Genomic DNA, 144,179 nt, shown 5'->3' on the forward strand with positions numbered 1-144,179 from the left:
TACAATTTTTCTGTCCAGCAGTTTATCTATATAACTGCCCTGAGTAGATGCTAAATGCTGCTTAGCCACCGGCCCTTAGAATTTAAATATAGCTCAGTAAAGCTACTCAAAAGATAGACAGTTCTTCTTAGGCATGTGTAATTTTAATTAGAAGAAGGTAGGAGTCTCTCATTGGTTAAATATTATCTGCTTATTTAAATTTTATACTTCATATAAATGGGGTTATTAAGGAGTTTTAACTGTGCTTTTTACTATGCATTGGAGTCCATATGAATTTTTTATTTTTGGTCAAAAAGGCAGGATTTTAAAGAGTAAAATATTCTATTAGAGACTTGAAATATTAACTTTTAGAAAAGTGTAGATTATTCCCTTGTGAGATTGAGTTTTGTGCAACCTCTCAGAATCTCAGTTTATGTAAAGAAGCCTGTATTTCAAATCAGTTGCTCTAATTTGTTTATTGTAATGCATTTCAAAATTGTACAAATGTGTAAAATTTGTGCTTGTGGAAGCTGCTGCTCCGAGTAGCTTTACTTTCCTTAATTTAATCCTAGCAATCCTCAAGTTATTGCATGCCCCGTTCATGAAAAGATACTTTGTGGGGATGATACAGCCTGAACAGTTTGGCTCTCAAACCTCCTTATGTAGGGCCTCCCTTAAAATTATATTAATTTATAATATATATTGAATGATAGCTTTACAAAAACAAATTAATGAATTGATCTTTATGAAAATGACTCTTTACAGTAAGTAAAAAAGGATTATCACAGTTTTGGTAACTTGCATGAGTTCATATTGAAAAAAAAAACACAAAAAAACCTTTCACATGTTCTTAATGACTTTAGACTTGACGTGCTCTAGGGGCACGCTCAATTGTATGCTCTGAAACAGTAGACACCGTACAGCTTATGCTTTTTATCTGGGAAACCCACGAAGCGCACTGCAGCCTCGGTAGGACTGCAGCGCCTCCTTGGCCTGGAGATGGGGTAGCGCACGCTGCCGTCCTCCAACCAGCCCGCGTCGCAGCGGTCGTATCCCAGAAGTCTCCAGGCTGCGAATATCTGGCCCACTTTCGCAATCCGAGCACCATCGTTGAGACAAGCTTGCACCGCTTCGTCATAGGTCAGCTTGGTGGGGTGGATCAGGTAGTAAAAACGGCCTGTGGAGAGAAGGGGACAGGTCAGTGGGCCTGTCGTGAGCCAGGCAGAGTTGGAAGGAGCCCGAAAGGGGGTGTGTTTCAGGGCAGCACAGAGCAGTATCTGTGAAGTTTGGGGAACATAGGATCCTCTATCGAATGTAGTGCCCCGAAGTCGCTCTCCCTTAAATTAGTTGATTTTCTTGCCCCATAGAACATGTTCAGACCTTTCATAGTTTTAAAAAAGAAAAGGGAAATGACAGATGCAGTTTCTGTTCGCTAATTAGTGACTAAAAGGGCCTTCTGTGGCTCTAGAGAAGACAGAAGTCCATGTTAAAAGCAAGAGCTATTTAAATTCTAGCTGTGGCGAGGCTGAACCCCAGTACAAGTTTCTAGAGGGGCAAAATTTGAATGTGAAAGGATCAAACACATTCCTGACATAAAAGTCCATTTAAAAAAAAAAATCAAAAGCCCTTAAGTCCTTTTCATTACAGGTATCAATAAGACATTATTTTTATTCAAAGACTACAGTATGAAAATGCAAAAAAAAAAAAAAAAATACAGGAAGTCTCTTGCCATAAATAATACTGGCTCAGAATGGACCTGGTCTGTTCACTCACTAGCAAAAGGATGCATTTATTTATTTTTTCTACTTTATTCTGTGGGAGTCTGATACCTACCTAGCCGTTTTTTTGTTTTTTTTTTTAATTTCACAAGAAAGAGCAAACTAGTCTTACTCGCTTATTGAATAGTGAGATTCTTTCAATATGTTTTCAATATCCATAAAATGTTTAAAATAAGACATCAACTGACTGAAATGACACACACCGAATGAAGATTTTCTCAGACTTCGTTTCAGGTAGAAGATATTCTCTCTCTTCCCTGATTATAACTGTAATGATATATCTCCCTGCCCCTCATTAAATATAGATTATTGAAGTGTGAATAATGCTTGCCAGTTCTTACTAGATAAGATGATGTGATTTGGAGCAGGAGTAAAGGCCATTGGAACATTAGCTAGAGGGTTAGTTCTGTCATCTACACCAGAGGTAGGCAAACTACACGAGTCAAATGAGGCTTCATTAGAACATAATCATAACCACACCCATCCATTTAATATTGTCTATGGCTGCTTATGTGTTACCATGTACAAAGCTACATTGATTGAATAGTTGTGAAAGGCAAAAAATATTTACTATCTGGCCCTTTACAGAAAGTTTGTGGATCCCTGATCTCTTGCTATTTTTCCCGAAGCATGTCTGCAGGGAACTAAAATACAAATGATGGAGTCAGGGTTTGCTTCATGGGTATGTGACCCGTGTAGATACCAATGGCCTTGTGATTGGTTTAATTCCTTGCTGTCACCATCTTAATATTTTCGACAATTTTTTTTTTTTTTTTTTTTTATCCTCACCCGAGGATATTTTTCCATTTTTTGTACAGATAGAGTGGGAGGGAGAGAGAGGAAGGGAGAGAGAGACAGAAACATTGATGTGAAGGGACACATCGAGTGGCTGCCACCCGCATGACCAACCAGGGCCGGGGACAAACTGCAACCGAAGTACATGCCCTTAGCGGGAACCGAACCCGGGTCTCTCCGGACCACAGGCCGACGCTCTAACCGCTGAGCCAAACCGGCCAGGGCTATTTTCGACAATTTTTGAACAAGGAACGAACATTTTCATTTTGCACGGGGCCACACAATATGTAGGTGGGTCTAGACAGAGCAAGGTAAGGCTGGGAGTTATCTTGAACGCGAAGAACCAGTCATCAACACCGAGGCAACAGGGACCTCTTTTCTTCTACTTTCACCTGCAATGTTATTTCTACTTATTTTTCTTGCAAAACTCTCTTTTCTTTCCCTACAATTTTAAAACATGTTTTTACTGATTTTTTTTAGAGATAGAGGAAGAGAGAGAGAGAAACATCGATGTGAGAGAGACATAGATTGGCTACCTCCTGCACGCCCCCTACTGGGGATCGAGCCCACAACCCGGGCATGTTCCCTCTCAGTCCACGGGACTACGCTAATCCACTGAGCCACACCAGCCGGGCCAAAGCTGTCTTCATCCTGAGCTTTGTTGATCATTTATGAAAATGCTGACATTATAGTTTAGTGAAGGAGAATATGACAATTGGGAGAGCTGCATCCTAGGGAGGGCACACAATGGCAGCATAGTTTGTCAGTAAGAAACAGACTCCAGACAAAATCGCAGCTTAAACTAGTTCATAATAACAATCAGATGCACTAAAACCTAGGGATAGTGGAAATACACACTCTTGCTTAACTTCTTTGAATTCTCTTAAAATTAAGACATCAAATAAATTTTTACATCTTTTCAAACAGGGGTAACACTTCAGTGCTTTTATCTTTTATAGTAGATAAGATTGAAAGTCAAGTGTAGTGTCCTAGTACACATCGGTGTATGGTATTACGGTTAATATCTTACCATTGAAGTTGGATGTAAAACAGAACACATCATATCTGCTTTTATCTTTATCCCAAAACCCGTAGTTCCTGACCCCGGGCACAGTGTTCTGGCCTCCGCAGGGCTCCCGCGGCTTGGTGATGGGGTACTGCACCGAGCCGTCGCTGAGCCAGCCGGCGTTGCACCAGTCCAGCCCGCCCCGCCACGCGTCGTACAGCTGGTCGAAGGAGGCAATCACGGCGTCCTGGTCCAGACAGGCCTGCTGTGCCTCGTGAAAGTTGAGGTTATAGCGCCCCAGTCGTGGAAAATAAGGGAATACCACACCTGTCCAAAGAAGAAAGCACAGGATTATTAGTGGCACGAAAAGTAACAGGTAGAAAAGCAAATCCCACTTCACTGGCGAAAAGTGTGATAGAATCGCCATCAGACGAAGTAGTGCTTTTTGGACATCTTGCGGTGGTTTCTCGTGGTCCCTCCCCCCTTCAAAGAGCCTCTCAGCTCTGAGCATGTCACAGTGTGCTTTTGGTTTGATAACTTCAGTGATTTACCCCTTTTGCTACGAGGTCAACTCAAGCCTTGAAATTCTCCTTTCTGAAATGATTCACCTGCAGATAATATTTTCCAAGTAGCCCTCCTTGAGAATTTACCATCTGCTACTGATTACTAACCCTAAAAATGTATTCCTGAGCCCCCTTTGCCTGGGAAAAAGTCATTATTGAATACTAAGCATGCTAGGGAATGTAGAAATAGTGCTGAGAAGGAAAGTATTTATCAAAATTCATAATGTTTTTTCTTAGTAATATTCTGATATAATGAGTCATTCATTTTATGTGTTTTAAATATATACACAAACATGTTAAGTTATTCAAATGCAGTTTTGTACTTCCTTTAACATGTGCTCCTAAAAATTTGCAGATAAGTAACTTTTATTTAGAAGTTTTCTGATTTGGAGAAACCTGAAAGTGAAATTCTTTGCATATCTAACAAAAACCTAATTGAACAGTCTGTCTTCATCGTAATAAAGCAATTCTTGACTGTGAGGAACACCTCCATAAAAAGCATCATGGCTCTCTTATTTGTTTCAATTTTTACTATAGCCTTTACTCTTTTATTTTCTTGTCATTAAACAAAGACAACTTAAGAGCTTTATTTCAAAATATTTCCATTACTATTTCTCAGTTTCCATATTCATATACTGCACACCAAAACATTTTAATTACAAATAGAAACAAAAACCTTCCCAACACTTGTCCTATACAAGGTAGGTACAGAATAGACATCTGTTGACTAGGTTAATGCCAAAGAATTAAATTAAATATTTTAAAGGCCAAAACCCTTAGCAAATGTGAATAGTGTGAAATGGCACTTGGCTTTGCCTGGGAAGAAACAATGATTTTCCAAAAGCGTTCTTTTTGGTCAAATAACCATGAGAGGTGATTGAGCTGTCTTACAACTTTCTTCACAATTTCTTTAAAGGACAAGGATTACATAAGAAAGCAAAGTTGTGCCATTTGCTGGACTTTAAGAAGGACCACTGTATCAAAATGTCTCCCCCCTAGTTGCTAAAAGGTAATTAATTTTTAGTGTGATTATTCAAATCCCTGGGTTGGATTTTAAAAAATGTAATTAGAAATAATTAATATTTTAGCTGGTGGGATATAAAAAACTGTCCCACTGACAGTACTTTGGTGAATTATATCACATGAGCTATTTTTCTGAGACTGTAGACCCTACTGAAGATGAATGTACAATTCACTCATAGTGTACCCAAGTACACAGGAAATGTTTTCTTTTATAAGCTGTCCTGGAAGACTCTACAAGAAGAAATTTTAGTAGCCAAGATCAAGTTGCGTCCACCGAAGGCCTCGGTAGGACACATTTGTCCCTCCAGGGCAGGCCAGCTGGCACTGTCCACTGCAGGCAGAGATCCAGGAAGGCTTCCCGATCTCATCCTGCCTTCTCAGGTTCTTGGCCGAGGGATCTGTAAACTGAATCAGAGCCAACACGAAGGAGGAAAAGACTCTCTGGGTTGCCACTGCCCCCTGCAGTGATGATGGAAGGGAAGCCCGGAGATGGCTCGAAGAAGAGCTGTGCCCAGGCACCTCGCTAAGAACCCAGTTAGCGCGGGAAGGAACTGCTGCAGTGCCCCCTGTGCCCTGCACCGTTCAGACTCTCTCCTCAGCAACTGCAGGAATGCTGCTATTAAAATTTTACTTAATTTATCCAGTAGAGATTTCTTTGGCAGCTGGATATTAAGTGAGAGAAAATCTTACAGTATCTCAATGTGGAGAGAGAAAGAAATCATATAGGTTGAATTCCATTTTCCAGATGGCTTAAGATGGTGACAGTGAAGAATGTAGAGTGTTTCCGTTTAAAGTGGTTTTAAAAACCAAGACAATCTTTTGGGTTTAAATTCACTGCAGTATATTTAGTGGACTTTTATGGACATTAGAAAAATTTTTTCTTTAGTAATTTGTCCTTGATTAATCATTGAATGTTCCTGAAATATGACTGATTCAGTTCCAAATACACTGTAATATATTTTTGAGTTCCTTTCAAATTTAACACAAATTCAAACAACTGTTTCTTAAAGTCAAAATGAAACCCTATATTAAAATTTTACTATTTTTCAATTGCAAGAATAAATGATCAACTTATGGTTTTATTAACTTAAAAGGGAAGGTGGGGAGAGACACATCAATGTCAGAGAGACACTGCCCTGACCGGGGCCAAGGATCAGCAGGTACGTGCCCTTGACTGAGAATCAAACCTGAGACGCTTTGGGGCTCGGACCAGTGCTCTAACAATTTAGCCATGCTGGCCAAGGTGATTTACATGCATTTTAATTAGTGTTTGATGATACTGGAAAGAAAACATTTCAAATACATCTAGATTAATTTCTATGTTTTACTCAGGCAAAATGGTAAAAGAGTCACTATTGTGCACATTTAGTACAGATATTTCAACACTCAGATGTTTCTTACGAGCAGAGGCATTTCTGGAAGTATGTGGTTGTTATCATTTATTTACTTGTTTTACTTCCAGCTTGCTAAGATTTCAACATCTAAGACTATGATTGCAGAAACCTTCTTGCTTCTGTGGGGAAATGTGCAATTCCTACAGCTGGAGTACATGGTGATTGCTTTTACTCGGCACTTACAAAAGGAAGAAAAGTTAAACTTTTACAATCATCACATGGAGATGAATAATATCAAATGTGTGAGTAGTTTTGTCAGTCCAGATATATTTTAAAAAACGCACTCTTTAAGATTTATAATTGCCCAGTCCAAGTCATCCTAGTTGTTGGCAAATATCAATTTGTTTGACATGTGAAAGGTTTTCATACCATGGCACATATAGAAACTAAAGTAAATTTCAATATCTCTATAAAGTAAATACATTAATTAATTAATTTATTTTTTATCCTCACCCGAGGATATTTTTCATGTATCTTCAGATAGAGCGGGAGGGAGAGAGGAAGGAAGAGAGAGAGAGAAACATCGATGTGAGAGAGACACATCGAGTGGTTGCCATTTACACTATGCCAACCAGGGCCAGGAATAAACCAAAACCAAGGTATGTGCCCTTAGCAGAACCGAACCCGGGACTTTCCAGTCCGCCGGCCAACGCTCTAACCACTGAGCCAAACCGGCCAGGGCAAAGTAAATACGTTTAGTAAGAAAAAGGCAGAGGCCATGCAGCATAGTTTTACCCCTATTTCTCTCATAGTGTCTAGCAGTGCTCTGAAATTATTTTTTATTTCTGAAAGTCCTCAGACTGTATTTTTGTGTATTTGGCCTCAATTTTACCAATGTTCATGGATATTCATTTGAATTCATAAAAACTGAAAGAACAAGGTGACATGCAATTAGGAGCCAAGAGCTACAGATAAGAGAGAAGAGAAGACCATAAAAATTCACTTTACATCATGTCATTTATTAGATCCATAAAGCTAATAATTGTCCACATGCGTGATGGGGTGCTATGGGACTCAGAGGGCAAATCTTCAGTGATGTGCTAGTGGACCAAACGCATACTTTTCCAAAGGCACAAATCCACTCTAAGATGTGAAAGGAGCTTCTAGCAAACAAACTTATAGTTTATATGCCTAAGAAAGGAAAGTATTCTATCAGTGCAGCCAAAATTCATCGACTGGATTGTTTGCCTCCTACACATACCTGACTGGGCCTGGGGATCAAACCTGCAACATAGGTAGGTGCCCTTGACCGAGAATCGAACCCACTACCTTTAGGTTTGTGGGCCATTGCTCTAACCACTGTACCACACCGACTAGGGCAAGAAGTTTTGAGATATATGAGAAACCACGGAGAAGGGTTTCTTTAATGTCAGGGCATTTAGAGGGTGGGCTTTGGGCAGAGGGGGCACAGGATGACAAGGACACTCTTTATTATCTAGCTTTTTATACATTTTGGTATTACATATACAAGAGAGAAAATTTCCCCCAGATGTCTTGACCATTTGGTATTCAATGTTTAAGAGACTTTTGACCATTAAAAAAATTACTTCTTCACAAGAATAGTTAAATAAATCTGGAGGTTATTTTTTTTTTGTTAAATTAAGTGTTCAGTTACTTTACAGAATATAAACCTGCCACTATTTCAAAACTGAGGTAATTTTAGAAGTATAACAAAAAAGCAGCAGATCTGAAATTTCTTAATAATTTTGTGATGAGCTTTAAATTCTGAATAGCACAAGGCAGTTTCTGAATATTATTAATTCAGTTCCACTGCAAATTTCTCCTACTTGCCAATAGCTTTAGTTTTGCATATAACCGCTGTGTGTACATTTCAAATATGAAAGCTAGAATCATAGACTACAAAATACAAAAGAATAGGAAAACATTCTGTGAATGGACTTCTGGTTTTGCACTCATCACTATGGCAACCACTAGACCTTACTCATTATGAAAACATAAAGAGCAATGGTTAATTATATTTTCTAAGTTTACATGGTTTACAGATACTTACCTTGTAAATCTAATGCTACCACAGCAGTATCATCTTCTAATCCTTCAATCACCTCGCACTTATATTTCCCATAATCCTCCAGGGTGAGGTCTGTGATCACCAGAGAAGCATCATTATCACTGCCTCCCTTCAGAAACACTCTACCCTGGTAGCCTCCATAGGCTTTCTTGTGGTATCCCATGGAAACAAACACGTCCACTTCCTTGAGGTAATCTGAAGTTAGCTTGGTCCACTTAATTCGGATTTTGTGGGTTCCTGAGCCAAACGCTGTAGGGTCTCGATAAAATTTACATGGCAGTGTAACATTGCCACCTCTATGTGAGAACACCTTGGCTTGTTCTGCTTCCACAAGTAGATGGGGGCCATTTTCTGCTGTAATTAAAAAAGAAAGAAAGAAAGGAAAGAACAATTAATGTGCTTTTAGACACTTTTATGAAATAAAATATGCTACCTTTACAGGGTATCTGATGAACAGTAGCATTGGGTAATAAGCTTCTCTCTGCATTGTTGGACAGTAGTCTCCTGAACCACATAGAAAGGTACCTCTAATACTTAGAGGGCATCTGTAAGGTAGCCATGTCTTTTAAACCATTGAAAATTGGAAGCATGTGCATTATACTCATTAAGAAACATTAGATATAAAACTCTATCATCATATGAAGTTTGATAATTTCATAATAAATTTTATTTTTTTACATTTAAATAGAAGAAATAAATACCACATGATCTCACTTATTTGTGGAATATAATAAACACAAAAAGCTAATGAACAAAACAGACCCAGAGACAGAGAAAGGAGCATGGTTCAGACTGACAAACCTCAGAGGATGGGGGTGAGGGGGGGGATGAGATAAACCAAAGAATTTATATGCCTGTATGCATAATCAAGGGACATAGACAACAATGCCTGGGGCAGGGGAGGGGGGTGGGGTAGGGAGGAGGGTGCTTGCGTGGGGGGGGAGGGGAGAAACATCTGTAACAAAAATAAATTAATTAATTTTTTAAAATGTAGAAACAAGATGAAAAATGACTAAGTACAATGACTATTTTATCAATACAAAACAAAAAATTTGTAGGCAAACTTTTTCTAGGTAAGCTTTCTAATACAATAAATCTATTTTGTATGTATAAAAACAATATGATTAACTTTTATTATACTTCTGGCCAAAGAACTTGGAATAGCCTCACATTTATGGTCTCTATTCAAATATACACTTGTGATTAAAATGCCATTCTGGAGCATGTTGAGCAATATGTGTATATTTTATTTTCACAAAAAGCTAGACATCACAAAGGTATTTTTAGCAAATATTTTATAAAACCTCCAGATTTTGAAATATATTCCTCAAAACTTGAATGTTAGAAGTGTATCCCAAGTTATACTTATTTTCTGATTAACCAAATAATTATTTCTTTATTCCCTTAAATCTCCTTCTACTCCCTCTCTCTTTGTTTTCTGCCATTTCTTATTAACGGTTATCTTATCGCGTCCACCTTTCCTTCCCTTGCCCTTTTGTTCCTCTCTCCCTCCTCCAAGGCCTTGGTAGCCTTCCAGAGAGAACCGCAGCGCTCCACGCTTGCCAAGTCAGCAGGGCTGCGGTTCTCCAGAGAGCCGGCTGTGATGTTCAGATCTTGGCTTCTCTGGGGTTTCCTCTGGTTAGCTCATTGTGCCTCTTGACCTTGACGAGGTCCCTTGAGGATGTGCAAGATTTGAAAATGAGAAAGTGATATAAGAACTCCTGGACACACACAGCTTCTCATCTATACACAGCTTTCAAAGGCTGCCCAGACTGCCTTTCATGTAGCCCTTCCTGCCTCAGGCAGGTAGGTACTGAGTACATTTTCGCTATGAATCATTTAAGACACACAAGACACCATGAAGAGTAGCCACTCACCTCCAGACAGATCTCAAAACTCAGTTATTGAATGGCACACACAGGATTCAGATTTCAAAATAAAAACTGTACGAAAATAGATACAGTGGTTCTATTTGTATCATATAGCAATCTGAATTATGTAATATTGAAAAATAAACATAATTTCATAACTAAGTCTGCCCCAATCCTTAGTAACTGAAAAAGTTTAACAAAGACATCACTTTGAATAGATTTAAAAAATAAAGAGAGAAGATAATGGCTTAATTAAAATGAATGCAGCTCATTAAGCATTTCTTTTAGATTCTATTTTTTTATCTTCTTATTTAGGACCACTGAACTATAAGATAAAAAGTTAATCTATCCAACTCTACCCTACATATAATTTTTCCACTATGATATTCCCAATGCCTGCATCCAAGTTCCACCTAAATATCTCTAGTGTCTTCTTTCTGGGAGGAGAAAAAGGAACTGTTGACTAAGTTTGTTCAGTTATGTCTGAGGGCCACAGGAGATATCTCCTACCCAGACCCTTGGGAGGACACCTGGGAGCGGGGTCTTCTGCTGGGATTTGAGTGTAGACATGACACACAGTTACAAGAGGTTGCAGTTTCATGATTTGTTTAAGCTTTTAAAAGTCAAAACTGATGCCCAGCCCTGGCCTGTTTGGCTCAGTGGTTGGAGCATTGGCCTGTGGACCGGAGAGTCCTGGGTTTGGTTCCCGTTAGGGTCATGTACCAAAAACAAAAAACAAAACTGATGCCCAAATGTATTGGGATAGAGGTATGACAGTAAGAAGGACCAAGAACTTTAATGTGATTAGAGACCTTGTTCTAACTTCATCTTCCTAATTTACTGGTTCGGTAGCCTGGAGCAGGTTGTGCCACCTCTAAACCCCACTTTTGTTATATGTGAGTTAGGGGTAGTGATATCTGCTATATACAGTTGACCCAATAGAAACATAAAGCTCTTAAGATATCGGCTGAGCCAAATTAAGTGTCCACTCACCACTCTGCTCCTGCTCAGAGATTTTCCACAGTATTTCTCAAATATGATGCTGCCTGATAATGAGCCTACTTTTGACATATAATAGCCTTCCATATTTTCACTTACTTAAAAGTTTTGATCCATGTGGAGTAAAAACTACACAAAATGCCACCTGTGTTTTACAGGAAACTTGGAAATTATTGTGTGGTTTAGCATAATCATAAGGTGTTCCAGAATGAATACAAGATCTGAATGTTTTATAAATTAAAGAGTTAAAGCAAAGATCAAAACTCTTGTGCAAAGGACCGAGACTTCTAATTTTTTTCTGTGGTTAACTGTAAATCATCTTGTAGTATTTTACAAATATAAGCTTCTGATTTTTCTAGGTACTATTTACTTTTACTCCATCATTGTGAGTAGATGATGACTTTGTGGTATAATATTGAGAACTGAGCAGATACCAAAAATCCACAGGCTTCCCACAAAACAGTGTTTCTAACAAGCCTACCAGAATGTATAAATTTCTACCATTTTTATTTTTATGTTTTGGGGGGGCTAGGTGTTGAGATAAATAGATGCCAGAAGTCCCTGAATGATATTCCAAGAACCCAAAGAAAGAGGTGGAACATGTGACACATTGAATGACCAAGAGCCATTAATGTTCATTAACCTAAACCCCTGGCATGTCCTGTTGAGAACATCGTATTCTGTTGGTTTGCTTGTGTTTAGAAGATCTACAGTGCAGAAAATAGCGCATTGGACATTGATGGGGGTGGCCTGTGGGAGAACAGGTAAGATTTAGGCATGAGCGCTGGCCTATGAGTTAGCGGCTCTGGGTTCCATTGTAGGCTCTACCAGGACTTAGCTATCTGAGTGACAGATCTATGTCATGAGAACATCAAGTCGAAGATTCTTATCAGGCTCGCTATGGCAGGTTGTTGTGACAGCGATCAACCGGAAACACACTGCGCTGGAGAGGAGGAGGGGACACGCAGAGAGCACGGAAGGAACCCAGTGCTGATGCGGGCTCTGCGTGGTGCTCCCTGGAGGACATCTTGAATCTGATCAGTGGATGCAGAAACCTGGATCGGTTTGAAATTTATGTTTAAATCAAAACTGCCTGATCGACATGCAGCTGCAAAACAAATATAATGCAAAAGATAAAAATAAACCTTGATCATCAGCATGAGTACTGCTTGTTTTCCTTTAAAAAAATAAATAAATAAATAAAACTAGGCAGCATACCTATGCTCATTTGGGGAAGGGGTTGAATTTTTCCTAAGTTCAGTTTGTAAGTTACAGAAATGTTCATGTTTCTATTAGTGAGTTTCAATGACAGTGACTTGAAAGATTTGATGCCCTTCGATAACCACAGTTGTCTCCAGGGGAAACAGCAGGGCTCCGTTATTATTTGACAAATTCTGCTGTGAAATCTAGAGGATGTCGTTCAATTTGACCAAATTCTTAACAGCATTGGCAAGACCGAAGAACTGATCTCCGTATTGCCATACAACTTAGGTGAAGCCTTTTAAACAACAGAACAGAAACAGTTGCAGAAAAATAATTTAGAAATATGGTATTTAACTATTTCCTATTGTTCTTAGTTCTATCAGAAATGCAATCTTTTTTGTTTTCCCCTTTTTCTGGCTGTTCCTTGCAAAAAATACAAAGATAACAGAAAAGAGGAGAAGGTGCTACAGATCAAAGTTTTTGTTTTTCCAAAATAAATTATGGATTGTGCAAATAACCAGTCTTTGTTTTTATTTTTTTTTATTTATTTTTTTTATCCTCACCCGAGGATATTTTTCCATTTTTTGTTCAGGTAGAGTGGGAGGGAGAGAGAGGAACAGAGAGAGAGAGAAATATCGACGTGAAAGGAACACATCGAGTGGCTGCCACCCGCACAACCGACCAGGGCCGGGGACAAACTGCAATCGAGGTACGCGCCCTTAGCGGGAACCGAACCCCGGTCTCTCAGGACCACAGGCTGACGCTCTAACCACTGAACCAAACCGGCTAGGGCATAACCAGTCTTTGTTGGTTGCTTTCTCACTAGTGTATAGGTGAAGTAGCCAATAGACTTTTGGACTCCCTAGACCACTAAATGTAACAAAAAAAAACCCCAAAATTTGGGGAATATAATATGGCTAAATAAGGTACTAAACTGAGACATCAGAAATACTCCTCTCTGCCACCATCATTTAAATTTTTTATTGTGGTAAAATAGTAGAATTATGTAACATACATTTGCCATTTTAACTATTTCTCAGTGTACAATTCAATGGCATTAATTACTTCCACCATATTATGCAACCACTTTCACTACCTATTTCCAAAACTTCTTATCACATCAAACAGAAAGCTAATTCTTCCCTGACACTCCAAACTGGGAGGCAGAGACTCAACTGTCAGCTCCATGATGAGTCATTTGAAAAAATTGCACAGGTTTTAAAAATAGTTCCTCATTTTTGTGACATCTGTTATCACTGTGGTGGGTTTGGATGTGTAAGACTAACACTTTGAAAGCTGTTGCTTCCCTTAGGGTAACCCAACCTGCCTGCGAATGAGCAGCCAGGATGGCTTTGTGTCCCTGCTTCTGTGCTTGCCATAGTGTCCTGAAATCGAGCACCGTCTCCCTCTCCACGTCCTCGGCACATGGCCCCTCCCGCATTGACGCGGTGCCCGGGAGCACAGTGCCTGGGACTGAGGTGGACCAGTGCTGCCTGGAGCGTGCTCAGCTACAGCAGTCCACACAGATACCTGCTCCCTGCTTTATGCAGTTATATAGCTCTAAAATAAAAACACTTTGTTAAAGACAATATTTAAGCAAATGCCCAATTTAGCCATTGGTCTCTCGTTGTACCTTACACATTACATTTGAGTAGGATAAATTGATTGAGAAGAAAATATGAAGTATCTCACTCATCAAACTTGACCTGTTTGGAATTCTTAAGTTTGCCTCAGCTTGGAATGAGTCTAGTGTTTCCTGCAGATGCTTGCTTATGATTCTGACGTGCCTGGTCAGCACTGCATCAAACTTTTACAAGGGTCCTCTTCCTGGCCCCTGCTGCCCCCTCCCTCATCCCCTTCCAGCCTTTACTGTCCTATTGGAGAGCTGGTCACTTTTAATTCATCAGAGACAGAGCTGTGGTTTCTTCCCCAGCTATTCCTGAATGCAAAGGACTCGGAGCCTCCCTATGACCCAGCGCCTCAGGAAGCGCAGACCTGAAGAGGATCTACTTTGCCCTCTGTCCTCAACTACTTGAGTTTTAAACCTTCCTGGATTTGTCCCTAGCCCATCTTTGCTTTCATCTGAAGTTCAGCCTCTGCCCTAAGAATATGTGGTACTTCTTACCATTTGTGTAAATTCAAAAGAAGTAGGTATATCTGCATAAACTATATCCGAAAGGATTTATAAGAAACTCATAACCTTGGTAGCCTGCAGAAAGAAGTGAGGTAGCTGTCTCGTTAGAAGAACCTTGGGAGAGTTTCTTTGAGTATGCTTGCATATTTTAAAAGTTTTGAACCATGTGAATGTATCACCTAATGCAAAACTAAATAAAAACGGTATGAACATAATTAAAAAGTTGAGGAAATTTAAACCAAAAAAACCTTATCTTGAGTATCTCCCGAAAAGATACTTAAGAAGCTGGTAGCCAAAACTGCAATATATTGTGATAATTGAAGGCTTATATTTTTTGCAGAAGACCTATTACTCTGTTACTAAAAATGCTATCTTTAAACATGCCTTCAAAACATGAAAAGTGTATGTCTTATTCCCTGTTCCTTAAAGATATTGCTGTCAAACACCCTGACTGTTGCCTAGTTTTGAACTGTGAAGGAAAGTCCAAGGCTGATCACTGGGTAAGTGAAGGTTGCTCTTTGCTGTCAAGTGCTCACTGCTGTTTTTCACCATCTGTGACTCTGCTTTTGGGTCTCACCAGCCATAAGAATTTACTTCTCTCATCTGTGGGAGACTATTTGCATGGCATCCATTTTGTTAAAATCTGCTCTGCCATCTCCTGCCCCAAGGCAGGATATCTAAGTACGTGATATTTACTTGACATTGCTTCGGGGTGGTTACATATATAGTGTGGATCTCCCCAGAATAAACGAGACTTGATCAGAGCCCTGTCTTGTCTCCATTTCTCATGTCTCTTGTCCCTCCTCATCCTCACTCCCCCTCTAGAGTCCTCGTTGCTCGACCTGCGAGACGGGTCACTCATCCACCCCAGCCCCTACCCTTACCTTCTCTCTAACCATTGTAGAATATTTGGGGCCTGCTATTTGCAATCAATCTACAGTTGAAAAAAATTACCTAAAATTGTGTTTTTACAATTTCTTTAAATGGCAAATGTCCTTTCGGTCAAGACCTTCATTTGACCTGATGTACCATGGAGCATCCTCTTAGGCATTGACCATATCCATCTTCCCTCCTTGCCTTAAGCGAAATCGTTACTCTAATAAGAAACCACCTAACACCCAAATATAGTATTGTTTTGGATGATGCTGATGATAAATGTATACCATGTTATTGTTATATCCAAGTTTAAAAGTAAAAAATGAAGATAAATGCTATTACTATTTTAGAGCCTAGAGGTTGATATATGGCAATATTTAAAAAAAAATTTTTTTCGGCTCAGCCAGTTTGTCACAGTGGTTGAGCGTCGACCCATGCACCAAGAAGTCGCCAGTTTGATCCCAGTCAGGGCACATGCCCAGGTTGTGGGCCTGATCCCCAGTGGGGGGCATGCAGGAGGCGGCCAATCAATGTTCTCTCTCATCTATGTTTCTATCTCTCTCTCATTTTCTCTCTCTAAAAATAAAAATAATTTTTTTTTCCAGGAACAGTGGAACATTTTCTCTACAAAGGATCTTTTAGACAAGACTTTGTAATAAAAATCTGACAAAAGGTGAACTTCTCTGCTTGAAACGTTCATCAAGAGCTCCCCCCCCCCCCCCGATAGCTCTAGGGAGTCAACTGAACACACTGCTCTGAGATATAAAAATCACTGCTCTGAGATATAAACCTGAAACTCTTTTAATATTCTGTAAAAAAAAAAGTGTCTTTTCTTAATTCTCTTTTTGTGCCAGGAAGAAGTATGATGAGTGAGTTTAGCTCTGTTACGCTGATTAAGTTCTTTGTGGGTTTTCATTTTTTCATATTCAATACAATTTCATCTATTTTTTCAATGGTGAGTATTTATTGGTTAAGTACATGCTCTATGTCCCTTACGTTATGTCACTTAACCTCTCTGTGCCTCAGCTTCCTCATCAGCAACACAGAGTTAAACCACCTTCTTCCCAGGGTCCTGGTGAGCATTAAATGAGGCAACATGCTGAGATTTCCTCCTGCCTGGCATTATCAAGAGTGCCCAGAAAAGCTGGCTCTTACTAACAAACAGTTACTGAGTGTCCACAATGTGCCAGGTATGTAACAGCATCTGTCTGCTACGTGGCCTCTTTCAGAGACAGTTCCTAAAATCGACTGGTTCCTGAGAAATTCACCCCATTAACTCTTGATGATTCTCTTAATCCACTGGTTCTTACCAGGACCAGAATACATTTCAGGACCTCCACGTGAGAAGCCTTTAAAAACAAATCTATCTGTATCTATATGCTCCAGCTTCTTTCTGCCGCCCCCTCAGTTTCCTGGGAGTTCCAGACAGCCGTCAGTCATTCTGGGATAGGGGTGGACTGTGTTTATTCAGAGCCGCTGCCCCCTCCTCAACTTGCTCCTCTAACTCCTCTGAAGAATCGCCATGGTGTCCTGTAGGAAAAGTCCCTCTAAGGCCCAAGACCAAACTTTTTGTTTCATAGTGATTTGATTTCTTCTGGAACAGAATTCTATTAACTGAATGGAATAAATTGGGGGCCAATTTATGACCTGAAGCAAACTACTGCACCTCTCTCAACTTCAGTGGAGATACCCACCTTTACACAGTGTTGTGGGAGGGTTAAGTGAGATGACTAGGTAATGTACTTTCTATTGTGCATCACGCATACGTAATATTACTGCCGCTGGTAAGTTCACCACAACTTGTCCCAGAACTAGAGTTGTCTGCTTTGGTTAATAATTGTCAGAATTTAAATTTATCCATGTTACCAAAGATTTATGGATAAAGAAATAGATTTAATTCTTATTATTTTAGACTTAGAGTAAAGTAAATTAGGTTATCACAGTTATAGAGAGATTATGGGATGCATTACAGGAAACTAAATTGGAAAATAAAATTTGAACATTTCATTAACATGGTAAATGACATCCTTAATATAAACATACTTTGCAGGATTTTAACTGTAATGGAGGCTTGTTTCCAAAGGTGTGGGGAAATCAGAACATTAGCATGAGTCATTCTTTTTCATTAGTCTCTAATTAACCACTCAGTCCTTAATTACTGGAAATGTCTTCATGTGGTAGAGGGGAGATCTCAGATCTACTTGTCTCCTCTCAGACCACTTCCACTTTGTAGTCAAATGTAAGGTCAAGTTGTCTGTAATTTGCAGAAAGGGCACTGTTGGTTTTATAGACTGATATGGTTAATATCTTCACTTAGTATAAAAGACAACAAAATAAAACTGTCACAAAGTCAATCCTGGAAGCAAAAGGGATCTAGCGATTCTTTATTTAATAAACAATCATGAATTGATAGTATTCAATGTGCCAACCATGGAGTTTCGTGCTCACACAGAATGAAAGGTAAGTCAAATACAAATGCCCGGGTGGGCAAGGCTGAAGGAATGGCCAGAGCGCCACGGTCCGGGGAACAACACAGGGTGGGAAGGACACGCCTCATTCTAAAGCAGGAGCTGGTTCCCACGGATGTTATCCAGTGAGAATGCAGGCTGAAAAATAGCGCATCTTTGGATTTTTCAATAGACACTAGAAATACAGATGTTAATGCAAAAATCCCCTATTCTAAAATGTATGCAACTAACTTAGATTTTGAAAAAAGAAAATTATATGAGAAAAGAAAATGCCCACACTTCAATGATGAGGATTCAGACTGGGGAAGCACTGTGTCTGGGAACCTGTGCATCCTCCTTCAGCCCACCTGCTGGTGCTACAGGTCTCCAAATCCCAGGCCAGGCCGCTCCTCGCCTCCGCCTGATGTCCTCTTTCCCAGGTGGTCTCATCCAGTCTCATGGCTATGAATACCACTTATGTGCTAAAGATCCCACACTTTCTAGCAGTATATTTTCCCTGAACATCAAACTTAGTAAATCCAGCTACCTGCTGGTCAGATATTGGATGTCAAAGAGATAACTTGAGTGTCTCCTCCTTTGCCCAAATCTGTTCCCTCAGTCTTCCTCAATTTAGTTAATGCCTCCATCATCCATCCATTGTTCAAGCCCAAATCTAGGAGGTGCATTGAATGCATTCCTTTTTCCTAATCTCTACATCCCAGGTGCAGCTACCTCTACCTTCGTTTTTCTTTTTTTCAAATTGGTTCACCTCCATCCACTACCATCCTGTTCTATACCACCATGTTCTGACCTGAACTACCTCGAGACCCTCCTCAAGGTGTCCTCACATCCACTCTCTTGGCCCACCACCATTCACCGTTCTCGTGGTCGTCTGTACAGCAAGCATATTACATCACCCCCCTGCTCAAAACTTTCAACCACTTTCAAGAGTGTTTAGAATAAAATCTGAACCCTGTACTCTAAACCAAATACAAAGTACTATGGCCTCCCTACATGCTCTCTCTTTTTTAAAATCCTCACTGGAGGATATTTTTCCATTGATTTTCAGAGAGAGAGAGAGAGAGAGAGAGGTTGGGAGGGAGGGAAGGAGAGAGAGAGAGAGAGTTTGAGGGAGAGAGAGAGAAATATCGGACACATCGATTGGCTGCCTTCCACACAACCCTGACCAGGGCCAGGGACCGAACTGCAATCGAGGTATGTGCCCTTGACCGGCATTGAAGCCTTGACTCTTTGGTCCTCAGGCCATGACTCCAACAGCAGAGCCAAACCGGCCAGGGTTCTGTCTCTCTCTCTCTCTAAAAAAAAAAAAATCTTATCTCAAACCACACCCTCTCCACTGCCAGGCTGCAGTTGCTTCAGATTCCTTCTGGTTTGAAAACACCATATTTATTCCGGTCTCAGAAAATGTGAAGTTCTCACTCTTTCCACCTGGAGCCCTCTGTCCCTGGCTTTTGAGGCCCTGGCTCCTGCTCGTTATTCAGATCTCAGCTCGGTTCATCCCCCCCTACCCCACCCCAGGCTCCCTCACAGCATTATTTCCCCCTTAAAAACACTTGTGAATTTATTGTTAATATGTTCATTTATTCTTATTTTTTCAATTATGTGTGCAGGCAAAATAAATAGTTCTAAGAAAAGAGGCTGAAGTTCAAAAGCTTGGTTTGAGAGCACACGTTGACTTTCATATATTCTGGGCAGTCTATAAAAACTGTTGTTTTATCTTTTAAAATAAGGTATTCTGTTTACACGGAAACATCTCAATGAACTATTTGCTAGATAATCAGCTTTTCAGAGTTTTAAGCTAATTAAGACCCTTGGTTAATGATTGTGTGATAAAGACAAAGCAAAGGGAATACATAAAAAGTCATATGCAGACTTTGGAGATTTAAACCTCTCAGTTTATGAGAAAAAATAATTGTTTATAACCCACTTTATACTGGGGAAGAAAAGTTTTAAAATTTACCTCTTTATTCTTAAAAAAAGCAAAACAAAACAAACACACACACACAAACCCAAAACAAAATAAAAACCTAGAAAAAAAGTGTGTGCAAGTGTCCATTACTTTTTACTAGCAACATCATAAGTCACAGATTATCATCAGTCCATTGTGAAAAAATGTAGTCATATAAGAAAATAAGAAATTCCTGTAATAGGCATTGTTATTTATAGGGAATGCTCCTTATCTTATCTTTTGTTTCACCTGTGCTTGAACCGGCATTCAGTAACTGAGACAACAGTCATCATTTCCAGTGATTCTGGACACACAGCGAGGCGTCCAACATGCACTACACACAGCCCTCCGGGAGTGCAGACCTCACTTCAACACGTGTTCTCAGTGCTGTTTTCAATTTAAGTCATTTAAAAAAATGTTTCATCTATTGATTTGGAGGAGAGAGAGAGATTTATTGTTCCACTTATCTATGCATTCATTGGTTGACTCTTGTACGTGCCCTAATTGGGGATCAAACCCGAAACCTTGGTGTATCAGCACAATGCTCTAATCAGCTGAGCTACCCAGCCAGGGCAGTGTAATCCCTTTTTAGAAACAAGATAACACTCTCCATTGTTTCCACCTCCTTCACCTGTAGTAAATACTTCTTTTTCTAACATGCTTTGTTAACTTTCTGTATAATGGACTGTGGCCCTTCATAAAGTCCTTGTCCCTTTTGAGTAGACAGTATTCGGAAAAGGCAGGAAAAATCCTTGTTTAACTCACATTGTTTAATACACTTCTTAGCATACTCCTCTCCTTGAGCACGTAAAATAAAACGCACTACTCAGAGCTTAAACATGCAGTTATTTGTCACCTGAGCACTGAAGTCAAGTAAGCAACATGTTTTTAATTAAAATGGCTACAATCTGTACTCACTACCTGATCATTTGTGAGGTACACATGTTCAGTGCCACCACACTGGGGCGACGCAAAATGACAAAATGTTTCTGAAGTAATTTCATAGAACATTTAAGTTTCTTATTCTTTCAGTGTCTTCATTTTAAAATAAAAATATTTCTGTAACAGATAGTCTCCTCCCCCCTGATATTATCACTATGATAACCTCTTAATTGAATACTTCAACTTACTAGCATTTTGGTAGATTTTTGTATTCTAAATGACTCTCCTAAAACAGTAATGTTCCACTTTACATTTAAAATAAAATATAAGAAAACCAAAGCAATAAAGAAATCTAAATCTAGTCTTTTCTGACATCTGGTAAAGGCAGAGAAACAGCATGTTGAAATTACTTTGAGGTTAAGCCACTAAACTGTAGGTCAGTGCTTCAGCTGAGTCAATCTTGGTTCTTGCATAGTTGCAACTAAAGGGCAAAGCTTCTCTATTTAATGATTTTTTCCAGGGTCTTTGGGAAAGTTTCTAAATGATCACCGGCTTTCTGCATAATTTGCAGATTTCAGCACCCAGGATAGAACAGAGAAAGCAATAGTTGTTAGTACGATTTTGTTGCTACCTGCAAAGATGATTAAATACAGGTTTTTAGCCCTGGCTGGATTGCTCAGTTAGTTGGAGCATCCTCTCGTACATCAGAAGGTCTCTGGTTTGATTCCTGGTCAGGGCACATACCTAAGCTGCGGGTTGGATCCCTGGTTAGCGTGCATAGTGAAGGCAACCGATTAATGTTTGTCTCTCTTCTCTCTTTCTCTCTCCCTTTCCTCTCTCTCTAAAAATCAATAAACATATCCTCAGGTGAGGATAAAAAAATATAAAAAAGAAATAGGTTTTTATACCTGGAAATATTCCAAAAGTTACTGTTTTTGTAGCTGCTTTACAGAATAACATGGAATTCAGCATTCGACGTCAGTCAATAACAAGTTTAGAAATATTCTTAATAGGTATTTTATGGGTTTAACCTATTAAGTCATAAAAACTTTATTGAGTATGGATGCAAAATTCTTAAGATCTTTTTGTTTGGTAACTAATTATTCTTTTCTCCATATTTCCACCTGTCGAACACCTCTTACTTGTTTTTTTCCCGTTACCTTTGTTGCACTGATACTGTCAGTGAGCTCACTGAGGAGATGGTCTGCCCTACCATGGAGAATAACACTGGTTTTTGGAAAGTAGGTCAATAGTCAACAAATGCCCGAATGAGTAGATCATCTCAAAAGGACATACAAATGCAAAGGAGACGGGAACATGGGCTAGCAGATGCAAAGTCGGTATGAAAATAGATATATTTCCGAATACAAATTAAGGGATTTACCAAAATTGTATCAATCTATAATCATTTCATTACTTACTTTTCTATTTATAACCATTGTGTATGTGTATATATGTATAACAATATGTGTGTCTGTCTAGAGTAGCATCTATATAATTGAAGATTATATACCATGTCTGATTTATACCTATAATTTAGACACTGCTTTTTTTAGTGCTTCTCTACACAATGTTATCTTCTCTCTGTAGCATTCCATAATTTTCCTCATAACAGTTACCATAGTCAATAGTTTGGTATTTGTAGTAATGTCTGTCTCTCACTAGACTATAAGCTCAATGAAGACAAAGCCATGTGTTTTGTTTATCATTTTATCCTCAACCGCTATGTATATAATAAGTGCTTACTCTAGACTGAATATTTGTCCCCTCCCCACCCCAACTGCACATTCGTATGTTGAAACCGATCCCCAATGTGATGATAATAGAAGGTGGGGTTTTGGGGCGATGGTTGTGCCATGAGGATGGAGCCCTCATAAATGGGATTAGTGCCTTTATAAAAGAGACCTGGGAGAGGTCTCTTGTTCCCCTCAGTGATCTGAGGACACGAGAAAAGACGGCCATCTCTGAACTAGGAAGCCAGCTCTCACCAGACACTGCATCTGCCAGCACCATAACCTTGGACTGACTCCCCAACCTCCAGAACTGTGAGGAACAAATGTCTGTTCTGTGTTAGCCACCCAATCTATGGCATTTTGTTATAGCAGCCTGAATAAGTTTATATATATGCAGTATATAAGTATTTTTACATATGTATGTATTTTATGTGTATTTGTGTGGATATATACATACAAATTTTCCTTCTCTTTTGGATTTATTATTTATACAGTGATACTCTTAGTTTGACTAAATGATAAACCTTTGTTCAATGTAGTAGGTTCCTCTGACATTTGGCTTCGTGTCTAATGGTGAAAGAGATTTTAGAATTGGTCATCTAAAACTCATGCTGTTTCTAATTTTTATCATTTCATGATAAAATTGTCTGGTATTTTATAGTTAGTTATTTCTAGATAGAATTATTAACACTATATATTTATCTAAATGCCATTTGGAAAATATACTTGATATCTGTGAATTTTGCATGGTGTCTTAAAAAGACAAAATGAATTACTTTAACTTTTCATAATAGACTCAGAATACAAATGAGTTTTAAGTGGAAGAGAGAAAATTAAGCTGGAGTAACACTTATCTAGTTCTCCCATTAAACTTTGGCTCAGTGTATGGCTTGTGGTCATACATTATTAAATTCATTCCATTTCTTTTGGTCCACTCTGCACCACCAGATCCCGGCTCTGCAGGTATTACATAAGAAGAGGATAGCATTGCAGCAACCAAATATAAACTGAGTGCTCTTCAGCTGCACGCACCCATTCGGCGGACTCTCACCGAGCATCAGTTGCTGTGTGCCGTGTGGGAGCCATGCATACGGCCAAATAAAATTTGCTACCCAGTCTCCTAATCCTCTTCTTCATCTGCTGCCTCTCATTCAACAAACGGAAACTATTTTCCTGAGGTTTGGAAAGACTGGCTAGGACTTGACCAGGAATAATACCTGGATTTTGGTCCTGGATTTATTCAATAAACATGTATTGATCACCTACTCTGTGGCAAGTACTGATTTAGGTGACTGTGGTACATCAGACCGCTCTGTCCTTGTGAAGCTGACATACGTTCTTGTGGCAGAGATGGACACAATGATTACATAAAACTAAGTCAAGTCGATAGCCAGTGCTACAGATGAAAGGGAAAGAAGATAGGAGAGAGATCAGGGTCCAGAGGAGGGGAAGAGTGCAATAGCCAGGGAAAATTCTCTAAGACGGTGAGAAATGAGCCCATGTTTGAAGAAGGAGAAGGGATTAGCCAGGAGAAGCTGTTCCTCATTAGCCATGCAACATGGGACAAGAAACATAAAATCTCTGGGTTTTGATTTCTTTATTTGTGTAATGGGATATTGATCTAGATGTTCTATTAAAGTCCTTTTACGTTCTTAAATTCTGTAAACTATAGTTCAGCTTTTGTCAACATCAGAATAAAAGCAGTCATCTAGTTCATGTTCATTAAGCCTACACAATGTGTCATTGCGTTGCTAAACGCCACGAATGCCACAGGATTTAAGAAATGCTCACTATAATAGTGGTAATTTGGACGTATTCCATTACACTCATTCATTTATTCAACAAACATATGCATATCCAGCACCTTCTATGCCCAGGCAGTACTCTACAGCTGTGGTGTTACAAAGCTGACAGTCCGATGAGGAAAGGGAGCTATTTTAACAAGAAGTAACACCTGCTCAGCTGGGACAGAGGAGTTGTGCGAGAAACACAGGAAGGAGGAGCCCACCCACTAAGCGGGGAGAGTCCATTTCTCCCAGGGGTTCTAGATAGACATTATTTTTTCTACCCAGAGAGATAAACTTCTGACAATTCTTTCTTTAGAAAAGAAAGTGACAGTACATTTTACTTATTAAATAGCAGAAGGCAACGATTTTACTCTCTTTATTTAAAAATATTTTTAAAAAGTTAAAAGAATAACATTTAGCATATCTGTGTTCACCTAGTAAATTTATTAGAATTATTTAAGTTGGAAAAGCTTCAGATTTTGCAAGGAAAGTTAAAGGATCGGATGATGTTTAATACTCTTGGGGAGATTTTAAACTGTGAAACTAAAGAGGACAAAGAAAGTAACTTATAAAATGTTTACTTCATTAGAACTAAGGTTCTGTTAACACATAAACAGGAAAGCATGACCTTCCCCGCCAGTCTTCTACACCAGGGAGGAAGTAACAGACGTGACGATAATAACCATCATCTCTTGGGAGCTTACTGTGTGCCAGGCTCAGTAGTAAGCATTCATCCAAATATTATCTAATTTAATTCTTAAAAAGCTCTATGGAATAAACTGTGACTATGCCCAATTTTATAGATGAGGGAACTGGAACTTGAAGAGATTCATTGTCCCATGTCTAAAGTCCGTAAGTGGCATTAGGGGAACAGCTCTTGAACTTGTCATCAGAAGACCTGCACCTGAGCAGCGGAGGCAGGACGCATTGGCTCTCTGACCTGAAGAAGGTCAAGCAGTTCGTGTTCAGTAAACCATTACCGTTTGGCTTTTTACATTGCTGAATGGGCAGATGGTCATATAATTTCTCTGTTGTCTTTGTCTTCATAAAAAGTATATTCATTATCTCTGAAATTCTGCTGGTAATTAAAAGTCTACACAAAGAGTTCTTGGACCTGATCCAAATATTTTTTTAAAATTACACTTTTGTGTGATTTGGTACTCCATATAGAATTCTTTCTAATGGTCTCGAGTTTCAAAGGACTTAGAAGTACATAGTTTGACTAGGCATATCATGAAACCAGGGAAGTAATGCGTTAGTTGAGAGTGTTGTAGAAACTGTATTTACAGCAGCTATCTCTTCCTGTAGTTGTATTGGAAGAAATTACTATCCCCTACATTGAGAACAATATATGATATATAAGCTAATATCTTCATCGCATATTTTTTAGCAGACTCCACAGAAAAGTAAAGCTTGCTCTCCTGTGTAACCAAATTGCTTCAATAAAAAAAAAAAAAAAAAAATTAAAAGGAATGAATTAGTACATGTGCGTTTTTATCTAAGGCTGTGTCTTTCGTTGTGGGAAGCTGGGAGAATTTCCTTTTTCATAAACAGAAAAAAGTACTTTTCACCAGAAACACTTTGCATAGGGATCTACACTTGCATCTTCTTTCCTAGTAATCTCACCTTTTTTTATTAAAGCCAGATTAAATGTTTTTGTGCCCATAAGTCTATAGCCTTTTTCACAATATATTTGCGAAGAAACCTTCAGAAAAATAAGTAGGTAACTTTTACGCCTGAGACTCCAGAACATACTATCAAAGTATTGAACATCTTTATCAAGGCAGCTGAGGAGAATTTGAGAATAATGTGCATTTTGCCCTGGTGTTAGTGAGACCTGGGAATTTAAGAGTACAAACATAGTCCAGCCGGTGTGGCTCAGTGGTTGAGCATCGACCCATGCACCAAGAGGTCACTGGTTCAATTCCCGGTCAGGACACATGCCAGGTTGTAGGGCACATGCCCAGGTTTTAGGCCCGATCCCCAGTGAAGAACATGCAGGAGGCAGCCAACTGATATCCTCTTTCATCGATGTTTCTTTCTGTCTCTCCCTCTCACTTCCTCTCTCTCTAAAAATCAATGAAAGAAAAAAAATAAATTAAAAAAAAGAGTAAAAACATAGAAATTTTAAAAAAATATGGGAGATAGAAAAGTTGTTTTTGCAGTAATGTGAATTTTGACCAATTGTCTATCACTGAGAGAAGTTCATTCTGCTTACCAGTACAATTCAGGACTTTGAGGTCAGATTTACTAACTTAACCAAATCTGACTGAAAAGTCTTATAACATTTTATGAGGATTTCAGCTCCTTTAAATTCTTTCTGGGCCATATTTGATAACTCAAAGCTTAAATATGAGAAAATGATCTAGTATTTCAGGTAAGTATTGCAGGTTACCAGCTGTAATGATTATGCCATCCAGTTTAATTTTATTTATTTATTTATTTATTTATTTATTTATTTATTTATTTAATCCTCACCCGAGGATATTTTTCCTTTTTTTGTACAGATAGAGTGGGAGGGAGAGAGAGGAAGGGAGAGAGAGAGAGAAACATCGATGTGAAGGGACACATCGAGTGGCTGCCACCCGTACGACCAACCAGGGCCGGGGACAAACTGCAACCGAAGTACATGCCCTTAGCGGGAACTGAACTCGGGTCTCTCTGGACCGCAGGCCAACACTCTAACCGCTGAGCCAAACTGGCCAGGGTTCCAGTTTAATTTTTACGTTGCAAAAGACAACCAAAATTGTGTCGGGTCACTTGAAAGTGTTTCTCTGAAGGACTGAAGAATATGGGTTCAAGCTAAATGCCATCATAAAGGAAACAGAAAACTTTTTATTAGATGAAAAGTAACAAAAACAGGCATTTGGAGCAATTTTAAAATCAATTAAGACTCCTGGACATAGCATCACAATCCTGACCCAAATCACATTGCAGTATTAACTTCCACCAGCAAAATGTAGGCCTTCTAGTTTTATTACTTGAAAGCTATGAGCAACTTTCTAAGAATATAAATTTACAATTAAAAAGAAGTGAACTGTCAAGTTATTTTTTTAAAAATTGGATAGTATATGCAAATAATCTGGAAAATTCTGATAGGTCATGTCCGAGATTCCTTTACACTAAATTCCAGCAGAGTTGTGCGAATGGAGGGCTGGAGCCACGGAAGTTTTTCTTGCTGGCAAAACTTACATCTGGCTTAAAGACTCCCCAGGAGTAATTTTTTAAATGTCAATACACTTCCGAAAGAATATTTTCATACTCTAGGTGCAATGTAGACTAAATGGTTTGTACGTCGTTCATAATATAACAGGTATCTGTCTAATAATAACTTGAAAGCAGAACTAAAGTTAATTTTACGTCAGCTTTAAACCTGCTATTGTTAATAATGACTAGGTATTACCCTTTGGGTTGCAATGAATGCTGCGACAAAATGTTAAAATGATGTTGTTCCTCATCAGAAATCTCTCTGTGTAAATACAGTGTCTGTGAAACAGCTTTGATTCCTCTACTGTGTACATTAAAAAACAGCTGAGTCAGCTGCTTGCATAGTAAAATTTATGATTATATAATTCCTTTTCACGGTCTGGCAATGAAAAACATGAAGCTGTTGGAAGCAAAAAGAACTGAAAGAGATATGTCTAAAACAGCTAGCTACCGTCAAATTCAGAATTCTGTTTGGGTAGTCATAATACACACCGGAGAACACTTCTAGCCAGAATTACACTATCACTTGACCTTCACAAGTCATACTTTGCAATGGTGGATGCAATTTTCTGAGACTACACTTTTGACCTTGAAGCTATAACTTGATGTTTTATGTCTCTTAGCAAACTTATAATGCCTCTGGCCCCCAAACTGAGTTCACCTAAAATGAGTATCATCATATGTTGAAACTGCTAAATTCTGTCCTTCTTTTAGTTATTCAGCACACAAGGGCAAAGAGAGAAGCTACAGCTCCTTGAGAAGTATCTTTTCCTCACTGCACAAGCCTCTTAGTTTTCTGCAAGCAGGGTGTCCCTCATGGGAAGCTGGACCGAGGAAATAGCTGCAATGCACTGCAGCTGAAACCTTGCTACTGTTCTCAGGCTTAGGATTCAGCTGAGCTCAAGAGAAATGTGCAGAGGCAATACTGTTGGAACTGAATTTTTACCAGAGGAGATTATAATGGGGTAAGTTACTTTTTCCTGAAGCTTAGCTTGTCCGACTTTCATTTTCACAATGTTTTTCCTAATGATTACTCTCACAGCATGACCTTACACAGTAAGTTTTACTTCCTATGTCTCCCCCCACTTTCGCCTTGCATTTAAATAAACTTTATGCCCTCTGTTCTACTTAAAAGATAGCAACTGTGCTAAAAAGCCTTGAATAATTGCATCAACTCCCTGTGGTCAGACACTCATAAGCCATTCCATTTTAATTGTCCCCAATTCTTAACTCTACTGTAATGCTATAGCATTCAAAAGCCAGGGAGCATGTTCACCAATTAGCAGAAAGGAAAAAGTCAATGCAGCAGAACTAAAATGAAGAAACACTCACCAAGCCTCTCAACTCTAAGGAACTTTAAATCCATTTGTCTTTCATAAGAGAACCTGTGTTTTCTTACCTTGGATGTGAATAACTCTGCCATGATCTAGAGTATAGTTGTCTGAAGGATGATCAGCCCAGCAGATTGAAATCAGCACCAGAAGAAGTAGGCTCTTCATCTTTATAGCCCCAGGAATCTTCCTCACTGTGAGAGCATCACATAGAGAGGCGATGAGATTTGGAAGCCTTTGGAGTGTTGCACTGCACAACTTATTACCGCCTTATCGTCCTACAATGGGTCTGTACAAATATTTAACCCAGTCTGTTCAGAAAGTTTCTGTAGCTGCCTTTGGGAGCTGAAGACTGCAGCTTTGAACAATTTCAGTTTCCCTGATGGAGCCAGAGTCCAAATAGTGTTTAACTCTATCTCTGCAGAATTGTACAATTTAAGACAGTGTCGTTTTGATAATAGAGTGTTATAGCAAGTTACAAAGACATGTGGTTAAGGATATAGGAGACTTTTAAAAAATTGTTTAAACCTCTGAATTTGACGTATAAGTTAATAAAACAATTTCATACATCTCTATAGGAATATTTATCACTGAATATTAAACCAGGGCAAATAGAGAATATTTGCATGTATCTTGACATCATTCATTTTCCATGTGGCTGCCTAAGCAGGTTAGATTTGCTTGTTCTAAATGGAAAAGAGGACACACACACACACACACACACACACACACACACACACAGCCTGATTAAGCAGAACCAACACTATGTTACAGATTCACTTACCATCTTAAACACTGCTTGGGTCTAGGGTGAATAGTTGCAAATTATGGGCAAACTAGGTTAGAGTTGTGCATGCTACCACTGCAGTGATTGATTTTTCATTCATTACTACCTAAAATGCTGACGCACCAACTTCGAAAGCCAGGTAGGGTCCCTGCAGTCAGCAGAGCCAGGGCTGCAGGGAAGGTCCCTGCCAGTCTCCCAGGGCAATTAGGCAAATGAAGAGGTGAAACAGCAGGAGCAGCTCTGGTCCTGAGTGAAGAGGCTGAGCCATCACTTGACTGTCCTTTATTGCAAGACCGATTGATTAAAGGAGACGCAATCCACTCTCCAAACTTTGTCATTGGAAGGATCAAAAAGTCACTCCAAGCCATACGAACCTTACGACCGCTGCAGTTTCTGCCAGGCACGAATTGCAGTGTAGTTGCTCTGTTTTAATGTGGAAGCCGAGGCAAATATTAACAAGGGCTTTCTTTCTTTCTTTTTTTTTTTTTCCCTGTGCACACAGCAGCCTTCACAATACTTGGCTATTTTTAAAACTGAAATTGCACAGTACTGGCTTCTCACACTAATTTGTTTTTTCCAGGAAAGCCTGACTCCCTGGAATACTTATTAAAGGGCTTTGAGTCTGTTCCTGGAGGTCCTTGCAGGCCAGCCTCTCCTCCAGAGCCCAAGGCACTATTCACAGAAGTCCCCAGAGTCTCTGTGGGGACCCGGACGCCGCCCGCGTTCTCCCCTCACACTGGCATCGCCCTGGTGCTCAGTGTTTCACGTTTGTTTTACTCTTTCCTTTTTCTTCATTGTGCCACAGAAAGGAGATGGTGCTGAGCAAACCGAGAAACTTACTTTTCCAGGAAACAAAGTATCACCTTCAAAATTCTCCCTGATTTACTGACCATATTTTTAGAAGTTCACTCCTGGCTTATTCCACTGAAGATGTGTTTGAAATGATTATTTTCTGGACGCTACTGCCTTTTGTCCATGGAATACTATTGACAAATATTACCTGTTTTCGGTCCAGAACACGCTTTGGGTGAACAAATATAATCAAGGTGACCTTTTTGGAATTTGGAATGTAATTGGGACAGTTATATACACAAACATAAAATAATGGGCAAACCAGCACAAATTTATACATCTCCTTTAATTTCATAGCAAAATATTAAAAAAAGTATACCACGAAGGGCTCATTTCATTGAGTTAAGGTATTAAATATTCAAAGACGCAATTAAATATGCAAGCATGGGGGGTATAAATAATTAATAATAATAATTGTAACTCCTTTTAACTGAATGTCTACTGTTTGGCAAATGCTATCTATGATAAGTATTGTATATACAATGCCTCATGCAGTCCTTATAATAAAAGCATGAGAGACAAATATTTCCATTATTCCTGACAATTTCTTGCTGAAGGTCAAACATCTACTAAGCTGCAAAGTTTGTATTTGCTTTCAAGCAAAAGCAACACCCACATTGAGTTGTGCTTATTTTTTCAAAAAAGAAAATCACTTGTTTTGTTGCCTTTTTAAATTTAGGCTTTTTAACTTGAACCTACTATGATCTTAAAACTTTGACGTGTGTTATATGTGAATGTAAGCTTTTGTTTAAAGACTTACATGTAAGAAGTCAGATGGCACTTTGCTTAGCATGCCTGTGCCATGCCTGGTTTATGATACCACCTTGGGGCCACGAGCAGTCCCTTGGTGGCTCATATGTGCACATACACGTGCACCACAAACCTCATCCTCGGTTTCAGGAAAGCTGAGGATGTTGCTCCTCTAGAGACCTGCGATGAGAGTAGCGGCTTGTGGCAGCGAACACTTCCAAGTCCCCGCTGCCATGAATACACGCCAGGTAGATAGAGTGGAAAGCACCTTTGCCGGCTGGCAGCACACCTGTCTCACCAGAAGATATGAAACTAGAAAAGCGAACTTCAAGGATAGTCTTCAGGTCTTTCAGCAAAGTCCAAGTACAGTGAAAAAAGATGCTGAATCCTGCTTATTTGCCTTCTGTAATGATGTCTTCTCTGAATATCGAGGTATGTTAGGCAAAACGTTCTAGTTTTTGATATGAGTAAAATTTAAAACATTTTGTGAACTTTTACACCACCAGCCTTGAATCAGCGCTCTTAGTTCACCTACAACTCACACGTCTGCAATGAGATCCTAGCCAGCTTCACAATGAGTTCAAGTTGAAAGGTCTGTATTCATAGTCAAAGACATATGGTAAGACTAATTTTACAGTTCAGCCTTGGTGATAATTGAACCACTATTTGGAAGCAAGTACTTTGGCCAGCGTAAAAGTCTAATAATCTGATAGATAGAAACGAAGATATGCTAATACCGAGTCTAATACCAACGTGGCCAGTTGCTCTTCCTTAAACACCTACTATTTAACATAGGGATGGGTAATGGATAAATAAATCTAAGTGGAAGGCATGCATACTTTTCCCTGTGCCTGGAGAGCTAATGCCATGCATTTCCTGAGCCACTATTACACGAGGCCCTGCCTGTCCTTGTCACTTCACCCATTCCATTGTTATTTCTCAGAGCAACTCAGTTGAAGTACTATGTTAGTATACACCTTTCACAGTTCTGAAACTTCAGAGTGGTGAAGTCCCCAGCATGTAAAGGGAGGAGCCTGGAATGTGGCCAGTGTTCCCCAGAGCCCGCACTCTGCACCCCTTTACTGGTGTCTTGTGCACCCCGAAGGATGTCATCAGCTCCCCTGGCCAGCTCTCATGACTCTTTCAAGGCTTCATGCACACAGCTAGATGCATCCCCTCATCCTCTCTCAGTGGCCCGAGGATGTGCAGCATTGATCACAGCCTCGTTGGCACAGATCTGTGGGTTCAAGTCTGAACGCCTTCGCCAGTGCACACCGCACCCAGCCCCGTCCTGTGTGCTGAGAGGAAGGATGAGGGAAAATGGGCCTGGGAGAAGTAGGAGCCAAAACTGAGGGGACATTGTACTCCACTGAAAGATCGCCTGTGTTATCATGTGGAGGATGGTGCCGAGCTACTTTTTCTCCATGGAGGGCATAACAACGTGAACCTGTTTCAATTTATCACTTGAAATTTAGTTAAAAAATTATGAGAGCCCTGGCCAGTTTGGCTCAGCAGTTAGAGTGTGGGCCCGTGGACCGGAGAGTCCCGGGTTCGGTTTCCGCTGAGGGCACGTATCTCGGTTGCGGTTCGTCCCCGCCCTGGTTGGGTCGTGGGGGTCGCAACCAGTTGATGTGTCTCTCTCGCATCCATGTTTCTTTCTCTCTCTTCCTCCCTCTCTCTTTAAAAAAAAATTATGAGAAGCAATTTAAAGGTTTATAGAAATTGAGCAAAGAAATAATAGAATCTCAAACAAAAGAATCTTATTTGACAGAATTATTTTAAAATAGACTGAATCTTCTCCTCCTTCATATCTTTTAAGTTTGATCTACTTAAAGGCAGAAGAGGGTCCATAATTAGTGTTTCCTAAAAGCTGGTCAGTGATGTAGTGAAGTGGAAAGCAAACAAACAAACAAACAAACAAACAAATAAATGACTATAAAATGTATTTTTTCATTGGATTAAATTAATTTAATTTTAAAAAATTGTTCTTTATTTTTCTGAAGTTACTTTTCTTGCTCTTTTGCTGTTAGAAAGACCTTTATTTCATATAATTTAAAATTTTAGAACTCTCAAATTGCATATTATTTCATCATTATTTTCTCTTTAATGGCAATCTTACGCTGGGTCATCAATTGTTTTGTTGCTGTTGGTTGACTGTTTTCTGGTTTGACTCTACAGGTCTGTAAAATCCAGAAGTCAGGCCACTGACCCAAATGATGGCTAAAGACCTCAGGCTAGTGACTCATTTGGATTCCTCGGTGTGCACAGGACAAGTGGATCTGGACTTAAGCCCCAGGATTTACTGCAAACAATGGAAGAATGCAGAACTGCTTGGAATGTACCCAATGCTCAAGAGAGAAACCATGATTGAAAAAAATCTTTGTTCAACTATAAAACAATAACTGCCCTCAGGGAGCTGGTCTATGAGCTTCAAATGAACAGAGCACTCTCCCTGCCATCTTGCATTGTTCTCTCAAAGTGCAAGTTACTGAAGAAGCTAAAGGGCACGTATGATGCCCTGAATTAGATGTCCAGCCATAGTCATCATGGTGACCTCCTAATCTGGCCCCAGTCAGTCTATTGCTTCCTTGCCCTTCACATGATCCTTTGGCTGTCTGATAAACTGGAAAAAGTCCTAGATCAGGAAGAAAAACATTAGTTCTACTCCAGGTCTCATATCCACCACTCAGGTCTCAATGTCTTCACCCACAAAATGGTGATAATAATAATAATAAATTCTCCCCAGGGATAAACCACATTTTTAAAAAATGTATAAAGCCCTGGCCAGTGTTGCTCAGTGGTTAAAGCCTCTGTTCATGCACCAAAAGACAGGATTCGATTCCCCATAAAGGGCATGTACCTGGGTTGCAGGTTCGATTCCCAGTCCCTGTCAGGGTTGTGTGGGAGGCAACCAATTGATGTGTCTCACTCACATAGAAGTTTCTCTCTCTTTCTCTCTCTCTCTCTCTCTCACCTCCTCCACCCTCTTTCCCCCTCCCTCTCACCTTTGCACTCTCTCTAAGAATCAAGGGAAAAAATATCCTCTGGTGGGAGTTAAAAAAAAAAGCATAAAAACTAGACTAACTATTGTTCTTGAGCTGGCATGACCCAGCTCAAACCTGACTACATTTTATGGATAAACATAAGAGAAACAGCAACCTAAAGGTATCTTCCTCTCAGAGGTGGGTGAGTTCTGGAAGTTCACTATTTGGAATGAGTGCAAGAGTTGAAAGAAAGTATGGGTCCTGGAGCAACGGTAGAGGCAGCCCCAGAAAATTTGTTAAACAAGCACATTTTTTGGCCCTACCCCAGATCTCCGGAATAGAAACCGGGGGGGGGGGGGAGGACAGCCACCTCACAAGTTCCACCCTTCCTCCAGGGGAGTCTGACAGGCTCAACTTTGAGAACCTCTGGTCTGAGCCTTTAAGAGTCTTTTTTTTTTTTTTAAAGATTTAAAGATTTATTTATTTATTTATTTTTGGTGGTGTGTGGCCCTAGCAGGAACCGAACCCAGGACACTCTGGTCCGCAGGCCAATGCTCAACCGCTGAGCCAAACTGGCCAGGGCTGAGCCTTTAAGAGTCTTGATGGTTGGAGCGTTGACTTGGGGGTGGTGAACACACAGTACAGTGTACAGATGCTGTGCTGTGGAATTGTGCACCAGGAAACCTACATGATTTTGTTGAACAGTGTCACCCCAATAAATTTAATAAAAAGAAAAAAAAAAAGATTACCAGGTGTTCTTCATCTGTAGTTGAGCTTCAGAGAGCCCAGAACCCCTGGAAATAATGTTTGCTTATGTCCATTTTTTTCTTCTCTAATTTTTCTCATTTTTTTCCCCTACAGTGCACATGTGTTTTTTTTAAAAAAGTGTTACATTAAAACACTGGAAAGAAATGAGCATAACATGTTAATTGTTTCCTTAAAATATCAGGCAGATGGATACATTTCTTTTTTTTATAAACTTTTCATAACGTTGCTATGTTTATAAAATTAAAAAGACAGAAAACTATGTGATTCAATTTGGAACAATTTCCATCCAAAAATGGTCAACAATTTAAAAACTGTATTTGGCATTAAAAAAGATGTTTGCCGTGATTTATGTTCTCTAAGTTTGGGGTGACCACGTTACTGCAACAGTCTTAGAATCTTCCTGAGACTCCCTCTGGACTTTTGACAGTCCCAGCCCATGTGAGGCTGAGGTGCCCTCAAAGCTTCAGCTCCGGGCCGTGGCTGCTCTCCGAAAGCAATGTGGTGTCCCTTACAGCTCATTGTCAAAGTGTGGGAAGTGGGTAGGGACGGAGTGAGATAGAAGAAGCTTTGGAGGAGATATTAAGAGAGGTGAATAAAGAGGAAGAAAGGGTCACTCAAAAACAAGAAGGGCAATTAAAAAGTGGCAAAAAGATAATAAAGGGAATATCTGGCACACTGTCTCTGAGTTTGAGGAAGTTAAAATGCCACAGGAAAATGAATACTGTATTATAATTCCCTGATCCAAGAATGTCTTCAGAACATAGCCCACAATTGTTGCTGAGGGGACATCTAAGTACATTGTAGCCACTTGTATAGAAACTGCTTAGGTTTCCAGCAAATCATTCTAAAATGGCCACTTGATTGAGTGTCACTTTGTTGTAGACATTTCCACTATTTATGCGGTTTCTTTCCTAATTAAACGTGTCAGAAATCTCAACAAGTCATGGATTTTTGCTATGCAGATAAAACTTGAGAGGATCCTCATGACTCTCAGAATAAGCTGCATTTTAAACTTGATGAGTCGTTTCTCTCCTCCTCTGCATTTTGTAGTTAGCTTATTTTCTTTACCTCCCCCCAATTTTTCATGCCTTTATTTTTTCTCTTGTTTTTCTTTTATATTTCTATTTTTTCATTTATTGCCTACAAATCTGACTTATCCATCCTTACTTCATTTTTCTCTTTTCGTTGCCTATGTTTTGTTATGTTGATAACATTATTTGATATTTGACATGATCACAGAACTCATCATCAGAACCAGGGCATGGAGTGGATAGAACTATTTATAACTAGATGGGAAAACAGGATGTGTACATTGGGGCTGTCCCGGGGAGATGAGGAGATGCGCAGTGCATGTAATGAAGGAAATGCAGAATTTAGTTTTATATCTTTCTCTGCCACTGGGTAGTTGTGGGCATGAGAAAAGTCACCCCACTGCTTCAGGTTCAAGTTTTTCATCCATCAGTTTGAAGAGTTGATGACAAATGTCAAAGCCTTACACATATTAGTTGTTGTTATTATTATTATTTTTACTGGAGATATCAGGCCCGCCCTTCCACTCATATTGCATTTTAGGACTGTTCCCCACAGCAAGAAAGCCATGGATTTATAAAGAGATAACGTTAATGTTTGTCTAACGAACATTTCTATTCACTTATTGCTCCTGGCTAGTTATTCTTCCATAGCTCTCCCTACGTGAATATTGATAGAGTTTAGGACCAACTCAGCAGCCCTTCCCTTAATCAGAGCACCTTTGTTCAAACTGTTCATTAGCCCAAATAAACCTGGTTTAGATATGTGTTGAGTTAGGGGTTCGACTTCTCCAAACCCAGCTTCATGAAAGGGCTCTTCAGTGGTTTTGTTGGAGTACCTAGCGTATGGGGGAAAGCAGTGCATATAAATACTAGTAAGTTCAGAACTTACTGGGATTTCTCTTTTTTTGTTTCTGAGTAACTAATAGCCTGGCATTGCTGAACAAATAAATGAAAAACTTATAGCAGGATCCTGACACTCCTAGGTTACAAACTATGGGAAATCCTACCCTAAAGGTGATGCTTAAGAGTCGTAAACATTTCATTCAACATTTATTTGCAAATAATACCTTCAGTTGGAATTGTTTTCTCCAACCCAGTTCCCACTGATGTTGGAAAGGAAGTGTGTAGATATAATAAATATAGTACTGCATGTTTATTTTACATGGCACTTGACTCATTTTCCCACTCTTAGGAGAGTTGGCAGAGTAAACATATCCCATGTTGTGGTGTATCTTCCTTCATCAAGAATCCCTTCAAATGGGATAATACTAGTGGACAGGTAGTTGTCAAAATACACTCATATGACAGGAAAGGAAGAATATGAGTTGTAATGACAGTAAAAATGAACTTTCCTGTAACTGTGTGTTCTTAGTGCCTTTTGCATATGAATCCACAGCATACAGGAGAGATGGAGTACACGCAGAAACAGTTCCTTGTGACAGGACTACTTAAAAACGTCGTCCCTGTGCATTTGTGTGGGTAGTCACTATGACTCTTTCCAGGTCATGCTAAAGAATTTGCAGACTAGCTCTCAATATATTCCAATATTCTAATTCTAGCTCTAGTGGGTAATTCACAGTCTGCTGGGGGAACAATGTGGTAGGCAGCTGGATGAGATGTACGGTCTCTCTGTCCTGGAGTGTGGTAGAATTCGGCACGTTTCTGTGCGCTCTGTCTATACTTTCTCCAGGTGTACCCACTAACTACTCAAAGGTTTTTTTAAATACATATGATCTAGAAGTTTCCAGTCTCAGGAAAGAACCTGTCCTCTGTTATTAATAGTCTGGTTCTTAGACAGATAGTTGTTGGTGAAGTAAGGCAATAAATACATGTTAAACAATATATTTTGGTGATACTAGTGATATTTAAAAAAATACATTTCTTATCTTCCCTTCTATTTATCTTTGAGGAACTTATCCTATTTTTGATGCCTTAAAAATTATCATTTTACCATAGAGCATTAAAAATTAGACTATTACCAATGGAAATATTACATTACTGTATTCTTTAAAATGCATCCTTCATGGAGTGCAGGAGACAACATTCATTTTCTGTCATTATACATAAAAGACCATCAAAAATCAAAGCACTTCATAAACTATTCTTAAAAGATGATTAAATCTGTCAGAATATAATTAGTTATGCTGCCTCTTTTCAGATTTTCTCATAATTTCTTTATAGTTCAATATGTAAAATGCTGCCATGGTGCATTGGCATCATAATAATGATTAAATTGCAGGACTAATAGGTTCACATGCTAGATGTATTTTTGACTAAAATGAAAATTTCAAAACATTTTCTTTGTTTCTGGCCTAAACTAAGCTTCACAAACAAACTCTCTAGCAAAACACATGGAAGAGTATGCTTTCTAGGCAGCTTGTGTAGGAAGGACATCATCGTACAGATTCATCCTTTCTTGACTCCATCATCAAAAACCTCTGTAGCATCAACCACATAGCATTATAACGAATAATATAACATTATACTTTACAAATTCTTTTCTTAATATATGACATCAAATAACTCATTGTCATTATTAGTAATAGTAACTGATTTCTGAACACTGACAAGGAATTTGGCACTGAATTAAGAACTCTACTAAGGTAGATATATTTCTTAGGGAATTGAAGTTCAAGTAGAACCTAATCACAATCATTTTAAAGAGATTGGAAGACCCTTTTAGCCAACAATATTTACTAAACAATTTGTTCTCTGAAACATTATTAAAGAATGTATACACACACACACACACACACACACACACACACACACATAAAAAAGAATATTAAGTGCTTAGATTGTTATCTCATTGTTTTCTAACTAACAAATAACTAATCCCAAAGCAGGCAAAAGCAAATAAAATAAAATGACTCATTTTTTATTACTCTTTCACATCATTTTAAAACCATGGACAATAACTCTCCTCTCGGTTTTAAAGTACATATATACATAAACTTGACAAGTGTTAAGACTGACTTTAAGTGTAAAAATGAGTTTAGAATCTAGTTCACATGCACACTACTAAGTGAATACAAACCTTAATTTTAGGTTTTATAATCGGAAATAAATGTTTTTAAAATAAAATAATATAGAAATAATGTTTAGATAGCTAACAAAATGATCATAACATGAATGTCAATGAAACGACTTTCAGAAATATTTCTAATTGAGCTAGCAAATCAATATTTTACAACTCTTCATTTAAAATTTTAGCATTTTTATAAAATTCAAATTTTCAGCAGCTGTCAGTTAAACATTATATTAACACTGGAGCTAAAAATACAAATGCAAACCATCTACAAGACACACTGGTGGCATCTCAGATCCGATAGTAAGACGCTCTCTACATAATGCAGAAGCCACTCTGAGCTCACCACTATCCTCCATGTAATTCTAAACTAGTTGACAAACAACAAGAATCAGGCAACTCACATATACTTTAAATGGTGATCAGACTCTGAGACGGTGCAGAAAGATTTTAAATATATGTCAATTCTGATTTTTTACTAAAAATAAGGAAGAGTTTTATGATCGACGATTTGTTGAGGTATCTGATAGCATTCAGTCATGATAAAAACAAAAATAAACCCATTAATGATCTTCAGCAGCAGAAACTTCTCTCTCCTCTCTGCCTGATGCAGTCCCCACCTCTTTTGGCTGTCACTTTTAAGACATCTTCCAAGACCCTGAAGCAGGTTTACTATTGGTCGACATCCTACGTCAAAGCATGATCTCATCAGAATTCAATTCATTGGCTTATGAGTAACAAAGCCTGTTCCAGCCCCAAAGGCTGTGTCTACACAACACAAAAAAAGCGGAGACCACAGTATTCTCCAATTAACTTGGCAAATATTGACAGCTAAACTCATTAAGTTGAGCTTTCAAATTGGTTTTGTGATGCAAGACAAAAACCAAGAATCTATTTTAATCAGTTTTAAAGTTATAGTAATCTTCGAGGGTGTTTTTAAAAGCATTTTAAAACTAAATAATCCTCATTTACATCTTTAGCTGAGGAATTTGTTCATTCTGCAAACAACTAAGATCATTTGAGCAGCCTTCTTTATGGCCACTGAAGATTAGTCAGTCCCTTGAACCAGCTACTCTAGATGCCAAAAAAACAAAAAACTACGTAATTTGTAACTTTTATAAGAGCAACATCATTTAAAACTTTTATGCTATATAAGTTTTAGGCTTGCCACTGATTCAGAACTAAATAATCACCTATGAGTATAATACACAGAAATGTGAGCAGTATTCTCACAAGAAGTAAGGAAGGTGGGTGTACCTAAATCTCAGAGGTTATTCAATGCCCCAGATACCATAAAATTACCACCCCCACCCTTCCCACAGACTCTCCCATTCAAACTGGCTCCAAATTCCCACCATTAGAGTTATCAATACAAAGTTCCCCAAGGTCTTTTTGATTTCAAACTTGACCATGGTTTTGCAAAACACTGTGGAGAGCCTCAAACCCAGGCTAGCTGAGAGAGATGATGTCTGTGGGTGGGTCCTGTCAATGTCAAGAGGAAAGTAGCAACCATAAAAACAAAGCTTTTCTCTTTCATAACTTTCATAAAAAGAAATGGTCATTCCGTGAACAATTATAAAAGACCCCAATTCCCATCAATGCTGGGCAAAGGATTTTTTTGTATACTAACGATCTTTGAATACACTCTTTCACCTTGTTAACTGTAGCAGGTACATAGGTGTATTTATATCTAGCTGATGAAATGGAATCCTGTGAATATAGTACCTAGAAAGCAACGGAAATAGTAACATTGTACACCTCTTCAAAACAGGAACTGCTTTCAAAAGGTGTAGAAAAACCTCACCTACACATCTGTCAGTTATCAGATTCGTGTAATAGCTGTATACCTAAAATGATTTTTAATGCATACAATATTGAAAATACTGAGAGAACCATAGTGGCTGATTCAGAGACTGGTTTTTAAATAAGGGTGTTTTCGTAGGCAGTTAACAGGTGAAAACCCTTACCAATGAGAAGCAAGTAGAAGAGAACCAGAAAGGGGAGGAGGCGGAGCAGAAGGGGAACAGGAAATTGGGGGAGAAGGAAGAAAGGGAGGAAGAAAATGCAGCAGCTGGGAAGAGAAGTAGTGTTCCTTAGTGCTTTCGGACACCTGAAGAGTCAGTCGGGGCCACAGCCACTGGGAATGAGAGAAATGACTTGGAAGACAGATATCACAATAGAGAAAAACCAGCCAGAGAGGCTAAGTGAACAATCTAAACAGATTCGGGGAGAGCAAACCCAGCCTTACATATCTCAAGGGCTCCTAAATTATGTACTATGTCATTTGAAGCCACAATCCAAGTAATTATCCATTGAACACCACTTTATGCCAGGCAAAGAGATGAAGGCTCAGCCTCAGATCCCAGAGTAGTCACCTTTTATGGAAGCTGAGAAGCAGTAGAACACAGCAGGATGCTAGATGTACAGGGGCATAGTCAGGATGCTACTGGAGAAAGAGGAGAGTCTCTCTACTATGCAACGGGAATGGCACCCTCTAAGGTTGTGCAGAGCAATAGCCTTGGCAGGCACCTCACCCAGCCAGAGAGGGGATGGGAATGGTTTCACAAGGAAGATGATTGCTCAGCTGGATCTGTAAGAGGGGAATGAGCTGGAGAGGGAGACAGCTACGCTGTTTATCAGAGTAGCACATGCAAAGGGAACGAGCTGCGAGAGGGCCTGGGCTGCGTGCATGACCGCGTGAGTGGACAGCAGGGTGACCAGAATGGACCGGCTGCAGACGAGGCTGGTGCCAGCAGTTCTTCTAAACAAAGCCACTGCACGTTCTTTACCTTATCTTTACATATCTGGTAACACCCTAAAAATATCTGTTAGAGCACATGACAAAGAGGATTGTCTAATCATGTCATATACTGTTTACCAGAGAGGATGAGTGCAAAATTAACTTGAAAAAGATTTCCAAGTGTTTTCAAAAGTGAAATATAATGATTTCAAAATGTAACAGGCTAACTTTTAGTATTGGATTCTCACTGGTAAGAAAGGCTGGATTAGCAAATTAAATATTGTTATAAATCCAATGGTCAGTGTAATCATGGAAAACATCAAGAACATTAGGTTGGGGAAGATGGCTGCGGGCAGGACCAGAGGGAGAGTGAGTGTGTGAGAGAGTGAGCGAGTGTGTGAGAGAGTGTGAGTGGATGTGAAGGTGGATGACCAAACCTGAGCAGTGCAGAGCCATGGAGCAGAAGGTTTCTATGCTGTGGACGGGAGCAGCTGGCTACTACGGTAAGCGGCCCTTCAGGGCGCTTCTCCCTACTCCACGAGGAGGTCCCTCCATTTTGGAAGATCCCGGGTCTTCCCTGGGAGGGGGCAGTGGGAGCGGCTAGGGCCCAGCAACCTGAGCCCACCAGCATACCTGCACCATCGGACCAGTGGACACTCTGTGTCAACACAGACCGGTGACGGTAGTGGAGCTCCCAAGGTGTCAGTCCTGGGAGCCACAGACAGCCTGGAGCCCAGCACCATCCCCCATAGTAGCAGCCTTATCAGAGTCCAGATATACCCCCAGGAACAGAGGCTGGGGAGCAGACATCCATCCCCAGGCAACAGAAGCACAGACCAGCAGCTGAGACCTATCCTCAAAAAGTACAGCAAAAGCTGAGCAGGAGTTGAGCCCCACAGGGCAGCAGCACTCCCCAGCTGCCAGCTGAGGGACCTGGGGCTCCATAGAGTCCTGTGCAGTCCAGCAGCTCACAAGAGCAGTGGGAAGCCGGAACCCCAGAGAGACTGGTGCGATCCAGCTGCCCGCCCACTGGAACTGCAGTGTGTGGGGGAACCAGAGAGGCCTGTGCAACCCAGCAGGGACCGTGCAATCCAGTTACCCTCAGGACTTGCAGGGTGATGAAGCACCAGAGAGGCCGGTGCGACCCACCCATCAGGGACTGCGTGATCTGGCTACCCACGGGACCTGTGGGGTGCTGAAGCACCAGAGAGTTCTGTGCAACCCAGCAGCCCATAACATAGGCATAGAGCCAGGTCCCCAAAGGAACTGTGCTATCCAGTTACCCCTGGGACCTGCAGGGTGCAAAGGCACCAGAAAGACCAGTGCAACCCAGCTGTGCACAAAATAGGCTTGGAGGATGTTAAAATGGAGGCGGAGTGAATACGGGCTATGCAGACTATCTCCCAGGACCAAACTGGAATTACAACCAAAACAAAGACAAATCCTCAGAAAAAAGCAACAGAAAAGCAGCAGGACAGGACCATATAACCAGAGATACTGGTAGGATCTGCGGAGGCGTGAGAGGGTGGTGGGCTGGGAGCCCATGGACAGCAGCAGTCTTAGCTGTGAGCAGCGCCCTTGGGGAATAAAGACCAAGCTCGCTCCACAGCACAGAGACCCTAGACAGAGTGCTAAAATAGCCACAGCCACTCACCAGAGGGCTACTGCAGAGGGAGGGCAGACTGTGCTGGAACTCTTTGGGGACACCCGGGATTTGGAGGGCACTCCGAGTTTTTGCTGAGTTGCAGCCACAAAGAACAGTGGCCAGTGTGCTCCTTCCCAGAGCTGTGGGAAAAAGCAACAGCCCCCCCCTCCACCACCTTAGAGATTCAGCTTTTCTCAGGTGAGGCAAAAAAATGCAAATTGAGGCTCATTGACAACCAGCATCTATCCCACCCTCTGGAAATCCTCTTATGCAGAACACCAGGTCTACATTCCAAGGCACTGAGTAACTGAGACTACTAGCCACCAGAAAAAAGCTAGAGGATAACTGAATCTTTCCTGGGTTTGCAAATCTACCCAGGAAAGTAAGACTTGACAGTGGTGTTTAATGTGGGCCAACCCAGGCTCATCCAAACCCAGTAGAGGGAGCCAAAAACAGCAGAACAGCAACACCCACAGGGAAAATTTGGCAGGCTCCAACAACCACTGAGATAGCCAAAATGGTGAAACAAAGAAACAAATCCCAAATGAAAAAACAAGAGAACTCTACCGAAGATGAGATAAGTAAAATGCAGCTAAGCAAATTATCAGAAGTAGAGTTCAGAGCCATGATATTGAGGAAGCTCAGCAGCTTATATGGTCCTGTTCTGCTGCTTTTCTGTTGCTTTATTCATAGGATTTGTCTTTATTTTAGTTGTAATTCCCATTAGGTCTTGGGAGATTGTCTGTGTAGCTTCTATTCACTCTGCCTCCACAAGTAAGGACATCAGCACCATGAGTAAGATATAGAAACATTGAAAACCAACCAAGTGGAAATGAAGAATGACATAGCAGAAATTAAGAACACATTGGAAGGACTAACCAGCAGAGTAGAGAAAGGTGAGGACCAGATCAGTGAATTAGAAGACAGGGCAGAAAAAATCAACCAATCAGAAAACCAAACGGAAAAAACAATTAAAAAATAGGAAGACAGCTTAAGAGAACTGTGGGACAACTGGAAACGTAGTAACATTTGCATCATAGGAGTCCCCGAAGAGGAAGAAAATGGGCAAAAGTTAGAGTACATATTTGAAGAAATGGTGACAGAAAACTTTCCTAACTTGGTGAAGGAAGAAGGCATTCATGTTCAAGAAGCACAGAGAGCCCAAAGTAAGAAGAACCCAAACAGGCCCACACCAAGACACACAGTAATTAAAATGCCAACAATTAAAGACCAAGAGAATCCTAAAGGCAGCAAGAGATAAGCAATAGGTTACCTACAAAGGAAACCCCATAAGGCTCTCAGCTGAATTCACAACAGAAACACTGGAGGCCAGAAGAGAGTGGCATGAAGTAATCAAGGTCATGAAAAACAAAGACCTAAATCCAAAACTACTCTATCCAGCAAGGCTATCATTCAAAATAGGTCAAATAAACAGCTTCCCAGACAAAAAAAAAAAAAAAAAAAAAAAGGCTAAGGGAGTATATTAACACCAAACCAGCACTGCAAGATATGCTAAAAGGACTGCTGTAATTTGTAGAAGGTATAGGAAGAAAAATAGAACCACACTAAACAAAAATGGCAATAAGTAAGTACATATCAATTATCACCTTAAATGTGAATGGTGTGAATGCTCCGATAAAAAGACACAGAGTAGCTGACTGGATAAGAAAGTATGACTCACATATATGTTGTTTACAGGAGACCCACCTCACAACAAAAGCCGCACATAGGTTGAAAGTGAAGGGATGGAAAAAAATCTTTCAAGCAAACAGAAAGAAAAACAAAGTTGGGGGAGCAATACTCATATATGATAAAGTAGATTTCAAAATGAAGGCCATAACTAGAGACAAAGAAGGCCACTACATAATATTGAAAAAGAATATCCACCAGGAAGATATAACCTTGGTAAACATATATGCACTCAATATAGGAGCACCAACATATATTAAAAATCTTTTGGAGGACTTCAAAGGAGAAATCAACAGCAATGCAATCATAGCAGGGGACTTCAATATCTCACTGACATCACTGGATAGATCTTCTAGACAAAAAATTAACAAGGAAACATGGACTCTAAATGAAGCGCTAGATCAAATGGATTTAATAAATATCTACAGAGAATTACACCCCAAAACTGCAGAATTCATATTCTTCTCAAGTGCACATTGGACATTCTCAAAGATAGACCACATGTTAGGGCACAAACTAAATCTCTACAAGTTCAAGAAGACTGACATCATATTAAGCATCTTCTCAGATCACAATGGCATGCTACTAGAAATCAACTGCAACAAGAACATGCAAAGACATTTGAAACCATGGAGGCTAAATAGCATGTTATTGGACAATGAATGGGTTACTATGAAGATCAAGGGAAAAATTAAAAACTTCCTGGAAACCAATGAAAATGAACACATAACAACACAAAATCTATGGGATGCAGTGAAAGCAGTTCTGAGAGGGAAGTTCATAGCACTACAGGCCTACCTCAAGAAGCAAGAAAAATTTCTAATAGACTATCTAACCTCACAACAAACAAAAAGAAAACCCTAGAGCAAGCAGAAGGAAGAAAATAGTAAAGATCAGAGCAGAAATAAATGACATGGATACCAAAAAAAAAAAAAAAAAAATCAAAGGATCAATGAAACAAAGAGCTGGTTCTTTGAAAAATTAAATAAGACCATCAGGACCATTAGCTAGACTCACCAAGTAACAAGGAGAGAGAACACAAATACACAAAATCAGAAATGAAAGAGGAGAAATAATAACTGACACCACACAAATACAAAGGATCATTAGCAAATATTGTGAACAATTATACAGCATCAAATTCGACAATCTAAACAAAATGGACAAATTTCTAGAAACACACAGTTTCCCAAAATTGGACCGGGAAGAATAGAACACATGAACAGACCTATAACAACAAAAGAAATTGAAGATGTAATCAAGATTCTTCCAGCAAACAAAAGCCCAGGCCATGACGGCTTTACGGGGGAGTTTTACAGAACAATCAAAGAACTAATGCCCATTATCTTCAAACTATTTCAAAAAATTCAAGAAAAAAGAAGGCTTCCAAACTTGTTTTATGAGGCCAGCATAATTCTAATTCCAAAACCAGAAAAATACACTACAAAGAAAGAAAACTACAGACCAATATCCCTGATGAACATAGATACCAAAATTTTGAACAAAATACTAGCAAATTGAATTCAGCAATACATCAAAAAAAATTATTCACCATGACCAAGTGGGATTCAACCCAGGGATGCAAGGCTGGTACAATATTCGCGAATCAATAAATGGGATACACCACATAAACAAAATGAAAGATAAAAATCATATGATCATATCAATAGATGCTGAAAAAGCATTCCACAAAATCCAGGACCTATTTCTGATAATAACGCTCGGTAATCTGGGAATAGAGGGATCATATCTTGACATAATAAAGGCCATTTATGAAAGACCAACATCATACTCAATGGGCAAAAATTAAAAGCATTTCCCTTAAGAACAGGAACAAGACAGGGGTGCCCACTTTTGCCATTCTTATTTAACATAGTACTGGAAGTTTTAGCCATAGCAATCAGACAGGAAGAAAAAATAAAAGGGATCCAAATTGAAAAGGAGGAAGTGAAACTGTCATTATTTGCAGATGACATGATACTATACATAGAAAACCCCAAAGAGTCCATCAAAAATTTACTAGAATTAATAAAATGATTTTGGCAAAGTAGCAGGATACAAAATTAATGTCAAGAAATCAATGGCATTCTTATACACCAATGATGAACTCACAGAAAGAGAAACTAAAAAAAAATCCCATTTATCAATGTGGCAAAAAAATTAAGATACCTAGGAATAAACTTAACCAAAGAAATAAAGGACCTATTCTTAGAAAACTACAGGTCATTGAAAAAAAAAAATAGAGGAAGCTATAAAACAGTGGAAGCACATACCCTGTTCATGGATTGGAAGAATTAACATTATTAAAATGTCCATACTACCAAAGCAATCTATAGATTCAATGCAATCCCCATCAAAGTACAAATGACATACTTCACAGAACTAGAACAAATACTTCAAAAGTTCATATGGAACCAAAAAAGACCTCGAATAGCCACAGCAATCTTGAAAAAGAAGAACAAAGTTGGAGGGATCACATTACCAGATTTCAAGTTAGACTACAAAGCCACTGTAATCAAAACAGCCTGTTACTGCCATAAGAACAGGCATATAGACCAGTGGAACAGAATAGAGAACCCAGAAATAGGCCCAAGGCAATATGCTCAATTAATATTTGACAAAGGTGACAAGAGCACACAGTGGAGTAAGGACAGCCTCTTTAATAAATGGTGGGACTTCCGGTCAAGATGGCGGGTAGGTAAACATGGTATCGTGTCCTCCCACAACCACATCAAAGTTACAACTAAACTACAGAACAACCATCATTCAAAACCGCCTGAAATCAAGCTGAATGGAAGTCCTACAACTACGGAATTAAAGCAGCAGCCACATCCAGACTGGTAGGAGGGGCGGTGGCGCATCGGCTGGTCCCACACCCACGTGTGGCGGATAAAAATCAGGAGGCTCCTGCGGCTGGGAAGGTCCTCCCTGAGGACTGAGGGGTCCCTGTCCCACACCAGGTGCCCCACTCAGGGTTCCAGTGCCAGGAAGAGAATCCCCATAATTTTTGGCTGGAAAAACAGCGGGAACTGAGGCTCAGGGAACCTGAAGTGGCTGGAGCCCCAGGCAGCTCCCTAAAGGGCCCGCGCACGGACTTATCAGACTCTCTCCCTCTAAGCTTGGAGGGGAGGCAGCTCGAGGGGCACCAGAGTCATACAGGGAAGAACTGAGCTTTTTGGCACTGGAGCGAGGGCTGGAGAGGGGGCTTTCTCCAGGACAAATGTGCTGTCAGAGGCCTTTGTTCCTTTGGTGAGCCCTTCCCTGGGGCAGCAGACAGAAGCCATATCTGGGACTCCAGCAACCTGGCTCACACTGGTAGCCCCGCCCTGCTGACTCCCTGAGGCCCCGCCCCACCCCACACAACTTTCAAGCCCACCCAAGCTGTTGCCCCTTGCTTAACCATAGGATTGGCCTGTATTGGATCCTGCTTCAGGTTTTTCCTAAATTCTTTCAAACGAGCAGCATCTGGTCTCAGCGAGCCCCATACCTCTCATTAAGTAATACACTGAAACAAACACAGGGAGGCAGCCAAAATGAGGAGACAAAGAAACAGGTCCCAAATGAAAGAACAGAACAAAACCCCAATAAAAGAACTAAGTGAAATGGAGATAAGCAACCTAACAGATACTGAGTTCAAAATACTGCTTATAAGGATGCTCAGTGAACTTAGTGAGAACCTCAGTGAACTTAGGGAGGGCCTCAAAAGCATAAAAAAGGACCAGTTAGAAATCATGGATACACAGTCAGAATTGAAGGAGGCATTAACTGAAATAAAGAATAATTTACACAGCTTCAATAATAGAGTACATAAATCCAAGGAGCAAACCATCGATTTGGAATATAAGGAAGCAAAAAATGCCCAATCAGAACAGCAAAAAGAAAAAAGAATCCAAAAAAATGAGGATAGTGTAAGGAGCCTCTGGGAAAACTTCAAGCGTGCCAACATTCGCCTTTTGGGCGTGCCAGAAGGAGAAGAGCAAGAACAAGAAATCGAAAACCTGTTTGAAACAATAATAGCAGAAAACTTTCCTAACCCGATGAAGGAAACAGACATACAAGTCCAGGAAGCACAGAGAGTCCCAAACAAGATGAACCCCAAGAGGCCCACACCAAGACACATCATCATCAAATGCAAAAGGTTCAAGACAAAGAGAGAATCTTAAAAGCAGCAAGAGAAAGGCAGCTAGTTACCTACAAGGGAGTTCCCATTAGGCTGTCAGCTGATTTCTCAAAAGAAACTTTGCAGGCCAGAAGGGAGTGGCAAGAAATATTCAGAGTGATGAAAACCAAGAACCTACAACCAAGATTACTCTATCCTGCAAAGCTGTCATTTAGAATCAATGGACATATAAAAACACTCCCAGACAAGAATAAGTTAAAAGAGTTCATCACTACCAAACCGTTATTATATGAAATGATGAAGGGTCTTTTTGAAGAAAAAGATAAAATGTATGAACAAACAAAATGGCAATGAATACATATCTATCAACAATGGAATCTACAAACAAAATGAACAGGTAGAACAGAAACATTTTTATAGATACAGAGAACATTTTGTTGGTTGCCAGATGGGAGGGTGGTTGGGGGAATGGGTGAAAAAGGTGAAGGGATTAAGAAGTACAAATTCACTGCTAGACTGACAAACCTCAAAGGGAAAGGGGTTGGGGGGGGGTGGGAAGAAATAAACCAAAGAACTTATATGCATAACCAATGGACACAGACAATAGTGTGGGAAAAGGTGGGAGGGGGGCGGGAGTGGGGAGGAGGGGGTCAATGGGGGAAGAATGTGGAACATCTGTAATACATTTTACATCCAACAATAAAGATTAAAAAAAAAATGGTGCTGGGAAAATTGGACAGCTACATGCAAAAACATGAAACTAGACTATCAAATTACATCATACACAAGAATAAACTCAAAATGCATAAAAGACTTTAATGTGACTCATGAATCCATAAAAATCCTAGAAGAAAATGTAGGCAACAAAATTTCAGACATCACACGCAGCAGAATTTTCACTGATACATCACCTAAGGCAACAGAAACAAAGGAGGAAATGAACACATGGGACTACATCACACTCATAAGCTTCTGCACAAGCAAAAGAAACAACCACCAAAATGGAAAGGCAACCCTCTGTATGGGAGAGCATAATTGCAATAATATATCAGATAAGGGGTTAATTTCCAATATATATAGAGTGCTCATACAACTCAACAAAAGGAAGACAAAGAACCCAATTAAAAAATGGGCAGAGGAACTAAATAGACACTTATCGAAACAGGACATACAAATAGCTAAGAGACATATGAAGAAATGCTCAACATCACTAATCATCAGAGAGATGCAAATTAAAACAACAATGAGCTATCACCTCACACCTGTCAGAATAGCCGCCATCAACAAATCATCAAACAACACGTGTTGGCGAGGGTTTGGAGAAAAGGTGACTCTAGTACACTGCTGGTGGGAATGCAGACTCGTGCAGCCACTATGGAAAACACTATGGTGTTACCTCAAAAAATTAAAAATTAAACTTTCATTTGACCCAGTGATCCCACTTGTAGAAATATGCCCTAAGAAGCCCGAAACACCAATCAGAAAGAATATATGTACCCCCATGTTCGTAGCAGCACTATTTATAATAGCTAAGATCTGGATACAGCCCAAATGTCCATCAGTAGACAAATGGATAAAAAAGCTGTGGTGGTACATGTACACAATGGAGTACTATGCAGCTGTAAGAAAGAAAGATCTCTTATCCTTTGAGACTACATGGAGGGACCTGGAAAGTATTATCCTAAGCGAAACAAGCCAAACAGAGAAAGACAAGTATCATATGATCTCACTTATTTGTGGAATATAATGAACATAACAGTCTGAGGAATGGGGTAGTCCCAGAGACATGGAAGTGGGATACAGACTGACAATCCCCAGAATAGGGGGGTGGTGAGGAAGAGATAAACCACAGAACTTATAAGCATGTGTGCATGAACAATGGACATGGACAACAAAGCTGGGAACAGGGCGGGGAGGGAGACGGAGGGGGAATCAGTGGGCAAAAAGGGAGAAACATCTGTAACAAAAATAAATAAATTAATTTTAAAAAAAAAGAACATTAAGTTGGCGAAACCAGGAGGGGCGTGGGAGTGGGAAGAAGGGGCTCAATGGGGAAAAAGGGAGACATCTGTAATACTTTCACCAACAAAAAAATTATACATTTTTATACTGAGCTATATCAAAAGACTGTTAAGCCACATACTTTAAAGTGGTCCTAGAAATATTTTATGGGATTTGAGAGCAGAATCCAGCCCATTACGCAGATGTATATCTACTGTAATGTAAACTCCTAAAAGGTAGAAACTGCTCACCACAATCTGTCTGGCCCACAGTTGGAGCTCAGGGGGCTGACTGCCCTGCAGGATGAATGGCAGCACCCAGTGTTGTATCACATGCCACCTGCAAAACCATATGCTGTAGCCCCCTAGATGCTAAACATACCCCCCCACACACACACCCCTAATGACCTGATGATCACAATTCATACACGTGGAGAAAACAATCCCATAATTTTCAAATGAAGAATAAAGCACCTGAAGGTGTTTAATTTCATGCTAATGTTACAAAAGTTTAAACCACCTGAGGACAAAAACTATATTTGATTAGCCTCTTTTTGGGGTTGGTTAATCCTCACCCAAGGATATTCTTTCCATTTATTTTTAGACAGAGTAGAAGGGAAGGAGGGAGGGAGGGAGAGACAGATGGGTAGAAACATCGATGTGAGAGAGACACATCAATTGGTTGCCTCCTGCACACAACCAACTAGGGCCTGACCAGGAATCGAACCCACGACCCTTCAGTGTGAGGGCCGATGCTCTAACCACTGTGCATACCAACCAAGCTTGATTAGTTTTTATAGTCCTGGCACCTAGTGAGTTTTCAGTGAGTGTTCAATCAATGAATAAAAGAGATGGGCAGTTCTGTGTTTCTGAACACAGCTGATGCGAGGGTAAAGGAGAGTTCACTTCATGTTTTTTGTTGATTGCTATGATCCCTTCTGGCCTGCCTCAGCCTCAACCTGTCATGGGCAAATCTTGCAAGTTTGCTGCTCATTTGGAAAGTATAATCTACTCTGACATAAAAGGACCACTTTTGGTCAAGAGCATCCAACTCCTATACCTTCCTGCAAGTATTGCCACACACGTTCTTGAAGTCCATTTGCAGGAGAGCATACAGCTTCTTAAAAGCTTTTAAGGCATTTACGTGGGCTCTCGTGTCTAACTCCCACCTGGTCTACCTCCACCGCTAATGCCCGGCCCATTTTACTGATCGGATACTCTCACGTGGATGGACAACACACGTAGTGCTAGCCACTGCAGGCTGAGTGTGAGTGGGATCGATTTGTCATCAGCATGTCCTATTTCATTTCTTCTGGTTCTCTGGAGATTGTCTGAAATTGTACTAGCACCAACGGCAGGGTCAAAACAAATACACTCAAATGGGGGAAAAGGAAAGAACAAGACTCGAGGCCATATTATCTCTCTTGTTTCCTCCTACTTCCTAAATTAAAATTTGCTCAAGGGTGGTGTCCTTTGATCCACTCCTTGTGTGATTATTTGCCCGTTGTCTTCGAGAAAAGGTACGACAGGTAAAGCAAAGAAGCGGCTGTACTAGTGGTAAAAAGGTTGAAGGTGGAACAGGACCAGACTCAAATACAATCGCCTCGGGGAGGCTTTCGGCAAATGGAAATCTCCCTCGGCTTCTATGAGAGACAGAGAGAGTGAAATCCACATACTTTAATCCTTATTTGAATTGGTAAGAGTAATAGCAGCAATTGAAGCCAGAAGGCATGATACCGTTGGACTTCGGATGGTAATTTCTAGCAATGAATGAACTCAGAAGCATCCATGTCACCTCTTCATTCTGCTAATGCCAATGAAAATGCCATGCGTCAGATCCAGGGAAACACAGGCATGCGTCCCGTCTCCCACCCAGCTCTGCCGTTAGAGATACAGTCAGCAAGTGAGCTTCGGGAGGTTCACCCTGCTGGGTCAAGGGGTGGGAGAAGACAGGAAAGCAGGTGGGTGCAAAGTGACACCAAACAAAAGAAGGTCGTTTGAATTTCGGGAAGTTCAAGAGCAGGGTGAGTTTAGTTTCTCCACATCTGGAAGGGTGTGTTGTTGTTTTCCTCACTCCTGAATTTCAAGGAAAGACTTTCCTTCTGCAAAAATGCCATTGCTTAAAAATAAAATAAAATGTAAAATAAAATAAAATAGAGGCTTAAGTTGGCTGTTTTAAAGTTAAGGTAGTTAAGGCGACAGGTATTTTGGCATATAAACAAAAGAGGAAATGTACTTAAAATAATAGTTACGACATAACAGGTATTAAAAAAAGGGCAACTGATCATTAAAAATGAATACAAATAACACAGGAAAAGAGGAAAAGACAATAACCTCATTGAATCATTGATTTCAGTGATCTGACCTAGTGAAAATCAATTTTTAGAAACTGCACAATTGGCAAGCATTCTGTCTGTATGTGGTGAATGGCTAAGGATGCATCTGCCTGCTGTTTCTCCCATTGAGGAGAAAAGCATCACCCTCTGTTAGAAACCTCTTTTCTTTGTTTTTCCTTCTTACCACAATTTGCATTTTTACTGATGTTTATGAAGGTCTTTGCAAAAATAACCCTTATAACAAAAGCATAACTTTCTGTTTGGTCATTTGCATAGGCAGAATAACTACTTATCGGCATAGTCTTTAAAGCATTTATTCAACAATATTTTAGAGGCAAGTATATAAATACAACCCATATCCCCAAATATCTCTCACCATTATGGAATGACCAGGAATGACCTCTTTAAATCCCACTGGTTTTCACGGGTGTCCTAGTAATGTGATTAGACAATAACTTCGCCAACCAAGGGCAGCTACTTGGTCAGAGCAAGGCCCACACTGCACAGTTGGCCCTCTAATCTCTAGCATGAAGGCTGGAAGAATGTCCTCATGACTATTTTGCAAGTTATTTCTGTCAACTTTTGGAACAACCTATTCTTTAATCTACACAATGGAAAGGAAAAAAAAGAGAAAAATATCAGGAGGATTGATTAACTTGTGTTCTTTGGTACTGAAATATCTAAATCTGAAATGCATTTTTATAAAACATTCCCAATTACTGAAACATAAAAAGGCTGTTTTGACTCCCTTGGTTTCCTTAAGATGCAAATATTAGGTAGAGAAGAAATTCTAACTCACAAACTAGGCCAAATGGGTCCAAGTAAATTTGCTCTCCCATCCCTCCATTCCTTCCTTCGTGTTCAGTCTTTCTCTCTAGAACACACTGTCTGGGGTGTTTTAGCTACTGACAGATCTACCTTTCTAGGCTCCCCGCTCAGACCTACTGTCCTGACCCAGGTGTTAGCTCCTTTCTGACCCCCTCTTCCCGTGAACCAACACGTCCTTTTTCTTCAGCTTTCCAATAATCTCTTGCTTCTCTAGTGATGCTTCTGATTCAAAGGTTTATTTTCCAGAGTGAACAGTTCAGGCAATGGGAGAAGTATTTTGTCCAGGAAGCCCCCCCCCTCCCCCGTGAGCACTGAATCACACCGTCCCCTTGGCCGCCTGCTCTGAGACGCCAGCTCTGTTCATCGCTCTGGAGCAGCACCGTCGGACCTTCTTTATTCGGGTCTCTCCGCAAGAGAAACTCCTGGTGCCCACGGTGAGTTTGGCCTGAGCTCGCCGGCACAGGCTCCACTTTGAGAACTCCTTACTCTCAACTGTAAAACTGAGTTGCTTTAAAATGCTAGCATAAGTGGTCACTCAAACTTTCTCCAATAAGTAAACGCCTGTGAAAAGCAAATGGTTGCTGAATTCCTCTGTGGGCACCCACGATTTTAGATAATTTCCCGACACAGTATTTGCCAAATGGAGCTTTCAGTATTATTTTTATTTTTATTTTGGATAATGGATATTTGAGGAAAGCTTATTAAATGAGATACATTAATGTCGATTAGGGAGACAATAACACTAAAAAATGATGCATTCAGGGCCATGGTGAATGGAGCTGAAAACTTGGATCACTTTCTTCTTAAGTGAAGTGAGGAATAGCTACTAACAAATCCACTAATAAAGCCATAAGCCAAGAAAACTAAGCTGAAGGCCATGACAGTGTTCATTTGCCAAGTAATGCCCATTTGGTCAATAGCTGACGAAACTCACCAGTGCCATGGGGCGTTTTATTCAATGTTCTGTATTCAGGCCTAAGTACGATTCTTTACACAGACGTTGTATTTACACAGCCCCAAATGCCATTGAGAATGAGCTCGGCTGGAGGATTTGCAAAGTCTACAATAAGCGCACAGTCTGTCTTATTTAAATTTGCTCAGTCCACTAGCCAGTCATCCCAATTATTAGTCCCCTATTTGTAGAGGATTTTCTTTTTTCATGACACATTTAATGTGACTATCCTTCCTATTTGGGGTGGGTGAGTGGGGAGGGTTTTGGGGCGCTGGATTTAGCCAACGCCAAAATTAAACATTCTGAACACCTAAATGGGAACTGTTTTCACAGTCAAACTGTTCAGTAGACACAGCCAGTATAGTAATGAAAATCACAGTTTTGGATGTCTGAGTGCTAAAGATTACAAATACTATCTGTGTTTCTCTGGAGGGCATAGCTGCCTAAATGGATATTTTTAAGGGCAGTGAACAGTCTCACAACTGAAATAAGTTTTCTTTCTTTCTTTCTTTCTTTCTTTCTTTCTTTCTTTCTTTCTTTCTTTCTTTCTTTCTTTCTTTCTTTCTTTCTTTTTTTTCTTTCTTTTTTTACTGACCAGCCAAAAGAGGGAAAAGGAAAAAGGAGTCTCTGGAAGAAAATGGTGTGCTCGCAAAAACAACTTCAACTACTTGAGTATTTTGCCAAGGGCAAATTGTAGTGGGGGGAAGATGTCAAGAGAACACGGGTGCTTTTAGACCGGAAAGAATCAAATGTATGAGCTAAAGCTAAGTAATGGCCTATTTTCCCAGAAATGAAAGGCTTTTGAAAATTTACTATATATCCCCAGATATCTTAGATTTATTATACACTGACTTTAATATAGACTGTAACATGTGTGTGTATGCATGAATTTACATATAAAAAGAAGCAAATCGATAGTTTCCACACAATTAATTAAACTTGCCTAATTCTAAGCACAATTATATACACATACTTTTATAATAAAAGTTTCTTTTATTGTATTTATATAGAACTTTTTCCTCTTAAAAGACAGAGATAGGAAATTTTATATGAATAAACAAAAACACTAAATTGCTATTTATTCTTTCTTAGCTTCAAAGTTAAAGGATTAATGTTATTTTACATTTACAGTATTATTAGTTCACTACTTTCTTCAAAGAAGTATTTTTAAAAGACCACCCAGAAGTTTCAGCTAATTGAGGAAGCAATCTGTACCCCACTTTAAAGGCAAGGCCGCCCGGGACACATTCCTGGCACGGGCTCTGTCATATCTGTTTGGGCTGGATACAGTGGAAAAGACTATCTTAATTTTGAACATACCTTGGTCTTCTCTTTTTGTTCCTAAAAAACCCAAAGCAAGAAAATAGTTAGAAATCTCAGATACTTTTTTCAGAGAGATTGTTTCATAATTTGAGGTTTAGAAATGCCAGGAAAAAAAAAAGTGCCACCCAAGAAGATCATAAAAGCCAAAGTCACAGATGTAGAAACAGGTCTTAGGAGTTTGATGAGTTTCTGAGTTTGGGGAAAGCATCAGATGTTGTTCAAAGTGGAGCACTTAGCCCTGGGATTCTCGTTAGCTGTTTGGTCATGGAAGAAACATCTGTAAGTGGGGACTAAAAGGTTTTATAGAAAAAATATTTAAGGAGTACATTGGAATCTAGAATAAGGAAAATGTTGGGTAATTTATATTTAGAGCCAAGTAAATGCTATTCTAATAGGTACTATCATAACATTTTAGGGTTTATTAATATGGGTTTTTTTTTGGTTAATCCTCACCTGAGGATATTTTTCCATTGATTTTTGCTAAGATGGAAGAGAAGGAGAGAGAGAGAGAGAAACATCGATGTGAGAGACGCATCATTGTTTGACTCCTGCATGACATTGACCAGGGCGGAGGATTGAACCTGCAATCCAGGTACATGCCCTTGACCTGTAATCTAACCCATGACACTTGGGTCTATGGGCCAATGCTCTAATCACCAAACCAAACTGTCCAGGGCTTAATATGGGTTTTTACATAAAGAGTCATGTGTTTGTCTTTTCAAAACGGGTCTTGCCATTTTTTTCTCCTAAATTATGGTATTTGTGTGCATATAATTTTATCCTTAGAGGAAAAGTATCTGATATAATATGGATGTTGATAAAGAAGTTGAAAACTATTTGTGTGACTATTTTTGGTTATTAGGCATGTTAATATGATTAATACCAAATTAATCTTTTAATACTACATTGCCTATTTTATTAAAATGTCATATTTTGCCAGGTCAGTTTGGCTCAGTGGAGTGAGTGTCATCCCATGGACTGAAAGGTCCCGGTTTGATTCCCAGTCAGGGCACATGTTCAAGTTGAGGGCTCAATCTCCAGCAGGGGGCATGCAGGAGGGAGCCAGTTGATGTTTCTCATAATGATGTTTCTATTTCTTTCCCTTCCCCTCTCTCTAAAGAAATCAATAAAAAAATATTAAAAATGAATAAATAAAAGTTAAATTTTTAATATCACAAATTTTATAGGTATGTGTGTATTATTTTAGAGAAACTTAAAAAGTACAGAGAAACAAAAATATGAAAATAAAACCATCTACAACTTTAGCTTCCAACAAAGATGGAATAAGAGGGGCTGGATTTACCCTCCTCTCTAAAACAAATAAAAGTAAAAGGTTCAAAATACAGAAAGAAACAGCACTCACGATACTGGACATTAGGCAAAGAAGAAGAATAACTTTGATTAACAGGAAACAAGTGAAGTGAGCTATGTGATTATCACAGCTTATTGCCTAAAGAACATTTAGCACACAAGATGAAATGTATGCAGAGTCTGTTGGACAGCTTGGGTTGAAGGGATGGAGCCCAGAGTTCTGGAAATCCAAGATCACAGGGCAGAGTGATGGGAAGCAAGGGGAGGGAGAGGATGGAAGGGCAAGGGGGGGGGGGGACAGAGGGCAAGGAGTGGCACAAAGAGAAAACTCAGGAGATTTATAGAATTCGTCCCTGAACATTCAGTTGAGGACTGATCAGTGCATGTGTGAGGAATCTGTCCAAGACCAGGGAATGATCATTCCACAGGATCAGCATCCATACAGCACCCGCAATAGTACTTGTTTCAACAGCCAGAATAGAAAAGCTCATAAATCACAGGGCATTAGGTTAGAGTCCTAAGAAGAATCTTTACTTACTTAGTATTGGGGGAAAATTAATACTAAATACGGCTCTGGTCCCAACTAACAAAGCTTAAAAGAATGATTTGAAAGAATCAAACTGTTTTAAGTACCTTAACCAGATCTCCAAACAAAGTATAATAATATTTGAAGGAATAAAAAATAGTCAGCACTAAATAAGGCAAAATTCCAATGTTATGGCATGCAGTGAAAAGCTATCAGGCATAAAAAGAAACAGAAAAATACCCCCACTCCCCAAATAAGAGCAAAAACAATCAATGGACTGACCCAGAAATGATACTGATAATAGAATTAGTAGCTACAAATGATAGATATAGTAGATAAAATAAGTAAAATGTTGTTACAATAGTATTCCAAATGCTCAAGAAGCTGCAAGAATCACTGAACATGTTAAATAGAGGTGTGGAAAAGACATTTACAACAGACCCATATAAAATATTTAGAACATAGAAAACAATGTCCAAGATGAAAAATGTACTGAATGAGATTAATGGCAATTAGACAATAGAGAAGAAAAGATTAACGAAATCGAAGATGTTAAAATAGAAATGATTTAAAATAAAGCACAGAGGAAATCAACTCAAAAATAAAAAAGAAAATAGCATAAACTGGAGGACAACTTTAAGTGTCCAAATAAATATGTAATTGGAGGCTTCAAAGGAGAAGAGGGAGGGGGCAGAAAAAAATTGAAGAAACAATGACAGAAAAATTACAAATTTTATGAAAACTGTAAACCTACAGATCCAAGAATCTCTACAAATCCCAAGCTCCAGAAACATGAAGAAAATCAAAGCAAGGTACATCAAAATTATATTGCATAAAACCAGTGGGAGAGAGAAAATCTGAACAAAAAAGCTAAAGGAAAAAAGGTACAGTATGTACAGAATGAAGACAGATTGCTTTTCTGAGATAATCGTGGAGCAAGATCTTTCAAGTACTGAAAGAAAATAACTATTAAACTGGCATTCCAGGCATTGCATAGGTCCCTTCTCTGCATACCTCTTCCTCCCATCAGTTTGAAGGGACAGTTACTGGCTTGTAGAAATCAATTGCCATTCAGAAGTTAGAAGCATTATCATTATTCAGGAGTCTCAGATGGTTCACCTCTCATTCTTAGCATGAATATTGTCACGCTGGTGTAGGCAAGGTGGGATGAGGGTGGTGGTGGTGGGGGGGTGCATTTTTTCCAAGGACATACAGTAATGCAAATTAAGATCACATTTTGCTTTATAAGTAAATTGGTATTTTCCTTTAATGTTTAGATCTCAAACTTATCAAATTATTTTGTTTTACCTTTGGGCAATTAAGGCATTACCACTAATAATAACTATTAGACCAAGCTAGGTTTCAACTTTTGATATGACTTGTTTAAGGATGCAGGTATTAAATGATGGTCCGATACCTTCCCATTCTGCTGTCTGAAGATTAATTTGAAATAGTAACAATTCATAATGAAATAAAGCCATAATAAGAGTGCAGATGATCTATGCTTTCTGTTTTCAAAATAAAGGGTTTCAACTCTGCACTGACATTTATTTTCCATTTCTCTGCTGCACCAGCTATTGTTTAATAAAAAGAGACCTTTCCAGTGACAAATACATTATATTATTTCTATAATTCTGTGAGAATAATTAATTCAAGAGGTTTGCTTTCTAGTCGTGGTATTATGAGTCTGATTTCCTTTCAGTCTAGGAATTTCGAGACACAAAGCCTGGACACGGGCTATAAAGCGACTACTAGGAGGAGTTGCCCTGTGGCTTGGGTGCTAGAGGAAATAAAATGATCTGAAGAGTGGAATTGTGTGCTTGAAATAATAAAACCTTACAGAATAAAGCATAATGTTTTGCATTTAGAAATTAATTGCACAGATATGTACCAGGGAAGATATTAAAGTTATTCAATGTAGCTTCACAGGACAAAACTAGAACAAATGAGTGGAAGTTAAGAAAGCCAATTTTGCACAACGAGAGGAAGAACTTTCTGGTAAGTCCTCTAAAAGTGAAATGAATTGCCTCTCGAAATACATAATGCTTTCTGCCACTGCAGGTGTTGAAGCAGATTGACAAACATCTGTCAATTACATCACACAAGGGATTCCTATAGTGGTGGAAGGTTGGAACACATTAGGTCCTTTGAACTCTGATTCCAAGTCTAACCTTTGAGGTCAGAACTCTGAAGGCATCAGATGGATAAAACAATGTGCTAACAATGAGGCTATAAATTAGGGAAAGAAAGATATTTCAACAATTACTTACAGCATAAATACATAGAAAAGAATCCTAACTAAAACAATGGTGGTACAAATAAAATATTTAAAGAGAATTGAGAAATAAGTGACTAATCCCAGATAGCAAGGTAAGGTAACCTGGAGGAAGTGTCATATTAGATGCTAGCACAAGCCCTGTTTTAGGTGAGAAGGATAAAGGATAAGGGATTTCTGCCCAAGAGAAGTGCTTAGCAAACAGGAGGAATAGAACTTCTTGAGTGTTTGGGTAGAGAAGATAGTCTGGAAATGATCAGAATCTTTGTGATAAATTTGCATTTACTACCAAGATCTGTCTTTCAGTGCATTAAATAAATAGTTATAAGATTGTAAAATATTCTATAAATCATAAACTTCTCAATCATCATATTAATTTCCCCTTTGTAACTTAAAATAACATCAGATAGTGATAAAGTTACAAAGTTAGGAAGCATCTTCCCTTTCAAAAAAGAAAGAATTATTATTTTTTATTGATTTTAGAGAAAGAGAATGGGAGAGGGAGAGAGAGAGCGAGAAACATCTATGAGAGAGAACATGGATTGGCCACCTCCTGCATGCCCCTGACCAGGGACCAGGCTCACATCCCGGAACCAACCAGGAACCAAACCGGTGATCTCCTGGTGCACAGGGTGACACTCCACCACTGAGCCACACCAGCCCGGTGAAAGTAAATACTTTTCAAAGCCATATACCTGGTTTGAATCTGCTCAAAAAATTCATTGGTCCCTACTTCAGTTCAAATAACTAACTGTAAAATGCATGTGCATTTTATGTTTTAACATTATTTACTGAATTCCGTCTTTGAATTATTCTTTTGAGAATTTTGTTCTGAGTGATTGGTATTTGCATTTTCTTTACTTCTTGAAATACGAGGTGTTCCAGATTAAAACAGATAATATTAGTGATAAAGATGGACATAAACCTCCCAAACCGCTTCCATAATTTTTCCTAGATACCAATAGGATGGATGGTGCAGCATCTAAAACAGAGTTGTCGCTAAAATGTATCTCTGTCCAGCTTCTGCAGAGAACTAGACATGCCAACATCCCTCTGTGCTCAAAGACTTAGCTCTTTCAGAGAAGATAGACCAAGCAGATAGTATCTACCCAGGATACGGTCAAGACAACCCACTGATGTTTGGCATTCCCTAAAGTAGAAAGAAAAGCAGTATTTCCAAATAGCTAATTTTGCTACTTGTTAGTTGATCTGAAGTCCTTTGTTTCTGGAAGCTTTGAGGAGTCTGATATGTCAGTAGTTTTTCTATGCCTTGTCTGAGTATGGGTTTTTCCTTTTTGTTTTTTGGTCACTTATTATTTGTCCTGTTGGTCTCTTGTGCTTCAGTCACAGGTTATTATTTCTAAGAGAATGTTTCTGTCCCATTTGCTGGTCTCCTTCTGGGATGCCAGTGTCTACATCCCACATACTATGTTTACTTCTTCCCCCGCCTCTCACCCACAAGTTTTCTTCTTTGTTTTCTCTCAGGTTTCAGTCTGGTTATTTTTTTTCCCCAGACCTATTTTCCAATTGACTAACCATCTCCTCAGTGTGCCTACACATTTGGAGAAACCCATGCATGGACTATTTAATTGTGGCTATTACATTTCTCAGTTCTAGAATTTCCATTTGAATTCCTTTCCTGTAGTTTCCAGTTCTTCGGTAAAGATTCTCTCCCAATCTAATTTCTTAACAATATTACAAACACAAAATGTGTATCTGATAACTTATATTTTCATCTCCTGTAGATCTGTTTCCATTTTTTGTTGTTGTTGTTTTTGTTTTGTCTTGATTTTCTTGGTTTTGTCATCCTGTTAGCTGGTATGCTGGGTCATGTTAGATGAGGAGAGGGTGGGCTGGAAAAGTTAGCTAGAACTCATCACTGAGAACCTTGCAAATGATATGAAATAATTGGTACTAAATTTTCACTGCAAAGAAAGGCCTTGAAGGGATTAAGGAGGCAAATATTTCCAGATTTACACTTTAGAAGATTACTCTGGCTTTGTGTGGGGTGCATTAGAAAACAACATGACGAGAGGTACAGGGACCAATGGGTAAAATTTTTATCAGGCAAGAGAGGATGGTGATGAAGGATAAGGTTTATGCTAATGGAGATAGAAAAGGATGTGTATGGCTAAGAGATATTTATGAGATAGAATCAACAGGATGACTTCCATATTTCTGTTTTGGGGAACTGAGTAGAGAGAAAATGGAGCCAAATTAAGGAGAAAAAGAAGTCATTCCTTTGTGACTTGTGAAGTTTGAGATGTTCGTGAGTCCCCCTAGTCATAAGATGTTTGTGGGTGTGGACACTCGGGGGGAGATTCTGGAGAGATGCAGTGATCTGGGAGTCATGGGCTCAGAGAAGACAGCGGTGTGATGCAGGGGAACAGATGGACGTGCACCTGGAGAACATGGAGAGTGAGGGCAAGGTGTCCGGGGTTACCAGCCTACAGGCTGCTCAGGGACAGGTAAGCTTCTCCTTAGAAGCCTGAAATGGAGATGGAAATCGAGTCATCAAAGAAGTCTGTGGCCCGGCTGGTGTGGCTCAGTGGATTGAGCTTCATCCCATGGACTGAAAGGTTCCAGTTCCATTCCTGGTCAGAGCACATGTTCCGATTGTGGGCTTGATTTCCAGTCTGGGACATGCAGGAGGGAGCCAATCAATGTCTCTCTCTCTCTCTCTCTCTCTCTCTCTCTCACACACACACACACACACACACAAAAAATCAATAAAAACACATTTAATAAAAAAAGAAGTCTATGGAATATCAGGAGAGTCACAGAAGCCAAGAGATTGTTGTGAAGGGAACATGGACATCAGCATTAAATACAAGAAGAAAACATATTGAAAACAAACCCCTGGTGACTCCTGTGAGGAGCACTTCAGTAGAGCAGATGAGGGAGAGAGGACTTTGCAGCGAGGTGAGGGGTGCAGGGGTGATGGGGTAGAGAGTGAACAGAGGTAATTTATGAAGTTTGGATCTGGTGGGAAGGAGTAAGGCAGATAGCCTGTATGTGAGAATAGGGAAAGTCATCTATTTTTAAGACAAAAAGACTTGACCATGATTAAATGTCAAAAGGAAGAAATAACCAGAGTGGGAGAGATTGAAGATACAAGAGGGAAGAACTAATTGATAGTCAATGTTTTTGAGACGATAAAGGATAAGGGATCTAGAGCTCAGGGGACAATGTCGCTTTAGATTCTTAGAGGTAAAGGAGACCTTTCTTTCCCGAATAGAGGGGGGAAAGGAACCTCTAGGGGTGCTAGAGATCAAGGACTAGTTTGGGTGGCAGGCAGGGAGAGGGAAGTTCTTTTTTTTAAATCCTCACCTGAGGATATTTTTCTATTTATCTTCAGATAGAGTGGGGGGGGGGGCAGGGAGAGGGAGATAAAGGGAGAGAGGAAAAAACGTCAACGTGAGAGGGACACAACTCATTGGTCCGCGGGTCAATACTCTCCCGCTGCGTCAAACCGGCCAGGGTAAGAGGAGAGTTCTTACATGGCTTCAATTTTCAGGAGACATTAGGGAGGCTTGGACATCTGCTACGGAGTTCAAGAAGCCAAAAACTTTGAAGAAGTATGGTAGAACTACCACACCGCATTAAGGATCCACCTGAAGTCAGATGTTTGAAGGTGTACAGTGCTCCCATTGTTCTGGGCGATACAAGTTTCCCCAGCAGTTTCCAGCAGTTTGGATCGAGTGCGGAGAAAGTGGACAGTGCTACTTTTTTTTTTCTGAAAAAGAATTTTTGACTGGTGCACCCCTCTGCAAACAACAGGACACGGATATTGAGAATGTCGGCAAGCATGATGGACAATAGAGAAGCCAGTGAAGATAAAAGGGGGCAAGTAGGTAGAAGGAATATAGGAAGACTGGGGTGAAGGTTCCTCTCAGTTAGACCACCCAGTAGTGCGTAACTCAAATTCTCTAGTTTGGTGATTGAAATTATGATAATTTTTACTTATATATAAGGAGATCAGTTTGCTTGAGCCAGTCTTGGCTAATACTTGTTTAGCTTAAATAATTATTAAGACAACCCATCTACTTTCCAAAGTGTTCTGGTTTGGATAATAAATTCTGTGGTGTTGGTATCATTTAGAGATTACATGGCTTGGTAGGAAGAAGATAATGAATTCAAGTTTGGAAATGTTGGGTTAAAGTTTATTGGAAATTCAGGCTGAAAGGTCAAGTGAACTGAACATACATGTAGATACAACCTAAATTTACCCATAAAACAGACATTAACATAATACTAAAAGATGTAATTTAGTAACTATCTCAAGAATGATATACTAATTTTCAGATAACATGAAACTCCTAGAAAACATTTGCACTAAATACTTGAGAGCTCTTTCTTGGTATTAAAACACATGACATTTTTGGGTAAAATGAAAAATATTAATTATTTGAAGAATAATTTTAGAATTAACCAAATTATCAATCTGGTATAACACGTGAATGTGCTGCGTTAAAGTGTTATACCTCAAAACATCACCAGGTGGCAGCACATCTACAATATAATATAATTAACAAGGGAAAAGACCGCTTTCAGATATTCTGCAGTTAGAAGTATACTCATTGTACATTATACATATTTTTGAATGTATGCTCTTTCATTTAAAAAAACTGTTTCGTTGTTACTGCCAACTTTAAAGATGAAAATTAAAAAGTTTAATTAACATGCCTTTATTTTTAAATATTGTAGACTAAAAACATGGTCACTAATATATATTTATGGCATTCTTAAATAGCTATTAATATATAGGGCATAGAACACCATTGTTATAAGTGTTTTATAAATCTGAAATCTTGATTGTAAATTGTAGTTAGATAATTATATTTTATCTCTTTGATACATTTATTTCACTAGTGAGATAAATTCAGTAACTTCATTTGTTGACATTTTGAAGGAGAGTTTAGCAGTCTCATGAGTAAATTCTTTTTTTGTGTGTGTGCCATATTCTAGTTATAGTAACTTCAACTGGGGAGGAAGGGTTATTGAAAAATACAGGGCACCCAGTTAAATATGAATGTAAGATAAACAACAAATAATCTCTTTTGCATAAGTAGGTACCATTCAATATTTGATACATGCTTATACTAAAAATTATTCAATTATTTGTTGTATTTTATACAGCCAATCTAGTGGCTTGGCGGGTGTGGTGGGAAGGAGAGGTAGAAAAAAACAAACAAACCCAAGTTGTTGAGAAAAACGAAATTTAGGGCTCTAGTCTACAAATCTAACCTAAAATTTAGAGGTCCTCATCATCAAGAAACTAGGAAAATAATTCCAACTGGACTTTAACTAGGTTGCATTCTGTGGTGAACTCATTTATATGTTAAACTAAACACATGGGCTAAGGTTAATCAAGGACTCTGGTGAATTACCACCTACACCACACATTGATTACTGATTTTTAAACAACAACAAAAAAAATGCCACAACATATATTTAAAGCTAGCTCAGTATTGGGCAGAATTGAATAAATAACTACAATTCAGACATTTTGGGGTCTTACTTGCGTACAGGGTTATCATTATGAAAATCTTTCATTAGAGTATCAAGGCTCGGAAATGACATTTTAATTTCCTTTAATTCAACAAAGATGTCTGATACCTTCTATCTGCAGAGTACTAAGACTGTGCGATATAAGGATTAATGAAACATTGATGTTATCCAACTCAGTGGATGTTTATTTTCAATAACATAAAAATAAAAGTTAAAATCATGCAAAAATAAATAAAATGGCAAAAGGCATTCTTACCAGTTTTTTCCTGAGTTTCAGTTCTTGTTCCACTGTTCTCCCTTTGATCTTCCCTGAGAAGAGGGTCCTTATGATTTTAATTAAATTTAGTTTTAAATCCTAGCTCTAGAAATTATATCCCTCTCTCTATATACATATTCCACAGAGACCTAGCCTTCTCCCCAGATATCCGCAACCTCCAAGGCAGCAGAAGACAGTAGCCAGACCTGACTAATGGTCACAGAGTCCAGGCCTCTGGCAGGCTAACGATAACATCTTGACCTAAGTGGTGTTTCAGTTCCTGAGCCCTAAGGTGGAACACCCCCTAGCTACTTTCCCATAAGATAAGACAGGGATACTGGGGGAAAAAATCCTCAGACCTGTTTTCAAGACCTGAAGAAATGATTTATTACTTCACCTCCAACCAGTCAGCTCTCAGCATGACCCTGAACCCCTAACCCAGGGTTTCTTGTGAGTTTTGCCTTATATAATCTGTAACCTGCACGCCATCTGGGAGTTTCAGCCTTAGCTTCCCCTTCTCCTGGATGGCACAGTTCATAATAAAATAGCCAGCCTTCCTCCATGCAATTCTCACGGTCTTGTGTTTGGCTCTGTTAACACTGAGTGGGCAAATTCTTTATGTTTGGAAACAAAAATGGTCACTACGAAGAACTCAGCCCTGAGCGGACCCTCCACTCTCTGGTCAGTAATTCTTGGCTGGTAGCAGCCTTTCAGGTTCTGTCTGAGCAGTAGCTGGGACTGGCTGTTCTAGGGCTGGACCTGCGGCGCTCACCACGGACTGGGTGTGGCTGACCTGCAGGCTTCCCTTCTGCAGTGAGACAGGCTGGGTACTTGGTGTACATGTTTGAGTGTGAGCAACCTCAAGGGGGATAACACCAGGAATACACCTCTGTTCCTTTTGGTTGGGTCCTTGAGGAACTCATTTGACTTGGTTTGGGGATCACCTAATGGTTGTATTAGCGAAAGGACACTGAGAAGTCACAAAGAGGAACTGAGATTGTTACTGGAACTGTATCAGTTATTTGTTGAGTCTATGTCTCATCTCATGGGGAGGTGGCCTACTTGGACCACATGCCTACATTTGAGCAGACCTCAAAGGAGCAGGCAGCAGAAGTCCAACTCGGATGGAGTTCTGTTCTTAACTTGAAACCAATTTTGAATTTGGCCTAAAGCTGGCAAATTAAATCTGAAAGTGTTATATGAGGGGGATGTATAAATGTGAGTGAGTGAGATATGTTATTTGTTGATATTATTTGTTTTACTGCATGCAAAATTTTGGTCATCTGATCAAAATCTTAAATTAGTCTGTCTGCTGGAAATATAATTTGAACCCAGTGTTTCCTCTAGGTTTTGAATTGTAGCTGGGACACAAAAGCTAGTGATTTAAAATTAAAGCTATGTTTATGTTTATGTATGTATATTGTAGATATAGCATATTTCTAATGCTGAATGGTATTGCTTATTTCTAATATTAAATTGGCTTAACAAATACTTACATAAGAATTCTTCAAAAAGAGCAGACTAACCCAATTTAATCACATAATTTTGGAAAATATTTTTTATTAAAACTGGTTCTGAGTTTGGTTTGGTTATCTAGGCACATCTTCAAAATCATCAGCATTAAATAATACTATTATTCTACCTGGGTTTATGAGTCAAATAAGTTCATGTTATCTGTGTTGTAAACTTTGTCAGCAAAAAAATAAGTTGATATGGAAAATTTTTCATATGTAATCTAAACTTAATTGTCAGAAACAAGTAAAATAAATATAAATGGGATTAAAACATTTCTTTTAGGTTAACTCTTTAGCAATAATTATACTGTCTGTGTACTTAAATAGTTTTCTAAATATTCTTGGTAACTTAAAACTTTAGAATTTAACTAAGTTCAGGATGAAAACAATTAAATATTTAGATATTGCCAAGTAATGTGAAATACTGAAACATTAATTGTTAGATATGTCTAAGTTTATGTATTTTGGCCGCTTATTACAGAGAACTTAAAAGATAAATTTATATCTGTTAATGAAAATGTTTTGTGCTTTTCCAGTAAAAGAACATACGTTTCTAAAGATTATAAAGTACATTGATAAGTTTGCCAATCTGAAGAATGCTGATTACCTACATTTTAGTTGTCAGCAAAAATTAAGGTTATAGGATTATGAATTCCCATTAATATAGATAGAAATGATGTGTGTTTTCAGTGAAGGAAGGTATAAAATATAGAAATATATTTTTGAAGTAATTAAAAGAAAGTTGTTTGTCCTAAAATAAAGTTGATTATTATTATTTAAAAATTTTTTATTTTTCTTTATTGATTTTCAGAGAGAGAGGAAAGGAGAAGGAGAGAGAAATAGAAACATTGATGGGAAAGAACATCAATTGGCTGCCTCCTGCAGGACCCGCACTGGGGACCTGGCCCACAACCTGGGCATGTGCCCAGACTGGGAATTGAACCAGCAGCCTCTTGGTGCCTGGGTTGACGTCAACCACTGAGCACACCAGCCAGGCTAAAATTGATTATTTTTGAATAAGTGAGAAGAGGCAGACTAAAAAGGACTGGGAAAGTTGGAGAGTCTGTGGGAAAGGAATCCTAAAAAAGGAAAATGTATACATGGTCAAGCTGAAAAAGATTAAAATAAATTTAATAGAGTAAGTTAATTTAAGTACCTAAAATAAGCTAATACAGAATTGGAATTTGGTTCTTTCACATTATCAGAAGGACAACATTTTTCTATATTGTTCTGTGCCAGATAAGATATTATGAGAAGTTCTCTACCTAGAAAGCAAGGATTCTATATTTTATTTAAATACTTTTCTGTGTTTTTGTTTTCTTAATCAGGTACTTAATCACGCAAGAAAACAATCCTTTCAATCCTAAGAACTAAGGCTTTGATAATGATAGGTAACTTGTATTTATGTTTGACATTTTTTACTTTCACTCTGAGGAAATGGATAATTTAATATTGCTTCATAATGATATATAATCTTTTAAATCAAGCATGTTTGACAAACTTCCCAGGGTTCAAGAGGTAAAAAGAGATTCTTTTAAACCTGGAAATGGATTTGGGTAATTCCAGTGGGTCTCTGGTATGCCCCAAAGATTTGTTCTTTCTCTTCATAAAAGATAAAATTTAAACTAACTAGGCCTTTTTGATATACTAGAATTACATGGAAAGTTTTATCAAATACAGAAATAATAATTATATTGTATCTGTATACATATATTCTTATTACTAAAAATGAATTTTCAGGAAATTATAATCTCCAAGAATCTGTAATGTCCTGATACAATATTTTCATTTGTAATTCTAGTTGGCATCTTAAAATATAATATTATTTTGCAGAAATAAGCAATTTCTTTGTCAATTACATTACAGTCAGATTTATAACCATGTCATTTTAAGTTTTTGTCATTCACACACAGTCATTATTTTACTCTGATACTTTTGCAAATATGTTTCATCTTCAGAAAGAGAGAGAAGATTCTTTATTCCAAAATACAGGTCTCTGAGAATAAACTTTCAGATTATACCTTTAAAATGAATGAAAATTTATAAAACTCTGAGGAATTCATGAAATGCTGGCAAGTGATTAAGACAAAAATAATTGATTATATGGCACTGAGTGAACTGAGGATGATTTTAATTTTTATGAAATTTTTTTCAAAATATTGCTGATTTTTTAAACTTTTGTTTTCCAGATAAAAGGAAACTTGTTTCTCCTAACCTATTATAATTTAGCAATTTGTTAAATTACACCTTTACAAACAGAATTGAAGCATTGATTTTTTTTTTCTCCCTACTTAATCCCTCTAGAATTCAGAAACTCTTAATGAGTATTTTTATGGCCATGTAATTATTTGCATAAATTCAATAAGAATCTGATCTCTTTGTAACAGGACATAATTGAAAAATGCTTTTTACTATCAAGGCTTTGACTGGAATGTTATGTTTGAGAGGGCAATGCATAGACTTGGATATGAACAGACAGCTTTAGAGAATTAAGACTGACATAGAAACCGATAAAAACCTTCGGAAATATTGGTCTGGTACTTGCTCAGTTGGCTCCCAGCAGCCTCACTACGTGAGTCAAGAATGTCACTTCTTGGCAGGTGCAGGAACCTGGAGATATTTTGGGACCTGAAGACGAGAGGAACTCACCCCAAAGTTACATGTGTCTTAGACATTTGACAGAAAGTCTTTGCCTTGGCTTCTTTGACCTTGAGAGGCCATTTAAATTCAAGCTGAAGATTGCTTATAGAAGGTTCTAACAAATCACATTTAAAAGTGCCTACATGGTTAATTACTGTTTTTGCTGGACTCATAGAAATAACCAGACCAAGTTTACTGAAACTAGACTTATTTTGCAAATAAATTAGTCTTCATTTGGCTGTCTTTGGTCAAAATAGAGGTGATTCGAGAGAGAAAATTTATGTTTCAATACAATAACACTGTATTACAAAACCATAATATACTTTTGCTGATATTATTAGATTCTAGAGATGTTCATTGTCCTTTGGGTTTTGTCTTGTTTTCTGCTTGCAAACTGGATGGGATCCTGTATTCTTTTAGTTTCCTCTAATATGATTCTCCAAACATGTTTTCATTGTTCTCCCATCCTTTGACTAGGAATCATTGAAAACAAAAACTGTGTTTCTCCAAAGCCATGAAAGCTAAAGATGGACAGCTTGATGTAAAATTCAGAAAATCGCCACAACGGCTCACGCTTAAACAATCTCAGTGACGGATACTATATAAGCCACACAGAAAGTCTACCTGAGCCCCAAGACATTTCCAACTACGAGAGATGTTTCCAGCCTGAACTCTAGAAATCTCAACTGGCAGCCTGAAAAACTCAGAAGCTGCTTCATAATTCTCTCTGACCATTAGCCTTTATTTTTATTTTGTTTTCATGGACATATCTCTTACTAAGTAGCAGACATCACAGAATTGAACAGTCAGCCTTTAGCCTGCTCTGCTGCTCAGCTCTGAGACTCCAGCAGATCTCCTTCGAGGCTTCGGCACGTGTGGGTCCTTAGGCAACAGGGTTGCTTTAGATTACTTGCTGGCAAAACAAACAGTGGTCTACACAGCAGCTAACACAACAAGCTGCACCTCTGGGGAAGTTGAGACTAGAAAAATAGAATCACGCAGAAGGGTAGTTAGTTACAAGCTGTGAGAAGACCCATTAGATGACCTCTTTTCCTGGCTACCTTCTGGAATGAGAAGCCTCTTCAGAGGATTATAGGGATACATTATATTGATCATCCTTAGCATATTATGTTTCCTAATTGTTAGAGGTTGTATGTCTTTGACTAAATATTTCATCTTTATGACTACAAGCAGGGCTCCCAGGAAAAAAGCAAATGTTATGGTAGTACAGAGTATTCATGCTGAACTGGAAACTAAAAAATACTTTCAATTAAATACGAGACAGTTTTATTCCTCTAATCCCAAACTCTGCCCCTGAATTTCAGCAGGAAGCAGCCGGATTGGTGGTCTTCACAGCTTTTCCCTCAGACTGAAGAATGATCAAAAGAAAGAGAAAGATTAAAACTAAGAGTCCTTATGACTTTGATTACATTTAGCTTTAAATCCTAGTTCTAAAATAATCTCTCTCTCTCTCTCTCTCTTTCTCTCTCGACATAGACATAGCCTTTTCCCTGGATAATCAGCAAAAGACCTGCCTTATGGTCACAGAGGGTTCGGACCTCTGGCAGGCTAACATAACATCTTGACCTAAGTGATGTTTCAGTTCCTGAGCCTTAAGGGGGAACAGCCCTCTGGTTACTTCCCATAAAATCATACTGAGGGGCGCTGGGAAAATAAGCCTCAGAGCTATCCTCAAGACCTGAAGAAATGATTCATTACCCTTACCTCACCTTCAACTGATCAGCTCCCAACACAGCGCCCACCCCCTAACCCACAGTTTCTTGTAATTTCACTCTTTATGACATGTAACCTGCATGCCATTGGGGAGTTTCAGCCTTGAGCATTAGTTCTCCCTTCTCCTAGATGGCGCTATTCCTACTAAAATAGCCAGTCTTCCTCCCCTGCACTTCTCAGTGTCCAGTGCTTGGCTCGGCCAGCGCCGGTGGGTGACTCCGTTCCATAACACTCTTCCATGTGATCTTCAACTCTCATTTGAATACCAAAGACTTTCAAATGTCTCTTTCCAGCTATGACTTCTACCCTGTGCTTAAGATATGTACAACTCAGATGGGTTCTTGGCTGTCTCCCTTCCTGAATTAGACTCACCTTTGTCTCCAGGAACTTTTATTCTTCCTTCATCCCCAATCTTAGTCAGTTGCATCCCTCTTCATGTTATCTTCTGTCCTGGAAACATTCACACGATCCCTGACTTCTCTCCCCTGCCAATCAAGGCACCCTTATTAAATCGCCTTGCTGTTCCAAGGCGCCTCTAAACGTATTTCCCGCCTCCAGTCTCACTGCCCTTAAATTTTGTTAAAATTATCAATTACTTTGATTTACATTATACATTTTATACTAATTATTATTATTTAAATTTGAGAAGAGTTTATGAATTTAACAACATTGAAAGATAGGAAGATGACTGGTAAGAAAATAAAGACAGAGTCAGGGAAGGGCCTGAGCTTGGGAGGTGTTCAGACACCTGCAATGTGACACTGGGATAGAAGACAAGGCCACGCCTGGGCCTCACGTTCAGCACTGCACTGAGCACTGAGAGGAACAATTAGCATTCACAGGGTGCCACCGAATGCCAGCATTTATATTACACCGCATGGTGGATAATGCAAGCCAGTGATTCCTCTCTTTTAGGTGACAGGGTAGGAAGAGAAGGAAATCAACGCTCTCAATCTGGTTCATCAAGTCCTAGCAATTAAAAAAGTTAGAAGCACACCTTTATGTTATAAGACCAGATCAGTATCTTATAGGAGCACCAAACTGCGGTGGCTTAATCAAAGAAGTGGATGAAAGAGAACATAAGTAAATCTGAAACAGCTAATAAAACATGACTGTCATTATGCCCTATGTTAAACATAAAATGGAATTTAAACAAATGACTCTGATTAGGGTTACCTTTATAAAGTCAAAGCAAATTTTCACCGTTTCTTTTGCCACAGTTAGTCTTCCAGAATCTATCATCAGGATCAATGTCAAAATTTTGTTGAAGCTGATTGCAGTTACGTACCTGGCCAACATGTTTTAAAAAGATGTTAGCTTTGACTGATATTTTCAATGTGATGGCTAATTCCTGTGCTTGCCCTGTGCCTATTCCTGTCTTCCTCCTTCAGCCCCTTGATTTAGAGGAAGTCTTGGACCAAATATGTGGATTCCCATCGCTGCCTCCCTCTAGACCAGACATTTGGGGTGGCATAAGGACTCTACCAGTAGAATGTAACAACCACTAGGTGCTCTGTTGTTCAGGGGCGACAACCTAATCATGGTAGTGAGGGCCGAGAGGACCCGAAAGCAGGTTTTGGCAAGGTAACAGGAAAGGTTCAAAGAATGGATTTGGATGCCCCTAGGGATGGGGGCAGGGTGGAAGGACAGGCTGTTGAGCCTCAGCTAGAAGGAGCCAGTGGCTAACAAGACCCAAGATCCTTCAAGTTTCTGTAAACAGGCCTGGAGGGATCCCTGTGGCCTCACAGTGGAATGGAGTTCACTGAGATTGAAGACCATGGAGGACTAAATTAGCTTAATTGCTCCCTTTGGTGTAAAGATGGCTAGGGCTCCAGATGTTTGAGAAATTTTTTTTTTACGGAAAACAAAACATTTACTTTAAAGAGATAAAAGCCTTGAAATGTAAACGCATGAGTGAAACTCATTCACACCTGCATGTGTAATCAGTCAGTCAAGAAATCAATAAACCAGAGAAGTATCAGATCCTCTGGGTCGAGGGGCGGAGAGCAGGAGTCTCAGTTTACAAGGTGGGGGGTGAGGGGGTGCGGAGAAAGCTGGTTGGGTAAGTTCAAAGGAAAAAGGCCCAAGAGACTGGGAAGGCAAACTGCACCTACTTGGCAAATTTTATTAGTGATTCATGAGGTGATCCATCTGTCTCCACTAGCTTGTGAGCTCCTTGAGCCAATCACTCCGCCACACCTTAGCATGGTGCCCGGTGCCAATACTGAGCACTAAACAATTCTGTGCTCAGTCTGAATTTTAGCTGCAAACTGGTGGACAGCAACCTTGTGCAAATGAATTTTTGCTTTTCCTGTCCATCCAACTAGACATATTGTTGGAACTCCTTCCCTGCTGGGGCTCCGGAGGGCCCGAGCTGCCCTCCCAGGCCCATCTGTGCCCACACAACCAAGAAACAAATCTCCTTTCCACTCCGTTAGGAGGTGGCAGACAAGGGAAGATGACTTTCCAGATGCCTGCTCAAAACTCTCTGGAAACAAAACCTATGGGCCTAGAACTTCTTCGTTGTTCTTGTTACTTAGGCTCTTGCAACATTTTAGATTCGTTATCATTGATTTTTGACGTTTTGACGTTTTTAGAATTAATTTTCAAGGTATAAAATGAGAGCCCCAGCACATAGTGCTGGTACAGTGCCGGGAAATGGCACTGTTCAACCCATGTTAGCTGAATGAACAGGTGGATGCACTCATGATGAAGCCAGAGATCCACACATTCAACATGAGACTGTCGAGAGGGGAAACGTCCACATAGCCGAGGTGGAGGAGGAGCCAAATGTTATCCATACAACTGAAAAGTTTAAGAAAATTCAGAAATAATTGGAACGTATTTAACCTAAGTGGAGTTCACTTAACACAGAAGTTGGAATGCAGTAAGTGGAACTTAGTCACCAGTCAAGTAAACTGTGTTCTCTTTGGACAGAAGGAGACATTTCTGTTGCCCCTGCAAGACTGAAGACGGAACCCTGAACTTCAGTAGTTTTCCATGTGATTTTTACCCCGGGAACTTGTTTGCAGCCAGCCGCCTGCCTTCCCACACTCATTCCACTCCAGCATCACTTATAGTTAAGCTATAGAACAGTGAATAGAAGCTCAAAAGTAGTCCAGCGACACTTGATATGTCAATAAATCCTGGCGTTAGCCGAATCTAGCTAACAACTCTGCAATCCCGGCAGGCCCCTGCAGGTCTCCCCCGCTGGGAGGAACCATCGTGTGGAACTGCTAAAATATAACCCAGAACCCAGCAGCATCAGACCATTTCAGAGAGCTGGCTGGTTCTCTCCTGTAAAGCTGGTTCTTATCTAGTATCGTTACGTCATTTGAAATCATGAAAAGTTCTTCTTCAGAGTTGCCCAACCCATGACTCAATTTCTGCTTCCTGGGCCTCCGACCTCAGGCGCTCTCTCACTAGCAGGAGTCTGTGATTCATTCGGAATCACAAGGATGATCGGATGACATTGTCAACAGCTTGGCTCGTTTCAGGTGGATAATGACTCACTGGGAAACACGAATCAAGATGCTATGCTTTATTTTACATGGTGGTTCGTGTTTGCGGCCGTCACCTCTGACCATCGGGGCTATAATTTCGCAGCATTCATGAAAAAGGACCTGATGGGCAGCTTCCGTCTTTCACCCTGTAGGCCTCACTGCCATACACAAAACCAAAGTTCCCTGAACAGGAAACTTCCATTCCACACCGGCAGGCTGAACTCGATTTATGGATTATACCTCTACACTCAGCAAGTAACAAATTAATCATTTTTTTTTTTTTCCCGACTGAGGCATTTTACCTTCCAATCTGAATTTCGGAGCTGGTCTGGATTAATGCTGATGTGCTGACACCATTGCCACTAAGCCATATATCTTGCAGGGAGCCAATTGGAGTAATAACTCATACACCTCCTAGAGAAAAGTTTTTCAAACTCTCAGTTTAATATTCTGATGGATTAATCTTCTATGATGTCCCGATGTTTCTTTCAAACACCCACTTTCCTTGTAATTGTCCCTGTCTAGGATTTTTATTTCCATTATGGCGAATTCATGGAAGCAATGTTCCTACTTCAAGACTGCATATGAAGTACAGGTATAGAAGAAGTTGTTTTATATGTTAATTATTAGACTTTGAGAGCAGTATTTTGGAATAGAGAAACAAAAACAAAAAAACAAACCTCACTACCCCAAAGCAACTTTTACTATTATCCTTTTATATATAATAAAAATATCTAAATATGTAGTAGTATGTACTAATATCTGTGTGTTAACCTTTGAAGCTGGTAATGATTTACTCTTTAAACTCGAAAAAAAGAAACTTTACAGAAGTTTATTTCTGTTTGGAAAAAAGATGGTGATTCAAGATTTAGATTCTCCCCACCCCTTTTGAACTAGGTCATGACAACTCTGCAAAACACAAGCCCTATGTTAGAAGCAAGTTACAGTTATTAAACTATCTTCATAGAGGAATAAGTTGATGGCAAATTACCTGGTAAAGAGTAAACTGATTTTAACTGCAACCACCAGAAATTTAATCAAGTGTGAAGTGGTGCCTTTGTTTTTAAATTATATAAAAGTCACTTGCTGTGGTTTCTACTCTGAGCACCTACCCCACAGTCTGGCATATAGTTTGTGATCAATGTCAACAGAAGGGAAGTCTCCAAATACTTTAGCAGGAGGCTGGTGAGAACGCCTTCTTTGACTCATCCACTAGGTGGCACCCGGGGACCGTGCTTTACACACTAAACCGTCACAGACTTTCCCGTTCATGGTGTAAATAAAGAGCGGTATTATTAATTTATACCATCACGTTCACTCCACACCTAATATTTATTTAACCAGCTGCTTCCTCTAATCCTCCTTAAACACTATTGATTAAAATCCTAAGTATAGTCAGGTTTCCATCCCTCCCTATTTTCCCCCAACATTTTGTTTCCTTTAAATAACAGATTAAGTACATTTAAATAACACAGACCAGGTATTATGGTTACTAATAGTAAATCCAGGCTGTTCAAAAACTGACTAGAGGCAACAGAAGATTATAATGTAAAAGTTATTTACACATTTGCTTTGTATTTTGTTGGAATTTTAATTGGTGGAACACCATTATCTTAAAAATATGATCTGGAAGATAAAACATGCATGGAATAAAAAGAAAACTAGTACTGGTTCTTTCCTGGAAGAGGAAGTTATTTTCTGCATCTGAGTCTTGTTCATCTTTGCAAAGGTGCTGCCCGAGGGTTCAAAGACTTCTTCAACTACTCAGAAAATACCACTTATTCCATCCACACCCAGGATGCTAAAAAGCAGGGCAACCATCTACCTAGACTCTGCATACTGCGAATGTATTTATCCTGGATGTGTTACTTGCTCCCAAAGGAATGAAAAGAAGGTGAAACCGCTAGGAATATAATGAATTGATTCTTCTCCATGAAAAGTCTCTTCAGAACTTCTAAAGTACAGTGTCAGTCACTCCTTTGAGAGACAGGGCCTTGCTGACGTAAATGGCTCACTTCATAAGGCCGTGATGTTCCCTTCGTTCTCGTTTCTCATAGGAAGCCCTTGCTCAGTGGACACTCCTGGTTAGAATGTGAGCTCTGGGTACCTTCTCGCTGGGGACCAGTGGTCTCTGGAGGCTGTTGGTTTTCTCTTGCTCATTTAAATAAATTTAAGCAAAATTACTTCTTATCTAGTTTTCCTATTTTAACCTGTTTCCAATTTTATGAAGAGACCACCAAAAATGTAAAGTCATTCTCTTTTAGCTTAAATAATTAAATTATTAATAACAGAAAACCCCCAAATAACTAAAGACTAAAGCGGAAATGCTCAACAAAACTTTGACATCCATTCTATTTTACTGAATCAAAGAAAAACCTTTTTTATGAGTAGAAATACATGAAACTGAAGTTAAAATCTGATGTAAAAGTTAAGAAACATCACACGGAAAGTTATTCAAAGAGAACTACTATGACATATTTTTGGTAGAACAATATTCCCATTTTATGATTCCATTAAAATATTGAAGTCACTGAAGTGTGTATAAAATTACTTTAAATTTAGTACACTGAAATGATCAAATAAAAATGGTTACCAGAAACTACATTTGTAATGAATAAATATTACATTTCACTTAGAAATCAATTCACAGACTTTATTTCTTAAGAACCTTTAGCTTCCAAGAAGCCAGCCAGTATGTTTGATTTTATGACATCACACTGGAACACTTTCCACCCTAAAATTTCCCAAATGTGCTGGCCACTTTGTGTGTTTTTCCAGTGATAAATGAAAATAAAATAACCTATTTTCAAAATAACAAACTATCTTATTTTCAACACAATGTTCCTATTCAGTGGAAGAAAACAACTTCATTTAAGCCCCAAAGAGTTCAGATTTGCTTAGGGTGATGAATAGTCTCAACTATTCTAAATGATTCCTTTAATCAACGTTTACAATTAATCTTAACAACTGTGACAAAAATTTTTGCATATTAACATTATCCATTAACATGATTTTATATGTGAAATGCATCGTAGTTCTATGATCTGAATTTCACAGTTAACTGGAAAAGTCTGGACCAAAGTTGGCAACACCTCAAAGATGATCAATCTAACATCTATTATTTATGATTACAGTAACTTTAATTTCACATACACCTATATATTCCCTGAAGCATAACTCATAAGTCTGGAATGGACAGTGCCATTCCTCAGCATTTCTTTCAGCCTAGACTATTCTTTTTTCCATCTCAGGTGCTATAAAATGCCTGTTGAAATACAGATGGAAAAGCCACCACTTGGAAATCAGGCGTCTACCAGATTTATAGTAGCACTCGCAAATGCCAGGAAACTAGAGTTAATCCTAGCCCCAGTTCTAGGCTGAGCTTGTTTATTGCAATACAATATTTTATCTGACATGAATCCTAAAAAAAAGTTGAGACATCATGTTAAACTCAAAATAAAAATTTAAAAAATAATAGGAAATTTTATTTTTATGTATACATGTATCGCAGTATGTAGTGCTCTCTGAAATCTTAAAGGCAGCAAGGTTTGGCGGAAAGAGTAAAAAAATTATGGAAGTTTTACCTTGTCCTGAAATCCAGAAGTTCAGATGCTCCCAAGTCCTGCTGAAGTTGGAGCCTGGAAATCAAGTGAAGCTAGAGCTCTTTCCTCTCACCTTAAGTTTGTCTCTGGGCAAGTGTGTGTGCGCGCGCGCGCGTGCGTGTGTGCATGTGTGTGTGTGCAGAATGTCTCTTTGTGGCGCTGGATGGCAGAGGTCCTGGTCCTGGGAAGAAGGAGGCACTTTCTCACCAAGAGCAGAAGAAAAGCAAAGCGTCACCAGGAAAGTTTTCCTCCCAGATCCCCTAATTACAGCCTAACGTGCACTTCATGCAAACTTCAGGGAGGAAGGGAGGGGCAGTTCTGTGCCCAGACCTTGTGAAACAGCAGCTCTTAGATGACTTTCTCCTCTGCTCATTCCCCAAATCCAGGGAGAGCAGCAGCTACAACCACAAGCTCCCCCCACGCCGCACCTCCTGCACCCTCACCCCTCTTGGGTGTGTCCAGAGAGGATGGGGCAAGGGGTCTGTGGAATCATCTGTGGCCATACGCGGGGGTGTCAGGCATACGCAGCAGCACAGTGAATTTTCTTTTTTAAGCCTTTGCTTAAAAGGGAAATCCTAGGATAGGAGAGGTCCTGGCTTTCTAGCCTCCCTCTCTCCAAAGAAGATCCGGGGTCACCAGGTAGAGAGGCCACTATGACCACAGGAGATAAAGCTTCCTTAGCTGGAGGTGCCCTTCCACTGCAATGGCCAGAAGTACATTGTCTTGTTTACTGGACTCACTATCACTATTGGGTTTGAATTTCCTTTAACAGACAAACAACTGCTATTGTACCCCTGGATGACAGAGCTTAAAAACCTGGATTTATTTATGGAATGTGGAATGAGAGGGGCAGACGAGAGGGTGGGGTTGGCTTATGGATCCATACCCAGGATTAGAACCAGATGGGCACAGGGCGCTCACGGACACACACATGCACACACTCGCCCCTAAAATAACCACTGAGGAAGATGATACTGGGACACGCGGGAAAACGCCTCCTGAACAAATAGACATTTATTTATAACTCCTGGGAGAGTATATAGGTCCATTGATTCCCGCCTTGAGTAACCAAGGGTTTTGGAGAGGAAATGGCTTCATATTTCAATAACAGAGCAACCTTTGATGGAGCCTAGGAGGGGAAAAAAGAAACACACCGCAGGAAGCAAACGGCTGCTGAGGCCGCGGGAGGAGGGAGCGGGGCTGGCCGGGGGCTGAGGACAAGCAAACAAGCCCGGAGGCCCCAGGCCGGGAGCGGGCCGGCCGCAGGCTGGCGGGCCTGAGCGGCGGGGTGCGGGGCACAGGGGCGCGGGCCGGGGTGCTGTCTGGGGGCTCGCAGCCACTCTCCAGGCTCTCGCCCTCCCTCCTGGGAAGAGGGGGAGCAGGGCGGACAGCGGGCTCAGCACAGCCGCTGCTGCTGGGGCGCGGGTCGGACGGGGACCGGTGGGGTAGCGGCTCTGGTGGGTCAGAGGACTGATGGAGCGAGGTGTCGGTGGGCAGGGGTTCCCGTGGGCCGATGTCCAGGAGGGGAGGGCGTCAGTGGGACAGGGACGCAGGTGCGACCGGGGACCCGGAGAGGCCGGGCGCGGGGGGCAGGGGCCAGGTCCGCCGGGGCGCGCGGGCACAGAGCGCGCAGTGCGCGCGGAGCGGAGGCGGCTAGCGGCGCTATTGTCTTAAAGATAAACCCTAAATCGCCGAGCAGCCGTCCTCTTTAGAGAGGCGGGAAAGAGATCTAAAAAAGTCTTCCCGCTTTTCCTGGATGGATTTTGCCAGTTTTCCAGTTCTTGTGCCTGTGCGCCAAGGCCTGCCATTCCGAGCTTTGGTGACTGAACACGTGCCTCTTGGGAAGCTTTGATTCCAAAGACAAACCAAGCACTGCAAACCGTCCCTAAACACAACAGTTATTTTTGAAATGAAATAATTAAAAATGAACCTTCCAGCAGACGATTCGACACCTTTCTTGTAATTCCAAACCCTAAGCAAGACGCCTCTTTTTATTTATTTATTTTTTATTTTTAACAATGAAAAGAGTATTATACAACTAGTAAATGGCCAAACGGTATGTATTTTAAGGAACATAAAAGAATTAGACCTAAAAATAAATATACTACAATTTTTTTCTAGGTATTATTGTTTTGATCTTTACTATTTATTTATTTATTTATGCATTTATTTATTTTTATTTACTAATTTGTTTTTGTTACAAATGTGTCTCATTTTTCCCCCATTGACCTCCCCCCCTCCCCAGTTTTGTTGTCTATGTTCATTGGTCATGCATACTGCATGTAAGTTCTGTGGTGTATCCCCCCCCAGGGTGGTCAGTCTGTACCCCACCTCTATGTCCCTGGGTTAATTTTGTTCAGCAGTTTGTTTAGTTCATTATATTTCTATACTACAATTTTTATATTAAAGCTCCATAAAGGTGGTGAGGCTGGTGGTGTGCGATTATGAAATTCTATAAAGATAGTTTCAATACTGATCACGTTCCCTCCGCTTAAAAACCTAATTTCTGGAAATGGGCTGGGAAGCAATTGCCTTGGGATCAGCGGGCCCTTGGACGGCCCTCGTTTCTTTATCTTGTGTCTGCTTCTTATATTCATTTCATCAGCACAGTATGAGAACACAGCACATTCTCTTCAGAAATTGTTAGCCACACAAAACCATCTTTTTAAAAAAAATTAATTTATTTATTTTTGTTACAGATGTTTCTCTTTTTCTCCCCATTGATTCCCCCCTCTCCCCTCCACCCTGTCCCCACCTTTGTTGTCCATGTCCATTGTTCATACATACATGCCTATAAATTCTGTGAAAACCATCTTTTTTTTTGCATTTTAGTCAGACCACAGTGAACTACATTGGAAATGTTTTATTTTCAATTTCAGGTGTAACCTCCATTGAGATAGGCTACAGGAAGTAATGACAGCGACAGCCTCCACTGTTCCTTGTCATCCACCCTCACCCCGTTTCCTACCTTCCCTTCCAAGCTACCTAGTTACTTGTCTTTGCTAAAACATCTCTAGTATTTTTAATCTCAAGTACTTAACTGTCAGTACTGTGTGTTTTAAGGGTTATTTAGGCTTAATTTTATTATTAATATATATTTTTATTCTCTTTGGGGTTCATGTTGACTAATTATTTAAAAATTACATTGGCATGACAGACTAAAGCTGGGGCTTGCTGCAAAATGAGCAGAAGCTAGTTAATAATGAAATAGACATCTTAAAAATAATTTTTAGTGTGTTTTGTTAATTAACATTCCACTAAATAGTTCTTTATAGTTGTATACATTGCTTTGATCAGTCGTTATTATAATGTATCAAGGCAAAGTTATAATAACCTTGGTTAAAAAAATCAAATAAAATACAAATCTATTTTCATGACCAACTCTTTTACAAAGGTGTAAGTTGGAAAAAAATATTGAAGACTTAAATATCTTTTTAAAGGAAAACCATGTAAGAAGAATGTTCTGTACATAGACTCCCTCAAATTATTCACATTATTAATTCATGTGGAAACTCATGTCCTTCATTGAATATTGAGGTGTTTTCGTTTTTACTTTGAAGAAGTCAGGAAGACCAGCATTTTTCAGTTTCAAGAGAAAAAAATGTTTTCTTCAATATTAATTTTTAAGATGACTTTTGTGCTTAAAATTCATGTCAGGTTTAACCATAAATTACCAGGCTATTGCTGGAGATATAAAGTTTAAAAATCGAAATTGAAAATCAAGGCCAGTTCTGAAAAAGCAAACACAAATTTAGAGATAAAAGATAATATATCTGCACATTTTGAAGACATCTTGTTTAGCATAATGCAGAAGTATTTTTTAAGAATGAAAATTAGATCAGAATGGTATTATAAAATGTAACATTACTTTCTTTAATTCTAAGGCACTTTGAGTCATCAGGCTGAACCAAATAACATGGAATATTCAACCATTTTCGACCAATCTAAAAATGCAATTTCATCTGGCTCTCCCTTAGACAAACTTAAATATGTGCCTACTACAAACATAGCAGGAACATTTTCAACCTTTAAGGAATGAAAATACAAGTCCGTTTCACAGCCAACTATTTTACAAAGGTGTAAGTCGTAAAAAAAAAAATACTGACGACTTAAATATCTTTTCAAATAGATTTGTATTTTCGATCTAAAATATCATGAATCTTTAATATGTAATAAATTTGCCAGCCGAATGAAATACATGCTTACATTCAAATGGAGATTATCTAAATTCATCTCCTTTTCCAACTCTGAAAAAGGCTGTTCTATTATCCACTGAATTCCAGAGAACTCTTTCCATGTGAATTCCTGTTCCCTGGAATTTCCGCCTCAGGCTAATATTGTACCTGGTTGAACATCTGCTAGCATAAAGGTGCAGCTATGTGCACTTTGGGGTGGTGGGGAGGAAAGCCATTTGACCTTTCCTGTCTGAGGGCTCAGAACGTCATTAAAGATCCCTTGAGACTACCAGCCTAACCATGAGAAAGACATCATTTGTAATTAAGTCCTTCCCACTGGCTATATTCCTGTTGAACTCTGTGATTCAAATACAAATTCAATATTCTAAATGGTCACAGAGCATTTGATAAAAGGTTATTTTGCTTTTCATGCAGTGGGAGGGGGGCACATTCCAAGGACCCCCTTTTTGCACTTTCATTCTGGAAAGTGTCCTGCAGAGAGACTCCTCCAAAGGGCAAACAAAATAATTAGGCAATAAATTGTTCAAATGTGAAGAGCAGAGCCCTTCCAGAAGCCAGTGCGTCCATATGAATATCATCCCATGTGATAAATATCCTTAACTCCTGAGAAGAACGAACCTGCATCCCCCTTTCTTGTCTGCCTTTTGGTTTGGGCTGTACCTTTCTCCTACTCGATTGTTCTCGCCGTGTGTCTGCGCGTCTCTCTTCTCCAGAATGCCGAAACTCTTTCTTCATTCTTTAAAAATAAATGGATGTCTAGTTCATTACCTAGCTTCTGCTCATTCTGCAGCAAGCGCCAGCTATAGAGCTTGCATGTTCTCTTCGTCTGAGAAGTAGGGAAGCGATTCCTCTCTCACAATCCCTTGTTACTGCTTAGAATAGCCACGTGTCACTTTTCCACTGCCTTGTATTTTATTTTCGTTTTATGTATTTAGGTGTTTGTTTTTATTTGGATCAGGTGTAGCATAAATTCTCTGAGGACGATATTATTTATGTCTCTGCATCTTTAGTTTCTAGTGCACAGCCTCGCTGTTAGACGCTGACCAAAAAGTGTTTATTGCTATTGTTGAAGATGATGATAAGATTCTATATATTCAATAGAGAAAATAAAAACAAATATGGAAGGCTAGTTATTGAAAGAGCTAGTTCAAAGAAAACAAAACAAAAACACCTCATAGACGCAGATACCAATACGGTGATTACCAGAGGGAAAGGGGGTCAGGTTGGGGGAGGTAGAAGAGGGTAAAGGGGGGATACATGGATATGGAAGGAGGCTTGACTTGGGGTGGTGAACACACAATACAATATACAGATGCTGTATTATAGAATTGTACACCTGGAACCTATATAATTTTATTAATCACTGTCTCCCCAATACATTCAATTAGGAAAAATAAAACAGTAGATGATACCACCAAGAAAAAGTTAGTTCAGAGTATTTTGCATCTAATAGCCAATGGCACAACTAATAAATCATCAAAAGTTGATTAATAATTCATGTCATTGTTATTGATCTCATAGAATTAAAAGAAACATAATACATATTTTTCTTCCATGCATGGCTGATGAGTGATTATATAAATCATAGTCAACGAGGGTAAATATTTTACTCCTTTAAGAAACTAGGTTGAAGCTAGTGAAAAATAAGGTTTTGTCTTAAAATTACATTATCAGCCACTAGAAAATTGATTTTTTTCATTTGCATTTATATAGTCATTTTTAGTTTAAACCAATTATAACTATCAGTAAATGTAGTGCTTATTGTATTTTCTCCTTGCTCTTTTTTTTTTTTCTTACAATCTTCAGAGAAAAGGATGTCAAGTTTAATTGGGCTGGAGTGATTTATATATAGTCCTTCTTAGGGTACAATGGGTTTGAATTAGCTAATGCATCAAGGTTGGCATAGGGCAAGACTACTCAGGAGAGACTGAAATGTAAGGTTTTGCTTGTTTGGAAGTGAAGAAAAATAGTCTAGAGTTGTCAGAAAGATGCAGAGAAAGACAGGAATATGTAGAGTCAGTAGCCTATGAAGAAGAATTTCAAAAGGGAAAGATCAGTCACGTGCCAAGCTTAGGGACGGTTCTACCAGGAGACTAGATGAGAATATGAACATATACTTAGAACAACATAACTTTAGTAAACTTTAATTTAAATGGTTTTGAGTAAATATCTGGATGTTTTTGAAATTTTATATGCAAATCTATGCTAAACTTGATAGGTAAAAATCAAAATTTTCCTCATCTTACCAAAAGTCCAGAATTAATCCTTTCCTTACATCCATGGTTTAGGCAGTATTTAAAAGAATTGCTAAAGCGTCTGTCCATATCTACATATACATACATATCTATAAATCACGTATGTACTTTTTTGGCATTGAGGTCATTAGAAAGCTCCCTGTGGTTTATTTTAAGCACTGAGGAAGTAAAAGGATTTTGGAAGATGTCTTTGAACAGTGCTTGGGGAAATAGCCCTACATACGTTTATCTTGAATACTTCCTTTCACAGAATAGCCCACTCAATTGATTCTACTGTAAATAGGAAATGTGCACTTCTTTCTCCACCACAATCAAGTTGTTCCAACACGTGGCTAAATTAAGGCACAAAAGGTTCAGCTGGAAGGAAGACTCTATGAGTAAATGAAAAAAAGAAAAAGAGGAAGTATTTCTCTATGTGTCTAGCTGCTATTAGCCTTTTTGCTAAATGCACAATAATTCTTCAGTAACCCTGCCCTAAATGTCAACTAGGTAATGCTTGCTCATGCAAACACCTGCTGTTGGATCTCTTTTGAACTTAAAGGCAGGTAATTTGGAAACATGAGCATTTTTGGAAACGTGCAGAGTTCAGATGACTCTCTCTCAGTTTGCAATGGAAAGACTTGTCAGTAACTACAGCATCTGGTAATATCTGGGAAGTCTTTCCCTGCTAATGTTCTCTATTCTAAACTCTCCTCATCCCCCTCAATAACACTTAAATAGAGGTAGAAGGTTGTTAGAATTAACAGTAAGCTAAAATGATCTAACACAATCCTTTACATTCTGTATAAGTACACTGAATCTACAGATTAAGGAATTGCCCAGTGACACCTGCTATCCAGATATAAGTCTATACATTCCCAGCCACCCATTTCTGCAAATTGGAGTATTTAGGATGCAGTAGTAATTAATGTATTTTTTCTAGAACACAGCTAAGAATTAAATATTTTTTCCTTACAGTCCATTGTTTTATATCTCTATTATGGAACTTACTACAATTAAATTTACTAGTTAGGTATATATTTATCTCCCTTATATACTATAAGCAAATTGATCGCTCGTATCTAATTTATTCTTCAGTCTTCCAATGTTGACTCCCTCTACCTTAAGCACAATCCCTTGCACATTTAGAGATAGAGAAAAGTTTGTTGAATTGAATCACATCAAACCATAGAGGAAGTACATTATGAGGGAGAAATTGGAAAGTGATTTCTAGTCCAACTTTTCAGGTTTATCTTCTACAAAAAAAAAATAGCAATGTGTTTTGATTCTGGGACTCGACCTAACTCATTTTTATGGCTTTTGGTCCTTCCCTCTTCCCTGTTAGTTCCGCTCTTAATGCCTAGCACTGCAAATGTTTGATCTTTCCTACAAGTTGGAAATGATCGCGTCAGGATTCTGTGGACTCCATAAAAAAGCCTGAAATGGTTCTCAGAGCCGTCACCTTTTTCTCCTTTCTAATAACCCTTTCTTATTTGAACCCCTCTTTGTAGGAGCATCCTCCTTGCCCTCTCTGACCCTTGGCTCTCCTTGGTAGGGGTCCACTTCTCCACGCCTATAACACTGTTTCATTTTGTCATAGCTCTGAACACAGCACTTCATCAGCAACTTTTTTTTGGCAAAGTTGGCTGGAGAGTTGAGCTCTAAAAGCCTGAGATGGGTACAGGTACCCCTTGATTCACTTTGCTTTTAAAGAAAGAACTATGTCAGCGCCTGTTTTCGCTGCCTGAAAGAAATCTGAAGAGGATTTATGCTTTTACAAAAATAATAATAATAATGATAATGAAAAATGAATATAGCTTCCAGCATTTTTTTTTCTTTGCAGGGAGCACTTTTAGAGGCAGTGCGCACCCTGAGCAGCAGAAGGGCCCCGCCAAGCTCCTTCCCTGGGAGCCACGCTCAGCATCCCAGCATCCAGCCTCCGTGGCTTTGAACTGTGAGCGCCTGTCGATTTATTTTGTGCCTGATTTAGCAAGATGTGTCCTAAGGTGTTGGAAAAAGCTAAGGGTGTTAACGCGTAGCCTAAAACGACACGATGAAGTGTATGTGTATGATTTGGTAGGTTATTTTGGGGGTCTGGAAATGCTCAGACATTTTTCCATAGAAATGAATGGTAATTGCTTCTTTGCTTTATGCTGTTTTGGCTTACAAAAAGTTTCATGGGGATGCTCTACTTTTGGGTAGTGGAGGAACCTGTATTTGGTTTTGTGACCTAGACTTTAAAATCTACACTGCTTTACTTTACTTGGCCTGAGAGTGGCATTCTTTACTCTTTGGATTAATTAAGTTGCTTGGAGGCAGTAAAAATTACCTTTGGATCAAGTTGAGTAAATATAGTTGTTTATTAGACTGGCAACTCCTAATATATATATATATGTTATTTGAGTATTACTTATTATTTGAGTACTTAAGAGTAGTATGTAGAGAGTTCAGAAGGACTCTCCCTTAACTGGAATATCAGTTATAAAATTAAAAACAAATAAACAAGAAAAAAAACATGTACCTTGACTAGTTGAATTTCTATGAAAAAAAAAAACAGATTTTTTCTTACAGCAGTTTTAGGTTCAGAGTAAAGTTGAGAGGAGGGTCTAGAGATTTCTCCAAACTCACCCTGTTCCCACACATACCTAAGCTCCCCAATTATCAACATTTCTCACTAGAGTGATACACTTGTTACAAATGATGCACCTATATTGATTCATCCTTATCACCCAGAGTCCATAGTCTACCTTCAGGTTCACTCTTGGTATTGTCATCGTAAGGATTTGGACAAATGTATGATGACACTGTCTACCATTATAATATTATACAGAATATTTTCAGTGCTCAAAAATTTCTCTGTGCTCCACCTATTTATCCCTCCTTCCACCTAACCCCTGGTAACCACTGAGTTTCCATTTTTAATGCCTCTAGATATTTTAAGAAGCTAACAGTGAGCTTCTATGAGATTCCACCCTGAATAAAAATTTATAGCCCTAGCAACCTCTCAGAAAACATAAAAAAACACACAAATTTGTGAGCTTTTAAAACCTGTGTTATTTATTTCAAAATATGTCCTAATATTGTCTAGCTTCTATGTAAAAGGGGGTACATTAAAAGTTTTCAGGTAAAAGAAGTCAGTGCATTAGGGGTATATTCCCGGCCTTTTACTAAGAGTAAGATTCATTTCTGCCTTGTGGACTATCATGTGGGCTGCTTCACTATTACGGATGTTCAATAGTCAGCCTTCTTTCAATCTTTATTAATGGTGGTGTTGTTTTCTATTTAGTGATGGCGCTACAAAAATAATTGATTATTTTTTATTCAACTGCATAGTTTTATGTGAAATTAAGGTTCAGAGCATTATTTTCATTTCAATGTAAAATATGTATGTTGTTTTATGACTACCCTTGTTAAAGTTAACTCTGAAAGTGACTTTCTAACATCATTTTAAAAAATAATTGAACTTGAAGTATATTTTGTTTCACTGATTCTTCAAAGTTCTGGCTGTCAAAAGGTATCTTGTTTTTCATAGAATTTAGGAAAAAAAGAAGACTTTTATAAAATAAAATATCTAATTTTAATGCCTGTAATCTTTCTGTATGTTGTTATTAACAAAGAATAAAAAAAAATAATAGAACAATGGCTGTAATTTCCATTATTGTCCTTACTTGGCCTCTAGGAGGGGAGAAATTTGAATAATCTATGTTTGTTGTTTAGAAGGGATGAACCGTCTTTGTTACGGTTTTTGTTGCTTTCACTTCCAAATGGAAGCAGATTTTACCTCAAATTATGGGTTGGGCAATCACAGTTGATTGATCGATCAATAGAATAAAATAATAATATATTCGTAATGCTTTAAGTCATCTAGTTTTTGTTCTTACCTTAAAATATTCACCAATAGTTACTGAAGCTAATTTGCCTTATTTACTTGTCATACAGACAATTGAAATAATAATAACTAAATATGTGTGTGTGTAACTAGAAAAGAGTGTGTTATAATACATCTATATAGTTTTAAGGGCACATGCTTAGGTGGACTTCACCTTTCTGTATTGGTCAAATCATACTCTACAGAGGTTTTTGTGTCCTCCTGTTCAACGGAGTAGGGGTTCTGTGAAGGGGAGGTTTACACCTGGGCGTCTGTGGTGGTTGGAAAAGTTACAACAAGACCATTCTTTAAAACCCTAATTGCCTTGCCAGATACATTTTTTGTTTCTCAGAGACATCACATGATTCTCTCTTCCTCAAGTGTGTTTACCAGCATATTGGTAAAAGGAGCTGTAATCACTTCTGATACTATTTGTACTTGATAAATAGCTTTTGGAAAAAAGCCATCCACTTAATCTGCCTAAATGCTGAAAGACTTATATATAGTCTTTGAATTTCAGTCACTATAAAGTTATATTTTAAATTGGTTTTAGCTGTGGTAGTTATAATACGTGTTTATTACCTAGCAAGTTCTAACCATTTTTAGAAATTAAGAGTGCAGTTACATACGAACAAGAATCAGAAAAGGGCCTCAATTAAGTTCTCATTTTTCAAATATATTTCCTCATGGAATTTTTTTTTTTCAACGTGAAGAATGATAAACTGTGGAAACTGTAATAGAATTGGAAGGAAATAATATTCAAATTGTTTTTCTTACCTCAGAGGGAAGGAGGGAGGAGGAGGGAGGAAGAGATAAAGGGAAGGACTGATATGCATGTATGCACAACCAATGCACAGGACATAGTGTGGGGCAGGCAGGGGTGGGAGTGGGGAGGAGGGGTCAATGAAAAAAAAGGAGGGAAACATCTGTAATACTTTCAACAATAAAGATACATTAAAAAAAAAAAGAATTGTAGCTTCGGTTTTCCTGTCATATACTCCCTTAGCATCCTAAATCCCTTCACATGGTATTTTGTGACATGTTTGACATCTGTCTTCCCTGGTAGACTTTAAGCTACCCTATGGCACACATTAAGTCCATTACGTTCACTGTTTTATCTTTCTTTAGTGCTTAGAACGTTGTAAGTTATTGACAAATATTTGACAAAAGTTTTTAAAAAAATGAAGCTTTAATTCAACAGTGGAAAAATAAGAAAGAGCAAAGGTTTCAGAACTAAAATCAGATTTCATGTCCAAGGTGTCCTTAATTGACTCTTTGCATGGCATTGACGCTTGAGAGAAGAATGTTTTCCTACCCCAATTTGCACATTCCTCCGCACACATCTTCCAGATCTATTAATAAGAGATGGTATTGGATTCTTTTGAGCTGGGATGATCCTACTTATAAAGAGAGTGGAAAGCAACATCAGTGGTATAATTTGAGGGACAGAGGGGCCTGTTAGTTCAGAAATAGCTCCCATCTGGCTGCCGCAGTATTTGGAGTTTTTGGAGTTCCCATCATTAGAGTTGTTTTCTTGTTGTTGTTGATGTTGTTCAAATGCCCCTGGGAGGCCCATTTTGAACTTATTTATTCTGGTTGTTATAAAAACAAAATGATATACTAACTCCTTTATGGGGCAGGACTTTAATAAAGTTTACCTTTTGACCACAACATGACATATGATGTGTTATCATTTTGTTACAGAAGCACAAATGATCCATCTGAAAATTTGAAAAAGAGTAAAAAAAACCAAAAACCTCTAAAAACACGAAAGATACGTTAACTGTAGGGAAGGACTAGAATTTGCTCCTCAAAGGAGGGTAAGCAAGTAAAAGGTTAAGCCATATCAATTACAAGATTATTTCTGCAAAGTTTAAAAAAATAAAGGAAGTGAAATGAACAATTCCAGGCATGGAAGAACCTGTGGGATGTGGAAATTCCTTCTAGCGCTTATGTGTTTTTATTATGGAGCAGGTAGGATGCCCTGGCCAGGTTTGATGAGCAGTGATGAATGGGGCAGACATGGAGGTGAGGGAAGGGGGTTGTTTAGCGACCCAAAGGCCATTGGAGCAAGGAGACCTGTCAGAAAAGATGCCCTGGTCTATGGAATCACCATCTGCCCCTTCACCTAACCTGCAAACAAAGGAGAGGTGGGCCTGGGGGCCGTGCAGTTTTCTCTCGTCTTACTGTGATGACAGGAAATATATACACTAGTCCCCCTTCATCTGCAGGTTTGCTTTCTGTAGTGTCAGTCACCTGCCATAATGTCCAAAAACAGTAAATGAAAAGTTCCAGAAATAGACCGTTCACAAGTTTAAATTGTGCACTGTTCTGAGTATTGTGATGAAATCCCCATGTTCTGCTCTGTCCCAGCCTGGACATAAATCATCCCTTTGTTCAGTGTCTCTACACTGTTGTATGTCCCAGCACATTAGTCACGTGGTAGCTGGCTTGGCTATCAGATGGCCTGTTGCTGTGTCGCAGGGCTTGTGTTCAAATGACCCATGTTTTATTTAATAATGGCCCCAAAGCACAAGAGTAGTGATGCTGGCAATTCATATATGGCAAAGAGAAGCCAAAAAGGGTTTCCTTTAAGTGAAAAGGTGAGTACCATACAATGAGATATTTTGAGAGAGAAACCACATTTACATAACTTTTATTATAGTATATTGTTGTAATTGTTTTATGTTATTATGTTATTGTTGTGAACCTCTTTCTATGGCTAATTTATAAATTAAACTTTATTATGTCTACCTATGTGTAGAAAAAATATATTCTATCTAGGGTTCAATATCATCCGTGGCTTCAGGGATCTGCTGGGGGAGGGCCTTAGAATGTGACCCCCATGGGTAAGGGAAGAATACTGTATTTGGTCTTCTCCCCATTTTTGGCACAGAGCTCCTAAAACCCTTGGAAGTTCCTAAGTGATAAGAGTGACAAGGTGTCTTTTGTACTGTTAATGAGGTGACTTTTGGACCTCATCCAAGGGTGGGGGCTGAGTGGAGATGTGGGGAGTGTCTTTCTCAGAGGGGTCATGAAAACTCCCAGCCCCTTCCTCATGCCTTGCCCTCTGCCTCTCTTTCGTCTGGCTGTTTCTGAGTTATACCATTTTATAATAAACCGGTGATCTAGTAAGTAACATGTTTCTCTGAGATCTGTGAACTGCTCTAGCAAATTAATTGAACCCAAAGGGAGTTGTGGGAACCTCCGTCTCATAGCCGGTCAGTCAGAAGTGAAAGTAACAACCTGGATGTGTGATTAGCATTCCGAGTTGGAGGAGGTCACTGTGACCTCTAGTGTGTAGCTGTTAGATCAGAAGCACAGGTAACAACTTGGACTTGGGACTGGCATCTGAAATGGGGTGGCCTTGTAGAACCGAACCTCGGCACGTGGAATCTGAAGCTGTCCCCCAGTAGATGGTGCCGGAATTGAGTCAAATTCTTGGACACCCAGCTCACGTGCAAGCATTGCTGTGTGCTATGGGAAGAACACCGTCTGCCTCACTGGAAGGCGAGCTGCTTGTAGGGAAATCTCTGCACATTTGTTCCGTGTGAGTGAGGCAGCAGGAGGGTGAAGAGGAGCATGTGAGGGGGGCTGGGTTTTTCCCTACACAGGCAGACTGAACTGGTTTCCCAGTTTTACTGTCTTGTTTCATGTTTACCTTTCTATATTCTGCTTTCTCTTTGGTTGAGGTGGTATTGTGTTCTGCAGCAGCATTAAAACATGGGTAATTATACAAAAACAAAACCCCCCAAAGGCTCCGAATTGCAGCAGGAGGCATCTGCCTCACTGGCTGAATATGGGCAAAGGAAACTTGTGGTTTCTATCCAAAGTGATATTTTATTGAGCATGTTTTTCTCTGAGAAAATGTGTATCATAGGTGGTTTACGGTCCACATGAGATAATGCTAATATGTGCTAAATGATTTACTTAATAAACAAACAAGCCATGCTGGGAAACCTAAATAAATACTCACCTTTTGAACTTCCCTCTTTTTTTTTTTGTGGTCTCAACTCCATCAGTGCTTCAAAACTGTACTGGAGAATCTTCTGACACTATGTCCTTTCCTCGCCTTTGGCTGCTCATCCACCGTCGGTCCGGCTTGGCCTCCACCTGACCGTTCTCTCTGGGACTGTGCCATCCACGGTGCCAACGCTAGAACCAGTGCACACCAATCAGTGCTCGTTTGCTGCTTTTAATACTGTTGCCCACATGTCCTGTTTTTCAAATTACTTATCCCCTTAGCTGTTGTGTTGATTCTCTCGCTCTTTCTCATGAATCCGTGACCACTGCTTCCTTGTCTGTTTCGCGGGTTTTTCTCTCCTTCGGTGCTTTTCTAGGTTCAATCCTCGCCGAGCTCTTTCCTCTTTACATGTTATTCTTAGATGATCTCATTCATCGTCCATATGTGTCAATCACTCCTAAATCTAAATCTCCAGAGTCTAGAGTCCGGTTTTCTGACATATAGCCGAGTGTATGTCCAAAGTGAACATTCGGCGAAAGCAGCCCACCACAGACCCACTCGGGCTCCTCATTCCTGCCCTGGCCGCGGGTCCGCACCTCCACTCGCCTGCACCGCGAAGCTCCGAGTCCCTCCCCCGCGTCAGTCCCCACATCAAACAAAGCCCAGTAAGATTTATTTCCTCATATATTTTAATTTGATCTAATTGTCTACATCTTTACTGACATGCGTTATCTGGGTCTTTATTGTATGTCCATTCTTATCCTTTTAATTATGATAACAAACCCTGAAAAGGTACTTACTACATGCCAATCTCTGTTCTAAGTCTGTTACTTCTATTGATTCATTTAATTACCAAGACAAGCCTTTAAACTAGGTATTCTTATTATCTGCCTTTTCCAGATGAGATCCTGGAGCTACAGACCGGTTAAAGAACTTGTCCAAGATCACAGAGATGGCAACAAGGGGTGGCAGACGTAAGCCCAGGCGTGAGGCTGCAGAGTCCGTGCTCCTCTGTGCCCGAGCAATCTGTGCACAAGACATTACACTGTGTGGTTTCCCTGCTGTCCATAGCTCCCAGGATCTCTTCGGTGTCTTCGTATAGCTTCACTTGTCATCTCCTACTTCGTACTATGTTCTAGCTACACTCAACTCATACTACCCACTAGCAATACACACAATAGCCATGATCAATGCTATGTCTTTGCATACCCACCATGCAGCTTGGCATTTTTTTTTCTGTTCTTATGCTGATAGATTTCTTCAACACAGAGTTTACAAATGCTTGAACAGTTTAGCTAGTTTGTTAAAAAGGTATTGTGCCAGCAGAATTTTAAGTGCCCCTTTCAAAATTCCTGGCCCTTGGTGTGTATACACCTTCTCGCAATTCCTTAAACAAACACTAACCTAGGTACTGTTGTGAAGGGATGCTGCAGATGTAATTAAAGTACCAAATCAGTTGACTTTATAATAGGGAGGTTATCCTGGTGGGCATGGCCTCATCACATGAGCCTTTTAAAAGCAGAAACTTTTTCCAGCTGATCACAGAAGGAAGTCAAGAGATGTAAAGCACAAGAAAGATTTGGTGTGCTGTTACTAGCTTGCAAATGGAGGAGACCACATGGCAAGGAATGAGAGAGTCCTTTCATCACTTAGGAGGTGCAACCAGCCCCTGGCTGAAAGCCAGCAAGGAAACAGGAACCCCAGTCCTACAACTGCAAGGATCTGTATTGTGCCAGCAGCAAGAAGGAGCTTGGAAACAATTTTTAGAAATATGAGATCATGTCATCTGTGAATAGAGATGGTTTTACTTCTTTCTTTCCAATACGAGAGCATTTTATTTCTCCTTCTGTCTTATTTCCCTGACTAGAAACTCTAGTTCAATATTGAGTAGAAGTTCTTGTTCTGAACTTAGGAGGAACGTCTTTAGTTGTTCCCCATTAAGGGTGATGTTAGCTTTGCATTTTTGTAGATGCTCTTTCAGCTGAGGACATTCTATTATATTCCTAGTATATATATTTTTTAAATCATAAAAGGTGTTGAATTTTGTCAAAAGATTTTCCTGAATTGATTGGGATGATTATGTGATTCCATTGTTCAGTCTGTTGTTGTATTATGTTAATTGAATGTGTGTTGTTAAGGATATTTATTTCCTGGGATAAATCCTACTTGGTCATGGTATATAATAGGTTGTTGTATTTAATTTGCTAAGTTACAACGAGGATATTTGTGATTAAGCAAGGAACATTGGCCTGTAGTTTTCTTTATATGTCTTTGTCTAGTTTGAATATGATAGGCCACAATAGAAAGAAATTAAAAATCAATAACAATAAAATTTAGAAAATTCACAAATATGTGAAAATGAAACAGAAGTTGTAAGTAACCAATGGGTCAAAGATGAAATCACAATGAAAATTTTATTAAAGACAAATGGAAACAAAAACACAACATACTGAAACATGTGATGTAACTAAAACAATGCTTCGAGGGAAATTCAATGCTGTAAACACCTATATGAAAAAAGAAAAAATCTCAAATCAATAACCTAACATTATACCTAAAGAAAATAAAGAAAGAACTATAAGCTAAAGCCAAACTAAAGGAAGAAAATAATTATGAATGGAAATAAATGAAAGAGAGAATAGAAAACTTTGAAGAAAAACAGATAAAAACCAAAAGTTGTTTCTTTGAAAAGATCAACAGAATTTATAAACCTTTGTTTATAAAATGACAGAGAGAAAGAAAGAGAGAGATCTCAAATTACTGATATCAGGACAAAAGAGAGAATATTACTGTCTGAGACCTAATATCCTCATCTGTAAAATGAAAATTATAACATGTATCATAAGGTGGTTGTAGAAATTAAATGAGAAACCACCGACCACAGTGTCTGGAGTGTAGTAGGCTGTTAAAGTGTTTTCTCCCCTCCCTCTTTTGTACTTCCAGTTCATTTTACACGATTTACACCATTTAAATCTTTCCAAAGTCTATCTTAAAAATGAGAAGTGATTATTCAAATTTGTTAAAATCTACTACACAGAGTATCTTCCAGTACCCTAATACGTTCTAATCCCAACTTTCCTTTCCATTTATGGTCCTGCCGACACTGTGGCATTAAGGCTTAGCTTCAGCCAAGCTCTTTCATTCACTTTTCCTTGGGTTGCAAATGACGTAGGGCTTTGTTTTCATGTATTTATCTTTTATTTTCCGGATTTGTTTTCCCTTCCTCTGCTCTCTCACTGGCACTCTCCAGACTATTTTCCCCTCCAGTTCAAGCCAGGTCAGAATCAATGAGTCAAGGCATTTCTTCCGGGAAAGGCAGAGCATCTGGGTCCTGCCAGCAGAGCTGTTTCCTCTGCCTCTCACTCCCGTATATAGTCTTCAAACTTTGTTCTGTCCTACTACACGCCTTTCAGGACCTCGCGTCCTGTCTCCTCTTCACCTCTTCATTCACGCCCAGTTTGAAGCTCCCTCTGTTTCTGCAGGTGACTGCAATCCATCCATTTAACTGTTTTATCTTTTGGTCTATGTAACTGGCCTGTGAGCAAAGCCGAGCAAGGCATGCATGCCAGCACAGCAGAACAATGCTACTTTGGGTTTAATTTCAAATATCAGAAACAAACAAACCAACAAACAACAACAACAACAACAAAACACCAAACCACACAATTTAAAAAGGTTTGAGTATTAAAATAAGCAATATTTTAGAGAGGGATTCTTAAAAGGGGTTTTTATGCAGTTTGTTTCTGCGCAATTTTGCCCACAGCACCTAAAATGAAGGTGAGTTATCTTTTAAACAATGTCATTCAGAAAACATTAACTTTAGACAGTATCTATTGAATATCTCCTGTAAAAGATTAGAAGATCAATGCACACACATTTTCCTACTTCCTTTCAAACACCTTTATCTTATTTTTCTCAGGCATATTACTATTTTCAAGTGTTATAGTACATATATTCTTTTTTTTTTATCCTCACCTGAGGATATTTTTCCATTTTTTTTTGTACAGATAGAGTGGGAGGGAGAGAGAGGAAGGGAGAGAGAGTGAGAAACATCAATGTGAAGGGACACATCTAGTGGCTGCCACCCGCACGACCAACCAGGGCCGGGGACAAACTGCAACCGAAGTACGTGCCCTTAGCGGGAACCGAACCCGGGTCTCTCCGGACCACAGGCCGACACTCTAACCGCTGAGCCAAACTGGCCAGGGCTGTACATATATTCTTAAACTGGCCTTTTAAACTGAGCAACAAAATATCTACATCCCTTTAAGATATAAAAGTAATTGTGCAACATGTGTTCCATGGATGCCTAGTGTATTCCAATGCATAGCTGTACAATAATTTATGTAACTTATGTCCTGTTATAGGACATGTATGATCTTTTCCTTTTTTCTTATAAAAGCAATATTCTGATGATGATGATGATTTTTTAAATCCCAATTCAACAATATTTTTCTATTTATCTTCAGATAGAGGGGGAGAGAGAGATAGAGAGACACATTGAGTAGTTGCCTCCCACACGACCCTGACTAGGGCTGGGGACAAAACTGGAATCAAACCCATGACTCTTTGTTCCTTGAGCCTGTGCTCTAACTTCTGAGCCAAACTGGCCAGGGCATATTTTAAAAATATGTTTTTATTGATTTTTAGAGCGAGGGAAAGGGAGAGAGAGATAGAAACATCGATGTGAGAGAGAAACATCCATCAGCGCCTCCTGCATGTCCCCTACCAGGGCATGTGCCCTGACTGGGAATCGAACCAGGATCTCAGTCCATGGGACAACGCTCAATCCACTAAGCCACACTGGCTGGGCTCTGATGATTATTTTTATCACTATATTTTGTTCACATACTTCCTTTTTTCCCCCCATTTGTTTGTTCCCTATTTATGAAGCAAAAACAAAGATAAGTTTCAAATTTTAAGTCTGGGTAATCATTGGCTATCTTGTTGACCAAGCACACAGGAATTTCAATTAATGTATGGTAAACCTACCATAGCTCACCCATAAAATTAAAACATAGTATCTTTTCCCCCAGGGTTTTGAAAGTGCATTTAGATAACATCTGAAAAAGATACGCTATCACACAGTGCAGTGCGTTGCTAATGTCATTGTCGAGGCCGTTTTATGAAACCACAGCCGCCGCAGCACAGCTCTTATGCTTTATTACCTTTTGACGTAAATGACTACTTACAAAACCAGAAAACACCATGAAGATGTCAGAACAGTCCTGGGTTCCACACATTCCTGGCTTTATAGACTCTGGCGGATCCTGAGGCTTCAACGTGTGCCATCATTAGGAATTCCTAACACACATCTGTTTGGAAAAACACACGATAATGACTTTTTCAAACATTGCAGTTACTCACTATTGTATTTTAATTATAAATCTAAAAGTTTAATATGCATCTTATTGTTTCCCTAATTACAGTACAATCCCATCAATTACAGTGATGGCATTTTTGTGTACTTGAGAAAAAATTGTCAGAGGTTCTGCAGATACACTGTAAATATAGATGTTAAAATAATCACTGTCAGCTAGTTAGTACCTTTCATAATATTTCCAAATAATATACTGGAACACATGACTTCACAAAATAGGTTAAGGTTGGAGAGGTTTATTGTTAAGAATCTACCTAAATATGTGCCTAGATTAAAGGCGAGGTGGAGTGCATTCATAATTCAAAATGCTGCCGTTTAAACTTGCCTAATTCAAAAAGGGCTCTTCACTGAATGTCCAGTGGAATGGAGTGTCTGTGTGTTACTGAAGTCTCTGAACAGCTAGCTGTCCTCTTCTATATACAAGTATTTAGAAGGAGATGCTACTGTAAATAGGCCATGGCTTTGTAAGAGATAGACAGTTAAACATTTATTAAGATCCTGCTATGGAGCGGGCATTATGCTAGAAACACCAAGATCATTGCTTCGTGGTTTTTGTCTTTGATGAGTTTACAGAGCAGAGGGAGAAATAGACACACCATTAGGGCATTTCAATATAATACTTTTAAATTAGTATCTGGGAGGAAGCATTCAAGGTATTTTGGGGAACAGGACATGGACCCAGACTGGTCAGGTAAGGCAAGTTGTGTGCTCAAGTCAAGCAGATGCTGCTCTGATTTGTACTCAAGCCTTTTTATAACTCATCTGTCCGGAGGAGGCAACTTTTTGTAATTTCTCTATTAAGAGCAGTGCCTTTTTATATTTGTCACTCAGAAAGCACACTTTTCTGCAATTTTTACAAGGTGCCGTGCTTTTAACCTTGCACTGTTGGTCAGAGGGTGAGGTTTCTCTTCATATTATCTTTAATTCACAAGCATTGTTTCTAAGCATCGTAGCAGTGTCTTACCCTCTCTTCTGGAAGCTTTCGACTATTCTGAGCTTTCCGTTGTCAATGGCTAGCTGACTGAGAAGGGAATGAAGAGACTTGGTGTGCACTCGGGCTGTCTCTCTGTGGTCTAGATCAGAGTCAATGCAAACCAAAAGACACAGGGACCACTGGCTGGCCACTCCAGGGAGTGAATCTCAAATGGGAAAAACTGCACATTGAATTAGTTTCTAGAAAAGTTAGCTTCTAGGGCCTGGTGGTTTCTCCACTGTCTTCTTTCTACCTGGGGCCTCGCCATCGTTTTCATTGGTAGCTTCTGCAGATTCTGCCTTGGAAAATTTCCTCTGCCATAAGCCTCCAAATCTCTCCCTTTTCTTGCCTTGTTCTCAGGCCTGGTTTATGTTTCTGCAGTGGGTGATGTACACCTGCCTGTCTCTGTGCAGACTTGGGAGAGGAGAGAGGGCCCCGAGAGACACAACGGAAAGAAATCGCTAAATGCAGGTGTGTGGGCAGAGAAAAACAGAGATTAAAATTAAGAAATATTCTAGTATGCTATGTGTATATGCTAGAAATCACTTTCAAAAGAACACTTTGGGAATACCTAGGAGAGTGGCCAGCACACATAGTCATTTTGTTTAATTGAGTGAAGAATTCCTATAAAACAAGTCTTTGAGAAGTGGATCATGTGCTGGTAATGAGCAGTGTCCCAGTCAGATATCAGAACTCCAATAAGCAGAGATTAGCTTGGCCTTTGAAGTTGTTAGGCAAATATTAACCCCATAGATAATAAAGGACTGATAGCAAGTCGTTGAAATTCCTTTTTTACTCCTTGGGGGAGACCTAAGAAAGCCCCTAAGCATATTCAAAAGCCTTTAAATTTCTGGTTGGGTATTTCTAAGGAGCGCCAAGGAAAAGGTTGCCAACTGAGAAGCATGACTTGGAACGGAAGTTGTGTGATCTTCAGGGAAGTCCCAACCCAGCAAAATTCTGCTCTTACTTAGAAGTTGGATGCAAAATTATAATATTTAGCCAAGAAAACCAGCAGCAGTTATTTAGCAGCAACCAACTGGCAAGTAAAATACCCATTTCAAAGAGGAAAAGTGCTGAGATAGAATTATCCAGACAAATTGTGAGTTAATTGGATCAGGGCTCCTGGAAGAGGTGGATTGGATATTGAGATGTAAACCTGACCTGGAGAGTTTGAACAAATGCTGCTCTTTAGAGTGGTCAGGTTCAAAGTAATTTTTGGCAAGGCGACCAAGCCTGCAGACACTGCCACCGGCCCGTGCATCACCTTACAGCAGTGCTTCATAGGTGGAGGCAGAGGACCACAGTCACAGGGTCTCTATCCAATGTCAGGTTCCTGGATCCTAGCCTGGATTTTCAGCCTTGATGTCTCTGAAAGAGAGACTTGAGGATCTGGTTTTGTAATGACTCTGACTAATTTTCAGGTCCATTACCATTTAAGAATTATTAACTTTTAGAATGCTATGTACTCAATATAGTCCTAACAGGAAAACATACAGGGGTCTGCTTACACGAAGAAACTACAGACACAGATATAGAAATTCTTTGGTATGCGTATGTCTCTTCATGGGAGGACTGTGATATATTGCTACTTGAAAATAAGAGCTTAGCTACCAAGCCAGTATGGCTCTCATATAGGTTTTTCTTTTTTTCTCTAAAAAACATTTTTAAAATAGAGAGTTTTATATAGATGAACTGGGACAAACCGGGGGTGGAGAGATGAGGAAGAAGGAAAAAAGTCGGGTGTTCACATAATAGCCTGCTTCGAATGAAGGCCATAAACATGGGTAAGAAAGTTGCACTGATTATTATGGTGGTATGTTGGTAAATATTTAACCACTTGATCTTTGGGAAAAAGTCCTGATTTGCAGAATTTTCTGTTTTTTTGGTTTTTTTCTGTGTGGTGTAAATACTTCTATATTAGTCAATTTCAAGCTATCAATGATTTCACAACTAGTTAGCAAAGTTCCTAAAATTTTAATAAATCAGTTGTTGTGAACCAATACTAGCCATCTCCACTGATTTTATATATAAACTATTGTATTTTTCTTTTTTAAAAATATGTTTTCATTGATTTTTTTTAGAGAGAATAAGGGAGAGAGAGAGAAAAACATCACTGTGAGAAACATCAATATGCTGCCTCCTGCACGCCCCCTACTGGAGATGGAGCCCAAAACCCAGGCAGGTGCCCTATTGGGAATTGAACCGGTACATTTCAGTTCATGGGACAATGCTGTAGCCGCTGAACCACACCAGCCGGGTGTATTTTATCTATTTTTCAAAGTTAACTTTGTTATTACATTACATAGGTTTCTCTCCATGTCACCATCAACATTCAAATGTTCATGTATTTTTTCTTTTTTTGCTGCTCTTTGTGTATTATTATAATTGGAGATGTTAATATGGGCAGTACACTTTTCATTCAAATTGTTTTTCTAGAATTACATATTTTTAATGTGCGTTAAGAAAAAGCAACCTTATAATAGAAATGGAAAACTAACAACCACTAGATGAAATAAGTTAAAGTTATTTTAAAAATGTAATTACAAAACTACACTGAGCCAGTTTGCTCAGGGGTTGAGCATCGGCCTATGCACCTGGAGGTCTCGGGTTTGATTCCCAGTCAGGGCACATGCCTGGGTTTCTGGTTGGATCCCCAGTAGGGGGCGTGCAGGAGGCAGCCAATTAATGTCTCTCTCACTCTCTCTCTCTCTTTCTCCCTTCCTTTCTCTGAAATCAATAAAAACACATTTTAAAAAGTAATTTTAAAATTAAATGGCATCAATATATCAGATACCGTGTGATTCATTAAAATTTTTTTTTGTCTTTTGCAAAATAATTTGGTTTATAGCATTGGAGGATAAGGAAATATCTGGCTCAGTTACTAGAAAACTTAATATAAGTGCTTGATTTTCACTGAGAAGTGAAAGTTGATGTGCTCTGGCAGCCGATAGATTTGGCAGGGAGATATTTGTTGCATAATTTTCTGAAAAGAGAGGAAAGACATGGGAGAAATCCAGGGAGATATTTTAATGGTACTCAAAGATATCCACATGCAACTTTTTAGAGTTGGAGAATCAGTGAGAAAGGAAGGTATGTTTTGAGGAAGCTCCTTATGATAATTCTAATTTAATTATTATGTAATTATTATTTAACTGTCTGTGGGCTCCCTGTCTCTGCCTGACTTACCCTTCCTGATGAAGCACTTGGGTAAAATAGAGGCAAAAGAGTGGATTAGAGTTATGATTAGTTCAGTTTAACTTGAAAATACTATTTTTAGTGGAAGTGGGGAAATAGGAATTTAATTTCTCAAAGTGTCATTGAAATTGTTCTTCTAGTGAGTAATTCAGCTGAAGTAGTATGTGCTTATTAGTAAGTAGGAATATTGTGGTGTTTTGGTTAAAAATGTTAAACATCTGGATTATATGTGGTTATGAACTGCACTGTGTTCCCCCAAAATTCATAGGTTGAAGACTTAACCCCCAATATATTTGGAGAGAGGGCCCTTAAGGGGGTTATGAAGGTTATATGAGGTCATAACATGGGGCTCTAGTCCAATAGGACTGTGTTCCTTATAAGAAGCAGAAGACCTATCAGAGCTCTCTCTCTCCGCCCTCTGAAACACTCCCCTGCCAAGTCTGTGCACAGAGGAAAGGCCAGGTGAGGACCGGAGAAAAGGCTGCCATCTCCAAGCCAGGGAGGAAGACCTCCTGGAGCCCCTGTACTTGATCTTGTACTTCCTTCCTCCAGAACTGTGAGAACATCAATTTCTGTAGTTAATCAAATTAAATTAATTTACTTATTATCATTTTAAAATTTGAATTTATTGGGGTGACACTAGTTAACAAAATTATACAGGTTTATACAGGTGCACAATCCTCCAACATATCATCTGTACACTGTACTCTGTGTTCACCACTGCAAGTCAAGTCTCCGTCCACTTCCCTCCCCAGCCCCCGTGAATCTCTCTCTCTCTCTCTCTCTCTCTCTCTCTCTCTCTCTGCTCAATCCCTCCACCCTCCCACCTAGCCCTACCCCTGGCATAGGTCAGCCTGCTCTCTGCCTATGAATCTGTAGTTATTTTGCTTGTTAGTTCATTTTGTTCGTTAAATTCTACATATGAGTGAAATCATATGGTACTGTTTTCCTCTGATGGTTTATTTCACTTAGCATAAATTTCTGTAGTTTATGCCACTGTTTGTGGTATTCTGTTATGGAAGCCTGAGTAGACTAAAATATATAAAATGATGTATTTTATTACTTTCAAAAATATAAAATAATTAAAAACAGGCTAAGTATTCTTTTAACAACCATAACCATACAATAACAGCTTAATCTAATTGAATTTGTCTATTTATTTGTGTCAGGCATAATCTCAACATTTTCTGCTAGTGTCAATCTCTTTCATCCTCACAAGGCTAGGTTGGTACCTGCTTTATTGTTTTCTCTGTGTTACAAAATGGGGAAATGGAGGCACAGGAGGTTTAAGGATTTGCTCAGTGCCAGAGGCCAAATAAGCAGTAGCATCTTTGAATCTGTCACCAGGTTCAAGAGTCCAAGCTCTTACTCGCTGTGCTTTGTTCTTGAAATAGCATTATTTTGTACCTCTATAAAATTTTACTACAAGCAAATTGTTCACTGAAATTACTTGTCATTCTCCTCCATTATTCTCAAGGGGATGAGGGTGAAGGCTAATATTAAAAATTCACCTAGGTTTTTCAAAACCCATCCCTCCTGACCCCATACCCTCATAGTCATCGTGACCGCCAACTACTGATAGAGATATATTACATATTCTAAGAGTCCAGGGAAGGAAAATGTTTGAGAACCACAAGATATCATTAATATCATTCATTGTTAAATTAATGAAATTTGAGCACAGAAATCCTGCCTTCTTGATGACACTTGCAGTGGAATATGCACAGGCATCATTACCTGACCAACAAGAGTGTTTCTGAACAACCCGGGCTACCAGCTGGTATGAATCAACTGGAAAAGTAAATAAAAATGTGTCTTCATTGAGTTTCCATCATAGTTAGTCAGAAAATTCTGACAGACCTTGGAAAAAGTATTCAGTATAAAGAAAGAACCAAAGAACTTATATATGTGTATGCATGACCAAGGGACATGACAACAATGCTAGGGGCATGGGTGGGTGGGGGGGAGGGATGAGGAGGAGGGGATCTGGGGGGAAAAAGAAGAAACACCTGTAACAAAAATAAATTAATAAAAATTGGGGGAAAAAAGTAAATATATCTCAAGATAGAGATGGAAATAATTCAAGGCAGGTTCTATTGTTCAATGATCTGTATTATTTTATTTTAAACGTAAAGTTTACTCTGCCAAAACAATTTAAAGTGGATTGTAAAATAAACATGTAGGTAAGTATGATAGGTTCTTGTGGACATTCCCATGTATGGGAGTATTAAGGATACATGGTGAAGTTAGAAATCACCTGGTAAAAGGAAAAGTAGTTGTTCTGCCCACCAGGGATCAAATAGTCTGTAGAAATACACACTAAATTGACTCTGAGAATCTTGGTATTTCAAGGAAAGAATAATCTAACAGCTTGTATAGATCTCCTGTTGGCATCATTCACGTTATCACTTTGCAGTACATTTTATTGTCTAAACTCTGGTTCACGTTCTGCTGAAGAATAGAAATAGTTGATTTCTAAGAGTGAATAATGATGGATCTGTAGGGTTACATCCATTTCCTCTGGTGCAGTTTTCCCTCACTGCCCTTAACTCGCCCCTATAGCTGGGTGATTGCAGTATCCCACGTACTCTAACTTGATAAAAAGGAAGAAAATACTGGCTATTACCCTATTTTTTTTTTCCTGGCTGAGACAAAGGGCAACTTCGTCAGTTATCAAAACCTTTCCTGTTTTTTCTATATTTGGTCTCTTCCTGCATTCTTTCCTTTGGCTCCGAAGCCCCAGCCTGCCCATTTGCTTGAACTTTGGACCCTCCATCCGGCGCCCTCTCGTAGTAGTCACACGCTAGTCTCTGAGAGCACAAGGTCTCCCGCATCTTTGAAGATTCCTCTTTTCTTTGTTTTTCATAGGAAAAAACAAACAAACTACACAGAGCTTTATTTTTGAGTCCAATTAATTAGAGATCAATTTATTAAAGTCACAATTCAACAACTGAGTTCTTCCTTAAGAGTAAATTCTTATTGTAAGCTTACAAATCTTATTATTGTAATTTTTAAGTCTAGCAACTTTTAACTATAGTTTTTAAATCCTTTGGAATAAAATTTGGTACCATTTAAAATAACTAATATGCCCTGGTCAGTTTTGCTCAGTGGTTAGAGCATTGCCCACGGACCAGAGTCCCGGGTTCAGTTCCCCCTAAGGGCAGGTACCTCACTCGGTTGCAGTTTGTCCCTAGCCCCGGTTGGGGTTGTGTGGGTGGCAACCAGTCAATGTGTCTCTCTCACATTGATGTTTCTCTCTCTCTCTTCCTCCCTCTCTCTCTCCTGCTCTATCTGAAGATAAATGTACAAATGTCCTCTGGTGAGAATAAAAAAAATATATAAATAAAATAAAATAACTAATAACACCTTCAACTATATTTAGTTAATTAATAGATTAAATATGTTTAATATTCTCCTTAAATATTTCAATTGTCTGAAAAGAAAGTCATATCCATAAAAAATAATTTTTCTGCATAGTAAATATTTCCAATATGATAAACTTATAAATACTTTCAATTTTCTTAGTATTTACATAAAATAGTATAACTTTAATTGAACTCTGTCTTGCGACACCTTATACCTGAAGACTGCAGCTGTCTGCTTGGGTTCTACTTGTCTGTCGTGTGTGCTGAGAATTTCCTTCAAGGGAAAAGCCATCTAAATATAAATATCTCTCCATGCAGCCCCCTTCCTCAGTTTATGCCTATTTTAAGTTTCTCGCCATTGCTTTGCTTTCAAAGAGTTATTTTTTATCATTTGTCCAAGGTTTTAATTGCTTTCTGTGGAAGAGTTAGTCTGATATCAACTACCTTTATTGCCTGAATTGGCCCTTTTAAACCAAAGGCTCTCGATTTGTTAACTGTGAATGAATATAAGGTAAAGGCTGGGGTTACAAGATGGCATAGATAATTTTCCAACAACAAAAAAATGTCTTCTTTCCTTGACAAAGCTGAAATGTTAAAGGTAGAACTCATATGTTCCTTTCCATTTGTGTGACCTTACCTGCAGTGCTTTGGAGTTGGCATTGACCCAAAGCTGGCATTTCAAAACTGTGCCCTGGAACCCATGTTGTGTGTTGTAATTCCTTAAGTGGCTCAGATACCTGACAAATAACAGATTATTGACCTTTCAGCCTGCACAAATGAAGGGATGTGCCTTGAGCATATTGAGGCACTTTGTAGACTCTAACTGTAAATTCTGAGTTTAAAGCTGTGAGAAAATTTGTCACTACACCATTTGAAACATATTCTATTAAAATGCCTCATTAAATGCAATAGATTCAAAGTAGCAAGGAACACGTACGGAGAAGGATGGTGGAAGAGAAGATAATTTTAATCAAATGTTACATATAATATGTATCTGAGAAAAAAGAACAAAGAAAAGTAGAAAGGTGAAATAACCATCTCAAACAAAAGAGTGACCTCAATTGTGAACTAATCTAAGCCAATTTGGCCAACAATGTCACCTCAAATGAATACAGAAATATGTGGGAAGCTACATGATCTTTTCCCATCTTCATCTAACCTGGTGATATTTTATGATGAAAGCAAGTCTTAGCCTAAACCCCTATTCTGTCTAATATACAAAGATTTAATAGCAAACAGGAGTAATACAAGCATACAACCTGGTCTTGTTACCTCTGGAGCATCCATCTCTCTGTCCTCAGTACCTCTGATAGGCACCTTGCATGAAAGATTCAATCTGAGGCCAATGCAACAATATTTTGATGTCAGGTGAGCCAACATTTGTGGGGGGTCAAATAACAGAATTGTCTTTGAAAGGGAGTGGTCCAAGGCCTTTTGAAACCTGAATCTCAAGTGACTTTCAATTTGGGTTGTTGAAGTTTTATGCCTTCTTCATTTAGTCTCATATATTCTTTCTAGCCAAGCATATATTTCAGAAAACATTCATTATGGCAATGAAAATTTCTTGCTCAGATTTTTTGGAGATTAACAAAACTTCTTGTAAAGATCTTGATGAAATATTTGAAGTAGTTAAGTGCTCTTTCTGAACACAGGTTCCTCTCTAAGCTATTTCATATGATAACTGAACGCCCTGCCATGAGGATTACAGTTAATCTACACCTGTATACATTACACTGCTTACTGATAGATTTTAAAAGCCACTTATTACACGGACAATATAATATTCTTAATGACAATCAGGTATGTCTAGAATCCCTTAGCCCAAATGAATCAATTTGAATCACATCCTTGCACTGAGGGTAGACATTGATAATGAATAATTAACTGTTTTTCTGCTAGGATTAAATATAGCTTCATATTTGTCATGCTTTCAACAATAAGATTAATTAAAACAAATAAATATTGATTCACAATTTTTACTAGCAAAGGCAACCCCTACCTATCAAATTTTCAGCTGAGATATGACATTATTTTAGCCTCAGTCCTTCCTCAGTTTACTGTGAAACATTTATTCAAACATTTTAGGTATTTATTTGGTTTCCAGTTCATGTATTGTATGGCAGCTGCTTTAGGAAATACACAATTGACATTTGCAGTCATTAAGCATTTTTCTCCTAAGAGAGACGAATAAAGTGGGAAGTAGTTTGGTCCTGACTATCACAGCATCAAGAGAAGTCAACATTACAGATGACTGCTTAGAAACTGTAGCAGTGAGACCACCTATGAGGAAAATAGCGATAATTACAAACAACAGTCACAGCTGTTAATGCAGCACTCATAACACATCCACAGCATGAAAAGACTACAACAAATGCATCAGACACTCAGCCACACGCGGTCACTGTGATGGACCCAGAGTGGAGACAATCTACAGATAAGCCAACTCTAATGGCAGGAGAGGTCAGAATTAAAGTCCACAGCTTACCTTGCATAAGAAATCTTTAATCATTTCAGAATTAAGGTCTAAGGGCTTATGTTATTTTACCAAGGAATATACTATTTCAAGGTTACTTATCAATCAACTCTGCAAGATTTCTTACCATGCTTTAACATTTCCTATAGATGGCACTTGAATCATTATGCTTACTTTTCCCACTGCAAAAAGAACCACTTATGCAGATACTGTGCTCTGCATTCTATGGGTCCAAAGGCATTTAGGAAAGATTTCATTGCCCTAAACAGGTACATATAAGTTCCAGTAGCCAAGGGCTAAATTATGTTGAACTCTTTTCCCAAAAAGTAATTATGATTTATTTAAGAATATTAATTTTGGGGGGGAAACACTCATTACTTCTTTTGTAAATATATTTAATATTGGGATTGTTTACTACATATTTTTTTCCCTCCAATTTCATTTTTTTAATTTAATTAATTTATTTTTGTTACAGATATTTCTCCTTTCCCCCCCACTGATACGCCCTTCCCCCTCCCTCCCCGCCCTGTCCCCAGCTTTGTTGTCCATGTCCATTGTTCATGATACATGCATGTAAGTTCTGTGGTTTATTCCCTCCCCCACCCCCTCCTCTGGGGATTGTCAGTCTGTACCCCCCTTCCACGTACCTGGGACTACCCCATTCCTCAGACTGTTATGTTCATTATATTCCACAAATAAGTGGAGATCATGTGATATTTGTCTTTCTCTGCTTGGCTTGTTTCGCTTAGGATAATACTTTCCAGGTCCCTCCATGTAGTCTCAAAGGATAAGAGATCTTTCTTTCTTACAGCTGCATAGTACTCCATTGTGTATATGTACCACAACTTTTAATCCATTTGTCTATTGATGGACACTTGGGCTATTTCCAGATCTTAGCCATTGTAAATAGTGCTGCTACAAACATGGGGGTACATATAATCTTTCTGATTGGTATTTCAGGCTTCTTAGGGTATATTCCTAGAAGTGGGATCACTGGGTCAAATGGCAATTCAATTTTTAACTTTTTGAGATAATACCATATTATTTTCCCTAGTGACTGCACCAGTCTGCATTTCCACCAGCAATGTACTAGAGTCCCCTTTCTCTACACCCTCACCTACACTTATTGTTTGATGATTTGTTGATGGTGGCCATTCTGACAGGTGAGAAGTGATACTTCATTGTTGCTTTAATTTGCATCTCTCTGATGATTAGTGATGTTGAGCACTTCTTCATATGTCTCTTAGCCATTTGTATGTCCTGTTTGGAGAGGTGTTTATTTAGTTCCTCTGCCCATTTTTTAATTGTGTTCTTTGTCTTCCTTTTGTTGTGTTGTATGAGCACTCTATATATATTGGAAATTAACCCCTTATCTGATGTATCATTGGCAATTATGCTCTCCCATACAGTGGGTTGCCTTTCCATTTTGGTGGTTGTTTCTTTTGCTGTGCAGAAGCTTTTGAGTTTGATGTAGTCCCATGTGTTCATTTTCTCCTTTGTTTCTGTTGCCTTAGGTGATGTATCAGTGAAAACTCTGCTGCGTCTGAAATTTTGTTGCTTACATTTTCTTCTAGGATTTTTATGGATTCATGAGTCTCATTAAAGTATTTTATCCATTTTGAGTTTATTCTTGTGTACGGTGTAAGTTGATGGTCTAGTTTCATGTTTTTGCATGTAGCTGTCCAATTTTCCCAACACCATTTATTAAAGAGGCTGTCTTTACTCCATTGTATGCTTTTGTCCCCTTTGCCAAATATAAATTGAGCATATTGCCTTGGGTCCATTTCTGGGTTCTTTATTCTGTTCCATTGATCAATCTGCCTGTTCTTGTGCCAGTACCAGGCTGTTATGATTACAGTGGCTTTGTAGTATAACCTGAAATTTGGTAATGTGATCCTCTGAACTTTGTTCTTTTTCGAGACTGCTGTGGCTATTAGGGGTCTTTTTTGGTTCATACGAACTTTTGAAGTATTTGTTCTAGTTCTGTGAAGTATGTTCTTGGTATTTTGATGGGGATTGCATTGAATCTATAGATTGCTTCTGGTAGTATGGACATTTTAATGATGTTAATTCTTCCAATCCATGAACAAGGTATGTGCTTCCACTGTTTTATATCTTCCTCTATTTCTTTTTTCAATGACCTGTAGTTTTCTGAGAATAGGTCCTTTATTTCTTTGGTTAAGTTTATTCCGAGGTATCTTAAATTTTTTTGCCACAATGGTAAATGGGATTGTTTTTTTAGTTTCTCTTTCTGTGAGTTCATCATTGTTCTATAAGAATGCCATCGATTTTTTGACGTTAATTTGTATCCTGCTACCTTGCTAAATTCATTTATTAAGTCTAGTAAATTTTTGATGGAGTCTTTGGGGTTTTCTATGTATAGTATCATGTCATCTGCGAATAATGACAGTTTCAATTCCTCCTTTCCAATTTGGATCCCTTTTATTTTTTCTTCATGTCTGATTTCTGTGGTAAAACTTCCAGTACTATATTAAATAAGAGTGGTGAAAGTGGGCATCCCTGTCTTGTTCCTGTTCTTAAGGGAAATGCTTTTAATTTTTGCCCATTGAGTATGATGTTGGCTGTAGGTCTTTCATATATGGCCTTTATTATGTCGAGATATGATCCCTTTATTCCCAGATTGCCGAGCGTTTTTATCAGAAATGGGTACTGGATTTTGTCAAATGCTTTTTCAGTGTCTATTGATATGATCATATGATTTTTATCTTTCATTTTGTTTATGTGGTGTATCACATTTATTGATTTGTGAATATTGTACCAGCTGTGCATCGCTGGGATGAATCCCACTTGGTCATGGTGAATAATTTTTTCGATGTATTGTTGGATTCGATTTGCTCGTATTTTGTTCAGGATTTTGGCATCAGTGTTTATTAGGGATATTGGTCTGTAGTTTTCTTTCTTTATAGTTTTTTTTTTCTTTTCTGGTTTTGGAATTAGAATTATGCTGGCCTCAGAAAAGGAGTTTGGAAGTCCTCCTTCTTCTTGAATTTTTTGAAATAGTTTGAGGAGAATGGGTATTAGTTTTTCTTTGAATATTGTGTAAAATTTCCCCGTGAAGCCGTCCGGGCCTGGGCTTTGGTTTCCTGGGAGAGTCTTGATTACATATTCAATTTCTTTTGTTGTTATTGGTCTGTTCAAGTTTTCTATTTCTTCCCAGTTAAGTTTTGGGAGACTATGTGTTTCTAGAAATTAGTCCATTTAGCTTAGGTTGTCGAATTCCTTGTTGTATATTTGTTCATAGTATTTGTTAATGATCCTTTGTATTTGTGTGGTGTCAGTTATTATTTTTCCCCTTTCATTTCTGATTTTGTGTATTTGGGTTCTCTCTCTTTGTTTCTTGGTGAGTCTAACTAAGGGTCCATCAATCTTGTTTATCTTTTCAAAGAACCAGCTCTTTGTTTCATTGATCCTTTGAATTGCTTTTTTGGTCTCCATGTCATTTATTTCTTCTCTGATCTTTACTATTTCCTTCCTTCTACTTGCTCTGAGGTTTTCTTTTTGTTTGCTTTCTAGTTCTGGAAGTTGTGAGGTTAGATCGTCTATTAGAAATTGTTCTTGCTTCTTGAGGTAGGCCTGTAGTACTATGAACTTTCCTCTCAGAACTGCTTTCACTGCATCCCATAGATTTTGTGTTGTTGTGCATTCATTTTCATTGGTTTCCAGGAAGTTTATAATTTCTTTCTTGATCTCCATGGTAACCCATTCATTGTTCAATAACAGCTATTTAGCCTCCATGTGTTCAAATGTCTTTGCATGTTCTTATTGCATTTGATTTCTAGTAGCATGCCATTGTGATCTGAGAAGATGCTTGATATTATGTCAATCTTCTTGAACTTGTAGAGATTTAGTTTGTGCCCTAACATGTGGTCTATCTTTGAGAATGTCCCATGTGAACTTGAGAAGAATGTGAATTCTGAAGTTTTGGGGTGTACTTCTCTGTGGATATTTATTAAATCCATTTGATCTAGTGCTTCCTTTAGAGTCTGTGTTTCCTTGTTAATTTTGTGTCTAGATGATCTATCCAGTGATGTCAGCGGAGTGTTGAATTCCCCTGCTATGATTGTATTGCTGTTGATTTCTCCTTTGGAGTCCTCCAAAAGATTTTTAATATATGTTGGTGCTCCTATATTGAGTGCATATATGTTTACCAAGGTTATATCTTCTTGTTGGATAGATCCTTTCAATATTATGTAGTGGCCTTCTTTGTCTCTAGTTATGGCCTTCAGTTTGAAATCTACCTTATCAGATATGAGTATTGCTACCCCAGCTTTTTTTTGCTTTCCGTTTGCTTGAAAGATTTTTTTCCATCCCTTCACTTTCAACCTATGTGAGTCTTTTGTTGTGAGTTGGGTCTCTTGTAAACAACATATATGTGAGTCATGCTTCCTTATCCAGTCAGCTACTCTGTGTCTTTTTATCGGAGCATTCATACCATTCACATTTAAGGTGATAATTTATATGTACTTACTTATTGCCATTTTTGTTTAGTGTGGTTCTATTTTTCTTTCTATTTCTTCTACTAATTACAGCAGTCCTTTTAGCATATCTTGCAGTGCTGGTTTGGTGTTAATATATTCCCTTAGCCTTTTTTTTATGTCTGGAAAGCTGTTTATTTGACCTTCTATTTTGAATGATAGCCTTGCTGGGTAGAGTATTCTTGGATTTAGATCCTTATTTTTCATGACCTTGATTACTTCATGCCATTTCCTTTTGGCCTCTAGTGTTTCTGTTTAGAGGTCACCTGAGAGCCTTATGGGGTTTCCTTTGTAGGTAACCTGTTGCTTATCTCTTGCTGCCTTTAGGATTCTCTTGGTCTTTAATTGTTGGCATTTTAATTACTATGTGTCTTGGTGTGGGTCTGTTTGGGTTCTTCTTACTTGGAGCTCTCTGTGTTTCTTGAACTTGAATCCTTTTTTCCTTCACTGAGTTAGGAAAGTTTTCTGTCACTTTTTCTTCAAATATATTCTCTAACCCTTGCCCATTTTCTTCCTCTTCAGGGACTCCTATGATGCAAATGTTATTATGTTTCCAGTTGTCCCACAATTCTTTTAAGCTGTCTTTCTGTTTTTTTTGTTTTTTGTTTTTTTTATCCTCACCGGAGGATATTTTTCCATTTTTTGTACAGATAGAGTGGGAGGGAGAGAGAGGAAGGGAAAGAGAGAGAGAAACATCGACGTGAAGGGACACATCGAGTGGCTGCCACCCACACGACCAACCAGGGCCAGGGACAAACTGCAACCAAAGTACGTGCCCTTAGCGGGAACCGAACCCTGGTCTCTCCGGACCGCAGGCCGACGCTCTAACCGCTGAGCCAAACTGGCCAGGGCTGTCTTTCTGTTTTTTAATTGATTTTTCCTTTTGGTTTTCTATTTGGTTGATTTTTTTTCTACCCTGTCTTCTAATTCACTGATCCAGTCCTCATCTTCCTCTACTCTGCTGGTTAGTCCTTCCAATGTGTTCTTAATTTTTGCTATGTCATTCTTGATTTCCACTTGGTTGGTTTTCAATGTTACTATATCTTTTGTCATGGTGCTGATGTCCTTACTCATGGAGGCAGAGTGAATAGGAGCTACACAGACGATCTCTGAAGACCAAAAGTGAATTACAACTAAAATAAAGACAAATCCTCTGAAAAAAAAAATAGAAAAGCTGCAGGACAGCACCATATAACCAGAGACCTTGGTAGGATCTATGGAGTCGTAAGAGGGTGACAAGCTGTGAGCCCACAGACAGCAACAGTCTTAGCCGTGAGCAGTGCCCTTGCGGAATAAAGACCAAGCCTGCTCTACAGCACAGAGGCCTGGGACAGAGAACTAAAATAGTCACAGCCACTCACCTGGGGGCTACAGCAGAGGGAGGGCAGACTGGGGTGGAACTCTGTGCCTTCCTAGAGCTGTGGGGAAAAGCAGCAGCACTCCCTCCCCCCCTTCAGAGATTCAGCCTTTCCCAGGTGAGGCAAAAAAATGCAAATTGAAGCTCATTAACACGCAGCATCTGTCCCACCCTCTGAAAATCCTCTTATGCAGAGCACCAGGGCTACATTCCAAGGCACTGAGTAACTGAGACTATTAGCTTTCAGGAAAATGGTAGAAGATAACTGAACCTTTCCTGGGCTTGCAAATCTAAACAGAAAAGTAAGACTTGACAGTGGTGTTTAACGTGGGCCCACCTAGGCCCATCCAAGCACCGTAGAGGGAGCCACAAATAGAAGAACACCAACACACACAGAGAAAATTTGGCAGGCTCCAACAACCACTGAGATAGCCAAAATGGTGAAACAAAGAAACAAATCCCAAAAGAAAGAACAAGAGAACTCTATCAAAGATGAGATCAATGAAATGCAGCTAAGCAAATTATCAGAGGTAGAGTTCAGAGCCATGATCTTGAGGAAGCTCATTTTCACATCCTCCAAGCCTATCTTTTGTGCCTCACAGGCCTCACAGGTGGGTCTCATAGGCCTCTCTGGTTCCCCTGCAACCTGCAGATCCCAATGGTAATTGGATCGCACAGTCCCTTTGGGGACCCGGCTCTATGCCTGTGTTGTGGGCTACGGGGTTGCACAGGCCTCTCTGGTGCTTCAGCACCCCGCAGGTCCTGAGGGTGGGCAGCTGGATAGCATCAGTCTCTCTCTGGGTTTTCCGGCTTTCCACTGCTCTTGTGAGCTGCTGGACTGCACGGGCCTCTGTGGAGCCCCAGGTCCCGCAGCTGGCAGCTGGGGAGTGCTGTTGCCCCGTGGGGCTCAACTCCTGCTCAGCTTTTCCTGTAGTTTTTAGGGATGGTTCTCAGTTGCTGGTCTGTGCTTCTGTTGCCTGGGATGGATGTCTGCTCCCCAGCCTCTGTTGCTGGGGTTATATCTGGACTCTAATAGGGTTGCTACTATGGGGGATGGTGCTGGGCTCCAGGCTGTCCGTGGCTTCAGCGACCGGCACCTTAGGAGCTCCACTCCTGTGCATAGGTCTCTGTTGACACAGTGTATCCACTGGTCAGATGATGTCAGGTGCACTGTTGGGCTCAGGTTGCTGGGCCCTAGCCGCTTCCACTGCCTCCTCCCAGGGAAGACCTGGGATCTTCCAAAATGGTGGGACCTCCCCGTGGTGCAGGGAGAAGCACCTTGAAGGGCTGCTTACCGCGGTAGCTGGCTGTTCCCGTCCACAGCACAGGAACCTTCGGCTCTGAGTGTCTTCACTGCAGGAGTTTGGTCGTCCACCTTCACGTCCACTCACACTCTCTTGCACACTAGCTCACTCTCCCACACACTCACCCTACGTCAGGTCTGCCCGCCACCCTCTCCAATTTCTTTTGCATTATTTCACTAAGCTCATAAAATAACCAGCAACCATAAGTCAAGTAATACAAAAAGTAAACCGTGTATTAAAATAACAGTATAAGTTAGATACATTATTAAAATTCTGATAAAATTACATATAATTTAAACAAACATACTTCATAGTACTTTTGAAATAAGCAGCATAATTAGATTATATTAAAATTTATAAATAAGGTACAACAAGATAAAATTGCCATCATTACTTTTCTTTGTGTCCCAAATCTGCATAACCTGTTACTATGAATGATATGCTTTTAAAATGTGTATTGTCACACACAGAAAAGATATTTTGTTTTTGGCAAAGTGTTTGTTTGCTTAAGGGAAACTGAAATGCAGAAAAATTTGAATGAATTCAGTTTTTGTTTGAAGTGAATGCTAGGTTAGCTTGTCTGTAGTGAGATTTAGTATTGATTTGAGAGACAGGCACACCGACTGTATAGAGAAGAATTTTCTATTGTAAGTATACAGGAAAGCAGATCATAATGTATGTACATTTAGATAACTTGAAGAGAGTGAAGTGTATTAAAGGAATTCCTGCATCGTAGCTTCTATTTTTCTCTTAACAGAAAGGTGAGGTCAGTTTCAAAATCCATAGTGGCAAGTTCTTCTTAAAAGTCTAGAAAGTAGCTTCATATTTTTCAACCCCCACCCAATCTGTTTTCCCTCCTGCTAATGGGGATTTTAGAGGGGGGAACTTAGGAAAACTTACTTTTGCCAGATATTTGGACTCACATCAACGTGGAGAGGTGGCATGAGTGGAGGGGTGACAAGGGAAACTGATTTCACACCTCTTTCCCCGTCTTCCGTCTGTGTTAGTTTAGCAGCTTTGGAGGACATCCAAATGCAGTCCACACATTAAATATATTAACTTTTCAAAGCATTGTCACATATAATATTTTACTTAATCTGAAGAGTAATCCTAAAACTAGAAGGGGAAGACATTCTTATTATTAATAAGACACTAACAGCATCTCATGTTTATAGAGCACCTTGTAATATGCAAAGTGTTTTCATATAATTTTCTCATTCCAGCCTTAGACAAATTATCAGAGTATCAGGACAATTTGCAAGAGAATAAATATGAGTCGTTAGTATTCACAGAAGTTGGCCAAGGTCATTTATGACCAATGAAGTATAAATTAAAGGGACCAGAAAACATTTCCACCTGTCAAATAATTGTGGGAATGATATACTCAATTTTTGTCAAGGACATGTTTTGGAAAAAGGATACTCCTATATGCTGTTGGTGAAGGTATTTGTTACATCCTTTCTGAAAGATGTTTTGGTATTAGGAATTTATTCTGATGAAGAATGGGAGTTATAAACAAAGGTTTACATGGAAATGAATTCATTAGAGACTTATTTATAATATAAAATGTTAGAAATTACATTTATTTGGGCGAAAGTAATTTGAGGCAGGCATCTTGGCAGAAGTGATGTTGCAAATGGAGAACTTATAAAGTGAAATAAAAGTTGGAAGAAAGCTAGAATCAGAGCTGCCTTAATTATCCCCACTGCACATTTCTAGACTTTTATATGAGACAAATGAAATGCACTATTCTTTTGGGATTTATTTGTTAACAACTCAACACAATTTTAACTAGCATAAGTATATTTGCTGGTTTATGTATATATGGATGCATTTAATATCTAAAAATGTGTTTTAGGAGATCTCTCCATCCCTTTATTGTAAGCAAAGAAACTGTTATTAGGAAAATAGTAGGAATGAGCCTACATGAGAATAACTGACTTGGCAATCCATTGCAAAGCTAATAGATTGAAAACCTAAAGTTATTTTAAAAAACTATTGAAATGCATTTCTGATTAAAATGGCTTAGGTAATATCCTTTATTCTGATTTGAAGACTTGATGATCCAGAGATTTCTTTTAACTTTATGAGTCTATGGTTGATTTAGCAGTCACATTTATTATTTGAAGAAAGCGAGAAAGATGGTGTTAAATGTTCCTTAAAGTGGAATTGAGGTTTTAATTATTACAGGACATATGGGGGAAAGAGGCTGAACAGCTCAATTCCAAGCCTGAGAATTTTTCAATGAATATTTAAAAATACAACAGTATGCCTATTCAATTAGGAAGCTCCTCGTGTTTTGTTTATTTGCTTTAACTGGGCAAAAACATGGCAACTCCAAAACACTAAGATATATATATATATATATATATATCTATATATATATATATATGATATATGTATATGATATATATATATATGATATATGTATATGATATATGTATATATATTATATATATCATATATATATGATATACATATGTATATATATGATATAATGATATATATATGGCAATTCGAGTTGTTACAACACTTCCAAATTAATAAAAAAAAACTTTTTGTAAAGTACTAATTAATGCCTTCTTAATTTTCGTTTAAACAAAATCAGTGCTTCAAAAACTATGTGACATTTTCCCCTTGTCTACTGTGGGTGTATATTTTTGATTAAATTAAATTAAAGGCCATCATAGCAATTAATGAAATCTGAAGTTAAATTCAATGTATTGAGCTATAGGATATTCTTAAATTTCTTTTCTTTTTGAATTATGGTGAAGATGGAGACTTCTTAACTGTAAAACAACTGGTAAAGAATATTCTCCCTGCCCTCAGATGCTGTCTCAGAATACCTTGTTCTTTTTTGTTGCAAGTGACATACTCATATTGTTTAAATTTTCTTTTATTTTCTTATAAAATTTTTTCTTTATTGATTTTAGACAGAGAGAAAGGGAGAGGGAGAGAGAGATATAGAAGCATCAGTGAGAGAGAACATCAATTGGCCCACAACCTGGGCATGTGTCCTGACCAGGAATCGAACTGGTAACCTCTTGGTGCATGGGTTGACGCTCAACCACTGAGCCACACCAGCCAGGTCATATTGTTTAAATTTTCTATAGCATCTTACATTCTTTGATATTTTCTCCTTTTCCCTCTTCTCCCTTCTTTCCTTCTTTCTTTCATATTTTCCTGCTCAGTTATTGAGATCAAAAATTGCTGCTACCATAGATAAGGACCACAAAAAGTTGTGGCTTTATGTGGGCAGCTAAATCTACTTGAAATTCTCCCTCGAATGAGTTTACCCTCCCGGACAGCTGCAAGGTCACCACTCAGCAGAGAAAGCCTGTGTGTCCCGAGGACACATGGCACTAGAGCAGAGTTCTGCCCTCTTGAAAACACCTTGGCCCTTGGTTTCTGCCACAGCCCACCATGCAGTTCCTCCCTTTCTTCTCTGTACCTCTCATCCATCTAGTTTCTTTCTCGCTGCTGCCTCCTCTTCCTTTGGCTTGTTATCCTGATATGGATATTCCTAAAGTTCAATCTTCCTTATACCTACTCCTTTCGGGGTCTTGTTTCGCATGTGTGGTTTCACTTACAAGGCTGTGAAGATGACGTCACTGTTCCAGTTCTGGCCTCTGGGCTGCTCTCTGCACATCATGTTTTTAAAATCAAACTCATTCTCTTTCCCTCTCTATACAACATCGCTTTGATGTCCACATTCTGCTACTGTATCACACTTTTCCAGTCCCCCAGGCGCAGGAGACTGATAATCCTTTCCCCTAATCAGACATTCCTTTGCCGTATCTCTGGCATTCATCCCTTCCTTCCCATTCCGCTGACACATGCCGGCTCCCTTCGCGGAGACCCTGGGCCCCAATAGGAAAGGGCCACAGAGATCAGTGCCCGTTCCCTGTGTTTCCCGTCTCTCCTTCATCCGGTTCACCCTGCATACATGTGTCTGTAAGGTTAATCTCCCTCACTTTTGGGATTTAATCTCTTTATTCTGCATTTGGGGACTTACACACAATTTGCCTTTTATATACCTTTTGAGTTAGTCTACTTTTCTCACACAAACCTTCCATTCTAATCCAAATTAAGTAACCATTACTCCTTTAAGTTGTTTAGTTTTTTTCCCATGTCTTTGTTCACTTATTTCTTCCTACCCAGAGGATTCTCAACATTTCTCTATTAAAATCTTATCCTTTCTTTAAAGTTCAATTAAATTAAATGTTACCCTCTCTCATGAGCTGCTCTCAACATCGTTATATAGACTGCCTTTTAAACTCAACAATTTATGTTTGTAACATTTTTACTTAATTGTCAATTTTATGATCCTTTGTTGCTTTATATCTTTTAATATGTTTTATCTCTAGTTAGATTCTAAGCTACCTGAGGGCAAGGAGTATATATGTATTTTCCATAATTAATAGGAAGATTCAATATATTAGTTTGCTGATTGCCATCTGAAGATGGACATGTATTATAAAAACGGTTCATCTCCCTTCTTTCCATGACTGAGTCTGAAAGTTAATATTCAAAATAGCTACCTGCATAACAGGGACCAAATTTTTTTTTTTTTTATCCTCACCCGAGAACACCTTTGCATTTTATTTTTAGATAGAGCGGGAAGGAGAGAGGGAGGGGGAGAGAGAGTGAGAAACATTGATGTGAGAGAGACATATCTACTGGTTGCCACCCACACAAACCCAACCGGGGCCGGGGACAAACTGCAACCCAGGTACATGCCCTTAGCAGGAACCACAAATTTTTCTTGATGACATATGCACTTCGTTATTTTCCCCATTTGGCATGGCAATGTGGGTTTCAGTCTATCATTAATTTTATTCCACTCTGGGGGGTTCTTGGAGTCTTTAGGATTCTAGGACTCTATTTATCTTCAGTAAATAATATCACCATGCACAAAACGTCAGTCTCCAGCAATCAGCAAAACAAATGTTCTCATTGTATAACCATGTGCAAAATTGCCAGATTTAAACTATTAGAGGACAGGGTCTGTCCCATAAGAAGGTTTTTCTGTTACAATCCTTAACGCTTTGAAGAGGTTTCCAAGGCTAACAATAACACAGTCAAACCGGGGTCCAACAAAACAAATGAAAAGGCTTTTCCCAGAAAGATAGTGTGGTCATCCTGGTCCTGGAAAATGGCCCCCCTCCTCCCCACCCCAAAATGGTGTGTTTTGACAGACCAACAGCAAATTTCTTCTTGGCTTTTGAAAGTAAGCTTTTGGAAGCTGGCAGTAAGAAAAACAGTACAATGACAGCAACTGCTTAATACAATATCCACATTGCTTAAATTTTAGCGTAACATCAAAATGTACTAAATACATAAAATTCATGTTCTAAAAAGCAGTTCACATAATTTGCTGTACTTACATTATTCTTTTGCAAAAAATGTACAAGCTCATGACCAGAAGATGATGCAGTTGATGACAGAGAAAGCCCTTAGTTCTCATATGGGAAGTGATGTTGACTTTTTTTTTTTACATTTGAAAGCAGTATTGAGTTATAGACATCCTGGAGTTGTAAAGGTCTGTTCCTCTCTTTAAAATAATTTCTTACTGATTCATCTATAAACAGAAATATAAGAATCCAATTTTCCATAAACTGTTTTCATTAGGTATTTATTACAGTATTCCATGCATATTTCCCCCTTAGCCTCTTAATTTTTTTTTTTTTTTTGCTTTTTCTTTTCCAGATAAATTTTACTAAGTGTACATTTAGTTTAATTCCCCACTTCTAAACCTCTGCTTTCATTATCATATGATCAGAAATTTCAGGGGACTGAAGTGTATTGGCAACCCAATCTTACATCAGTTAAGACATAACTAACCACACCCTTCCCTGTAGCAGACAAATATGGATTTAAGTTCTCCCTTAAAGAATAACACAGTCATTTAGCACATACTCAGTTCCAGCTACTTGATAAACATCATCTTATAACCAGAAAAAGGAGGTCTTCTAATGTGTATGTAGCTGGGTTAAAACAGTGGGTACACAGCCTTGGCCAGTTTGGCTTGGCAGTTAGAGCATCGGTCTGCAGACCACAGTCTCAGGTTCAATTCCCAGTCCAGGGAATGTACCTCGTTTGGGGGTTCAACCCCAGGCCCTGGTCAGGGTTGTGCAGGAGGCAACCAATCTATATGTCTCTCACACATTGATGTTTCTCTCTTTCTCTCTCCTCTTTCCCACTCTATACAAAAATCAATGGCAAAATATCCTCGAGTGAGGATTAAAAAAAATATAAACAGTAAGTGTACAAACCACCCTTGTCATTTTAATGGTGACCTTAGAAAAAATATCACTGTCTCTAATTTTTGGATTTTAAGATAGAGCAGAAAGAGCAAGAACATAGTTTTCAAAACCTAGATTTTATTTTCAGGACTCTATACAGCATTTTTATAACACACGTCTGAAATCATTTCTGTGGCTGTTTATGGCCCCTGTCTCAGTCAGTTCAATGGAGGTTAAAGTTGACAACTTCGATGGAGTTCCCTATTTTGAAATGGGGCAATTTTCTGTCCTTTGTCAGTGTGTGATTTCAGCACTTCAGTATATTGCTTGCAGTCTTAGTATTTTGATTACTAAGCTTTTCAGACTTTGTTTTTGAAATAAGAATTTTTAATTATATCTTTGAAAGTTCTAGCTTTAACTGGTCATGTTCATCATATGCTTATAAATTAAAGAAATAACATCTGATTCAGTGTTTGAGAGATTGCTGAACAAAACACAAAATTCTGACTCCCAAGTAAATAGGTGAAATGTGGGGATCAAAATGGCTTATCTATGTAAGTAAGCGTCTTAACAAATAATTGCTGACAGTCATTGTTCCAAGTACTTTGCTGACAAATCTCACTCATTTGTCACGTTGACACTAACATAGGGTGGGTAGACCGTTTTACCGACATCTCTTACTTTGTGAACCGCCTTCATCTTTTTCTTTCTGAAGCTAGCCCTCCACATGATTCAGGTACTGCAGAATTGTGCCTTTGCCTCCATGTGACAGATCAAATCTGCCAGGTGGTGCCTAATCGCAGTAGCCAAAGTTACTGTCCCAAGAGCCAGAACACAACTCAAGAAAAGCCGTCAAGAATCCACATTGGAGATTCATGGGGCTCCTGAGGGAGCCATTTTATCTGGCTTTTCTAGTATCAAGGGTGTGTGTAGCAGGGATAGCAAGGGCCCATCCTACTCTATGAGAAGGATCTTCCTACAAATGAAGCGCACCAGCAGAAAATCAGAGCCAATAAATTGTGTCAGTATATCATCATTATTATTGTTATTATTATTATTTGCTTAAGTCAATTTTAGTAGTATTTCTGGCAATTACAATAAAACAATTCTAACTATTATTCTTTCTTGATTTTACACACAAGAGATTACCCGACTTCCCTAAAAATCCACAACTAGGAGGTGGCAGGCCCAGAGTTTAAACTCAATCTCTTGGATTCCGGAATCATGGTGATAATATGCCACAGAGAGTAACTGGGGGAATCTTGTGACTAGTCAGTAACCTACATATCAAAATGGCTTTGAACTCTGATTCCAAAGTGCGCAAACCATTTTCTTCCCAAGAGGTTGCAGTGTGCTCACAAATGATAAGGGGACGAGCTTTCGAAGGGCGGATGTGGTCCATCAGATTGTAACACATATCATCTGTGTTTGTTAAGACAATCTGGAAGAACGTTTGCTTATCTTAACCTTGGCAAGTGAGGATTTTTTATAGAAATTGCCTTTTTACTTTTATCAGTGTTGGCTTGCACTGTTACAGTTTCTGATGTTTACTGTTGTACAAATGGTCAATATAATCTAGTACCAACTGATGGGAGCTGCTGAGAAAACCTCTGTATTTTGTAAGAGGTCTCTGCTTGGATGGTGTGGGTAACACAAGCAAGGGACAGTCGCTTCTCTGATGTCAGAGACACTCTATGAAATCTTATAGCCTGGTAAATATTCATTGGTTTAGATAAAAACAATTATAGAAATTCTTTTTGAACAAGATTCTAAAACTTTTTCTAAAATTTCCTCAAATTAATATGGCAAAACAATAAGTTAAAATGTTGAGGTAGATGGCACAGTTCTTTGTTGTAAGGAGAATTGCCTTCATTAACTTCCAAAATGTAAATCTCTTAACAATAATTTCTGGGGAGAGGGTTGCAAGTATTCAGTAATTTAAGTGTTTCATACTCAGTGAAGACAATGAGAACTTGTGAATGGTAGATATTTTTGTCTCACAGATGTTCAAGTTATTGTTTTATTTTTTGGACTCTTTTTTATTTACTCCAAAGCAGAAATAAATCTTCAGTACATTGATTCCAAAAGTTAGTATTCAAATGTTTAATATTTATCAGAGCACAGATTTTAAACTCAGTTTACCTAGGTTCTAGGACAGAGGCTGAGTTAAATCTTATCAAAGTTACTTTAAAGTAGGTTTATAAAGCCTATTATCCATTTATATTTAGTTTAAAAAGACTCCAATTCTGTTGCTAGAAAATCTAGTGTTTGGAGATTACAGTAAGTAAGCAGACATGGTTAACTTAGCCTCAATTTTTAAAGTCTTTAAAAATAAAAGTATATTATAAAATGCAAATTGGAAGTTCAACACAATAAGTTGAACATGAATTTCCCTCTGCTCTCTCTTGAAAAACTGAAATAAAATGACAGTAATGGACCCGGCTGGGTGTGGCTCAGTGGTTGAGCGTGGACCCAAGCACCAAGAGGTCACCGGTTTGATTCCCGGTCAGGGCACATGCCCGGGGTGTGGGCCCGATCCCCAGTGGGGGGCATGCAGGAGGCGGCCCATCAGTGTTCTCTGTCATCGATGTTTTTATCTCTTTCTCCTTCTCCCTTCCTCTGTCTCTAAAAATCAATAAAGAAAAAAAAAATGACAGTAATGGTGTACTTGAAGGTTATAAATAAACAAGGACAGAGTGAATGGAAGAAATGTCAGTAATAAAATGCTGGAAGCTGAAGAAGAAATAGAAGAGTGGCAACCGACGTAGCAGATCCCAGGAAACTGAGTCCTAACCACACAGTGAAGAAAGCAATGGAACAAACATGCTTATACCTTACGACCCCCAGAGGCCTGTATACTCACATGTATGGATAGTGCTGGAAGCCGAGATTAAAGTTGGCTGAGAACAAGTTTTGGTGGAAAGTCTTTTAAAAAATTAGTTCTTGGTTCTCTACTCTACTCCGTGTAGCTCACTGCTGTTTCTCCCTGGAGCTGGCAGGTTTTTCTCTAGAGAAGGCCTCTGCCCTATTATCGTTCTGAAGCATATGTAGAACTGAAATCCCCACTGAGTACAGGGGAATGAGTGCAGATTTATGTACCTATGCTGACTCTCCAAGTCTGGCTGTTAGGATTCTATCTCAAACAGGAATTGTCCAGCAACTGTCTCTGGTCCTCCAAGTAGACACTGAGTATCTAAAAAAAATAATAATAAATAAATTTAAAAAAAACCAAAACATTGAGTATCCTCAGTGGATTAATTTAGGCAGACATTACTAAAATGAACCCATATTCAACACCCACCTGCCTTTACCACCTGTAGAGTTCCTACTCAAGAGTTTATGGCTGAGCCCAGCCAGTGTGTCTCAGTGACTGAGGGTTGACCCATGCACCAAGAGGCCACCGGTTAGATTCCCAGCAGGGTACATGCCCAGGTTGTGGGCCGGATCCCCAGTGGGGGACATGCTGGAGGCCAATCGATGTTCTCTCTCATCGATGTTTCTATCTCTCTTTCCCCCTCCCTTTCTCTCTCTCTAAAACCAATAATGGGAACAAAAAAATGAGTTTATGGCTGAGCCACAAATTTGAGCAGACAGTCAAGGATCACCAAATGGTCAGCCAGTGTGGTTCAGTGGTTGAGCGTGTCCTATGGACTGAAAGGTCCCAGTTCCATTCTCAGTCAGGGCACCTGCTCAGGGGGTTCTGGCTCCATCCCCAGTAGGGGGCATGCAGGAGGCTGTCAATTGATGTTTCTCTTTCACATCTTTCACATGGATATTTCTCTTTCTCTAAAAAAATCAATAAAAACATATTTAAAAAAAAAGGATCACCAAATGTTTGAGAACGTCTTCACTATAAAAGGCAAAAGCTAAAATAAAGAAGAAAATGAGATAAAATAAAATAAAAACAAAATGATATGGAAGAAAAGAGTTACCATGGAGCAAGGAGAAAAACAATGATCAAAACCCAGCTATTCTCAACATACTAAGAGATTAAAAAAAATATCTTGTACATAAAATAAAAACAGAATTCCAAAAAACAAAACAAACACTTTTATAAAATATAAAACAGCTCTTGGAAATTAAAAACAAAACATAAAATAACATGAAATAAATAAAGTACTTAGTTGAAGAATTACAAAGGTTTCTTTTTTGAAAAATAATAATAATAATAAATAAGCAAAAAAGGAATAAAAAATAAAATTAGAAGACCAATAAAGGAAATTCAATATCTAAGAAGTTTGGAGGTCAAGGGAATGAAAGACGGTAATAGAATAAATAATTTAATAAAATTCTTAGCACTGAAAGTTATGAATTTCTAGGTTTAAAAATCTATAGGGTGTCTGATTCAAAGAATAGTAAAAATGCCCCATACCCAGGCATGCTATTTTGAAATTTCACAATTTAGACACAAGAAGAAAAAGGCAAAATCTACTTTACAAAAAGATTGATCAGAAATGGTTTCTAACCTAGAAATCTGCTATCCAGCCAAAATATCACTCAAATTTGAAAATAGATTAAATTCTTTTTCAGAAATATAAGGCCTCAAAGTTTTAACATCAATGTTTTATTTCTAGAGGCATTAATGAAGTATGTACCTAAAACAAGGGAATGAACCAAGAATCAGCAAACATGAGATCCAAAGTAGACATCCAATATAAGACAGAAGCAAGAGAAATTGCCTGGGAAAGTTTAAGGGAATACTTGGTCTTTATTGAAACATATCAACAGACTCTAGGAGAAACTTTTTCTAGAAAATATGTTTGAATACCTAACATGTTTGAATTCATTTGGAGATTGAAGTAATAGTGGGTGGATAGTTTAGGAATTGATTAATAATGTTCTTAGGAAACAAAGTATAAAAAAATAAAATATGCATTAACAACAGGAACAATAAAATGTTCTGCAGAAAAAGAAAAATAATCTTGGTATACTAAATAGAATACTATAACTGAAGAATAAAAATTGATATAATAAAACATGTTTTGATTATCTTGTGAGAATGTGAGCCTCGTCTTCACAGTGGAAAGTCAACAGCGTCTAAAACTCAGAGGTCAAGAAGAAGCAATCGATGTGAATTACTCAGAATAACAGAAATTAACAAATTGTTAAAAAAAATCAAAAGTGGTTGCCTCTGAAAACCAGGAAGTAGTGGCATATGGGAGGTCAGAGATATGCTGTCTTTGTGAAACCAGAGCTGTTAACTCTAAACTGTGTTTATGCATAATGATTACAAAGGTAAAAACCAAGTAAAAAATAAAAATAAAGATATGACATGCTGCAAAAAAATCTTCAAAGGATACATAAGATGTGGAATACAAGTTTCACAGAAGCCTCGCCATTTTACGGCATAATATGTAGTCATTAATTATCTATGTGCAAAGATGCACTTATATTCACAGAAATATATATTCATATTTCTTTTTACTAATGAAAAAAGTTTCGGTGAACATCCTTAATCAAATTTTTTAATAAAATTTTTACATGTGTATACACACACACACACACACACACACACTAATACACATATCTAAATAATTATCTTGTGATTTAGAAGAGATGATCTGCAGAATGAAAAACAACAGAGAAAGTTCCAAAATCTCACCAGAGCATCCTTTGGACACGTAGAGCACGTGTTCAATTCCTCCCCGTGCCCCAAGGCCCAGCTGAGATGGCTCCTCCTCCACAAGCCTTCCCTGCCCATCCTTCTGAAAGTGAAGTGGTCTGTCTGCTCCTTTAGCTCTTTTTTATCTTTAGCCTTTTGTCACAAATAATTGTCTTTCTGTTCCTTGCTTTTAATCTTCTACTGCCACTGATAACTCCCTACCTTTACGACTCACAAACTCAGTCTCTTGTGGACACTGTTTAATTATTTCTTTGGTTTCAAGTCCATGACCAGTTTGGGTCAGGTGCCTGCTTCTGTGTCCAGGACTTAGGAAGGATTTTGTCCAACAAAGTTGCTTTTCAGATATACATGCGTATGGCAGAGAAAGGCTGTTTCCGTAAGAGGGTGAAGGTACTGAACAGATGTTTCCTCAAGTGTTGTCTATACCAGTGTTTATTGTTATTGCTTGGGGAAAAAGAATGAGTAATTAGTAATAAAATGTATTGAGCCAAAAGTATTAAAGTAAGAAAGGAAAGGTATCTAGAGGTTTGGTGAAGTACCTGGCCCCTCACATCATAGCCCAATGCTGCTCTATTTATTGATTAGCCAGTTCCTTTGTTAGATTTAATTAATATTGTATATATTCTTTTTAATCAGTAATTTATCTTTTGTCACATGTAAATAGTCATGGTAATAACTGGATGAACTATTAATTTTCTTTACTAATAATATTTTATCCAACTCTGCAATCTTCAGATGCATGTTCTAAAGTGCTTAATTCTTTATTTCTGTAGAAATTCCAGTGGAAGGTTCAGATGAGTCGTTTGGAAAAATTAGACCAAACCATAATCTATTTAGTGGAGAAAGGGATATGACTGAAGGAAACAGCAAGCATTGGAGGAAATGCACTTCTTACCAGTTTAATGTAGCAATAAAATTGTCCATCGCGACTCATTGATTCAGGTATTGTTACTGCACATTCTGTTACTGAGCAATGAAGTATGACAAGGGAGGTTTTAGAAAATTCATGTGCGGTTTAGATTATAAATTGAAATATTGACTCATAAATATCAGCTCATTTGAAGGCTACTCATCTCACTGAGAAATGATTCATGTGAATAACCATGTTCCGATTTGTTGGCATTTTATGATTCAGTTTTTCAAACTGAAAATACATTGTCCTTTCTTTGTCTAACACATCTGTCTACTTATACTTAGTCCTGAGCAGAAAAACAAAACATTGAAAACACTATGACTTTAAATGTCATAATTTTTTTTTTTTTTTATCCTCACCTGAGGACATTTTTCCATTTTTTGTACAGATAGAGTGGGAGGGAGAGAGAGGAAGGGAGAGAGAGAGAGAGAAACATCGACGTGAAGGGACACATCGAGTGGCTGCCACCCGCACGACCAACCAGGGCCGGGGACAAACTGCAACCGAGGTACGCGCCCTTAGCGGGAACCGAACCCGGGTCTCTCCGGACTGCAGGCCGACGCTCTAACCGCTGAGCCAAACTGGCCAGAGCTGTCATAATTTTTTTAAAGAAAGTTTTATTCTTTGGAAAAAGTTGCATTTTATACTTGATTCCTTTGTAATTAATGAATAAACCTTTAGTTTCTCTTACTTCTGCATAAATGGGTATCTGATTGCTTATATATTCAGAGTACATATTCTTAATTTAAAATATAGAACCTAATCATCCTATTTCCCCTGCTTTGGGAGCCTTGCTCTCCTAGCTAACCATTCATCATTGGCCTTTAAATTGCTGTAGGCAAGCAGAAAAGGATTTCTTTTCTTTACATTTTCCCAGTGTAGTTTAACAGAAAAGAAAATTAACAGAAGTGTAAAAGACTCCCTGAGGACTTTTGCGACCACTGCAATTTAGAAATGTTATTGAATTGATAAAAAGGTATGAAATAAAAGAAATAAAAAGAGTAAGCTAAAGAAACCTGCAAATTTGCTTTAAAAACATTTCTGTGATTCACAGGAAAAGAACTAAGGTTCAGCCTGCCAACCATAGAGCTTGAAAACCTACAGCGAAGCAGGGATTGAGTCCTTCTCATACGTCATCTCACTAACAAAATTATGGGATGATGGTGGCAACTGCAGACACACCCATTCTCATGCTTAATAAGCCAAGTAAATTGCAGCAGTAATGAAATACTGTTTCCAGCCATCAGACTGGCAAGATGCAAAGGTTTGCTGATATGCAGGGGTGTGGAGAGAGCAGCTTTCTACCTTCACACACCACTTCTGGGAATTAAGTTTGAATGACCTTCGTAGAGGGCAATTTGGAAATATCGACCAAATGTAAAAGTGCTCATGGTTCTTGGCCTATATTTTTACTTCTAAAAATTTACTCTTCAAAAATGTATCAATATGTACAAGGATATTCACTGTGACTTTTCTTTTTTGCAAGTAAAATAATAAACATCCATTAATACACTGCTGGTTTAATAAATTATGATAAATTTATGATAAGGAACTGTTTGTATCCTATGCGAGAGGCATTGTTAAGTGCAGATCAAGGTGTAAAACTGGAGCACTGTCATTTGTATTTTAATTTTCTTAAAATTTTTCTTATTTTTAAGGATGTATAGAAGGTTTTTAAAAAGCTACATAAGAAGCTGGTTACAGAATTTGCCTTGGGAAAGGAGGCTTAAGGAAAACTGGGGTGGTCTGTTTCCATAGATCTTTTTATATTGTGGAAAAAAATTATGTCAACATAACATTTTCTGCTGAGTTTAAAACTTAAAAACAAAATGAAAAGCACGTTTTTATGGGCTCATGTTCCTACTGGCCACTGCAGCTCTAACCTGTCACAGATACCCCTAAATTTCCATCGGCAGGCTCCAGAGCCAACGGATGGAACAGTGGGAGACAGTGGATGGAGCAAATACTGTGACATGAGGAACATTAGGAATGAGGACATTACCACGTGTTTTTTGAATACTTACCAAGTGCCGGGCTCTGGTCTAAGCATTTTTCATGCATTAACTTGTTCATCTCACATCTGTCTTTGAAAGTATGTATTGTGCCCAGCCGGTGTGGCTCAGTGGTTGAGCGTCGGCCCATGCACCAAGAGGTCGCCAGTTCAATTCCCGGTCAGGGCACATGCCCAGGTTGTGGGCCCGGTCCCCAGTGTGGGGCATGAAGGAGGTGGCTAATTGATGTTCTTTCTCATCAATGTTTCTATCTCTCCCTACTTCTCCCTTCCTCTCTCTCTAAAATCAATCAATTAAAAAATTTTAAAAAAAGAAAGTGTGTATTGTCACCTTCATTTTACAGATGAGGTGGACCTGAGAGGCTGAGAAGCTGAAGAACTTGCCCAAGACTACATGATTAAACCAGTGCCCACAGTTTTGATGACTCCATGCACTGCACTCAGCAAAGCAGAGTTCCCTGCATTCACAACAGAACTATCTTGTTCTTTACGACCAACTGGATCCCCAGGCCAATAGAAAAGGTAGTTTTCTCTGCTCATTCTCAAAGAGAGACCAGTTTTGGTTCACTATTTGAATCTGCAAATATTTGCAGAGACTGTGTGGACACTATTAAAACCATTTAGTTCTTTGGAAATGTGAAAGCTAAACAAACAAAAGGATGAATGGAAGCTATTTCAGGCAAAATGCCAAGAGGATAGCTGGTTGTCGGCATTAATATCAGAAGACACCATGCAAAAGTCATCATACAAGAGGAAGATTTTAAAACTTTATTGATAAAACAACATTTTCACAATGGAAATATCACGGCCATGAATGTTGAATCATAAAATAAAACATATAAAATATGTAGAACCAAAGATATTAAAAATTCAAGAAGAAAGCAACAAAAGCACAGTCATAATGGCAGATTTTACCCCCATCTGTCTCTGTCATATCAAATGGATCAATACAGCTGCACAAAGGGATGATTCACATCTCAGTTGGGACAGAGAGAGATGTTGTGAGATTCCATCATGCTACTCTGAATAGGTACGATTTAAAACTAATGAACTGATTATTTCTGAAATTTTCTATTTTGAGACCACAGTTGTTTCTGGGTAACTGAAACTACAGAAAGCACAACTTCAGATTAGCCAGGACTACTGTAATGTAATGATGATAATTAAAATACAGTAAACCTACTGGCTTCAGATGATTACAACTTTGTATCTCATAAAATGAGAAATGTATTTATTGAAATTTTTAGCAATACCAGAATTTTGACATGAAAGTAACAAGGTGCACGTCCTTCCCCTAAACATTTTTTGATGATAGAATAGGTTATTTTACAAGGTAAGAAAAATACATGAGCCTAACATAGGGATTGTGCTCAGATGCAGGCATAGCAGTATTCTAAGTAAGGTCGAGAAAAGCAACTCTGTTAATAAAGGAACTAGAGTCATGCCATAAGACACTGTTAGTCTTAGTTGTAGAAAGACATGCTTGTCTTGTAGCTCTTTCATCCTGATGTTGGACTGAAGAGTAGAATTTCTTTAATACCCTCTTCCTACAAATAGGGCCTGATGAAATCATTAGGGAATGACCAAATGACTGACAACCTTGGCCACCCTAAAGAAGCAGCAAGATGCTGACAGAGGAATAAAGGACCAGGGAGGAAAAGACCGCATTTGTCATGGTTGTTGAGCAGGAAGATTTCTTCTTCTGTGAACTGTCTAGTTCTATTCTTAAATCTAGTTTAAAATTAGGCGATTTATCTTTTGCTTATTGGTTTACAGAAGTTCTTTATATATTGTTGATATTAACTATCTCATATTCAAATTATATTTATTACAACCAAGTATTTTTATATTTTACTCAAAAATTATATGTATTATAATCTAGGAAAGTGCTAGTTTATAATAATCTGACATTGCTGGCATCCTGGTACAAAGGTACAATGAGATCTTTACACCTTCTCCCTCCCCAGTATAGCTATAAATAGTCAAGGCCAAAACAAAAACTACAAATCTTACACTTCCAAAGGAAAAGAAAGAAACAAACAAACAGTATAAGTAATAGAGTATGCTGTGTATTACCAGATGGCCAACCTTCACATAAGAAAGTGCAGGATATTAGAGAATAGTCAATAGTACCATTGAAATAACTTTCTAGGTCTGGGTGCCATGTCAGTAGATCAAAACTTAGGTTACTGTAAATGCTCTACCTGACAATACGTGAAGTCTATCTGGTCAGCCAACTCCCAAGCATCGAGCCAGCTCTGGGCTTTGTACTTATTTCCTTGTTCCTTCTCACTCCAAACAAGCTTGGTTGTGTGGCTCCAGCCAATCAGATCTTTTGTATGTCCTCATTCTTTATCCTATAAAGGCTCCCTGCCTTCCGCCCCGTTTTGCAGTTCTCAAAATGAAGATTGTCCACATCAAGATGTTTTAAATAAAGTTTGTTTGTGTAAAAAAAATATATGTATTATATTCAGATATTATATTGAAACATTAACTTTATTTTATATTCAAATGTGTCTATATATGAAAATATTTCCCAGTTAATGTTTTGGTTATTTTTGTGTAGTGTTTTTTTCTACAAATGTCTGTTAAGTAATATTTCGAAATTCCTAAATGTAAATTTTTTTCTGTAGAATTGGAATTTATAACCCATATCCTTGTAGCTCAACTTACTACTTCTTAAGTGTTTTAATTATTATATGGACTTCTTTTAACTGCATCTATTACTAGCATTAACTTTGGGATTAACCCCTCCTGAGAGACTCAGCTTGGAGAATTCTCTTGGTAGCTCTTTTCCTCCTTGACCCACTACTGGGCCCTTCCTCATCCTCATCCTCCTTAGCTGTATGTGCGAGGCAGTCTGTGTTCGCTCCGATGCTCATTTCCCAAAACCTTCCAGCAAGAAAAACAAAACAAACCTAATTGTCTTGATCAATAATGAGACACAGAATATCTTCATTTCTGTCAAATTTTACGTCTCCCTGTTACTATGTATACTTTCAAAATGTCCACAACCTAAGCAACACATCAGTAAACATACAATCACATTAATTTCCCCCTTATTTCTCTCCTTGTGTAGGATGCCCACCCTGCTATTACTTCATGCTTCTTGCCCCTCAACTGGTCTCTCTAAATGGCCCCTGTTATCCCCAGTGGGTCATGAGTGCAGTCTCTGCCCTCATCCTATAGTGGACCTCACCACTCGTTAGAACTCCGTTCTCTCACCGTTACCACCTTGAATCCTCGTGGTACCAGAGCTTTGAGATAGTTCAGCTGATCGGAGCGAAAGGGTCTTTTTCTTCTTTGCCTTATATGCTTTTACTGGAGTTTAAAAGCTGAGTCATTGGACCCAATGATAAACTAAGCTCAGTGAGTTCCTTAGCTTGGGCTCCTCAAAAGCTGACTCCAGGACAGAGGTTTGGAAGCCGGTGGTTTGTCTGGGAAGCGTTCCTGGGACAGTGAGTAAAGCAGAGAAAGAGGGGAAAGGAAGGCGCACGAGGAAAGACAAACCCATGGTTGCTTATGTGGAGGAGCAGGGCTCGGTCTCTAGGGCTGTCTGAGGTACTGGGTGGAATACACTTCGGAATTGTCCACTGGTGTCTAGGACGCTAGGGTATTCATCCGCTGACTCCCATTTCTCACTTGTTGAGGGGTGCTCCAGGGGATGTGAATCTCCAGCATTTTGGGGCTACCCTGCAATATCAGGCAAACTCCCAAGGCTGTGGAGAAAGCCCTGAGACTCCGAAACAGAGAGACGCAGCTTCCGAGGTGAGCGGGCAGCCTGTGTGGGAATGCCCATATGGCTGCCAGTGGATGGGGCGGGCGGTGAGCGGGCATCCACAGCACCCACCATGGAGAAGCTGTACTTTTGTTTTGTACTGAAAACACTCTTGAACCGTCAGTGCAAATGTATGTCGTCCGGCATGTTTTCTCTGAGCCAAGCTGACCCTTGATGCTGCTGTCCATTGTGGAAGAGGCAAGCTGTCCACACTCTCCACTCCTTTTCTCTTCACTCTGTGGCTCTGTCGGCCCCTCCAGGTCTCCAGGCAGACCTGAGGATATCTGATCCCCGGGATTGGACACGTGTTCAGTCATTTCCCAGGAGTCCCGTTAGACTGCCAGGCAAACAGGTTCTCAGTAGTTGCCAAGCTACGCCCAGGGACCCGAGCCCTCCCCACTGCACACCGAGCCCTCAAGCTGAGAAAAGCACCTCACAATCCGAAACAAAATTTTTCATTTGTCTTTTTCTTTCCTGACCTCTGTCAACGGACACTGGACCTAGTCTATATACTGTAGCATAGATTTACTCACAAACTGTTTAACTGGTTTCTTAAAAGTTGCCTTAGAGTGACAACATTTCTTTAAAAAGGACAAGGAATTAATTGGTTCTGTCACGCTTAGAATGCCACAGAATTGCTGCTGTTCTGGGCTCTATGCAGCCTCCTCCATGTATTTACTTGCAATGGTTTTGGAAGAAATACCTCAAAGAAGTTTAACTCTGGCAAGTGACGTTCTGTCAGACTGGTCCAAAGACAGAAGTGGGTGAGTGAAACTCAGCTGATTACCAAATCTTTTCTGTCCTACTGATTTACATCAAAGCTCCAGGCAATAGGCCAGCCCCTCTGTGTTGCATTTTTCTCAGTTTGAATACTAAAATACTCGTGTGCTGAAGGACCCCAGGGAAGGAGAAGCGGAGGGCAAGGTGAGCTGCCCACGGCAGAATGGGAAGTGGAGCCACAGGACAGAAGGCAGTGTACCAGAGTGTGCGGACCTTTGCTGGCAATTGGCATTAGGTGAGATTAACTTGTGTGAGGAACACCTTTTCATTGTAGGGCTTAAGCACTTGTTGATTGGTTTGTATGAGTTCCAATAGTGTTTCACATGAGTTGCAATCTAATTGGTGTCTCTTTAAAGGACTTAGTTTAGTGCTTTCTCCATGATGTGCTTAATAAATGCCAAGTGATATATTGCCAAACATTGAAACTTTATTAAATAGCCTCAAACTTGTATTTGATCTTTTCCCCCATATTCGAAGGAGAGGTGTGGTTAACTCAGGAAGAAATACAGAAGTTCTTCTCTCTTGTTACCATAGAATTGAGGGAAGACTAAGAAATCCATCTTACTTTTCATTTCTCTTTAGTTCACCTCTGTGGGCCTCTCTGCCTACCTATCTCTTTCTGCATTTCACACATGTACACGTGTGCACACACACACAATTTAGATTCTCTTTTCACTCCCAAAGACATTCCCAACACTGAAGGTCAGTCTTAACCCGTCTTGCCCCTTTAAGACTCATGAGAGGGACAGTGTGGTACAGTGTAAAGAGACCAGGTTTTGACAATGAGCAAACACAGTTTTGAATCCTGGCTCTGCCACTCAACTATATAACATGCCAGTTACATGAACTTTTTTGAACTTTAGTCTCCGAAATTAAAAATATTTGCTACTCCTAACATTGAGAGAAAACACATCTCTTCCCATGGCACATGGCTGTGATATGTCTCCTTGAAGAGAATTAGATTTCCAGCCTTTACATCACACTTGGCCATGCAACTGGCTCTAACCTATAAGATGTAAACAGAAGCTTAAAAGCCAGATTGTGGTGCCACAATTGATCATTTCCTCTATGACAAGATTGATACATTTCTTCAGCTTTGGTCCAGCAAAACAGAGGACATGAAGCACAGACGTAGCTAATCCACAACAGAGATCTATAATGTGAGCAGGAAATAAACCCTTATTGCTCTAAACCACTGATCACACACAGTACCTTAGCCTGAAGTGGTTTATATATTTCCTCAGCTATAGAATGGATATCATATTAGCCATTCTGCAAAGCTAATGTAAAATAGTGAGATAATGTATGTGAGAGCTCAGGAATTGGTAGTCACAAGTCTTGGAGATTGCAGTGTAAAGTTTTGAGGGCTAGAAAGGAGGGATTTCTGGAGGCCCTACTTTATTATTTTGAAGGTGCTTCTAATCAAAGGAGGGCACTTACTTCCCAAATAGCAGCTTTCTTCCCTTCTGGGAAAACATCTACATGTAATCGGAGTCATAGTTCTAATTTCATGTCCTCCCTAAAATTGTACCCAAAACCTCTGTTCCTATGCAAAATCAATGACATCTCTATAGCCATAAGGACATGTGTTATAAATGTTTACATGCTGAATTTCCCACTAGGCTGTGCAGGCCTTTAGGGTAGAAATTGATTTTTATATTCAAACATCCAAAAGCAATAGGATAGGAAGAAATTATAGTGCAGCCTCATCATGGAAACGGTTTTAATTTATGCCAACAAACATAACAAAATTGGATATGGTTCTATTATCTTGTACCATAACGAACACATCCAGTAATGTGCATTCAAATGATCAGGTTTATATCATTACAGAATGGAGCAAACACTGCACATAAAAAGGATGCCTTAGAATTGTTCACCCTCTTTTTCTCTTCATCACTGGAATTAGAAGCAGAAAGGTCTGAATATCATAATATCTGCACACACATTTTCCTTTCATCCTTTTTCAGTTTATCCTAGTGGTTCTCACTGTGTACTCTGCACACAAATGTCAGTACTGTGTGTGTAATATATGTGTGTTTATTACAGTGTAGGGGCAGGTCCATGGGCTTTCAAAGGAAAATTTTAGACAACTTTATTGAGGTTAAATGGACATGCAATAAACTGCAGAGATATAAAATGTACAATTTGAAGAGTTTTGATATGTGGATGCATCCATGATATACAGAACTTTTATTTTGTGCCTTGACAATATCACCCTCATTCTTCCTCACTGGCCCTTTCATCCCCAGAGAACCACGGACTTGCTTTCTGCTCTATAAATTAGTTTGCTTTTCCTAGAGCTTTATGTAAATGGAACCATACAGTGTGTCCTTTTTTATGTTGGCTTCTTTCACTCAGAATAATTATTTTGAGATGAACAGTTGGGTTGTTCTCAGTTTGAGGCTATAGCAAAAAAAGCTTTGAACATTCATGTACATGTCTTGGTGTGGGCATGCATTTTTATTTATCTTGGTTGAATACCAAGGAGTGGAAGGGCTAGATCATATTATACGTTTATATTTAACTTTTTAAGAATCTGCCAAACCATTTTCCAAGGTGGTTGACTTATACATTCCACCAGCAAAAAACAGAAGTGCTAGTTTCTACATCTTTGTCAACACCTGTACGTATGGTCAATCTTTCAAAGTGAAGCCATACTTTGAGGTACATATCTTGTAGTTATAATTTGCCTTTCTCTAATAACTCACAGTGTTTAACATATTTTTATGTGCTTATTTGTTATGTATATATTTTATTTGGAGAAGTGTCCATTCAAATATTTTCCCCCATTTTTACTGTTATTTGTTGTTTGTCTCTCCAGTTATTTATGTCTGCTCAATTCTCTCAGAAATGTTTTGCAATTTTCGATGTATATGTCCTGTACAGTTTTTGCTATTGCAAATAATATTATTTTTTAAAATTTAAATATCCAATGCCTATTGATAATATACACAGAAATAAAATTAGCTCTGGAATATTGACCTTATATCTTGCCAACTGGCTGAACTCATTTATTCATTCAAGTAGTTTTGGGGTAGATTTAATAATACTTTCTACATAGAGGGTCGGGTCATGATTTCTATAAAATAAGAGAGTTACTTCTTTCCTTTCCAATTTGGACTTTTTACTTTTTTTCCTACCTCATGGCAATGGCTAGACTATCTAGTACAGTGTTGAACAGAAGTAGTGAAGGTGAACATTCTCTTCTTGGTGCTGCACGTAGAAGGAAAACAATCAGTCTTTCTGCATTAAGCATGATGCTAGCCTTAGTTGTTTCATGGATACACTTTATCTAGTTGAGAAAATTGCCGTCTATTCTTATTTTAGCTGAGAGTTTTTATCAGGGATAAATCTGTGATTTTGTGAAATGCTTTTTATGCATTATTTAGGATGTCACATACTTTATATATATAGAGGATATGATCAATTATGGTGAATTGCCTTGATTAACTTATTTTGACTGTTAAATTAACTTTACATTCATAGAATAAACTCTACTTTGTAATGATGTATTTTCATTTTAAAATATATTGTTAGATTTGATATACCCAGATTTTGTTTAAATGTGTGCATCTATATCAATGAAGGATATTCAGCTCTAGTTCTGTTTGTTTTTGTAACATCTTTGGTTTTGGTTTTAGAATAATGCTGGCCTCATTGAATGATTTAGGAAGTAGTCAAATCACTCCAGTTTTCTCAAAGAGTTCATGTAAAATTAGGATTCTTTTTCCTTATGTGTTCAGTAGAATTCACAAGAGAAGACATCTGGGCCTGGAGTTTTCTTTGTACAAAGGGTTAAAAAAAAATTCTTTTTAGAGAGAAAGAGCAAGAGAGAGAGAGAGAGAGAGAGAGAGAGAGAGAAACATTAATTGGTTACCTGAATACATGGCCTGATCTGGGATTTAACTCAACACCTGGGCATGTGCCCCAACTGGGAACCAAATTTGCCATCTTTTGGTGTATGGAATGATGCTCCAACCAACTGAGCCACCCAGCCAGGGCTGTGCAGAAGGTTTTACTTACAAATTCAATGTATTGAATTGATATGTGGTTATTCCCATTACCTTTTTTATTATTTTTTCTTGAGTAGGCCTAGGCGGTTTGTATCTCTCAAGGAATTTGCTCATCTGAAGTGTCATATTTATTTGTGTGAAGTTGTTCATAATACTGCCTTACTATTTTTAAATATATGTATAATCTTTAGGGATGTTTTCTCTCTAATTTCTAATATTGGTAATTTTATCTTTGTTTCCCTGATCAGTCTGACTAGAGATTTATCAATTTTCTTGATTCTCTCAAAGAACCAGTTTCACTGCTCTCTAGCCTGGCTGGCGGGAACAGGCCGTATTCTCTTGTCTTGTATGAGTGTTGGGAATCGTTCTCTCTTACCCTTACAGCTGGTTCTGTCTCTGGCTTTGGGCTGTTTCCTTATATGTATTTACTTATCTAAACTCTCCTGAATATTGAAGAGGGACCTTCTGCAGACCTCTGTGTTCTTTTGCTATGCAGCTCGCTCCTTTCTAGTTCTGTCTTGAGAACTACATCCTCATGGTCTGCAGATTCTCAACTCCATCTCTTGACCTCAGGGAACCTACCAAGCTCTCCTTGTGTTCTCTCTCCATGATATTATCTGGAAACTGTCAGGCCGTAAACTGGGCAATCATAAGGATTACTTTATTTGTTTCCCATCCTCAAGTATCACTGATTTTTCTTTGCCTGATGTTCATTGTCCTCAAATCCATTGTTTCACATGTGTTGTCTGATTGGGAGATTGTTTCAGGCAGGAGGATACATTGTATCTCTGATACTCCATCTTAGAAGTCCTTTTCCCAAGATGGCAGAAGTCCCTCCAAGCTAATTTTGATTACGTGGTTTTTTCACTTCATTAAATTAAATCTAGAAATTTTAATTGATTTGACTCAGATTGTGCTTCTAGTGAATAAAACCTAGCTAGGAAAATCGAGGCCTAGAACTCACAACCCAGTCTTTAGTCCATGCAGTCTATCTCCAACAAACTTTAGTTTACAAAATCTGTGTGTAGTCATATGTATGTTTCGGCACATATGCACAACAATACCAATTTTTTATATGCTTGATAACTTAATTTCAAGTAATTCACTCATATGCCAGTAGAAAATAGTGAGTGCAATAATACGATTTTTGGCAAAGAAGATATATTCCTTTCTGTATTCTTACTGTTACTTTAGTGTAGATCTACCATTACCTAGTGTGTTATGAAGTGAACAGATCTAATTTTATGGAGTTTTTCCAACCCAAATAATAACAAAGCTTTCAGCCGTAAGCTGTGAACTATATATTTATGATGTATCAAATATATCCTAGAAGGTGAAAATTTACAGCCATATCCCATTATGCAGTGATAATACTTAACACATAGGGAGATTTAATTTCACTTATATATTTTAACATTATAAGGAATTATGTCTGGCAGGTTTATTGATGAAAAGTATGTTGGAGATTGATCATTATAAAAGTAAAGTTGTCTTATTTTTGTCTGTTATTGACAAATGCATAATACTAATTGCTTTCATCTAAGAAGCCTTTAGTACTGAATCAAATGTACAGAGTGAGGCAAAAGTAGGTTTACTATTGTTTGTATGGAAAATAATACATTAATAAGTAATAATACAAGAATAAAGTTTGTATTTCCCAAAGAAACAACAGTAAACCTACTTTTACCACATCCTATATTGTAGGAGAGTTTGAGACAAGTGAGATATATATATAATTGATATAAATATAATTACTATATATACTAAAATCATGTTTACTGAATGAATGAATACTTAAATGCTTCTTCAAACCCCTGACTATATTTTTTTCTTCTTTTATTTTAAATTTTTTAAATATTCACTAAGTTATTGTTAATTACCAGACACTGAGGAAGACACAACATTTCAGTTGCTACATTTGAGGAGCTCATGGCATTAGCAAGTAGGCACCTACTATATAGTGCAAGGTGGTATGTGCAGGGTAAATGGCATAAAAATAAAAAAGTTCCAAAGAAACTGGTCACTTCAATATTGGGAAGCAGTCCCCTGTACCGGGGAGAAACTGGGAAAATAAACAAGACATTAAGATGGGTTTGGGAATATAGGTTATATTTTCATAGGTGGAAATAGGCATCAAGGGAATTCCAAGCAGGAGAATAACATGAACAGAAATAGACCTGCTTGAGTAATCACAATGTTCCATTTACCTGGTGAGCTGGGCAACTGCAGAAATAGTTGAGGGATAAAACTGGTGCGGCAGGGGTGATAAAGTGGCGGCTATATTGTTAGCAGCCATGAAAACGAGCAGGCTGAGTTTCTACTTAATGTCATTAGACAGTTGGAAGCCATTCACTTACGTTAACAGGAATTCGGTGTGACTGAAGCTCTGGATCAGTGTAAACTGACACTGAATGCAGGAAAGAAGTGGGAGGTGAGAGGGGTGGAAGCCAGTTCGGGGCGTGGGCGAAATCCTTCTGGGAATAAATAGTCGGAGTACACGATGGAGGAAATTGTGAAGACATTTAAGGGGTAAAAATCTAAACAATTTGGTAACTGGTTAAATACAGGTTCTGAAAGTGAAAGGGAATGAAGGGATTTTTTCTACAAGGAAGGAATTTTAGAATTGTACTCAATTTGTTTTTAGCTACCCTTTCCAAACAAGAAAACAGAATCCTGAACATGAAGTGTGTGAGTACACGGGAGTCTGAATGTAAGCTGTGTTCTTAAGAGCTGTGCACAGGAATGGAGGCCAGAGAAGTTAAGCCAACACAGAGTAAATAAAGTTTTGAAAATTACTCCTGGTAGTAGTTCCTATTTATTTATTTATTTATTTATTTATTTATTTATTTATTTATTTAACACTAATGATTTGGAACTGGAATATGTGTACAGTAATGGCTAATGGAGTAGGCATACTATTAATTGAATCTGGGAATCCAGGGAACAAGCTTAATATAGTGATTACTACCAATCAAATCTCCTTCGACTCTGAATGTACTTGACCACCAAAACAAAACAAAGAAAGAAACGTTTTTGGTTTTTTTTTAATTCTCCAAGAATAAAATTGTATTCAAGTTGTCAGGTCAAAGACATGAGAGGGAGTTGCAAGTGTTGATAGCAAAACTAACATGAAAGAGTTCAAAGAGCAAGTTATGTTTTAAAAGGTCACATTTAAGTCTATTTACTGCAAGGTCCAAGTAAAACTATGCAAAAATCTTGACCTTTGCTGAATTAACATTTAGCTAATAGATATCTGATACTGATGCTCAATGATTTTTGAATTCCAATACTCGCTGTTGTCTCTCATATATTTTTGGAGATTGCATAGGCACACTATTTTTCTCATGCTGCATGCAAGCCTGTTTTTTCTTATAGAATTGTTCCTGATTTCAAATGTTTTATCCCCTACCCAACCATCATCGTGTTTCCACCACTTTCAATTATTTTATCTTTACTTTTATTTCCAAGAAAACATATCTCTTCTTACCAGAACTTTTTATACTCCCCCTGAGTTTTGATATATCAGAAATGATAGGATTTATGTTCATAAAGTACAACAGCAACAAACACACTGTAGACTGGCAAGTACCATGACAGACAGACGCTAGAATGACTGCGCACAACAGCTAAAGTCCTCTTGTTTGTGTGCAGAAATGAAACAATTTCTCTTCTGCCTACAAAAGTCAGAAGGTTGAAAGGCTCATAAATACAGGAGATTTGTATATTCTGTGTCCTCAGGCCTTCCACCTCCCGGTGTGTACTGGAATTGAGCCTTTCTTTTCTTGTCTGTCAGCCATGACCCTGTAAATTTCAGGACTTCGAGACTTTTCTTTGTTAAGGAAAGAAGCAGGCTCAGTATGATGAATACTTCATTAATGTTTGAACAATATCTGAATTTCCCTATATGAAAAAATCACAAGAAACATTCAAAAAAGAATTCTTACTAGGGAACTGCTCAATGAGAAAGTGCACACAGCTCAAAGCGCGCCAGCCTCTTCTGTGGTTTTATTTGAGATCTCGGGATGTGGAAGCTTTGCCAGGCTCCAGAAGGTGCCATGTGAGGGTCGGGTGGGGACTTGTTTCTCATCTCAGCAAGTCTGTGCTGGGACAGACCTGACCTGTCAAAATACTTTTCCTACACAGGAAAAGAAGCAGGCATCTTAATATTCTCCTTGATTTATATTCCCCTTTGTAAATTCCTTTTATTCTTTCGCCTCACTACTTAAGGTTTCCTGTTCTTTAAATTGTGCTAGTTCTTGATATGCAAAGGAAAGGAGAGTTTAGAGGGAACTTCTGT

The 144,179-nt window shown here is 38.8% G+C and overlaps 1 protein-coding gene across 2 annotated transcripts; it reads right to left on the reverse strand.

Moving 5' to 3' along the window:
- Nucleotides 1–286: 286 nt before the first annotated feature.
- On the reverse strand, nucleotides 287–79,986 carry HAPLN1 (hyaluronan and proteoglycan link protein 1). Of its 2 annotated transcripts, XM_036280399.1 has the most exons (5): nucleotides 79,694–79,986; nucleotides 29,075–29,200; nucleotides 8,550–8,921; nucleotides 3,583–3,885; nucleotides 601–1,156 (listed from the first exon to the last, which is right to left on the reverse strand). In XM_036280399.1, exons 2-5 carry the CDS (start codon nucleotides 29,172–29,174, stop codon nucleotides 867–869), a joined length of 1,065 nt encoding a protein of 354 aa, XP_036136292.1. In that variant the 5' UTR covers nucleotides 29,175–29,200; nucleotides 79,694–79,986; the 3' UTR covers nucleotides 601–866. The 2 variants fall into 2 exon arrangements, with proteins under 2 accessions (XP_036136293.1, XP_036136292.1); XM_036280400.1 differs by lacking the exon at nucleotides 79,694–79,986 and having other exon boundaries at nucleotides 287–1,156; nucleotides 29,075–29,236.
- Nucleotides 79,987–144,179: the final 64,193 nt, after the last annotated feature.

This window comes from Molossus molossus, unplaced genomic scaffold, assembly GCF_014108415.1.
Source record: "Molossus molossus isolate mMolMol1 unplaced genomic scaffold, mMolMol1.p scaffold_m16_p_3, whole genome shotgun sequence".
Taxonomy (NCBI): domain Eukaryota; kingdom Metazoa; phylum Chordata; class Mammalia; order Chiroptera; family Molossidae; genus Molossus; species Molossus molossus.

Bases quoted from the DNA above. Each gene is read 5' to 3' on its own strand.
- HAPLN1 (XM_036280400.1), bottom strand. From the start codon at position 29,174: ATGAAGAGCCTACTTCTTCTGGTGCTGATTTCAATCTGCTGGGCTGAT. The intron at 8,922-29,074 runs GTAAGAAAACAC...TTTTAATTACAG, and splicing joins CAGAGTTATTCACATCCAAG to CAGAAAATGGCCCCCATCTA. The intron at 3,886-8,549 runs GTAAGTATCTGT...TTCTTTGGACAG, and splicing joins GGTAGCATTAGATTTACAAG to GTGTGGTATTCCCTTATTTT.